Consider the following 144,179-nt stretch of genomic DNA (forward strand, 5'->3'; position numbering starts at 1 on the left):
GCAGTCAAACTGTACTTTTTGAGCAGTACCTTTTTCTGTACTATTTTTGTACTTTTTGAGTAGTACTCTTCATTATTATAATGTAACTTTGGCTGGCTTGGAGTTGAGATTAATATTGTTTGTCAGAAAAAAAAATTGAAACAATTTTAGTAGATAAAATCCTGTTAGAAATTGTGAAAATTAATTAGTCCATTAGAAAATTAGTCAAGTTTTAGGGTGCCTGGGTGGCTCAGTCGGTTGAGCGTCTGACTTTGGCTCAGGTCATGACCTCATGGTTCGTGCGTTTGAGCCCAGCATCGGGCTCTGTGCTGACAGCTAGCTCAGAGCCTGGAGCCTGCTTCAGATTCTGTGTCTCCCTCTCTCTCTGACCCTCCCCTGCTCATGCTATCTCTCTCTCTCTCTCAGAAATAAATAAAAACATTTAAAAAATAATAAAATTAGTCAAGTTTTATACTTTATATAAATATACCAACCATGTTCACACTGGTATCAGGCCTGAATAATTATTGTTTGAGAAGACTGAGTGCTCACCATATCAAGCATTTATCTGAGACTCCTGAGGAATGGGTGGCATTCATCGCCAGCAACCCGCTCACAGCCTAGTGCTCACACCCCTGCCAGCTGGCTGGATACATGGGTGAATAAGGAAATGGTTTTCGTGACTGCCATGGGAGCAGTGAGTTGGCAGGGGGCCACGTAATCTTCGATAGCCAACTGGCATCTGGGAGTTTCTTAACTCTCAAAGGGTTAGCCATGCACAGTGTCCAAGCCACGCAGCACTCACTGCCAGGGAGCTATGTTTGGAAAGGCATTCTCCCAAAGAAGCAGGCAGAGCGCTCCCTTCCTGAGTTAACTGCCTCGTTCACGGTTTCAGGCATGTCAGTAATACTGAAACTAAAATCTGGCATCGTTCCTGAGGTTTCTTTGCTTATTATATTTACTCATTTATTTGTTGACTTTCAGAAAGTGCCTTTTTGAAAGGTATTCAGTAGAATTCCTAGCAAATGGTAGACCATCTATCTCACTTTATTTTGGATAGTCTTCTTTCATAATTGCAGCCCCGAAACATTAAGAGCACCTCGATTCATTCCTAGCAGGTCCTGGTTTAGATAATACAAGGAAATATCTAAGTTCAATTGTTGGCTAAAAATATGAAATGACCAAAACTACCAATTCTCAATGAAAGAACAAGTGAAATGACAAGCCTCCACATTAAAAAAAATTGTACTTCCACATGCCCATTACCCAATTTTTTTTTCTTTTCTAAACTTCATATTTCACTCAATAAAATATGACTTCCTAGAATTCTCACTTTACCACAATGTTAAGGAAGTATTTACCAAACTTTGTTTCTCATGCAAACTAGCCCCGGGAATTGTTTTATGCAAGTTAGAGACAATGAGGGGACCTATATACTTTGAAATTAATAATAAACATTAATGCTGCTGCAAAATTGTTAATATGCTAAAGAAGCTGTGTTTATGGTTGTTTTGAAAGCAATGGGACAGGTGATAAATATAGATGGATAGATGGATAGATAGACAGGTAGATAGACATGTAATTGGATGATAGATGATAGATAGATAGATAGATAGATAGATAGATAGATGATAGATATAGAAAGATAGATGATGGATACAATTTTCATAAATCAAATCACACACATATTAAGAGTCTGCAGAATTAGTGTTAACTTAAAAATATCTCTATTTTCATTTATTTATTTTTAATATTTATTTATTTTTTAGAGAAAGGGAGAGCACAAGCAGGGGAGGGGCAGAAAGAGAGAGGGAGTTCTAGAATTCAAAGCAGCTCAAAGTCGGGCTCAAACTCATGAACTGTGAGATCATGAACTGAGCCAAAGTCTGATGTTTAACTGACCGAGTCACCCAGGCACCCCAAAATACCTATAATTTACAAACCTAACCAGATTTCTTTAAGTTTTTATTTAAATTCCCATTAGTTAACATACGGTGTAACATTAGTAGAAGTGTACAATATAGTGATTTGACACGTGGTGCTCATCATGACAAGTGCACTCCTTAATCCGCATCCCCTATCTCACCCCTCCTTCCATCCACCTCCCCTCTGGCAACCATCAGTCTATTCTCTATAGTTAAGAGTGTTTCCTGGTTTGCCTCTCTCTTCTTTTTTCCCCTTTGCTCATTTGTTTAACGCCCACATATAAATGAAATTTTCTTTAAACAATAACAGTTGGAATGATACAGTTTTGTAAAGTTAAATTTGATCTAGCTACATAGGCTCCTAGCCAATCAAATCAATGTTTGATTTATCTTGAATCAAGGAAAACAACATGTTGGGAGAAGTATACATGTGTTGTTCTTCACCAATGAAAGCCACATAGAATTGCCCTACACTTCTGGTAATGCACTCATCCCACAGTCCAGCTACTGGGCACCTACTGTGTTTTAAGATCCGTGTCAGAACTGGGATGAAAAAAACTGAACAGGGGGGAAAGATACTATATGCTCACTGCCTATTTAGTTGTTTAAATCCTTCCCATTAATTCATAAATCATTCATTAATAATTGTTTATTGCTTACTGCTTTCCAGGTCTCTTTTAGGTATTTGGGACATGATACTGAAAGAAATACAATGTTTCTATTCTCATGGAACTTTCCTTTTGGTTGAGTAGAGGTAGCAGGCAGAAAATATGAGGACAAATACCAACTCTGACCTACCTGAGAGGATACTGCAGGGGAGAGGCAAAGAAGAGTTAGATCGGAAGAGAAAGAGACATAAGGGAAGATCAGGGAATGGCATTTACAAAGATTGGAAGGGGGCGCCTGGGTGGCTCAGTCGGTTAAGCGTCCGACTTCGGCTCAGGTCATGATCTCACGGTTCGTGGGTTTGAGCCCCACATCGGGCTCTCTGCTAACAACTAGCTCAGATCCTGGAGCCTGCTTCTGATTCTGTGTTTCCCTTTCTCTGACCCTCCCCTGCTCACGCTGTCTCTCTTTGTATCTCTCAAAAATAAATAAAACGTTAAAAAAAAAAAAAGATCGGAAGATGGGACAGCGTCTGCTGCATGACTTAGTTTTATGTGACACTTCAAGGACAATGGACAAGGGCTTTACTCCTGTCTCCACCATCATAGCAGACGAGTATTCTCATGAAATACTTTGGATAGATTCTGGTCTGGAGACTGCTAAAAAAAAAAATGAAGAAGAAGAAGAAGAAGAAAGAAAGAAAAAACAAAAAGCAAGCACTAGGAATACAAGTCAGCAAGGGATTCTTCACACCTTCTTAGAACTGCATTCTTCCTCTCTCCCTGTAATCCTCACTTCTAAGACTTTCGAATGAGCCCAGTATTTCAGAGGCCCATACTCACCTTATTATTGTTAGCACTGCTGACACCACAGAAACAGAAACAGACTATATTCTGACTTGTCTTATTCAAGAGCTGTTCTCTTTGGTCCCTGTTCACTTCAGCCCATATGGTCACCAGCCCCCTTTTACTCCAATCCCTATACTACCTGCGTGTCCCATGTACATCAAGGGTACTTCCACCTCAGGGCCTTTGCTGTGATGGTTTCTTCTTCCTGGAACTCTTTCACCTGAGGGTCATACCATTTTCCCTCTCATGTCCTGCAGGCATCTGCTAAAATGTCCTTTAATCAATGAGTATTTCCTGACCACAGAGGATAATAAAGCAACCACCTTATCTCCCTTATATCTACTTTAGCTTTTTCCTTTTAATTCTTATTACAACCTGATACATGTTTTTTCCCCTTTTTTAAAAAAACAAATTCCTCCTACACTAGGCTCCACATTCCATAGAAAAGAAACTGTATCTGTTTTGGTCAATACATGAACACTTCTGAAGCAAAGTAGATGCTCACTAAACAAACACGTGAATGAATGAGGGGAAATTAGGCCAATCCCAGATAGTCTCACTTTTTCTTACAGCATCACAATGTGAAAAGGTCAGTATTAGGGAGAACATTGGTAATGACCTGATATAAAGTAATGAGTTTCCAGTCGGTGTTTTAAAATAACATGGATTAATTGTTGCGTCCTTTCTATTTGGTCTTAGCATCATTAGCTGAATACTCAACATGGAATGGAAGACTTGTTTTTGAGTGTCCACTCTAATAATTACTAGTTATGCATCTGAAACATTTAAATATGCTGTGCCTCAGTTTCCATAGCTGTAAAGGAAGGTAGTCATAAAAACTACTATAAAATTAGAAAAGCTATAACCATACTTGGCGGTTATTAAAACAATGTCACTGATTAATCCATTACTGTACATGGAGTAGAATATCAAACCTCAGGCTGCATTGTCGAAGTAGTAGATCAGTAGGATGCTTCTTTTGCCATAAAGGAGAGCTTGTCTCCTTAGACTAAACTGAAGAAGTGACAATTATACCTTTCCTGCATTCCAGATTTTATAGGACAGTTTCATTGTAATATCCACTTGCAAAACTGTCTGGAGTGAGGTGGTGTTGAACAGCACATATTTTTAATTTAAAATCCATTAGCATTCCATATAATTAATTAGAATTTTACACTCCAGTGGCTTTTGGTTCCCTACAGAAAATTGAGCACACAGAATATAATTTAATTTTTGGTCTAGGCTTAATCTACCTTAAACATTTTTTTTTAATATCTCAGGGGAAGTTTTAACTACTTAAAAATTTGTGGGGTTTTTTCCCCTTAGTAAACCCAGAATTCTATTCTGGTGTTTTTGGTGGTAGGGAAAACTTAGAAAAGGTAAGTCAAAATATTTAATGCAAGTATTTAGGACCCAAAACACAGAGTCCATATCCTTGCTATGGTAATATACTTGGGGGAAAGGCAGAGAGGTTGTGAAATTCTGTTGATTTCACATCCCTTGTCTTCTTATTAGAATTATAGAACTAAACCTCCATATAAGTCTTTTTAAGTTTCAGTCTGTACCACTAAAATGATCTTTCACAAAAGGTATCGCATGTATTTGACATTCTTATAGCACATTTACTGTGGCTCAGGAGGCCGAGTACTGGGTCATAATTCCATTCCATTACAACTTCCGAGGGCCATTTCTGTGGGTGAGTTTCCTGTTGGATTATTTATAACCATGGAATTAAATCACAAGGTTTGGAGGGCCTTGGCCTAACTTCAGATTGCTCCGCAATGATTATAATAAATATTCGGTCTTTTGAATTCCATGACTATCCAGTTTAGTAAAGTCATCAATCAATTTTTTTGGACAACATTTTCTTTTTCTTCAAATGTTTCCTTTTGCTTTTTGCCCTCTTTTAACCATTGGCTATCCTGTGCTCTGCTATCTCAGAAGCTGACACATTCATAGAGTGTTCACTACATACGCAAGCATATTTACTTATTATTCATCTGGATAAGGTTTTCCTAACCCCCTTCTATGGTTACAGAGACTTGTCTTTTAACCTCTTAGATGGAGTGCAACCCGTTTATCACCTACCAAAAATAAGTATAATATTATCACATACTTTCTATAAAAATCGGTGTGTTTCAATATAGGATTGTGGCAATAAAACATATTACATATAACATGCATATACACACAAGTACACACACACATAAGCATACATAAAATATATAGACTTAAAATAAGCCTACTGAATAATAAGCTCTGAAAATTTTAATAGAACTTAATACCAAGGATCTGTGTTCCTTCTGTTGCACAAGCAGTGGTTTGAATATTGTATTTCATTTAAAAATATTTTAAAGGCAGTGCACAGAAAGTACAGTGTGATCTTTTAGTTTTTCAAATCCTGGGAGACATAGGATATGACTTAGTCTCCAGATCCAAAGTTAAATGAAAGACTTTCCAGATATAATCATTTTTATAGAATTCAGATTCGCTCTGTCTATAAGTAGAATTTAAAATTTTAAGACATATACAATTTTAATATAAATGGTGGCTTCAGGCTTATTTTGACCTTTTAGACATGTTCAATTCAAATGTAGGGTAAATCTGCTTCAATCTCAATCACAAACTTATTTTTAATATGAAGATTTTGCATATAAAACATAAAATATCATGAAACACAAGTGAATTAAAAGAGGTAGACAAGATCAGGTTATTATATTAAAAAATGCTACTCATTAGTTTTATGTCATAATGTGAATATGCTGATAACTGTGGGGATAATTGACACTGTAAGAACAAATATAAATGCATTTAATGAGGTTATTGATTTTTCCCTCATAAATTTTCTTACATACTTTATATTGTAAGCATATCACTAATGATGTATGTCTTTTCATTAGAGTTGGCATAATAAAGATGACAATTAATTTTTAATGTATCTGTTAGTGAAATTTAATATTGAAAAATTAATAAAGGAAACTAAATTTCATTGCTGAGTCTATTATTAGAATTACGTGTATTAGCAAGCAAATTTACCAATATGAACATTTACATCAGGCAACTTGGTTAAGAGAGTTCGAGCATTCTAAATCTCTATTGGCTTGGTCAGGAAGAGAATAAAATGCAGTCACTCAGAAAATAAACCAAAGCCACAGCTTGAGATTGCTATAATCCTACAGAGCCCATTTCATGGATCCTCATTTCGGGATGCCCTACTGACAGCCCTACAAAGCTCAGCTTGTTGGATAACATTTCCCAATGGTTTTAAATGAATTGGGCTATTCTGTGGAGGTCTTTGGATTGACTGTGAAGTCCTGAACAGGCCTCAGTTTAATAAGGATTATAGAAAGGGGATTCTTGTTTCCATCTACTTACATCAGCTATTTTATTCTATTTTTTAAAGAAAGTTTTCTTTTTTAAAAAAATTAATGTTTATTTTTGAGAGGGAGATAGAACAGGAGAGGGTCAGAGACAGAGACACAGAATCTGATGCAGGCCCCAGGCTCTGAGTTGTCAGCACAGAGCCCGATGCAGGGCTTGAACTCACAAACTGGGGGATCATGACCTGAGCCGAAGTCGGACACCTAACTGACTGAGCCACCCAGGTACCCCAACAACAGCTGTTTTAATATACTGTCTTATTGAAAATCTTTTCCTTCTGAAATATAGGTATGATTGTCTCCATTCTATAGATGAGAAAAACAAGTGCTAGAGAAGTCAAGAAACATTCCATCAATAAATGGAGCTCTGCTCCTAAAACAACTGGGTCTCTTTCTAGGATGACTGCTTTTTCCAACTTGAGAAGCCTACATCTGTGTTGTTGTTGTTTTTTTCTGTAAATTGCATTTGAGAAAAATGACAAATGTCTTAAGATTTTGAATGTGATGAATTGGTCATTTTCCGAAAGGAAATGTTAAGCTCCAAAAACTTTCCTCATGTGATTAAATCCAGCACAAATTCTATTTTACACCAATTCATTCAAAGACATTTTAAAAAGTGGCTGTCAGGTAAGCTATGCATCTTTTTTCTTCCTCTACACAATACATGATACAAGCATGCCTCTAGTTTATCATTTGCAACTATTATATCTCTAGAAAAGCACTCATTTTAAATGGATGATTTGTTGCTAATTTTCAGCTTCCTAGATACAGAGGCAAAGGATCTGAGAGAAGGCAAGAAAATGAAACAAACAACATCCCAGTTTTCTCCATCTAGAGCGGCATAAAGTTTTTCAAAAGCTAGCAAATTCATCAGAGGCATAATAATGTTTTTGAAAATAAGAAAATTGGAAAAATAGGAAACAAAAACAAAAAGAAATTTTGTACCAAAAATATTACAGCTTTTCTTGTCTTATAATGTTAAGCCAATTTCCTAAAAATTCTCCATCTTTATCAATTGTTTATTCAAGCCATTCATTTATTCATTTGGTTTGTGCATTTATTGAGCATAGGGTGCAGAAAGAACTTTGGGAATTGGAGAAAGTGTTCAAGATCATTGGAATATATCTTCAAACTGACTATCTTTAGATGGCATGCTGACTCAAAGTAAACCAAAACAAAACAATGCAGAGAAATGTTACATGATTTAAATTATGGTTCTATTACTCATTAACTGATGACCTTAAGAAAGTACTTTATCACACAACTTCACATGCAGACACCTTTTACATTATTTAAGCAAATACAAGGCTATGCATATTAAAATTATCATCATAAAGGTAAACTATTAGACAAAGATAACCCACAAAAAGCAAAGAAAAAATATATAGTAAAAAAAAAAACAAAATTTAATTGGATAATAACTAAACCCAGACAGATCAACTAACATAAACAGGATGAGAAAAATTAAGAAAAGTTCCAGATGGGATGCAATGGACAATCAAAACCAGAAAAACTGGAAGGGGGAAAGAAAACAAAAAGAAAGTAGTCTCTTGACAAGGTAGAATTCAGGGCCAAAATAAGTGAATAAACTAGACTAAGAAAGACAATTATACTGGTAAGATTGCAATTCGAATAAACATATAGCAGTTATGAATATGCATGAGCCCCATGATGGTACACCAGTGGTGATAAAGCAAAAATTGTAAAAGACACCAGAGGGAAATATACAGAAATACAGTATAAGCGGGAAGATTTAATTCACAGATCTTGAACTACAGGATATCAAGTGCATAAAACCAAATTTAAAAAGAACACAAACAAGATTTAACTAATATCATTAAATTGCCTTCCTTGAAAATAAAGAATATACTTTTCCTATGCTCATGGAATGGTCACTAAATTGATCAAATACATCATGCCACAGAGAAAAATCATCAATGGGGTGCCTGCGTGGCTCAGTCAGTGAATGTCTGACTTTGGCTCACAACATGATCTCACAGTTTGTGGATGTGAGCCCCACATCAGGCTCTAGCTGATGGCTCAGAGCCTCGAGCCTGCTTCAGATTCTGTGTCTCTTTCTCTTTCTGCCCCTCCCCAACTCGTGCTCTCCCTTCCTCTTCCTCTTCCTCTCTCAAAAACAAATAAACATTAAGAAAAAGAAATCATCAAAAGAATCCAGAAATGTGGAAATAAAACTGTATTTTCTAATTAGGTGCAAAAAACTAAAATAACAACTAAACCAGAAAAATAAATCATCCCTACTACCTAGAAACGGATAATTATATTAAATTCATAAGTTAGTAAGAATATAAATCAAAAACAGTAAAAACAGATTATAATGTTAATTATAGTAGTTAATATCAAGCATTAGATATAGTCAGAGGAAAATTTGTAGCCTTGCATTTTGTATCAATATTAGCAAAAACTTTTTTTTATATGAATTGGGCAGGAAAAGAGTGCTAACATAAGTAACCTTATAAAAAAATGTTCTGACTAGATACTATAAGGCTAAGATAAAAAAAACAACTGTACATGAACATTGTAGTCTAGTTTGTAAATTTGTTCCTCATAGAGGTATGTATGGATTAGTAATTCTGAAACTATCTTATATGTATAATAGGCCTGAATTCATGAATTCAATACTGACATACTGACATGCATTCATACTGATGTTGCCAACTCTCATATATGTGTATACACATACATATAACTATATACATGTATATACATGTGTGTGTATATATATGTATATATATATATATGACGTAAAAATTTCTGGGATACCAGGGTGGCTCAGTTGGTTGAGTGTCTGACTCTTGATTTAGGCTCAGGTCATGATCCCAGGATCATGGGATTGAGCCCTATGTTGGGCTCTGCACTGAAGGTGGAGCCTGCTTGGGATTTTCTCTCTCTCTTCCTTTGCCTGTCTCCCCTGCTTGCTCTTGCTCTCTCACTCTAAAATAATAAACTAAAATAAATAAAATAAAATAATAAAATAAAATAACCTATTGGTGTTATAACAAGTCACCACAGGCTTAGTAACTTAACACACCACAAGTTTATTCTTCTAGTCCTGGAAGGCAGAAGTCTGAAAGGGTCTCACTGGACAGAAATCAAGGTGTCAGCAAGGATGCATTACTTCTTGAGGCTCCGGAGAGAGATAGGGGAGAATCTATTTCCTTGTCTTCTCCAGCTTCAGAGGCCACCTGCATTTTTTGGTATATGTCCTTCTTCCACCTTCAGAACCAACACATAGGATCCTAGCATCCTCACATCTCTCTCTGATTCCTACCTCTTTTACCTCCATCTTCCACTTTAAAGGACACTGTAATTATACTGAGCACACCTTAGAAGCCTTAATTTGATCTTTAACCTTAATTTTCTCCCTTGCCACCATGTAACCTAATATATTCACAGGTTCCAGAAATTAAAACATAGATATCGTTGGGGGTCACAAGTCTGCCTACCACAATCCAAAATCTTTTGTAATACAACTCTACCAAAATTTTAAAGAACAAATAATTCCAATGCTTTTTGAACTGCTTCAGAGCATAAAAAGAAACATAATTTAATTATTTCTTTTAATCAAGCATAAATAAAATTGATATTTAATTTGGTTTGGCTCCCTCTCAAGCCCCCAAAAGATAATTACAAACAAATCTCATTTCTGATTGTCAAACTAGTCTCTTAAATAAAATATTAGCAATTAGAATACAGTAGTACATCAAAAGAATAACATATCATGACCAAGTGTTGTTTATCTCTTGAACAAAAAAAGGTATTTACTACAGTTAATCTAATTTTTTTTTTATTTTTAAAAACTTTTGGGACACCTAGGTGGCTCAGTTGGTTAAGCATCTGACTTTGGCTCAGATCATGATCTCATGGTTAATGAGTTTGAACCCTGCATTGGGCTCTGCACTGACAGCTCAGAGCCTGGAGCCTGCTTTGATTTCTGTCTCCCTCCCTCTCTGCCTCTCCCCTGCTCATTCTTTCTCTCTCTCTCTCTCTCTCTCAAGAATAAAGTTTAAAAATTTTTAAACTTTCAAATATCAATATTGTTGTGACAAAATGTATATTAACCCAAAATACAACATTATACTTAATAAAGAAAAAAAAAAGAATAAAGCACATGACTTAGGAAATGGAAAGAAGGAGGAAGTAAAGTTCTCTTATGGTTTTGTACCTGAACAAAGCAAAATAATTTACTACAAACCACTATAAACAAGGTAACTTAGCAATGTAGAAATTTAATATTTCAAATAACAGCTTTTCTATAAGCATAACCAGCTAAAACACTTATAATAAATATCTGAATTTACAAAATGAATATAAAACCTATGAGAATAAATTTAACAAAAATGTCTATAAGAACTACATGGTAGAAAATTTTAGCACATGATAATTACATGTTTATTGAAATATTTAACTATGTCAATTTTCTGTAAATCAAAACTACAATAAAATAGAAAAAAGGTCTTTTGTTTTTAAGTTAGCAAAATGAGTTAAAATTCCTAATGGATCAACACTGCAATGATGCCACTTCACACTCAATAGGATTGTTAGAACTAGAAAGCCAGATAGTAATAGTGTTGGTGAGACACCTGGGTGGCTCAATCAGTTGAGAGACCAACTCTTAATTTTGATTCAGGTCATGATCTCACAGCTTGCGAGACAGAGCTGCATTGGGCTCTGTGCTGACAGCATGGAGCTTGCTCGAAATTATCTCTCACACTCTCTCTCTGCACCCTTCTCCTGCTCTTGCTCTCTCTGTCTCTCAAAATAAATAAACTTAAAAAAATAATAGTGATAGTGAGGCTGTGGAGAAATCAGAAATCATACTACTGGTAGGAAAATAAAATGGTGCCACCACTTAGTTTAACTATCTTGTAATTCTTCAAATGATTAAACAGAGAATTACTAGCAATTCTGTTCCTATATCTATACCCAAGAAAAATGAAAACATATATCCACAAAGAAATGTTTGCACAGAAATATTTATAGTAGCATTACTCATAATAGTCAAAAGAAGAAAACAAACTAAATGTTCACCAAGTGATGAATGGATACACTGTGGTATGTCCATACAATGGGATATTATTCAGCCATAAAAAGGAATGAAGTATTGGTACACTACAATGTGGATGAATCCTGAAAATATTTGCTAAGTGAAAAAAGCCAAACAGGACCACATATGATATGATTCCATTCATATGAAATGTTCACAAGAGGAAAATCTATAGAAACAGAAAGTAAATGGGTGGCTGACAGGGAGGTGAGAGCTAAAAGACAGTGCTTCATTGTGAGGTGATAAAAGTATTCTCAAATTAACTGTGGTGATGGTCACATAGATCTGTGATTATATTGAAAATCATTGAATCACATACCTTAAATGAGTAAATAGTATGATGTGTGAAGTTAAAAACTTTTATAAAAATGAATAACCAAGCATGGCTATGGGGGAGAGGTCTGGAAAAAAAAAAAAGCAGTAAAGATAAACTCAGTTCCTTAATGAGATTATAATACCATCTCATGAACAAAGGACAGACAAATGGAACACAATATACAGGGCAAACTCTAACACCAATAAGGAGGGAAAAATCAAATCAGTGGGAAAATATGAACTGGTACAGCCATTGTGAAAAATAGAATGGAGAAACCTCAAAAAATTAAAAATAGAATTACTCTATGGTCCACTAACTACATTTCTGGGTATTTACCCCAAGAATATAAGAACACTAATTTGATAAGATATATGCACCCATATGCTTACTGTAGCATTGTTTACAATAGTCAAATTATGGAAACAACCAGAGTGTCCATCAATAGATGAAAAAGGAAGAGTCATACACACACACACACACACACTGGAATATTACTTAGTCATAAAAAGAATGACATCTTGCCATTTGCAAAAACATAGATGGATCTAGACAGTATAATACTAAGTGAAATCACTCAGAGAAAGACAAACATCGTATAACTTCACTCATATGTAAGATTTAATAAATAAAACAAATGAACAAAGGAAAAAGAGATGAACCACAAAAACAGATTCTTAACCATAGAGAACAAACTGGTGGTTACCGGAAGGGAGGTGGGTGGGGGGATGAGTGAAATGGGTAAAGAGGACTGAGGAGCACACTGAATGGGATGAGCACTGAGGAAAGTATAGAACTCTTAAATCACTGTATTGAGCCCCTAAAACTAATATAATACAGTATGTTAACTGTATTAGAATTAAAATTAAAAAATAAAAATAGAATCTTAAATAGTAATAAAAATTTGGCAAAGGCTATAAACAACCATGCACAAAAAAACCCCCACAAAACATTTAACAGGGCTTTTATTTGAATGGATGTTCAATCTAATTCATAATAAAATAAAAAAAAATTTCCAGATTTGGATACTACATTTTCAGATTGGTAAATTTCTTAAAGTTTGATAACACACAATGTTGGCCATGCTGTTGGAAATAAACCTTCACAAATTTATGAAAGTATTACATCTTGACAAAACTCCCAATGCAGGAAATTTGGCAGTATCAAAATGAAAAAAAAATTCCTTAACTTTTAATAAATTTTAGTTCTTTTTTTAATGTTTATTTATTTATTTTGAAATAGAAAGAGCATGAGTAGGGAGAAGGGCAGAGGGAGAAAGAGAGAGAAAGTATCCCAAGCAGACCTCACACTGTCAGCACAGAGCCTTATGTAGGGCTTGATTCCATGAACCGTGAGAATTTAACCTGGACCAAAATCAAAAGTCGACGCTTAACCAACTGAGCCACCCACATATTCCAATCAATTATGCTTCTTACCCATATTCTCTCACATGTGAAATAAAACATGTACTTATTGTGCATTATTGTAATAGCAAAATTTTAGAATTAACTGTCCATAAATAGGGAATAGATAAATTGAGGTGTAGCAACATAACATAGGGCTTTTTGATCTCAGCCCTATGGACATTTTGGACCAGATAATGCTTTAAAAGGGGAGGGGCTATCCTGCGCATTGTAAAATGTTTAGCAGTTCCCTGACTCCTACCTCCTAGATGTCAGTAGCACATTCTACCCCAGTTATGACGGCCAAAAATGTCTCCAGACATTGCCAAATGTGCCAAGTGGGGTAAAATTTCTCTCTTTAATTCAGATACATGGATATAATGGAATACTCTGTGCATTGAATTAGAAAGACCTACAATATATGTTTTGTTAGTGATAAAAAAGCTATAGAATATTTATATAATATGTTACCATTTTTTAGTAAAGGATGGAAAAAGTAAACATTCATATTTAGCATATATGCACAGAAATGCTTTGGAAGAATTAAAAAAAGATTATTTACTATTGGAAGGTGAGTAGAGGGATGGCTAGATAGAGAAGGAGATACTTATTATTTTAATTGTTATGATAGATTTAATCAGCTGTGGGGATAGTTAATAATCAAATAATATATAATAAACAATTAGTTAATAAATAAACACATTGACCAAAGTTTAAAAATGCATTTGAGTATTTTTCATTAACTCTGTCTTAATAATAATCACTTATAAAGGTGCTGGGCCTTGATTTCCCTCTGAAGCTACTGAGAATCCTTAAGTGGAATTAGATTTTCTTTTCCTATACATTGGTTTGTGCTCCTGAAATATCTGTAGTCAGTCTAATGTAGTTTGTTAGTGTTCTGCTACATCCCAGTTGAAAACCTGTGATCCTTCTGTGAAGACCCTGTGGAATGTCAATCTTATCACCTTCTCAAGCTGCTAAGTGAAGAGGGATACCTTCTGTTAGAGGCATAGAACAGCAGCAATTCAGACCAGAGCAGTCCTCAGCACCACCAGTATCAGCCTGACTGGGCAGGCCCTCTCCCCAGTCACCCTATACCTATGGAAGCAGGGCCAGCTCTCTCCATATGGTGATCATCTAAGGTCTATTGTGTGGCTCCTGAACCATGAAGGTTCAAAACTGGTAGACTTGAACATAGTCTTTTCCAAAGAGCTAACTTTGAGGCAAAGAAGCAGCTCTAGATTCTATTTCCCAACCACTATCCTAATTCTGTACCACAAATTACAACTTTCTATACCAGTTCATTCTGTGGAACTTGAAGATTCAGGGGAATATAAAATTCCCCCAGGAGATTTAAGTGACTTACAGAAATTTAGGAGAATTAACAGGTCATAAGCACATGTTTAAGCAACATCTTTAAGCAAATTATATTTAGGAATATAATCAGGAAATTCAGTTGAAGAGAGGTTAAGCAATGTACCTAAGGTCAAATAACTAGATAACCTGATGCCAAATCTGAGATGAATGCCTAAGCAAATACCTATTTGAAAAATTGGTACTTAGAGATTTCAAACTAGAACTCATGGAGGCTGTCTTCAATTGCATTGTAATGAAGACAAAAGTAATAACTGAAACCAGAAGGAAACCATTAACAAACAGCATGAAAAAGGGCACCTGGTGGCTCAGTCTGTTAAGCGTCCAGCTCTTGATTTTAGCTCAGGTCATGATCTCACAGTTTCTTGAGTTTGGGCCCCACATAAGGCTCTGTGCTAACAATGTGGAGACTGCTTGGGATTCTCTCTCTCTTTCTCTCTTTGTCTCTCTGCTCCTCCCCCACTTGTGCTGTCTCGGTCTCTCAAAATAAATAAATAAACTTTATAAAAACTCTAAGAAACAACATGAAGAGAAACCAGAGCAGGTTGCCCGCCCAGCTCTATGAGAAGAACACACAACTCTTGATCTCAGAGCCATGAGTTTGAGCCCCATACTGGGTGTAGAGATTATTAAAAAATAAAAATAACGATCAGAGCATTGGAGCATGAATGTACAGGAATGCCCACAGGTGAAGCAGAGGAGGAAGAGATGACAATTTTTCCTTTAGATTTACATTTCTTCTGACTCCAAGTATAGTGCAGTCTAATTTCATGAAGAAAGGATAGACAATGCCACAAATGCAACAGAGCTTATTTCTCAACCATCCAAAGATGTCTCTTAGATGTCTACTTAGATTCAACAACTTCAGCGTTCTCCAACACATTTTATATGGGCACTGTTTCTGTGCAATATGAACTAAAATCTCTCTCAGATAAACTGTTAAACTTAGTGTTTCCAAAATCTAAAGTCTCTGAGAAGCTTTAAGGAGAGCAAACTGCTAGGGTGCCTGGGTGGCTCAACTGGTTAAGCCTCTGACTCAGCTCAAATCATTATCTTTCAGTTCCTGAGTTTGAGCCCCACATTGGGCTCTGTGGAGCCTGGAGCCAGCTTCAGACTCTGTGTCTCCCCCTCTCCCTGCCCCTCCCACACTTGTGCTCTGTCTCTCTCAAAAATAAACATAAAAAATTTTTAATGATAACAAAATAATAGAGCACTCTGCTAATGGGCTATTTCCCCCACTCTTTAAGATTCACTAATCTATTGACCACAAACCATTCCTCCTCGTGTCTAGCAGTACTTCTTATGAATAGAAATTTATGGGTAAACCTTGGGTAACATTGTACCAGCTCTCTTCCCATGTCCAAAAAAACATTAAGAGTCTTGTAGTTGGCACATATTGTGAGCTGTGTCTCCCTCTATCCATTCTCCATCCTTCACTGCTCTGTGCCTGAATGATCCCACTGTTGAGGACTGCATCACCAGGGATTTTCACCTCCCAGTTTCTACAGTGACTGGGCCAAAGAAGTACTCTCCGCAAGAGTCAAAAGTCAAAAGAAAGAAGGGCGTTTGGGTGGCTCAGTCAGTTGAGCTCCCAACTCTTGATTTTAGCTGAGGTCATGATCCTCGGGTCATAGGATTAAGCACCTTGTCAGGCTCTGTGCTGAGCATGGAGCCTGCTTAAGATTCTCTCTCTCTCTCTCTCTCTCTCTCTCTCTCTCTCTCTCTCCCCACTCCAACCTTCACTCGTGTGCAATAGAATAGAGTAGAATAAAATAGAATAGAATAGAAAAAATACTAACAGGAAAAAGAATATAAAGCATTTGTTCCTCACCTCCTCCCTACATCAGCATTGAATCCTCTGGCAGTGGGTGAGATACTCCACACAAAATCCCTCTCCTGAATAGGCCCACGGCCACCGCAATTCCATCAGTCACTGGTGATCACTTCCTCCCCATCTCCTTCCAGCCCTTTGAGCTTCCTGGTATTACTACTGTCTGGATTCATTAACGTTCTTTGTCCCTTTAATATCTCTACCTTGGAGGGGCGCCTAGGTGGCTCAGTCTGTTAAGCGTCTGCTTTGGCTCAGGTCATGATCTCGCAGTTTGAGCCCCGCATCAGGATCTGTGCTGACAGCTCAGAGTCTGGAGCCTGTTTCAGATTCTGTATCTCCCTCTCTCTCTGCCCCTCCCCAGCTCATGCATGCTCTCTCTGTCTCAAAAATAAATAAACGTTAAAAAAATTTTTTTAACATCTCTACCTTAGAACCAACTAGGAAGAATCAGACTTTTGTCTAAAACTCTGAATACTAAAAGTAGTATTTCTTTCTACAAATTTCAAATATGTATGCCGAAAAAAAAATCCCTGAAATACATTTATCCTTCCTGTACTTCTCATCTTAAATATACACAAAACTTTCATAAACCTAGTATTGAACTATCAATGCTATATGTGAATATAGCCATATACTTTTGGACAATAGTGATTCAATTTTATAGAAAAAAATTGCAAACTCCTTTATTGAAGAGCATTTTTATGCTTTTATTGTACTTGTATTTTTTTTAATTTTTTTAATGTTTTTTATTTATTTCTAGGAGAGAGAGAGAGACAGCATGAGCAGGGGAGGGTCAGAGAGAGAGGGAGTCACAGACTGAAACAGGCTCCAGGCTCTGAGCTGGCAGTCAGCACAGAGCCCGACGCGGGGCTCGAACCCACGAACCGCGAGATCATGACCTAAGCGAAAGTCGGACGCTTAACCGACTAAGCCACCCAGGCGCCCCTGTACTTGTATTTTTTATGTAATAGAGCTCAGTAAAGGACTTGACATGATTGTTGACTATTTTCTAAAAGGCACATGTTGACAAAGCATTTGCTTTTAATCAATATTACAAATGCACACTGAGGGGTGACTCAGCCATTGCATAAAGTTCTTCCATCATTTTGTCAACAGTATTTGAAAGTTCCTTCAGCTGAAAAGTACCATGAATTGCTAGAAATGAGGGACAGGAAGACCATTTGTAAGCTAATAAGACAACTTATTAATAAAGGATAGTTTTCCATCATGTGATTATCCTGCTTGGGGTTACTCAGGTTCAGGTTTTTTATCTCAAGTGTTAGAAACTTAATTTTAAAGTTTCTGTTTTAATTCTAGCTAGTTAACATGCATTCTTACATTAGTTTCAGGTGCACAATATAGTGATTCAACAATTCCATACATCACCATGTTGTAGGTTCAGTTTTAAATGGCTTAGAGCAGTCAGGGTCAGCCACCATACCCAGGTGTTTCCAAAACATACATTCATTGTTGGATATTTCCCTGAAACTCTGCATTAGTCTTAAATGATGCATTGGTGTTCAGTATCATTTGCTATTATCTCTTTTCTGCATAAAAATTTTGCATGTCCTTTTCAGGAGACATTAATGAAAATAAAATGTCACCAACCACATCCCACAAAACTCAGACTTGTGGTGTGCCCTCTCTACACAAGGCATCTTGCATGACTTTTTTTTCCATGCATACTCATTTTATTCACACACACACACACACACACAGCCCTTCAGTTATCATTGAGCATCCATCTCTGATCCTGCCCTCACATTTGACTAATGCCTTTTCACAAAATAGGATTTGGTAGAGAATGATATAACAAAAAAATTACATATTCAAGAGTTCATAAGCAGCAGTGTTTTATCTACAATGTAGTTAATTCTTTAAATATAAATCAAAGACTATTGTATAAATTAGCTAGCACTAAAACTAATGAACATTTGTAGAATTAATAGGTTTGGGGAGATCTCCCACAATAGCTTGAGAGTATTCTGATCAGGAGATAGATAAGTAGTATAATATATGGAACACATATATAGAGAGAAGATAGATAGATGATAGAGAGATAGATAGATAGATAGATGATAGATAGATGATAGAGATATAATGATAGATACAGACAAGTTACTAGTTATGATAGAAAAACATACTAGGCTTCTCTTAATACTCACCTCTTTGAAAACTTGGGTTTGAGTCTGGGGTAAGTCTGATGTGACAATTCTTTCAGGCAGGAAGAACTGTCTCCTGTCTGCTCCCTTGGGGTTAGGCTTAAACTCTCGTGAGTTCTGTTATCTGTGTGCTAGGCCTAAAGAACAAAGATGACTGTTGGTGACACAGGGTATATGAAAGTGAGTGTTGTAGGGTCGTTGAGAAGTCATTGTTAGCTCCATTTTACAGATAAGGAAACAGGGCTTTAAGCAGATGAATCAATTTTACATACACACAAAAATCACACAGCTAATAAAAAGCAAGCCAAGATTGAGAGCTAAGGTTATATGCATAATTTTTGTGGTCGATGTTACCATTTAAAAAGATAGTGTTAACGTGTTAGGATCATTTCCTCTTGCACTTTCTCCTCCACTTCTTCATTATTATATTAGACAATTAATGTTGTTGAAAGAAAGAATACATGAATAAACAGAAAGGTGAATGCCTGAGAGGCTTACCCAAGGCCACATAACCTCTTTGAATCTACTTCTTCACTCATCAAATGGAACCAACCACTCCTTCATTGTCAAGCTTGTAGGACCAACTTAACATTGTTACATGGTATTATCTGGTATGCATGTATGTGTAATATATATTAATATACAATTTACCAAAATTTATCTCATAGTATTTGATGGGAAGATCATAACTATCACCCAAATTGAAGGATTTTTTAAAAACACATTTATTAATTTATTAAAATCAAGTATAATTAACAACCAAATTGATATTTTAAAGAAAATTTATATTCACATGCCTTTGAATATTGAATCACATTTAAATAGTTTTTATGTAATTTTCACTTATTTTTTTTAAAACAATGTTTTGCTATTTCTTTACTCTTACTTTAGAACAAACCTGAGGCTATAAAAGTCGCCTGAATTCTCAAGGATCCTTCAGTTCCATCTGAAAAAAATACTTTGAAACAATGTGAAACTCCCTTAAATTCATCATTTTTATATGGTAAAATTGAGGAAAAGGAATAGAGCAGATTCTAATGGGCTCTTAATCATAAAGATAGTTGGTAGCTAGATTTTAAAAATGTATTCTCTAGTATTTTTCATCACGTGTTAGAAATATGACTAAGGTAAGCGTTTTATATCATTGATTTTTGTCATCCCAATTTTTAGATGTGAATCCTTAAGCAATGCATTGATTTCAATCTCTATTTTATAAATTAGGAAACTGCAGCTTGTAAAAAAATTCATTTTTACAGGATTGTTTTGAGGATCAAATGAGAAAGTTCATGAAAAAAAAATAATCAATGCAGTTGCCTGACATTTAGAGTCAATAAATGTTTGTTTTTATGATTATCCAGTGAACAGAAATAAATGAGCTTGTAGAGTTGTGGGCTCAGTGGTAAAACAGCTACACACAGGATCTCAAGTCTGGATGTGCTCCCTAAATATTCCTGATCAAAGATTCAAAACCAGGCCTGGATATTGTTTTTCTGGTAGAACTGATGAGTGTAAACTAAATCCACTGCTTGTTTATTAGCTCTGGAAAATAAGGACTCAACAACCAAACCAAACAAACAAAAGCAGAAACAAGAATAGCAGCTATAAAAAACCGTTTTCACACACTCTTTCCCACCACTTTATTTACTTTAAACAATTTTGCATACTTCGAAAACTCTGACATTTATTTCCATTTTATATAAATAAAAGTAGCTATGGGTTGGTTTCTATGATCTAGTTCTCCCGTAGAATAAAAAATAAGGGAAAAAATGAGTGGGTAGGAAGCTATGTAAGAAAACAGAGGTCATCACCATCTGAACTTAACCAATATATTAAGAACATTCCACCCTAAAAGAGCAGAATACACACTTCTTCAAGTGCACATGAAACAGTCTCCATAATGGATCATATAATAGGTCACAAAACAGGCCTCAACAAATACAGAAAGTCTGAAGTCATACCATGCACCTTTTGTGACCACAAGGCTTATGAAATTAGAAGTCAACAACAAGAAAAAATCTGGAAAGAACACAAATACATGGCAGTCAAACAATATGCCTCTAAAGAATTAATGGTAAACAGGAAATCAAAGAAGATATTTTATAAATACATGGAAACAAATGAAATTGAAAACATCATGGTCCAAAACCTTTGGGATGCAGCAAAATAATCCAAAGAAGGAAGTATACAGTAATACAGGCCTACCTAAGAAAGCAAAAAATCGGAAACAACCTAACCTTACACCTAAAGGAACTAGAAAAAGAACAACAAATAAAGCCTAATAGAACAACAAATAAAGCAGTAGAAGGGAAACAGCAAATATTAGAGCAGAAATAAATGATATAGAAACTAAAAATACCATAGAACAGATCAATGAAACCAGCAACTGGTTCTTTGAAAAAACCCATATTGATAAACCTCTAGCCAGACTTATCAAAAAGAAAAGAGAAAGAACCCAAATAAATAAAATCACAAATGAGAGAGGAGAAATAGCAATCAATACCACAGAAATACAAACAATTATAAGAAAATATTATGGAAAACTATATGCTGACAAATTGGACAACCTAGAAAAACAGATAAATTCCTAGAAACATATGAATTACCAAAACTGAAACAGGAAGAAATAAAAAACTTGAACAAACCAACAAATCAGTAAAGAAATTAAATCAGTAATCAGAAATCTCCCAAGAAACAAAAGTCCAGGGTCAGAGGGATTCAGAGGTGATTTCAATCAAATATTTAAAGAAGAGTTAATACCTATTCTTCTCAAACTTTCCAAAATCAATATAAATGGAAAGAAAACTTCCAAATTTATTCCCAGCATTACCATGATTCCCAAACCAAATACCCCACTAAAAAAGAGAGCTACAGGCCAATATCCCTGATGAACACGGATGCAAAATTTCTCAATAAAATACTAACAAACTGAATTCAATAATACATTTAAAAAATCATTCACCGTGATCAAGTGGAATTTAGTCTGGGATTGCAAGGGTGGTTCAATGTTCACAAACCAATCAATGTGATACAGCACAACAAAAAGATAAAGGATAAGAAACATATGATAATTTCAATAGACACAGAAAAAGCATTTGACAGAGTACAACATCCATTCATGATAAAAACCCTCCACAAAGTAGGGTTAGAGGGAATATACCTCAACATAATAAAGCCCATTTATGAAAAACCCATAGCTAACATCATCTTCAGTGGGGAAAAACTGAGAGCTTTTCCTCAATGGTCAGGAACAAGACAGGGAGATCCACTCTCACCACTGTTATTTACCATAGGACTCTAAGTCCTAGTCTCAGCAATCAGACAATAAAAAGGAAATAAAAGTCATTCAAATTGATATGTATTGAATATATTGAAGATATCTTCAAACATACTGAAGAAGTAAATCTTTGACTATTTGCAGATGACATGATACTCTATATAAAAGACCTGAAGGACTCCATCAAAACACTGCTACAACTGACACATGAATTCAGTAAAGTTCCAGGATACAAAATCAATGTACAGAAATATGTTGCATTTCTATACACCAATAACAAACAGCAGAAAGAGAAGTTAAGAAATAAATCCCATTTACGATTGCACCAAAACCCATAAGATACCTGGGAATAAACCTAATCAAAGAGGTAAAAGACTTGTACTCTGAAAATTATAAAACACTGATGAAAGAAACTGAAGACGACACAGAGAAATGGAAAGACATTCCACGTTCATAGATTGGAATAACAAATATTATTAAAATGTCAATATTACCTAAAGTAATCTATACATTTAATGCAAACCCTATCAAAATACCACAGGCATTTTTCACAGAGCTAGAACAAACAATTCTAAAATTTGTATGGAACCACAAAACACCCCAAATAGCCAAAGCAACCTTGAAAAAGAAAAGCAAACCTGGAGGCATCACAACTACAGACCTCAAGTTATATTACAAAGCTTTAATAATCAAAATAGTATGGTATTGGCATGAAATACATCAGGAAACAGAATAGAAAATCCAGAAATGAACCCATAACTATATGGCCAGTTAATCTTTGACAAAGTGAGGAAGAATATCCAATGGGAAAAAGAGTCTCTTCAATAAATGATGGGAAAACTAGACAGCAACATGCAAAAGAAGGAAACAGGACCACTTACTTACACCATATACAACAATAAAATCAAAGTATATTAAAGACCTAAATATGAGATCTGAAACCATGAAAATGCTAGGAGAGAAAACAGTCAGTAACTTCTTTGACATCAATTGTAGCAACTTATTTCCAAGTATGTCTCCTGAAGCAACAAAAGCAAAAATAAACTATTGGGACTACATCAAAATAAAAAGCTTCCGCACAGCATAGAAAACAATCAACAAAACTAAAAGGCAACCTGCTGAATGGGAGAAGATATTTGCAAATGATATCTCTGATAGTTAGTTTCCAAAACATATAAAGAACTTATAAAACTCAACACCCAAAAGACAAATAACCCAATTTTAAAAAGGGTAGAAGAAATGAAGAGGCATTTCTTCAAAGAAGACATCCAGATGGCTAACAGACACATGAAAAGATGTTTAACATCACTCATAAACAGGGAAATACAAATCAAAACCAGAATGAGATATCACCTCACACCTGTCAGAATCGCTAAAATCACAGGAAACAGGTGTCGGTAATGATGGAGAGAAAGGAGATCCCTCTTACACTGTTGGTGAGGATGCAAAGTGGTGCACCCACTCCGGCAGATAATATGGAGAGTCCTCAAAAAGTTAAAAATAGAAATATCCTGGGATCCAGCAGTTACACTGCAAGGTATTTACCCAAAGAATACAGAAATACTAATTCAAAGGGGTACATGCACCCATATGCTTATAGCAGTGCTATCTACAATCACCAAATTATGGAGACAGCCCAAGTGTCCAACCCCTGATGAAGGGCTAAAAATGTGTATATATACAATGTAATATTACTCAGCCATAAAAAAGAATGAAATTTTGCCATTTGCAAAGGCATGGGTGGAGCTAGACAGTATTATGCTAAGTGAAATAAGTCAGTCAGACAAAGACAAACACCATATAATTTCACTCATATGTGGAATTTAAGAAACAAAACAAATGAGCAAGGGGAAAAAAGAGAGAGACAAATCAAGAAACAGAGTCTTAATTATAGAGAATAGACTGATGATTACCAGAGAGAAAGTGGTTGCAGGAAAAGAGGAAATAGATGATGGGGATTAAGGAGTGCATTTGTCACGATAAGCACTGGGTGATTTATGAAACTTGAATATTAATATTATACTGTATGTTAACTAGTCTTAAATAAAAACTTTTTAAAAAGATTACCAACACACACACACACACACACACAACACTCATTAGACTTCCTCAATTACTGATATTAACTATCATATCTACCAAATTCAGATACCATAAAAGTGGATTTTTTTCCTATTTGTGACATGTTCTTCAAGACAATGTCCTCAAAATCTTTCATCTGATTACCAGCCAATAGATTCTCAGCATCCTATCACACAAGTGTTTGTATTTGTTGATTTATATAACACAATAAAATAATGCCTTCCTTATAAAAGTCTCTCTGTGTGGTATCTCCTTTATCGTGAATTTTTGCTGGTAATGTTTAGATCCAATCTAAATATTTTAAATGACTCCTGCTGCTTATCTTAGAGTCCATACCAGCAATTTCTGATCTCTGAACAAGTAGAGATGAGAAAGAAATTTCATTAAAGCTTGTTGACATTAATCAATGAATAATGGCTGCTTTGACTGTGAATTGAAAACTATTCTGAGGCCAATGAAAATGAATGTTATAATCAACTAGGGATGCCTGCCGTGGTTAGGAGAGAAGGGAATGGCTGCCTGCAGGCCATTTTTACCTAAAGAGCTGAGATATCAAATACATAATGCATTAAAGTTTCTCTGGATACCGTGTATACATGATCAGTGTGGCTGCTTTCTGCTATAATCTGTCTCATCTACCACTTTTCAAAAAGTCAGACACATCCAGGAGGCACCTCAGTCCACACATGTCCAAGTTTCAAACTTTGAAGAGGTCTACCATGGGCACCTGGCTGGCTTAGTGGGTAGAGCACACAGTTCTTGATCTTGGGGTATGGAGTTTGAGCACCACTTCAGGTACATAGATTACTTAAATAAATAAATAAGTAGGGGCACCTGGGTGGCGCAGTTGGTTAAGCATCTGACTCTGGCTCAAGTCATGACCTTATAGTTTGTGAGTTTAAGCCCAGCAAAGGGCTCTGTGCTGACGGCTCAGAGCCTGGAGCCTGCTTTAGATTCTGTCTCCCTCTTTCTCTGCCCCTCCCCCACTCATACTCTGTGCTTCTCTCTCTCAAAAATAAATAAACATTAAAAAAAGAAGTTCTTCCAAATCCAAATACAATTGTGAATATTGTTTGATTAACTGATCATAATTGAGGAAAGAAAAGTAGACAATATCAGAGAGGCAAATGAAACACAGATTATTTAGTGAGACTCTAAGATATTAATGATCAGATGAAAGAATTACCAAATGAAAACCCCGCAAACAGATAGATCTTCTGGTTTCCGTAAAATGAGACAACTCATATAATCAGAAAAGTCATAAAAAAATAGATGTGTGTTACCCAGGAACTTCATCATACAGAAATTAAAAACATGCAGAAAAAAAAAATACTGTAAGAGCTCTTCATTTAAACAGAGATAAAAAGTTAGGTGGTACAAATTATTTTAATAATAGAAAGCATTTAAGAAATGATTGTGTAAATGATAAATGGTGATGATGATGATGACCACTGTAGTCCCAGGCACTGTACAAAGTACTTCTCATGAATTACCCAATGTAATCAACACAACCGAAGAAACAGGTGTTATCAATATCCCCATTGTCCAGAAGAGAAAATTTATTTAAGATACTGAGCCTGCTCAAGGTCACATTGTTGTAATGTAGCAGAATTGGCACATTACAGCTTACTTCCAGCTTCTGACTCACAACTACATGGTACTAGCATGGTAACAGTGACACAGTCTCGCTGATGATTCTTTTTTTTTTTTTTCTCGCTGATAATTCTTAACCTTCATCCAAACTCAAGTCAATTTCCTGTATCACACATAAAAAAGACTATGATGTTAAGTGTAGCAGTATAAATCCTGAAAAAAGTTGCATTTGTAAATATCCAGGGACAGTGTCTTTTCTATTTCCAGGGTCTATACCTCTGTCTTTCTCAGTAGTTTTATGATCTGTCACTACTTTAGCAGACAGCACATCAGCAAGTGTTCAGGGTAATCTTTTTGGACTGATCTCATTTATGCTTGCCCATTTCTTGCCAGTAACAAATCTTGTAAAAACACTTAGCGTTCCAGGGCTCTTCACATATAACTCATCTACCCGAAGGTTTAAAAAAGTAATTCACAACACAGCTCTCCATCAAAAGAGATAATCATTTCCATTTCTGTCTTCATGTAAGATATAATAATTCTGTAATTTATGGGGCCACAGAAGCTCTATGACTTATATCATTTGGAGCATAATGTGATCTTCTCTGATTAATAGCTGCCATTTATTCAAAGACTGTGCAGGACACTTTATATTTATTGAACGTTCTCACTTAATTCTCACAACAATTGTAAGGGAAGCTATCATTATCTCCACTTTACAGTTTCAGTAACAATTGTAGGTCATGCAGCCAGCAACCACAGCCAAGATGAAACCTGGGGAACATTGATTATTCTGTCAATGAAAAAAGGGGCAGGAAGGTAGATTGAAGGTTGGTTACCATCTGTTTCATATTAACATTTGCCATTTTATGATTTATTTATTCAACCGACCTTTGTGAAGCTTTATCTGGATATAAAACACAATGGGATTATTGAATTATACATCTAATGGGTGGAATATTTAAAGGGTATCACCACCCAGAAAGCAGTTGCTCGGCTGTATGACTGCCATGCTGATTCTCAAAGCTCCATCCTCTGCCTATTTCCCTCCCGTCATTCTAGATTAGGGTTTCTCAACAGTGTCACTACGGACTTTTTGAAGCAAAGAAATCCTTGTTGTGAGGGTTGTCAGGTGATTTGTAAGATGTTTAGCAGCATCCCTGGCCTCCCCACCACCACCTCTAGATTGTAATAGTTCACCATTCTCCAGTCACTTTAATCAAAAAATCAAAAAAACCAGACATTGCTAAATGTCCACTGAGGGGCAAAACTGCCCCTAGCTGAGAAAGCCTACTCTAGACAAGAAATGCCGTATAACATGTCTCAATAATATTCATCATGGTTTTTACATTTAACAAATAATTATATTTTCTTTGGTTAAACATAAGCTCCTTTAACGTGTGGCTATAACTATAATGACCACAAAGCATATGGGACCTATGTGAATCTTAAAGAAAAGTTGGTTGAATGAACATAGGAAATAACCAAACTCAACTAATTTATTAAGGCACTACTCTTGAAAAGATGCTTTAATGAGTTTTTAGAGTAGTTAAACAGGGTGTACTTTTTTGGGTCAGAACTGTCCTTAAGGGAAGTGCTTGGTAAAACTAACAGAAGCCAAAGAGAGCAGCTTTTGTGGACAACTAAAAATACTTGTATAGCAAATAGCTTCGACTTTTCTGGCAGCCATATATATGACATTGATTCTTGGCAATGTAAATATCAATACTCCAAGGTCATCTTTCAGGTCTCCTTTCTCCAAAAGGGAACTGGAAAGCATTTTTCTCAACATAATAACATAAAATTTTAATATTCAATCTTATATTAATCATATTATTCATTCTTCAATCATTTTTTAAACTGTAATTGAATCAAAGTCAGAGAAGATCTCCAGTTTCATTTGTTTCTCATATTAAACAATAAATGTTATCGAGTAAGAATAAATGAGGGAGAAGAAGAGGTACGTGTTGAGATAAATAAAAATAAAATATCCTTTGCATTATGACTTTAGACCTTAACTCTTTACCCTGGATGAGTTGTACAAATTTAGGCTACAGTAAAATCTTTTTTCTTCAGAAAATTTGTAATTGTCTGATCCATAATCTATTATTTAGTTCAAACAAAATATTTTGCGTGTTTACTTCTCTAATAAACATAAATGTGCTTACAATATTCAGATAACAGAAATATTAGTGATTGTTGGCACCAAGTTAATTCTTGATGGGGTGAACAAGGTTTCCAAAAAAAGTTATCATTATGCCCCACTCTACTTTCACCTTGGGCTCATCTGAGAACCACGGCCTTATGATAAAAGGGACAGATAAACCAGACCAGCATTGATGCTGTACAGACTGATTTTAAGCATCCTCTCCAGTGCTTTCTGGAGCAACGCTGCCTGCCACAGAGGCCTTTCAAAGAGGCCTTCTCTACTACCCATAAGCTCAACCCTACTATTCCTCTTCAACATCCAAACAAATGTCACCTAGATACCTAGAGTTTAGATTCCACTAGTAACATATGACCAGTTTTCAATGAAAGCATGTGAATAAACAGGACACTGATCTACCCTGTGCTTGAACTACCCTTTACCACACCTCTCTGCTGCTCATCCCTTCTCCTCCATGGAAACTTCTCCTTCACCAGGATGGAGAAGTTCACTTCTGTCTCCCTTACCCTCAGACTTTCCCTTCTAGGATTATCTAACATCATCATCCATTAATTTGCAGGTTTTTAATATCATTAAAGGCCTGTTAATTCTCACTGGGGTGGAAAGGAGCCTCACACCTCCAGAAAATACAGACTTCATTCTCTAAAACAGGAAAAGGAAAATTACCTCATATTATCTTAATTATCTTACAGCATCTAAAACCAAAGCCAATTCATAGCTCAGTGGATTACCATGTGACACCTATTATAGGGTTTGTAATAAGGCAAATAACAAGATTCTTCGTTGTTATGCCTATGAGTATTAGAATTATTAGCTATATAAAGCATAAAACTGACCTAAAAACCCCAAAATGTAAAGTACTGAAATGAACATAAAATTTGTGCCACACTTTAGCAGTAGAAAATGCCTTTTCTACTTTTCAGTGGCAGGAACTAATCAGCAATTTAAAGTATAATTTTCTCTATAATTTTTATAGTTATTAATATTTATTTATTTTATAGGAAACTGTGTAGCTCCACTTTTCTCCAGGAATATAAAATTATTTTGTCATGGCTTTCAAGTAAGAATCAGTTTCTCCAGTATGTGATAAAGGGCAGTACATTTTAATAGGCTACTAAATATTGTCTTGATATATACCTTTAAATTGGAAATTAATTCTGTATTTGGTTATTAGTGATATAGAATTGGATGCTTGGGGCACCTGGGTGGCTCAGTCATTTGAGCATCTGACTCTTGATTTCAGCTCAGGTCATGATCCCAGAGTTGTGGGATCAAACCCCATATCAAGCTCCATGCTGAGTGTGGAGCCTGCTTGGAATTCTCTCTCTCTCTCTCTCTCTCTCTCTCTCTCTCTCTCTCTCTCTCTCTCTCCCTCTCCTGCTCCCTCTATATATAAAATAAAATAAAATTGAATTGAATCGAATACAATAAATCTTTCCATTTTAATGGTAGATTTCAAGAAAATAAATGCTGTTTATATTTCCCAAGAAAATATTTTCCATATAACACTTGCTATCACCAACCATGAAGAATTGAAGACACCTGATTCTAGAATTTCTATATACCAAAGCTTTGGGAATTTGATGAGCCTCTTAGAATTATATCTAACATAAAAGTAGTCACTTACTCATTTCAGATGTTACCTTAAAAGATAGCAAAAAATCTGAAACAGTGAGGCTTAGAAAACTGACAAAAAATCTGACTGAAAGAAAATGATTGGAAAGTGTCCAGCCATAGTTTACATTTTTATTGAAATTGGCATTAGTACAGATTATTAGAATACTGAGATATTAGGGCAGCCGGGTGGCTCAGTCAGTTAAGTGTTCTACTTTGGCTCAGGTCATGATCTCTCGAATTTGTGAGTTCAAGCCCTGCATCAGGCTCTGTGCTGTCAGCTCAGAGCCGGGGCATGCTTCAGATTCTGTGTCTCCCTTTCCTCCTCTTTCCTCCTCATGCTCTGTCTCTCTGTCTCTCAAAACTAAATAAATGTTAAACATTTTTTAAAAAATACTGAGATAGTGACTTTCAATGCAGTTGTCTCAATATTAAGCTTTCTTTCAATTAGCAATCTTGCTAATGAATATTAGCTTTTGTGCACTGTGTTGCATATTGTATGTTTTTGAAAAAAGAAGATTCCTTATATAGTATTCCTCCAGCTAACAATGGAAATTTGGATCTCACACTAACCCATTTTTACTGCCAGAAGCTGTATGTCTCTGAGCTCAACCTTGGAAGTGATACATCTGTTAAAAAAAGGTAACAGAATATGCCACATGGTCCATCGCAAGTGGGTGAAGATAAGAGCCCTTTGCTATAGTCTTTGACATTGTTGTACGTATTTCTGTATCACCAACTTTATTCAAAGATACTATTTTTACAAAAATAAAAAATTGCACAGGTTAAATATGTAAGGATACGTATGATAATATGTGTGCTCATTATGGAAAAATTAGCACAGTCTGAAATTTTATCCTTTATCTTAAATATTAATTTAAAACAACTTTTGCTCACAGTGAGTCCATTTACCTCCTGATGCAAAAGCCAGGATACAGGACTTCTGTCATCTAATTCTACATGATTTTAACCATGTTTTTCACTAGCACTTATTTCCTCATTATTTTTTAAATCACTTTTAAGTTCTTAGAAGATGAGGTATAATCAATCCTTTATCCATTTCTCCTCATTTTGATCTGACTCCATAATCACAAGGAAATTTTCTGATTTCAAAATTTGCCTTCCAAGAACTCTATAAACACGTCTGTAGAGAGATACAACTATTTTAGAATTCTAGTTTTTGTAGAACTACAGAAAGTAGATCCCCTGTGAAAAGTTCTAAGTTTGTACCTGTACCTAATAATATATTTGTGTTACAGCTTCTCTAAGTATGAACGGGCATTCAGATTGGGTTCCATACCTGGTCCTGCAAGTGCTCTCCTATATTCCCATGAAGTGCAATCACAGACACCTTATTTGGCTTGCTGAGGCAGTCTTCAGTAACTAGGAGGTTTGGGCTGTGCAGTAAGGGAAAGAGATGAAGGAAGCTTTAAAACATAAATTAGTTATAAATGTAAAAAAAAGATTTCATAATTTTAATTTCTGATCATATGAAATCTGCTTTGCCCAGGTTAGAAACTACTAACTATAAATTGCTTTTTCTCTATTTATGAAAACAATACATGCTAAAGAAGAATTTGGAAAATTGAGAAAATAAAATTAGAGAAAAAAACTTAGTTCCATCAGGTTAGACATAATTGGTAAAATAATTTGAAAGAATATACACAAATATGTGATGTTTTCATACATATATACCTATACACATATGTATATTATTATGATACATACTTCCATACATGCATATATGTGTTAACAAATATAGATATATTCACATATATACATTTGTGTGAACGTAAATTGTGTGCCCATCTTAATGTAACTTGTTGTTTATTAACCTGATAACTTGTCAGCATTTTCCAGTCACTGGCCATCCATCTACAACATTTTTTTTACTAGTTTTGAATGTTGGCTATGGGTGGACTATCATTTATGTAACCAATTCTTTCTTATTATGTATTTACATGTTATGTTCATAATTTATCTTTTATTAGTATATTACAATAAACATCCTACCACTTAACTCTTCCTTCACAAATATAATTGTTGTGCCAAAGAGCACAATTGAAAACTTTTCCCAATTTCATATTAAAATAAGTTGAATCATAAATAGCTTTTTGCAGGGGTGCCTGGTTGGTTAAGCATCTGACTTTGGCTCGAGTCATGATCTCAAGGTTTTGTGAGTTTGAGCCCTGCATCAGGCTCTGTGCTGACAGCTCAGCGCCTGAAGCCTGCTTCAGATTCTATGTATTCCTCTCTCTCCCCTTTCCCTGCTCATGCTCTGTCTCTCTGTCTCAAAAATAAATAAGTATTTAAAAAAATTTTTAATAATAGCTTTTTGCTCTACCATTAACATAGATTAAAGCAACTGTGAAATTGCTGTACATATGTACAATGCAAAAAAAAAGAAAATTTAGACCTATTTGGGGTGCCTGAGTGGCTCAGCCAGTTAAGTATCTGACTCTTGGTTTTGGCACAGGTCGTGATCTCATGGTTTGTGGGTTCAAGTACTACATTGGACCCTATGCTGACAGCACAGAATCTGCTGGGTTCTCTCTCATCCTCTCTCTCTTGCCCTCCCCCACTCATGCTCCCTCTCTCTCTGTCCCTCTCAAAATAAATAAATAAGCTTAAAAATAAATTAAATAAATAAATAAATAAATGAAATTTTAGGCCTATTTGAATGAAAATTTTTGATAAATAAGGAAATTTTAGTGACCTACTCAGAACCTTGTAATCCATGTGACATTATGTTAATAACACATTTTAATTTATATTCACCCTTTCTCGCCCAACCCCATCCCAGTGTAAATCAATATGGTACCTGATGACTGAATATTAAATAGGCCATTGGTTAAAATCTTTCAATTCTATATCACTTAAAGATATTTTAGTGCAGATAAAAAGTGTTTAGAAACCTGTTTAGAAAGAGAATTATTTAGTGTGGAAAACTGGTAAGTATGGGAAAAGAATTTTATGGGAAATCAGAATTCCTGATAGTGCTGCCTTTTACATCAAACAGCTTAAGTGACATTGTGAATTATTATTGTTTTTTATGTTGTCAAGATGGTGGGATTATATATTTACAGAAGATCCATAAGCACCAGAAAGACAATTCATGTAGAATTAAGTGTCAGAACAAAGGAATAAATAATGGCATGAAACCGAATGATAAAAATGAGAAATAACAAAAATAAACACTTAAGAAGACTCATGTTTTTTGCCAATTAAAATCAGAGAAGAAAATAGAGAGGAAAAAGGAAGAAGAGAAGGCAATTTTTGTGGAAAAATTTATATCATTTAACTAACTATAAAGGGAAAATGTTTCATTATTTCCCTGACACTATGTCACACAGATTTAGGATTTTTCCCTAAATCCTGTTTGACTGGTACTGATAATTCTCCTTTACTTAGAGTATAGCTTGAGTAGCAGTGAGCTCCCTGTTCTCTTTGAGGGCCATGGAATATACTCAAATCATTTTTATTTTATTTAATGAAGACCCGAAAAGTGAATGTCACCTTCTTACATATTGTATACTCTCACCGATAATAGCTCCATTTGGCATGAATCAATTGATAGCCCAAAAAGTCCTCACTTTTCAGTAACAAGGTAGAGAATTTAAAATAATCATATAACATGTTGAATTATTCAATAAATAACCATGAATAATTAATGCCAAGAAGTATAACAAAAGTCATCACAGCTTGCTTTACAGAGAGTTTCCCTCAGAAGATAGGTGTCATTGATTTTCAAAAGAGAGCTTCAGAATTGGGAGCCCAAAAGCTGTAAGTGAAGCAATTTATATAAGAAGTCTAAACATGAATAAATAATAACAGAATGAATGAGTCACCTCGATAAAGAAATACTTCATAGCAGGGGTTGAAATAATGGTATATTGAATATACTTCCTCAAATGCATTGAGTGATCATGGAACCAACTAGAAAGACCTTGAAAAGGGGTTTTTGTACCTCTCAGTGAATACTGGCCAAGCATCGACCAGTCAGTTTGACTTAGATCCCTAGAGAGGTGATAATTTGGATCAGCCTGGGAATATAATTCTACTTTCTCTTTGTTCACAGTACTTAGGTATTCTCAAAGATAATTAATTTCCTGGAGTGGGAGAGGGGGCAGGTGGGATAGCTGAGGGGAGAGGGGTAAAACCCAAGAGTATTAGTGAACTTTTTACAACTGTACTCCATGATACGGTGATCAAACCAGTTGGACCAGTTACCTAACTTATTTTGATCCAGGAAGCTTTAAAGATCCACCTGCCTACAGAAGATATGAACAAACACGTCTCCAAAGAGGACATCCAGATGGCCAACAGATACATGAAACGGTGCNGATCCACCTGCCTAAACAAAAGGTTCAAGATGTATTCATTCTTTTTTTTAAATGTTTATTTATTTTCTTTTGAGAGACACAGAGAGAGCACAAGCAGGGGAAGGACAGGGAGAGAGGGACATACAGAATCCCAAGCAGGCTCCAGGCTCTGAGTTGTCAGCTTCCAGGCTCTGAGCTGTCAGCACAGAGCCCAATGCTGGGGGCTGGAACCCACTGACTGTGAGATCATGACCTGAGCTGAAGTCTAATGGTAAACTGACTGAGCCATCCAGGCACTGCAAGATCTATTCTTTCTTAAAGAAATTCTGAGATACAACATGGCAACAGACATGTGAATTAGATATATGCTTGTACTTTACAGCCACAAGAATACTCTTTAATTCATTACATTTAGCTTCTAAAATGAAAAGGTGTTCACACTAAAGTTCAAGCCAAATTATTATTCTAACTTAGAAAATGGCTTAATATTAATGACAGGTAACAATTTATAGTATTTACTTTATATCAAACAATGTTACAAGCTAGAGTTAGACAAATATTTTTCTGTAAATGGCCAGATAATGAATATTATAGCCTTTTCAGGACATACAGTCTCTGTCACAACTACTCAACTCTACCTCTGTAGAGTGAGCATCTGTAGCCAATATGTAAGCAAATGTGCACAGCTGTGTTATTTATGGACACTGAATAAATGGACACTGAATATCATATATTTCTCATGTATCAAAAAAATATATTTCATTTTAATTTCTTAAATCTTTAAAATATGTAAAAACTATTCTTAGTTCCTGGGCCATATGGAAATAGGCAGCAGGCTGAATGTGATCCACAGATAGTTTGTCAACCCGTTTTGTAAGTTCAGGGGTATACACGTACATACACACACAAATACACATATACACTCACAACATTTAAATCTCACAACAACTCTATAAAGTAGGATGATTATTATCCCTAATCAGAAGGTGAGAAAATTGTGATACAAAAAGATTAAACAACTTTATCAGTCATACAGTAAATAAATGGAAGAGACAGTAGTTGAACTCGCTCCAGAGTTATGTTTCTTTCTTTTTTAATGTTTACTTATTTTTGAGAGAGAGAGAGAGAGAGAGAAAGAGAGAGGAAGGGAGGGAGGGAGGGAGGGGTAGAGAAAGAGAGAAGGAGACACAAAATCTGAAGCAGGCTTCAGGCTCTGAGCTGTCATCCCAAGACCCCAACTCAGGGCTCGAACTCCTGGACCACAAGATCATAACCTGAGCCACAGTCAGAGGCTTAACTGACTGAGCCACCCCGGTTCCCCCAGAACTATGTTTCTAAACACTGTGCTAGAGTCTTTCCTCCCTGGAATGTGCAGAGGGAACTAAATTCTTTTACCTGTGAAATGTATTGAAACTATATTACACTCACATAATGTTTCCTCATGCTCGGCATATATAAGAAATCAGAACTGGGGTTTAACTCCCCTTTAAACCTTGCCTTTCCTGTGCCTTCATAACTGGTCAATAATACCACCACCTGAAATCACCTGACATATAGTGGGCACCCAAAACTCTTTCTTGAATTAAAAACTGACAGCACATGAGAAGCAATGTTGAGTAGAAATAAGGCCAATGAGAAGTTTACACCATGCCCTAGTTGATAAGCTCTACTTAAAACCAAATGAAACAAGGAATGCAGCCCTTATAAGAGTGAAAACCAAACCTACCCAATGTTCTTTCATTTTAATAACTTTGAGAATGCCAGAGAAGATTAAACTTCCTTCTTATGTAATCAATTACAGATTTGGATATTTGATTCAACTAATTGCCCATTTCCAAGTTGATCATCATTTTGGAAGATTACATCTATTTCTCAATGATATTATCAAACATGAGAAGTACAAAAGCATTAAGAAAATTAAATCCAGCAAAGTTATTCAGTCTAAGTGATATTCAAGCAAGTTCTTTACTTTGTCACAAACTGCAAATTGCTTCACTTATAGAACCACTTAGCTCTCATCTCACTGGCTGGTACAAGAGTATACAGAATTAATTACATGAGGGGGTCTCATTCACCATGATCACCTTGGCTTAGGGAGCCTGCTCATGGTAACTTGTCCTTTGATGTGTCTAGTGAGACCAGCACTACTGAGAATCAAAAAAGAGATAAATCATTGGACACATCTGAGAGCCTAAGAAGAACTAAATAAAAATACATGGAGAAACTTACTCTTGATAATATCTCAAAACCTTAGTCCAACACCTCCGAGCCCTGTGTGAGATTGGCTTAATTTTTGTGCTTTTATATAAGCCCCTTTCTCCTGTTCAGTGCTCAGTACAGATGGGGAACAGCTGGTCACCCCCTCGTTATGATTTCCCTCAAAACTATGATGGCAGTAATTAAGTCACATTTCAACACTGTATTCTCGAGACTCAATAATTCAGGATACTAAATTGTAACATAAAATTCTTATGAAATTACCTCATTTCTAATTTTAGCAAACTAAATCATTGCCTACATTAAAACGCGGATTTTCCTCCCTTAAAATAGAGACATGTGTTTAGTAGAAACGTTCTCTCATGTATACAGTGGCCCCAGATGTGACTTTGGAATCAGATATTCAGTCAGTCAGCAAATACTCTTGACATGAAAACCATCTTTCATGTGGCAGGCACTACCCCACATGCTGGTAATGTAACTGAGATCTGCTGCCATGAAGCGGACGTTATGGTAGAAGAGAAAGAAAACAAAAAGTAAGTAACTAATTGCACATTATGACAAATTTTAGTAATCCTCAAGACACCGAGATAAATGACAAAGAGTGATTCAAGGGGAAAGTGGGTTCAAAATTCCGATTCTGCTACTTGCTTAGATAACTAACTTAATTTTTCTAAGCTTTTATTCCTTCATCTATAAAACTGAAAGAATAGTATCACCTGATCAATAGGGTCAGTTTGGGGATTAATTCAGATAAATAATTAAATTATTTAATTCAGTCAGGACCATGCCAAAGACTTTGTTAAAACTCATTAAGAATAATGATACTAATGGGGGTGCCTGGGTGGCTTAGTCGGTTAAGCGTCCGACTTTCGCTTAGGTCATGATCTCGCGGTTCGTGGGTTCGAGCCCCGCGTCGGGCTCTGTGCTGACTGCCAGCTCAGAGCCTGGAGCCTGTTTCAGTCTGTGACTCCCTCTCTCTCTGACCCTCCCCTGCTCACGCGCTCTCTCTCTCTCTCCTAGAAATAAATTAAACATTAAAAAAAAAAAAGAATAATGATACTAATGGTTAATCCTTTTCGCCATTTTTAACATGAAGACAAAAGTCAGAACAACCATTTTGGCCATCAAGAATATAACCTAGAGGCTCATGCTGCAAAGGACATGCAAACCTTCATGTATTTAAAGCATTTACAAATAATTTATTCACTGACTAATGTTACACATCATTTAAGTTGGTTATTTAGTTAATCTGTATGAAGTGGGTCAGGAAGTGTTATAAAAAATAATTTCCATCACTTAATATATTACGGAAAGACATTGTTAAGACTCTATTGTGTCCTCTGGCCAGAGAGACACAATATCTACCCTTAAGCAATTTGGCTTCTGTTGTGGATAAAAATGACCAACCCATGTGAAATAAAGTAAAGAAAACAAATCTGTATTTGAAATAAATCATCTTTTTTCTCTAAACTACAGTTTTACTCTTGGTAAAATGTGCAGCTTCATCTGTCTGGTCTTCAAGGGGACCCCCTAAATTTGATATTCTTAGTGATGCTAAGACTGCAATTTATAAAATGGATAGAGTAATAGACACACAGATTTTCCACAGAAGAAGGTTATAGTCATTGTCAGTATTAAAAGCTCAACGAGACCCCAAACTTCTAGAAGACTAGCTCATATTCTATTCGTTCCTCTTTTTCTCCTAAACCAGCTCCCCAAAGCCAATGCTCATTTCTAGCTGACAAAGGTGACAGCTGCAATATAAGTTCCAACATTCACTGAGTGTATGACTTTGGGAAGAGATCTCCAAGACCCAGTTGTCTCATATATAAAGAAGAGTTAATAAAATACTTATATTAAATAAATTCTTATATCAATAAAATACTTATATCACTGTTGTATGAAGAGAAATAAGGCAAAAAAATATGACTTTTCACTGATAATTTCTCAATAAGTATTAGAAAATTATTATTCAGTGGCATATCTATATGTATTCTTCAATTATAAAATGTGAATAGCAGTACCCCATGGCATGTATTTTGCACAATTGAAAGTTGATTTTCATGCTGAGAGATGAAATCCAACATCAATAATAACAAGAATAGACATGTAATATCCACAATAATAATGACATCAGAGTTTCCCATATCATTTTTTTATAAAGCACTAGCCTTAAATTCTCTGTGGGCAGCAGAATCAAGCCTGTCTCTATCTTTGGATTCACAGTACACAGTAGCACACTAAATTCACTAACCAATGGAATCCCAGTACCAAACAAAAATTTCAGAGATAGAAATAATTCAACAAGCTGGAGTGACATAGCCCCCACTAGAACATATTCATAGCTCTGTGGGGAAGACAGAGAAGTGATAGTGAAGCTTTCCCACTCAGAATGACTTACAATTTAACAGTGAGACCATAAAGGCATTAAAGTACATTAAATATGTATCTTCACATGTTTAGATACATTACAGTTTATCATCTCAAAATAAAGTCTGAAAATTCCCTACTCCCGTAGTATAAATTAATGAGATGGGTGAAAGAGTTCCAGAATATCAGCAGTATACACACACTGACTCAACTCGCGAGCTCTTGTGGGTGTTTACTCTTCTATGATTGCTCTTAAAACTAACGCAAAGCACAATGACAGGCTTAATCATAATCAAAAAACACAATGTTACCCCCACCAATATCTTTAAGTTAGAAGTTTTTCTGTGGCAATTGTTAAAGCCAGAGTGGAGGATGTTGCATAGGGAGGGCTGGTGGGAGTATAATTAAAATTATTAGATTAGAGATGAAAGCCGCACTTTACATTATCAAATCTTGGCTGAGTGGTGAAGTCAGCCTGAGGGCAAAATCCAGGGTCACTTTCCTTCTCAAGAAAGTTATTTCTAATGGGGTGGTAACAGGGGATGAGGGTAGAGATCTATGTAGCAGAGTCAGAAAAGAAAGTATAAAGCTAGCACTGTAAAAGAAGAAAATAGAAGGTAGAGAGTCATTGTGGAAAACTGAGAAAACAAAACATATTCGTGTTATTAGCTTAAATTTCCTTTTTTATAGCTTTTTTTAAAATATTTTATTTATTTTTGAGAGAAATAGAGACAGCATGAGCAGGGGAGGATCAGAGAGAGAGGGAGGCACAGAATCTGAAACAGGCTCCAGGCTCTGAGCTAGCTGTCAGCACAGAGCCCGATGCGGGGCCCGAACCCACAAACCGCGAGATCATGACTGAGCCAAAGTCGGACGCTCAACCGACTAGGCCACCCAGGCGCCCCTAGCTTAAATTTCTTTATGACACCTTTTTGGTTGCATATCTCCTTGGATATATTATGCCTTGTCTTCTAGGAACGTCCAAGCACAGTGAGTATAAATGGCTGGGACAGAGAGATAGCACAGGAAGCATCAAAAGCAGTATAAGTTCTCCATGTGCAATGAGAAACTTGCTAAATATAGGCATTCATGTTCCTTTCCACTGTCTTGCCTCCTTGGAGAACTAGAGTTAATATTTACTCAGATCAGGTTGGAAGTTATAAATAAAAGACACATCATGTATAAAAGGAAGGGAATAGCCAACAAAATGAGGACAGTTCTTTTTTCTTTTTTTTTTAGCTTCCAAAAACTTTACTTTGGTAATTGTCATAAGATATAATTAAACTGATCTAGGGGCACCTGGGTGGCTCAGTCGGTTAAGCGTCCAGCTTCGGCTCAGGTCATGATCTTGGGGTTCGTGGGTTAGAGCCCCATGTCAGGCTGACAGCCAGCTCAGAGCCTAGAGCCTGCCTCAGATTCTGTATCTCCCTCTCTCTGCCCCTCCCCTGCTCACGCTGTCTGTCTGTCTCTCTCTCAGAAATAAATAAAACATTTAAAAAAAAACTGATCCAGTTTGCAAAGAAGTTAGATGTAGAAAATAAACATTGAAAACTAATTTGGAGAATGCCTGGGTGGTTCGGTCAGTCAGGTGTCTGATCCAACTCTTGATTTCGGCTCAGGTCATGATCTCATGGTTCGTGAGTTCAAGCCCACATTGGGCTCTCCACTAACAGCACAGAGCCTGCTTGGAATTCTCTCTCCACTCTCTGCCCCTCCTCTACTCTCTCTCTCTCTGTCTCTCAAAATAAATAAATAAAAACATTTAAAAAAAACTAATTTGGGACTTCAGTTTCAGGCAATAAAGTATATTAGAAATGCCGATAACAATCCCACTCTACGACAGCTAAACATGCTGAATAATATACTTCTAAAACTCTTTTGGCTAAAAAGAGCAAAATACTCAGAATCCAGAAATAAAACAGTGGTTGGAATCCAGAAGGATGAGGCAGGTTTTAATAACCACATCAAGATCACAAGACACAAGGCACATAACATGGACAAACAATCATAAATCTCCCACATCGTGGAGAGGGCAAGAAGGCGGAGAAGTAAGGAGCTCCGTACTTGCACTCGCGCCCATACATCACACAGAAAAGATCTAAAGCCATTGGAAACCTTACAAAACCTGAGAGATTGGGAGGAAAAGGACGCAGAATCCACTGAGAGAGGCTTCTAATGTGAGTGCGAACCGGGGAAGATAAAATCAGGCCGGGAATGGAGACTCCAGGGTGGGAGGCCATCCCCCTCTACCCTCTACGGGGAGTGAGAGGGGAAAAGGAGAGAGTCCGAAACAGAAAAACGTCCGCTGGGGGGGGGGAGGAATCCTCCGCTTGGTGCATAGAAAGACGGTACTTGCCAAATACGTGCACACCAGGTCCCCTCGAGCCAACTGGTCCCGGGGGGGATGAGCACACAGACTGCTGCTTTGTGCTGGCTCCTGGAGGATGGACTTCAGAGCGGCGGCGCGCCTGCCGCCATTGTAGCTCCCGGGTGGCTGGGGCTCCTGAAAGAGCTGTGTGGACACCAGGCGTCCGCGCTCCTGGCTGCCTGGAACTCGAGAGGGAAGGCAAAGAACTAAAAACTGGGAAATTGGCCTGTGAGTTCGTGTTTCGGGTGACGAGCCATAGAGGGACCCGGTTTTCCTCACTCCAGCGGGTTGGGCTCTGCGCACCCGGCAGGCAAGCCCCCGCCCATGCGAACCAGCCCGACCCAGAGAAGGAAGCAGCGATTCTGACTCCGCCCCCAGAGCTCGGCAGGGGGCCTGGAATTGCCCGAGGGGGTTGCCTGGGAAGCTGTGTCTAAGGCAGTTTCAGCGGGGCGCGTGGACTGGGATTTGANTAATAAACAATGGTAAAAATAAAAAAATAAAAAAAATAAATAAATCTCTCACATTGTGCTGAATCTCCATTGTGTGAAGCCTTCCGTGAAACTGTAAACTAGAAGAAAATATATCATCCCCACAAGGGGAACTGATAGGAAAATCATCTTAAAACTAACTTTAAATAGTAGAGAAAAAGAAATCTTCTGTGAGGATGCATAATCACCCACCGGCCATCATTTGCCTTCAGATTCAAATTCAAGTCAAGAATTTAATTTAAATGATTCAGGTTGACAGTGTTCCGAGGCAACTGGAAAAAGGAAACTCAAATGATCTCTGAGTGTATACACCAATCTGGGACTCAGGAGGCACCTACAGATAAAGTTCCAAGGAATAGAAGCTCATAATGAAAATAATAAAACAAGGTAGATACAAAGATCCAGAAATAACAGTTATATGCAGAATATATTTAAGAAGCAAAAATTAGAAACTGAAAATATGAGATAATAAAAAGAGACAAGTTGAAAAAAGAATAAAAAGGTATATATGGGATATATACATATTCATACATACATATATATGTAGAGAGAGAGAGAGAGAGATTTAGATAGAAAATCTAAAAGGCAGAAAGGACACATATAGGAAAAATCCATTAAGTGGAAGACGGAATTATGGAAAACATCCAGAATAAAACACAGAGTCAAAAAGGTGGAACATATAAAAGAAAACCTGATACAGGTAAGAAAGAATGAGAAGTTGTAACATAAATGCCACTTCCAAATTCTACAAGTCAAAATTAATTCTAGTAGATAATGTGAGAAACAATTATCAGAGACAATGGTTGAGAATTTCCCCAAACTGGCAAAAGACAAAGAACCGCAGATATTAGAAGAATGTTTATCTTAGAAAATAAATAAAAGAAAATCCATCCCTAACTAGAGAAAACAGACACTTGATTTTTATTTTATTTTATTTTATTTTAGACTTTATCTTTAAGTAATCTCTATAGCCAACATGGGGCTTGAATCTACAACACCAAGATCAAGAGTTACGTACACTATGGACTGAGCCTTCCAGGGGTCGCTAGATAGCTGATTTATAAAAACAGTATTTAATTAAGTCACTTGGGGGTACCTGCGTGCTCAGTCAGATATGTGTATTGGTTCAAGTCATTATCTCACAGTTCATACGTTAGAGCCCCACAATGGGATGTGCTGATAGTACAGAGCCTGCTTGGGATCCTCTGTCTCCCTCTCTCTGCCCCTCCCTGATCATGCTTTCTCTCATAAATACATACATACATAAACAAACATTCTTTAAAAAAAGTCACTTGCAGCAGCAACATATACAGGCATACCTTATTTTATTGCACTTCACTTCATTGCACTTCTCAGATACTATGTTCTTTACAAATTGAAGACTTGTAGTGAAACTGCATCAAGCAAGCCAATTGGTGCCATTTTTCTTTTTTTTTTTTTAATTTTTAAATGTTTATTCATTTTTGAGAGACAGAGAGAGACAGAGTACAAGCAGAGAAAAGGCAGAGAGAGAGGGAGACACAGAATCTGAAGCAGGCTCCAGGCTGTGAGCTGTCAGCACAGAGCCCGGTGGGGGGCTCAAACTCATGAACCATGAGATCGTGACCTGAGCCAAAGTTGGACACTTAACCAACAGAGCCACCCAGGTACCCCTATTGGTGACATATTTCAAACACCATTTGCTTACTTCATGTCTCTGTGTCAGATTTTGGTAATTCTGCAAATATTTCAAACTTTTCATTATTATTATTATATTTGTTATGGTGATCTGTCATCAGTGATCTTCTATGTTACTATTGCAATTATTTGGGGGCACCACAAACTGTATCCATATAAGATGGTAAACTTAATCGATAAATATACATATTTACTACAACTTTGTATCTTCTGATCACTATCATCCCATTTTCTCTACCTTCTTGCCCCTGGTCACCACCTTTCTACTCTCTGCTTATGTATATTTAGCTTTTTTAGAGTCCACATATACGTGAGATCATGCAGGTTTTTTTCTGTGTCTTATTTCACTTAGCAGGATGTTCTCTACATTGTTGCAAATGACAGAATCTCCTTTTCTAAGCTATAATACCTCAGTGTGTGTGTGTGTGTGTGTGTATCACAATTTCTTTATCCATTCATTAGATGACAATGTTCTCTACTACTAGTAATGATTTTTGTCTTAATTTTATTTTCTTTTATATAGCAAGCCAAGCATTTTTTAATGTATATTGATTTATTTTGAGAGAGAGTAAGAGAGCAGGGGAGGTACAGAGAGAGAGAGAGAGAGAATCCTGAGCAGGCTCTGTGCCATCAGCACAGCGCCCAATTCAAGTCTTGAACCCACAAACCTTGAGATCATGACCTGAGCCAAAACCAAGAGTCAGACACTTAACTGACTGAGCCACCCATGTGCCCTAAGCCAAGCATTTTTAACTAATATTTGTTCTGTTATGTTATTTTGCTATTTATTTTATTTTAATGCCTTCCCCTCTCCTATTCTTGTTCTTTCAATCTTTATATTTTCTTAAGACGACTATATATGTGTATATATGTCTGGAGATCCAAGGTATAGCATGTTTGAAGAAACAAACCTATCATGACTGATCAAGAAAAATGTGAGAAAACTCATAATGTATTAGGAACATTAAAATGAATAATAAGCTGGTCTCCTAATGAAAGAGATTTAAAAGCATACTATGATGGGGCACTTGGGTGGGTTAGTCAGTTGAGTGTTCAGTTCTTGAGTTTGGCTCAGGTTATGATCCCAGGATCACAGGATCAAGCCCCACAACAAGCTGCTCGCTGACCATGGAGCCTGCTTAACATTCCTGCGCACATGCCCTCTGCCCCCTCCTTTGCTCATGTGCTCTCTCTCTCTCTCTCTCTCAAAAAAAAAATATATATATATATATATTTAAAGAATACTATGAATATCTGTATACAAACAAATTTGAAAAACTTAGATTTAAATATATAAATATAGGCTCAAAATAAACAGAAAATCAGGAAATTATCCTATCCTATTGCAGAAATCAAGTCAGTGGTACAAATATGTCAATAAAGAAAACAACAGATGCAGGCATTTTTACAGGTCAGTTCTACCAACATTTAAAAAATAGATCATTGCAATCACACATATATGCTCTCAGAAAATAAGGGAGAAAAGAAAAAAAAAACAATTTAAAAGGCTTATCTACTCATTCATTTAAAATCTCTTAACCAAAACATCAAAATCTGACAGACAGTATGAAAAATGAGAACTATAAGCTAATTTCACTCATTAATAGTAAAACAAAGATCTTAAATATTAGCAAATTGAACACAGCAAAGTAAAATTCATATAAAATAATTATACATCCAGACCACACTGAAATTGTTCTAGAAGTGTGGTTTAAAATCAGAAAATAGATTTATGCAATCCCTCACATTAATTTAGGAGATTTTAAAAACACGATTATCTTGATAGATGAAAAACTCAAAGTGGCCCTTTATAAAGTCAACACAGGCTAAAGTTCCACCTTCCCTTGATACTAATAAATGTGTACATTTTTATGATCAAATAAAGTTTAAACTGCTCTTTCACTAGAAATAAGAGAAGTCTAGGTCTTCCAGAACTCCCCCTAATTTTTCTGTATTCAAAATTACATGGATCATCAAGCATTGTCATTCAAACACCAGACACACTTAAGTTACTCCTACTCCCCTATTCAAGGACATAAACTTCAAAGGTTCAGTATCTTCTACACAACACAAAAAACTTAAATTGACACAGATGAAGAGACAGCATGGTCCAGTTTGAGTGGAAACAAAGTCAGGATAAGCCACTGCCTGTGCAGACTCTGCTCATAATATCCTCTCCTATGTTTTCACCTATAGATCTACAACTCTTCCTTAAGACTTAGTGTCAAGTAAGTTGGATAGTCATGTCTTGGGAATTTAGAGATAGTGCTGATAATTTTTAGGTGGATTGATCAAGGAATGTTCATGTTGGAGCTAGAATATAATTAACATTCACTTTTACTTCATGGTATATTTAACTTCTCCCCACCAAAACTGGGAGATATTCCGAGTATAAAGACCATCTTTTTCATCTTTGCATTAACTGTACCAACTTACGTAGTGTTTTAATCATAACAGTGATTATTTGATTTCTTGTTGATAGTCTTCGATTTTTTGACACAACCACATTAAAACAGCAATTAGCACTTCTCAATTAATCCCTTACATTTCAAGGCTGCTTCTTGAGCAACAAAGTAAAATAGGAGAGCACGAACACAGATTGTGATGTTCCAAAGGAAGAGGAAGATATGATTATACAGAAGAGACACGGATCATTTCCTTAAAACCTTGCCATCACTTTGGGCTACCTCTGTTTTGGATGAGGACACATGTGTAGCTAGCACTGTGGGTGCCCTGCCTGTGTCTCCTCAGCACTTTTTATCCCCATACACACTCACCTGTGCATCCATGACTCTTTTCATGAGGGCCTTTGAGTCAAGGGAGTTTCCTCATCCAATGCATGCAAAGTTGCCAGAAGCCCTGAGGGATAGAACTGCCCCTGGGGAGTACCCTCAAGCAATGACTGACAGAAGATACTTAACAAATAGCCATTTTTGATACTTTTTTATTGATCCTTTCCCTCCCACAGCTCACTACTCCCCTCCCCTAATCTGCTTCTCTCAATCACCTCCAAAACAAATTCTGTGCACTCACTCCCTTACCTCTGGGTCTAACTGTAGGGTAATCCAACCTAAGATACTCCATATATCCATGTTTCTCTATAAAAACACTTCTCTGACACCAAGTGGAATTCCTATGTAAAAGTCATATAATGGGGATTACGAATCAATCAAAAAACAAATTTCAGGGGCACCAGGGTGCTCAGTCAGTTGAGCATTGGACTCTTGATTTCTGTTCACATCATGATCTCCTATTCATGGGATCGAGCCCCATATCAGGCTCTGTGCTGACAGTATGGAGCCTGCTAGGATTCTCTCTCCCTCTCTCTGTCCCTCCCCACTCTCTCAAAAATAAATAAATTTTTAAAAATTTCATAAGCTTTTAGGGGAATTTATAGCCCATTGAGAAGTAAACTGCATTCTCTATGGTACTTTTCCCATGGCTTAGTCCAGTGTGATTATCAAGAATCTTGACTTATGGTTGTTAGGAAATAAATAACTCCCTGAACTATGTTGTTTAAGTGTGAGTGTGGGTGTGGGTATGCGTGTATGTTTATTCCTAAAGGTCTCTAATTGGAAACTATTTAAGTGATGGCTCATTCAAAAATGGACACTGATAAAGCATATTATACATAACTATATGCAATGAACTTAAAATGAAGACAATAGATTCTCATAAAATTTTCCTATTCAGCTCAAGATAAAGTCACTTTTTATATAGTATTGTTCTTTGCTTTTTCATTTACTTCAGATGCAGACCTTATGTTAAGAGCACAATCGCTTCTCAGCCCTTCGTACTGTAAGACCAAGTGTAGTAAGAGCACAGTCTCTTGAATCAGAAGGACTTGGATTTAAGACATGGTTATTTCCGAGTTGTGTGGTGTTCTTCTAATTACAAACCCCTCTGTATACAGTTACTTCACGTGAGAAATGGGGAGCCTGTGAGAATGAAAGGAGAGGACGTGTGTGATGTATTTAGCACAGTACTTGCCTCATACATTTCTCTTAATGACTGATAATCCCCTTTCTCTCCTGCCCATCACTACCTCCACCCCTTCTCCCTTTTTTTTCTTTTCCTCCTCTTACTCCTTTTTTTCTTTCTTTCACCTTTTCCTCCTTCCTTTTTTTCCTTCTTCTTTTTGTTCTCATTTAAATTTTTATTGTTATAATTATGTGACTTTTCCATAGTCTGAATCTTTTATTGCTTCCCATGGCAAGTTTTGTTCCACAAGAAAGTGCTTTACACAAAGCTAATTGAGCTGAGTAATTCCAGAGATCACTTTCTTTCCAAATTGAGAGCTCCTTGCCTGTGTCCCCCTTGGCATAACCAAGTTCTTCTGGGATATATAGTGGCACTATAGTTCTTGTTTGGTCTCTAGGGTCTTTTGTTTGGGAAAAAAAGAAAACTAGTGCCCATTGTATAGAACATTATTGATAATGTCATTGCATTCTCACAGCTAGAGAGAAGGAAATGAGTAATTATTTTATGTCTTACTCAATGGATTCTATAAGTTTTCTAAAACTACTAAGGCTTTTTGTTAATTCTATGTGTTGTCACTTATTAGATGCACAACATTACTTGGGTTACTTCACTCTCTGAGCCACAATTTCCTCATCTTAAAAAAAGGGGACATGTATACATATATATGGTGTGTAGTATATAATGTATACATATAGCATATATATGGTATATAGTATATATAGTGCATAATATATGTATAGTATTATAGAATATTACTCAGCCATAAAGAAGAATGAAATATTGCTATTTGCAATGACATAGATGGAGCTAGAGTATAATGCTAAGCAAATTAAGTCAGTCAGAGAAAGACAAATACCATATCACTTCACTAATATGTGGAATTTAAGAAATAAAACAAACAAACAAAGGGAAAAGAATAAGAGAGAGAGAGAGAGAGACAAATCAAGAAACAGACTCTTAACTGTAGAAAACAAATATGGTTACCAGAGGGGAGGTGGGTATAGGGATGGGCAATGTAGGTGATGGGGATTTAGGAGTAAATGTGTTGTAATGAACACAGGTGTTGTACGGAATTGTTGAATCACTATGTTGTATACCTGAAACTAATATTACACTGTATGTTAACTAATTGGAATTTAAAAAAAAATTTAATAAATAGCGGTGCCTAGGTGACTCAGCTGGTTAAACATCTGACTCTTGATTTCAGCTCAGGTCATGAGCTCAACATTCATGAGACTGAATGCTCATGTCAGGCTCTGCACTGACAGTGAGGACCCTGCTTGGATTCTCTCTCTCCCTTTCTCTCTGCCCCTCCCCCATGCTCAATCTCTCAAAAGAAATAAATAAATAACTTTAAAAAAACTTAATAAACAAATAAATACAAGACAAATAAGGATAACAAATAGTTATTACTTTAGAAGGATATAAAAAAGATCAAGTAGAAAGTGTTTCAGACAGTGCCTGGCACATAATGAGCACTCAATAAATGCTAGCTATTAATATATTAAAGTAACCAGAGATAACAGGGTAAGTTAAAATTAGATTTGAATTAGAATCTGAGGGCGTATGGAATATATTATAGAAGACTTTCCAAGTAAACTGATTAAAATAAAAAAGGAGTTGCTTTGAGAAGCAAACCCTCAGCTCTCCAGACAGTTTCACCCACATGAAAACGTTCAGTCCTTTAAGATCTTAGGTAAAGGACATTTTACATTTCAGTTCAAATGCATGATAGAAGTTAATGTGCTATTTGGGGGTACATGGTTATCTTCTTCCAATCACCCTCCTTATCAAGCCCCTGCATAGGTTTTGAAGCTTCTTATGCCTAAATATTCTTTTAATCCATTAACAGCTAATCCCATCTCCTAGGAAATATAGTCCTGATTACGTGTTAGACAGTAGGGTCAATAGCATTCTTTGTGCAATACATTTTTTTAATGTTTCTCAAAACTTATGACTTAGCTTCTAAAGGAGATTTTTAGAAAACTCTATCACCTAGTAAATTCAGAAAAGGAAGGAAAATCCTATCAGTCTAAAGCCTAAAGAAGGTAGCTTGGAGGTGGCCTTTTTTTCACACCACCAGCAAGTCCCACCATCTCTACTGTTACTCTAATTTACATTCTCTCACGAGACCACCACAATAGTCCCTATTTCCAATCATGTTCCTTGTAGAGGCCTATCATTAAAGGGCACATCAGATTTTTTTACAACTTTACATAAAATCCTTCAGTAACTTTTGAAACTAAACTTCACCCGTCTGCCCTCACCACCTGCTGATCACCATGGTGGCCTTGCTGTTCATTGAACTTGCCAAGCTCATTCCTGTTGTCGGGCCTTTGCACCAGCTGTTTGCTCTAGGGTACTTTTGTGTCTAGATCAGCACATGACTGGCTCTTTTTTTATCCTCCCAGTCATAACCAAAACCATGACCTTCTCCAAGAGAACTTCCCTGACTCCCACATCAGTGTAGGCCTTCCTCATTCTTCTCATTTTCCATCGTACCATGATCATCATACACTTGACAAACATTTATTCAGGGTCTACCACATGCTAACAAAATGGACAAAACCACTCCCTTCCTGGAAAGGACATTATAGTGAAATATTTATACTTATTTGAAATAAACTTGTACATTTAGTTAATTGTCTCCTTGCCCCAGATTGAAGAGACCTTGAGACCAAGAATTTTATATGTTGTGTTCATCTTTCTTAGTTCTAAGTAAGCATTACAGATAAAAGTAGACAGTCCATAAATAGGATTTAATTCATGAATTATGTCACATCTTTGGCATTCTAAGCCTCATTTTTATTGCAACATGAGTCTATATAGGAAAATTCAAAAGAAAACAAAATAATTATGGAACTAAAATTAATAGGCACCTCCTTAAATCACTGACATTCTCTATTAATATAATCACATGTAAAAGCATTTTTAAAAGATATTTGAATGTAGTTTCTAAAGAAAATTTATTCTATCTATTAAGGACACTTGAAAGCAAAAGCTAATAGGATGTTGTGAAGTCTGGGGTTGCAAAGGCCACTTAAAGAAAATATTTTCTTTATGGGCTTATAACTCTTCAGAGCCAGTTCTGGCTGAAGCAGCTCTCAGAAGCACTTCTTCTTTCCCATAAGTCAGAGAGTGATGCTTCTTTGTCAAGGAGAGTACCAAAAGGGCATTTTTGTTCCCCCCTGAATTTGATGGGAAGTTAACACAGATTGATGACAGGTCATCGGAGAACGCTTGTCTCTTTTATTTTCAATTTTGCTGAGTGGAAATTGCCCATATTTTGTCTGTTTGGCTCATGCTCCATGCCTTTTTGAGTATCTGACACTATCCTCAAAACAGTTAATATCCAAAACCTGGAGCAATTTTGTCATTTTTCAAGACTTAATAATGCAAATGTTTTACCAGTATCAGTTCTAAAGACATTGTAACAAATTAGTTCAGCATACCTAGCAAAAATCAATTATGCCAGGGAATGATTATATAGTTATAATTTATGGCTGGTCCTGGAATTTCTGTTTGTATACATATCCTTAGTCTTTTTATTTATCATCATTTTGAGTGCTGTAATTTTTGAAAAAAAATTGTGGACATGGTACTTATTTTTTCCTTAAAGAGAGATAAGCAAATAAATGAAACATCTAGTCACTGTTGTTTCTTCTTCTGTCTTAAATTTTAGAAAGTGGCAGTCTAGAAGAAATGTTGAGATCTTATTTCAAATTCAGTCTTTACCTAAAATTCTAGAGTTATGCCATCGTCAAAATCCTGATTATCATTTTATTTGCTAATAAATGACATTCCAACAGATAATGAGGGACAGATTTAATTCTGACTACAGAGCATATCTGAGGTTGAAATCATGTGTACATGTGCATACATATACACTCTACCTCTAGCTGATAAGTCAAGAGCTCTGGCCACTGATCCCTTCTTGAATGCAAACTGCATAATTCTGACAAGGTCTTAAAAACATTTGTATCTTGATTTTCTCACCAGTGCAATAAAGGAAACAAACTTAAGATACAACCTCCAAATTATGCCAGGAGTCTCACTCCCATCATACTTCATGGATGTTTGGGTAGGAAAAATTTTGAAATATGTAGACATAATATATTCAGCTATTCAGTCTTGGTCAGAGGCAAGAAAAAATAGGCTCTTTCGTGCACCTGCTACAATCTTCAAGGAAAGCAAATTTACAATATGTAGAAACACACTAGTCTCAATACCTCTTGACATGGGATTACAGATAACCCTAGCTTCCTATGGTTCTATTTTGATGTTGTAAAATGCTTATTACCAACCACATTAAAAATGTTAACAAATAACTGAAAACACATTTTAAAAACCACCAGTAGAAAAACTCATCCAGTATAAATTACCAATTCAAACTAACAAGATCCTACTCAAAACTATCATGAAAATGGAAGATAAAATTTAGTCAACCAAATTTACAGTAGATGTGGAAAACTGGACATCCAATAGCCAGAAAGATTCTGAGGAAGGGGAGAAATGGAGGAGGACTTGCCTTATTAGATATCAAAGTATATCAGAAAGATATGGGCACTAAAACATATTGACCTAGGCATAAGAGATTCTGGATATAGAGTTGAAAACCCAAGGAGATCTGTCATATGATAAACATGTATTCATGTGATGGGGTTTCAATGAATATGTCAATAAATAATGTGAAGAAAACTGTATAATAATTTAGGGCTAATATTCTGTTTTTATATCTCTTGTACCCCCAAATAAACTTTAGAGTAAATAAAATAATGTTACCAGAATAAAACATGTCACTGAAAATAACCGTTGAGCAGGAAAGGGTTTCTAAATAAGACACAAAGCCTAGAAGCCACAAAGAAAAACATTGATAACTTGGCCATCTTTTAAAAATGTAAAATAAGTAAATAAATAAATTGAAAATAAGTTATTTCTAGTACATATAATAATTCTAATTGTAATTTCCATAAAACATGTATAAGTAACAAACATCAATAAAAAATATAAAGGAATACATCAAAATATTCTGGACAGTAGGAGTGAAAAGGTCCCTTGGAAAAAATATAAAATACATATAGGAAATCTAAATTTTTCCCACTAAGGTTGGCTTTGTAGATTTGACTTTGAGAACTACATAAGTAGTTAAAAAAATTTTATTTCAAAATGAAAATAAAAGCAAGCCTTTAAAAATAAAAGCAAAATTAAACAAATGTCCTTGTGTGTTGATTTGGTGTTTAAGCCATCCAGAAAGGAATTCCTGCATTCTTAAAATAGACTCTACCCTTGACAAACATAAAACTAAGATTCAAATCCAGTATAAAAGTGGTAAGCCCTTTGCTTTCACCATCAAGGTTGTCTGTACATATCTCAAGAACCCATAGGTCATCCTCTACACACAGGGACCTGGAGCCTACCATTCACAGAAAGCCACCAACCTGTTCACCATCTGCTTCACTGATATTCTTTATTCTTTCCCATTCTTGCTTCACACAGGCCAAACTCCTGCAGCAGCACAAGCTACAGTGGGGATTTCTGTATACACAGAGGAATCTGAAAAAATGTGTAGCATTGAATCATTCAATCCAGACATCAATGCAGACAGACTTACTACACGTTTTTCACAGACCCTCTGTAAATCACCATACCATAACCTCTGGAAGTAGGATAATATAAATAATTTTATCCCCCCTGGGCTCACTTTCCACATATGTGCAATGGAGATAAAAATAATTTGGATTGGTTTCAAATTCCAGTATTCTCATGTCCCAGCTATGTGTCATTAGGTAAGTTACTTACCTCTCTGAAACTCACACCTGCCCCTCAGTATGCTGAAACACGTGAAAGAATATATGCTACAAGTGCATCTGCAAAAAAACATGCCAAGATTTGTGTGAGGTTAGTGATTATTTTTCAACAAACATTTTTATTTGACTTGTTTTTGTTTTCTTTTATATTTGTTTTAGGTTATATAGCATTATTTTGCAAAGGTGTACAATGTGATGATTTAATATACATGTACATTATGAAATGATTATAATTATCAGGTTAATTAACAACTTACATAGTTATTTGTGTGTGTGTGTGTGTGTGTGTGTGTGAACACTTAGGATCTATTCTCTTAGCAAATATAAACAATACAATATTATTAATGATAAATACCTTCTTGTACATTAGATCCCCAGAACTTATTCATCTTCTAACTGGTAGTTTGTACCATTGGCCAACATCTTCCCATTGGCCCCACACTGCAGCCTCTGACAACCACCATTCTGTTTTCTGGCTTTATGACTTCAACTTTTTGGATTTCACATATAAGAGATACCATATAATATTTGTCTTTCTATGTCTGGTATATTACATTCAGCATAATGAATGAAATTCATATGTTCATATATATTGTCACCAATGTTGCCAATTCCAAATGAATTTTAAGACTGGTTCCTCTACAGCTGTGAAAAATGCTATTGGAATTTTGATAGGGATTGTATTGAATCTATTGATCACTTTCAGTAGTGTAGACAGTTTAACAATATTAATTCCTCCAATACATGAGCATGGAATATCTTCACATTATTTTTTTCTCCCTCAATATTTTCTCACTATTGACATATTTTTAGTGTAAAGACTATAAAGCTGGTAAGGAGTTAAGATGGTGGCATAGTAGGAGGACCCTAGGCCTCCTGTCCCTTGAACACAACTAGGTAACTATCAAATCACTCTGAATACCCAAGAAATCAACCTGAGGACTCAAAGAACAAACTGCACATCTAGAGGGAGAGAAGAGGCCACATCAAGGAAGGTAGAAGGTATGGAGATATGGTTTGAGGGAAAAATGGATCATGGGAATAGTGGAGGGTAGGGAGCCCTGGTCATAGAGAAAGGTGACAGAGAGAGGAGCACACAGGAAAATGCACAAGGAGAATACTTCCCCAAGCCATTGGCTAGGAAAACAAGAAGAGCTGATTTTCATAAGTTTTTGCCACCAGTGGGGCTTGAGGAAATGAGTTTTAAAGTTCAGTGGGTTTGGCTGGGATAGAGCTCTGAGGATGCTGTCCTGCTCCTAAAGAGAAGGCAGGCAAAAAGCTGAGGCAGACAGAGAGATCTGAGAAACCCTTAAGGCTCAGTGGGGAGATTTTTCACTGTTCTTGGAGTCCATCTGTTAGAGGTGCATTCACAGAGATGCCCTTCTGGGACAAAGGAACCAGGGGGTGCCATTTCCTTCTCCTGCCCCTCAGCATAGGTACAGAGCCACCTGCCAAGGGCAACTCAGCCCCAACACTGGCTGCCTAGCCTGCCTGCTACAAGTCCCCTACACCTGTGTTCAGACATGACTGCCCTTTTCGGCCAAAATTGCATCCAACCGCGGTGCGGTGAGACCCTGTCAAAGAAGGCAAGCACCGCCCCCCCCCCACCACAGCATGTTCCTAAAGTGTAGAATTTTAAAAGTCAGCAAGTTTGCCCGGGATAGAGCTGGAATGCACTGAGTTGCTTCTAGAGAGAAGGCAGTCAAACAATCCCTTCCCCAGAAGACCAACAGAAATCCCCTCTCATACCACATCTCCCAACCAGAGAATTCTTCAGGGATTCAGTTCTAGTGGAAGTAGCATTAGGTCTCATTTAATAAGCAGAACCAAGCACACCTAGTTAAAACATGACACACTCTGGCCAAACTCCAAATACTGCACACTGCAGGCAAGGATAGCCTCTGTAGACTGGCCTGAAGGACAGAGCAGCCAAAACACAGTAGCTGCCTGGGTGGCTCAGTGGATTAAGTGTCCAACTCTTGATTTCAGCTCAGATCATTATCTCAAGATTCATGGGTTTGAGTCCCTCACTGGGTCCATGCTGAAAGCCCTCTCCCTCTGTCTCTGTCCCTCTCTCTCTCCTCTCTCTGTCGCTCTCCCCTCTCTGAGAAAAATAAACAAATAAATAAAAACACAGCAGAGGAATGCACACAGCACACACCACAGACTCTCCCTGAAGCACCAGGCCCTAGACATTACATGATCTCTTCTTCATACAGCAATTAGTCTTGGAAACAGGAAACATAACAGGCTTTTCTAACACGGAGAAGACAGAGACTTAGACAAAATGCCGAGACAGAGCAATTCATCCCAAGTGAAACAAGAAGATAAGGTCACAGCTATAAATCTTAGTGAAATAGATATAAAGTAACATACCTAATGGAGAATTTATAGCAACATTCATAAGGGTACTCACTGGACATTAGAAAATAATAGAAGACTTCAGGGAGGCCCTTGCCACAGAGATGAAAGAGTTTAAAAAAAGTCAGTCAGAAATGAAATATACAATGAGATTCAGAACAGACTGAATGCAATGAACACAAGGATGGAAGAAGCAGAGGAAGAAATTAGTGGCCTAGAGGACAAAATAAGAGGAAATAATTATGCTGAACAAAAGAGAAAGAATATGCAACATGACAATAGACATAGGTAACTCAATGACTCCATCAACTGTAATAACCTTTAATTATTACTTTTATAGGAGTCATAGAAGATCAGAGAGAAAGGGGGAAGAAACTTTATTTAGGAAATAATAGCTAAAAACTTCCCTCATCTGGGGAGGAAACAAACATCCAAACCCAGGAGGCACAGGATAACAAACAAAAGCAGGCCAACCAAGACATATTGTAGTAAAATTTATAAAATATAGTCATAAAGAAAAAATTCTAAAAAGAGAAAGACAAAAGAAGTCCTTAACTTACAAGGGAAGACCCATAACGCTACCTGCAGATCTCTCAACAGAAACTTGGCAAGCCAGAAGGCAGGGGCATGATATATTCAATGTGTTAAATGGAAAAAAAAATCTACAGTCAAGAATATTTTATCCATCAAGGCTACCACTAAAGATGGAAGGAAAAATAGAGTTTCTCAGCAAACAAGAAGTAGAGGAGTCTGTGACGAATAAACCAGCCTGGCAAGAAATATTCAAGGGGACTCTTTGAGTGGAAACAAAAGACCAAAAATGACAAAGGCAAGAAAAAAACAGAGAAAATCTCCAGAAACAATTACAAAACAAGTAATAAAATGGCATTAAATACATATCTATCAATAATTATTATTCTGAAAACATTAAAAGATTATATAAGGAATTATGGCTAAAATTTAGCAGATTAAGAGATGGGTTATAAATTAAAATATCATTAATAGGTATTTTAATATAAGCAGAAAATGGAAGGAATTCCATGCTAATACAAATTAAAATGAATTAAAGTGTCCCTAAAGCATAACTATAGCAATTGAGTTTGCAGATGATCCATTGAGTGCCCTGTGGAAGAGCACCTGGGCTATATTCTGATTTTTTTTCTGAAGGTTTGCTTCCAGGCAAGTGCCATACGGATTGTGAATCAGATAAGGTTTTGTCTGGAACACGTCCCGATGTCATTGCCCAGAGAATTTATAGTTTTTATTTTATCATTCTATCGATAGTATTCTTTATGTAGCTGAGATTTTTTTTTAAACTTTTACATTTCCGAACTAAAACCATATAATGAGTAAAAAAAAAAAAAACTACAAAAGCTATAGTCTATACCACGTGTGTGTGTATATACATATATATACTACATGTGTGTATATATATATATGTATACCACATGTGTGTCATATATATATGTATATGAATGAATGGATAGAAGATATATATCATATATATATCTACCACATCTTCTATCCATTCATCAGTTGATAGACATTTGGGCTTTTTCCATAATTTGGCTACTGTTGATAGCACTGCTATAAACGTTGGGGTACATGTGCTCCTATGAATCAGCACTCCTATATCCTTTGGATAAATTCCTACTAGTGCTATTTCTGGGTCATAGGGTAATTCTATTTTTTAATTTTTTGAGGAACCCCCCCACACCGTTTTCCAGAATGGCTGCCCCACTTTGCATTCCCACCAACAGTGCAAGAGGGTTCTCTTTTGTCCACATCCTCACCAACATCTGCTGTTTCCTGAGTTGTTCATTTTAGCCACTCTGACCAGTATGAAGTAGTATCTCAATGTGATTTTGATTTGTATTTCCCTGATGATGAGTGATGTTGAGCACATTTTCATGTGTTTGTTGGCTATGTGGATGTCTTCCTTGGAATAGTGTCCATTCATGTCTTCTGCCCATTTCTTAACCGGATTATTTGTTTTTTGGGGTATTGAGTTTGGTAAGTTCTTTATAGATTTCTGATACTAACCCTTTATTCATGTCATTTGCAAATATCTTCTCCCATTCTGTTGGTTCTGTTGGTTGCCTTTCAGTTTTGTTGATTGTTTCCTTTGCTGTGCAAAAGCTTTTTATCTTGATGAGGTCCCATTTTTGCGTTTTTTCCCCTTGCCTTCCTTGTTGTTCCTATGACTAATTTCAAATGATTTGTCTTTGAGTTTGTTGAGTTTGTCTTTCTTCTGTATGTTCAAGTCTACTGTTGAAGCTCTCTACTGAATTTTCTCTGTTAATTTTTCTTTGTTCAATTTGTCAGTTCTGTCATTATATTCTTCAGCTCCAGGATTTCTGTTTCTTTTGTTCTTACGGTCTCTATTTCAATATTAAAATTTTCAGGGGTGCCTGGGTGGCTCAGTCGGTTAAGGGTCCAACTTTGGCTCAGGTCATGATCTCACGGTTCGTGGGTTCAAGCCCCGTGTCAGGTTCTGTGCTGCCAGCCAGCTCAGAGCCTGGAGCCTGTTTCGGATTCTGTGTCTCCCTCTCTCTCTGACCCTCCCTTGTTCACACTGTCTCTCTCTCTCAGAAATAAATAAAACATTAAAAATAAATAAATAAATAAAACAAAATTTTCATTTTGTTTATGCATAGATTTCAAGATTTCATTTAGTTGTCTGTGTTTTCCTGCATTTCCTTGAGTTTCTTATAATTATTTGAGGTTTTTTATCATGCAATTCATAGATATACATTTCTTTGGAGTCGGTTATTTGAGCTTTCTTACTTTCCTTTGGTGGTGTCCTAGCTGCCTGATTCTTTATGGTATGTGTGGCCTTGTGTTGTTGACTATGGATTTGAAGGAGCAAACACCTCTTCTGGTCTTTGTAAACTGGTTTCCATTAAATGGGGGCCTTCTTTAGTTAGCTACCCAAGGTTGGGATTACCTCCAAAACTGCAGTCTAGCTGGATTGGTGCTAACTCATGTGGCTTTTGTTGGGTCCACAGGAGGTCCACATTTGGTGAGTCTGTTTCCAGTAGTTTGAGTGGGCATGGATCCTGCTTTGTGCTTGCATGAACAAGACTGCCTGAAGGGCCTTGCTTACACTGTTTACCTTGTAGACATTATAGACCTCAATCTATTTGTCTCTTATTTCTGTCAAATATTCTTTCCCAAATTATGAAGGTCTGTTATTAGATGCATATGCATTTATTATTGTTATATCTTTCTGATGAATTAAGAATTGATCTTTTTAACCATATGAAATATCCTTATTTTTCACTGGTGATACTCTTTATCGTGAATCCAGTTTTGTCTGATGTTACTATAGTCACTCCAGTGTTGTTAAGCTACTTGCATATGTATCTTTTTCCACCTATTCTCTTTAATATAGTTATATCTTTATATCTAAACTATTTTTATCTTATAGACAGTGTAATGTTGGGTTTTGCATTTTTATCCATTTTTTAAATGTCTAGTTTTATTTGTAATGTTTTCTCCATTAAAATTTATTGTAAATATCATTATGGTTGGATTTAGGTCTACATTTTTATATTGATTATTCTTCATTGTTTCTTTGTCCCCTGTTTTATTTAATCCTCCTCCCTTTCCTAACTTCTTTAACATTATTTGATTAATTTTAGAATTCCATTTTAATTTATATAATGGATTTTTAAGTATGTCCTCTGATATTTTTATGGTTATTCTAGTAACATATATATTTATATACACTATATTATAACTTTAAAACAGTTACATATATATTACTTCTTACAGTCTTAGAATATTGTACCACTTCATATAAAATATAGAAAATCTGTAACCATGACTTCATTTATCCTTATCCTTTATGTTCTAGTTCACAAATGTATTATTATAGCTATATGCTTATAAAGCCCACAAGAAAGTGATATAATTTTTGTTTTAAGTAGTCATATATAATTTTTTTAAACTAAGAAACAAGTCTATTTACTAAGGTATTTACTATTTATAGTGCTCCCCATTACTTCCTGAAGACCTGAATTTCATCTAATATAATTTCCCTTTAGTCTGAGAAACTTTTGTAAGTATTCTTTGAGTTCAAGTCTCCTGGCAACAAGTTCTCTTGGTTTTATCTGAAAATGTCTTTATTTCACATATCCTTGAAAGAAACTTGCACTGGATAAAAAAAAAATTTAGATTTTTTTTTCTTTCAGCACTTTAAAATGTAATTCCACAGTTTTCTGGCCTCCATAGTTCTGATGAATTATTCAAATTGTTATTCAAACATTATGAAATGTCTCATTTTCCTCTGACTGCTTTTCAAGGCTTTTCAATTTATCTTTGGTTTTCAGCAGTTTGACTATGATTTGCCTAAATATGGTCTTCTTCATCATTTGCTCACTTGCTGCACACTGAGCTTCTTAAATCTGTAAATATATATCTATCTCCAAATTTGTAAAATTTTTGGACATACATTCTTTTGCCAGAATGATTTGGCTATCATTGTGCATTTTCGTTGAAGTAATGGGAACTCCCAGAACTTGGCCGCTTATATCCTGTCCCTATGCAGTTTCTGTGAGATGGGTCAAATGGTTCAAGATTCACACCTGAATCTTCTTTTTGTTCTATAATTTGCTTCCATATTTCAAAGAATAGGAAAATATGCTTTATTCCAATTCTTTTTCAGTAGTGGTGACTCTTCTTTTTCTGTTTTTGAATTGTTGTTTGATTAGGTATCAAGGGAGATATAAGGATATTTGGTTTTTTACTCTTCCATTTACCTGAAAATCTTCCTCTGATATACATTTCATGAAAAACAAAGTACCAAAATATCTACAATACATATGAAGCTATGGAAAAATAAAAATAATTTAATAATATATATAATTATATATAGGTGTGTATAATTATATGTATATTTAATTTTTCTCTGGAAACATACAGTAAAATCCATACAATTATTGCTAGGAGAGAGATTTGGTTCAGAGTTTTTAAAAAATTGGCCTTTCCATGTGTAGCAACATGGATGGACCTTGAGGGTGTTATGCTGAGCGAAATAAGTCAGGCAGAGAAGGACAAATATCATATGTTTGCACGTATAGGAGGATTAGGAGGAACTTGACGGAGGAACAAGGGGGAGAAGAAGGGCGGAAATGGTGGGGAAAAGGGAGAGAGGCAAACCATGAGAGACTCTTGAATGCTGACAAAAACTGAGGACTGATGGATGTGGGGGGGAAGGGGGAATGGGCATGGAGGAGGGCACTTTGGGGATGAGCACGGAGTGTTATGTGGAAACTAATTTGACAATAAACTATTTGTAAAAAAAAAAAAAAAAAAAATTGGCCTTTCATTTCTTTAGCCCTTTTGTTCTGCTTATTTATTATCACTGTGTGCATATGTTACTTTCATAATAAAATAATTTAAAACTAAGAAGCTTCTTACATAAAAAGGGTACCAATTGCTCTGTTTTCTGCTCAATAAACCTGACTGTATGAATCTGTCCAAGACCAGAAGCAGGGAGAGGTAAGAAGGTGGATGAAGCCCTACTAGTTTAGGCTATATGTAGGAAAGCGGAAATAATACTTTTCACCTGGGAAATGAGGTTTGAACTGCTGATAAAACTGAAAATTTTACTATTTTTTGGAAGCATCAAGATATTGAGCAATTGTGATGTTTCCTTACATGCTTTCCTAGAATCTCTGATGTCCATCTAAGAGCCATAGGATTACAAAGGATATTTCTGATGGCCTCTGACTCTTCTCAAGTGACATACTCCCTGCATTTGCCCAACTGTGAGTAGTCTGTAATACAAGAGGGCTTTTGGTTCTTCAAAATGTAGGTAAGTATTAAAACCAAGTAAAATTAGCTGGAATTGCAGATTTTCTAAGATCAAAACCTCCAGGGCCTTGAAGATACTCTGTTTAAAATTTCCTCCAGCCTTGAAATATTATGATTCTTCTGGGGTTTTCTTAGTTCTGAATAGGCATAAGTTCTGGAATCAAGTCCCAACTTTTACTTACAAACACTATTATTTGATGAATTTTCTTTCTGTATCTGTTTCTTCATTTATAAAAGTCAGAAATACAGTAACCATTTGACATTTTTGCAGTGACAAAAAAGCATAAAGCTGGCATAGTTACTGTCATAGAATAAACTGACAATAAAAATCAGCATTTATTAGGATTAGTATTAATTTTAGAAAGTCTTTTCTATAGGGATATTTACTGAAGCCTTAACCAACTGAGCCACCCAGGAGCCCCTTTTACTAAAGTCTTAGATGTATAATTTTGCATTTCTTTCAAATCTGGATTAGGACTAGTGAAATGGTTTCATTTTCAGTTTGTCAACTCTATAGGTCCAGTTCACTCACAGTGGAAGGGAATGTAACAGATGACTGCTGGCTTGTTATGCACCCCCACTGGGAGAGGGCAATGGTTAGTGTTAAGCCTGACACCAATGCTTCAGCAGTAATCATTGATGCCATAATGCTCTGCTGCTTAAAACCACTCCAGGCAGCTTTTAAAGCTTTCTCACCAAATGTCCAACAGCTTTGAGAACCACACGTCCTGGACAGGCCAAATTGTAATATTTTGTTTTACTGTCCATATGAGTAGAGTCCAACTTTTCAGACATAAAACATAAAAACAGAAACCTCATACCAATAGCATAATATTATGGGAAAAGGAAATTATAACTTATTGAGTACAAAATAAATTATTGAGTAAAATTTATTGTGCCAGTACATTTTACATGAGCCATCTCATTTAATCTTCATACAAATACCTAAAGGCACAAATTATAGTCCATAATGTAAAAAAAGAGGCAACTGATGTTGAGAACGTTTATGTTCACTGTCATACAGATGGTTAGTGTCAGAACTGAGATTTGGACCCAATTTTACATGGTGGCCATATTTTTTTTTTAATTCTTTCTGCTTGTGTGCATAAGAAGATACATCTGGCTCAGCACATGTTCCTGATCATACCCAGAATATGTTGAGAGAAGAAGATGCTCAAAACATTCAGTTTACTTCCTTGGGTTTGGCAAGGGCTAGAGCCATCACAGTCTCTATTGATTCCTGTCACTTTGGATAGTGCTAACAATCAATAAGATACCTTTGCATACTGCAAAATTGGAGGCCTTTACTGATTAACTTGGTATTACCCATGCTCAAGATATAATAATAGCAAAAACACATTAATTAGGCTTTCTCAAAAGAATGTGATTATCCAGATCTTTTAGAAATGTAATTGTGGGAGCAGATGCCACACAGTTAATGATTAACAGTGCCTTTGCTTACACGCAATTAATTTTTTTCTTCCGGAAAGCATGCTGATTAGCCAAAGACACTCAGAGTCCAGATCCCATATAGAGGGCTGGGTTTCCAGCCAGATTTCATTGCAACTCTGTAAATAACAATATGTCCCTGAGACCAGATTCTTAGCCGGCAGGCATCATTATATCACATTTCCCAGCCTTGTGCATTGGCGACTGCCCATAGACTAAAAGCTGGGAACAAAGTCAGTTAGAAGTGGAAAGAACTTCTGGCTTTTCTAAACTACTACTTCAAATAAGTAAGCAAGCCTATGTGAGAACTATATTTCTAGGTAGGAAGGAATCTCCATTACTCTGTTGCTATTGGTAAGTACTAGGGGGGAAAGGACAAAGTGGTTGGTCGCCTCAAAAACTCAGCATGAACAGATCACAGTCAGAACTCAGTGCTCCTGTGCAAATCTGCATATTTAATAGCCTCTCTCACACTTAGATATCACCTCTGTAAAAGGGGGTAATAACAGTCAGTGAATATGGTTGCTTTGAGAGTTTATTATTAATATGTAAGAAAATATTATCTCAGTCTGGAAGACATTTGTGTGAAATTAAGTTTTTTCAATTGAAATGATGGATTCTCTTTTTAAACCTCAATGTCCCAGTTTTTAGAAGATGTACACTTAGGAAACCCACTTAGATTTCCAAGGCTTCAGTTAATTTTGAAAGTCCCATCCTTAGACTACCATGCCCTGGCTATTTCCTCTGCCTGCTGTTCTCATATGTCTGTTGAATTGCACTCACCTAGATGGCACGTGTTTATAAACTGCTTCATGTGTTGCAATTACTGTGCTAGGCATTCCTTACACACTTCCTGCGAAGGTCACCTGTCTCAAATGCAGACACCTTTATTGCATCCTGGGACTGACTGACTATCTTCAGAAGTATGCCCTATTATTATAATATAAGGTGTATTCTATGCTAATTAGGTCAGCTAACTAAAACTATCCCCCTATCCCACCATGTTTTACATTATAAAGAAACCAAGGACAAAGACTTTAAATTATCTGCTTGAGCTCCCACAGTGGAGTGGGCCAGAATCAGGACAAAGTTTTAGGCCTCCTGATGCCAATTTTTGATACTTACTTAATGTATAGAAAGTCCCAGAAACACATCTCCCATTTTGTCCATCTGAAATTGTGTGAGGGAATTAGTGGGGGTCTATTTGTGTCACCATTTACTTCCTTTACTGGGTAACAGTCAGTTAGGAAATAGTAGTGAATTCTCTTAGTATTTAAATCTTTTTTCTTTTTCTTTTTTTTTTTTTTAGAAAGAGAACACTTCTTTTATTTTTTTAAAATGTTTTATTTACTTCTGAGATTGAGAGAGAGAAACAGAGAGAGAGAGAGGCAGAGTGAGCAGGGGAGGGTCAGAGAGAGAGGAAGACACACAATCCGAAACAGTGCTGACAGCCAGCTCAGAGCCTGACCCAGGGCTTGAACCCACCAACCGCGAGATCATGACCTGAGCCAAAGTTGGATGTTTAACCAACTGAGCCACCCAGGCACCCCTAAATCTCTTTTCTAAAATGTCTGAATCAAAAGATTGAAATTCCAATCTTTTAAGACTTTATCCAACCATGACAAGTGGGTATATAAATAGAACACCAATATTAGAGCCCTATAATGTCTGCTTACCTGAACATTCTTCAGAGTTTCTCTTTATATGAGGCTTAAGTCTCCCACAGACATTTAAAACCAGGAGGTTGGACTCTAATTAAATGATGCCATTTGTCAGCTGTTTCCAAAAAGTTGATCACATGCAAGGGAACTTCTGTTCCCTGTGAAAGATTGAATTTTAGATGTGAGTTATACTTAAGCCCATTGGCTAATTACTTCCAGTTTCTAGTACTTATTTCCAAATCCAACTTCTGAACTCAATGCCCACATTTCAGAGGACTGCTGGATTGACCCCCACAATGGCCCCATGCACAAATCTAAAAAGCTATCTTTTTGTAAATAATTTTGAAGCTCTCCCTCACTTCCTCCTCCAACAATGGAAAGTTCTCGGTGATTCACATTCAAAATTGTAATGTTCCCTCTGCAGGTAGAAGTCAATCTGTCTTAAAATCCCAAAATTTACTTCCATAATCTTTTCCCACAAGATTACCCTGAGTCCTCTATCCAGTCTAAAGTCATCTAGTTGAGCAAGGAGAGTCTTCTGTCTGGAGTCTCAGCCTTTTGTTTCTCTGTTTTCTTGTCCAATTTACATGGTCAAGAAGATTAACCTCAAGCCTCATGTTGGGCATGGAGCCTACTTTAAAAAATAAATCAATAAAGTTCAGCTTTGGTCTTTTCTCTGTCAAAGACACTTAGTGTCTTCCAGGTGCCTGCAGAGCAAATTTCACAGGCTTCAGGCTATCATTCAGAACTGACACCAGTCAGGCACCAAATTACATTTCCAAGCTTTCTATCCAAACTCAATTCCTCACCATTCCCTGTATCCACCAAATGTCTTTGCATGTCTGTAGTATTCCCCCTGGGATAGAGTGCTTTCCTTTCTGAGGTCTCTATCATTATAGAGAAATCCAGCTTCAAGAGAATGTCTCCCAAACCAGCAATTCCAGCCATCCCCCACACTTCCCACCCCAAGCTAAAACTAATCTCATCTAAATCAGAACTACCAAAGTTCTCTTTTAGGGAAATCACAGATTCATTTGTTAATATAATAGCTTTAATAGCTTTTTCTGTGTGCGCTTTGTCTCCTTAAGCACTGCCAAAGCTTTGAGACTAGGAATTATCAATCATCAATCCTGCCCAAGGGATAACTGACTAAATGATACTAATAACAAATGATAATAATTCCTGACTTATATTGGTCAACCAATGTACGGAGGCACAGAAACATTTCATTTAATCATCACTGACACTTTTTGAAGCAGGTACTAATATTATCCCCATTTTACAGATAATAAAATTAAATGTTAGAGTTCAAGTGTTTGACTGTAAACATTAAGTATATGGCAACAAAATATATACCTTTTCTATTCCATGTCACAGCCTTGCTAGGAAAGCAAAATTTAAAAAAGCGCAACCACCTAAAATCCTTTTCAGAAAGGCAGGGTAACAATTTAAAAAAAAGGAAAAGTCCCCTGGAGAGTTGCCTTCAAGTCATGGGATTACTTCTTTTTCTCCTGAGGCAACAAGGACAGAGGATAATGTTCTTTTGTCAAATGCTGCTCTGTTACTCTGGAGAGCACACCCACCCAGGATGACAGCAGCAGTCTCTGCCATCAGCTTACTTCACTTCTCACAATGGACAGCTTCTCGTGAATTTATATAAAAGTTCCACATACAGACATTTGTTCCCCATGTCCAGGATATAGAGAGCTGGAGCTGCAGACAGCTATCATGTGGTATCTTCAATCCCAGGCCCTGTCTAAAAACTACCTCACACAAGTCACCTCTCCTGTTAGGCTGGATTCTCCTCAAAAGAGTAAGGAATTTGGATGTTTTAAAACAACTTTTACTTTTTTTTAAATGAGAATATGTATTTTTTTTCAAGTTTTTATTTACATTCTATTAGTAACAACTCTCACTTCTTAAATATAATGTAAGTGGCTTTTAAAAATCTTATTTGATAGGAATTTCTGTCCGATGACATGATCTTATGATAGTATTCAGAATTTTCCAAGAAGAGTCTCAAGAGAAATTAAATTACAAAAGAATGCTTGATGAGGGGCACCTGGGTGGCTCAGTTGGTTAAGCGTCCAACTTCGGCTTAGGTCATGATCTCATGGTACGTGGGTTTGAGCCCTGTGTCAGGCTCTGTGCTGACAGCCTTTTCAGATTCTGTGTCTCCCTGTCTCTCTAACCCTCCCCTGCTCATGCTGTCTCTCTCTGTCTCAGAAATAAATAAAACATGTAAATAATTTTTTTTAAAAAGAATACTTGATGAGTAGAAAGAACATGAGTCAAATGCATATTGTGTGCATATTGTGGCAGTTAATGAAAAGTCTCTCCCATTAAATTTGTAAAATGTAAATTATCTATGGTATCTTTAAGTTTCCAATGCTATCTATATATAGATATAAAATATCTATAATAGATAGATATAAAATGCTATCTATAAAAAAGAACTATTTATAAAAAAGGGGTAGAGATTTTACAATACACTTATTTGTGATTGAATAAAATTTATATATCACTATGGATTTATCCTCATCATTCTAAATCTTATTATAAAGTAAATAAAAGATGAATAAGCCAAGGTATCACCAATGTCACTGGCATCCGTGGGAAAGGTTGGAGAGAAAATCACTTATCCGTTCATTCAAACATTTAGTGAGTATGCAGAATACTTGGAACTTGGCATAGAAAAAAGCACAGTTCCAATCCTGAAAGATGTTTACATAAGTAGGGAGGGTAGACAGGAAAATAGAGTATTGTGAGCATGTCTTGTAAGGGCTGAAAGAAGCAGTGTTTCTCTCAACTTCAGTAGCCAAGTTCTATGTGATGTTGAACTACTTTGGAACAAATCAACTTTTAGGTGAATGTTTAATATGCTATGGAGGTAGGGTGGCAATAACCACCTTTTTAAAAGTGAAATATGAACTCAGAAATGTGAAAAAAAAAAAACCCTCTTAAATTGGAAACTAGCTTTGGCCAGTGAATTGCCTTCATCAACTAGAACTCTTAATAATATTTTCAAATCAGATTAAATGTTTGCTATAAATAGTCCTATCTTATTCTTGAGCCCCACAGAAAGAATATAAGTACTATACTTTTCTAGACTTCTGGTTTTAAAATACCTATTAGGAATCCTTAATGTTTGATTTGGTTTTAAGTTTTGTTTTTATAACTGCATCAATCAATAAATCAATGGCTGGTGTGAAAAATAATAATTGTTCACAAAATATGTTAATCAATCAATGATAAGCTTATTTTCTTTGAATCTACTGTACTCCCATTTATAAAATTCTTTGTGGAATCCTTGGTATTTAAGATGGGAAATTAACTGTCTGATCTTCCAGCTGAAGCAGTTTATGAATGAGATATTTTTGACAGTTTCTTGAAACTTGAATACAATTCAAAGGTTTTGGGTGTTGTTTATTTTTGTTCTCTATGATTTGATAGGCACTCTGACATAATATTTTGTCATTTCATCCACTAAACAATCTCTTGGAATTACTCCTTTTTTACTCATGAAGATAAGGAATCCTAGATTAATTTTTTTTTTCCCGTCCTAAACTCCCACTCCTAGTAAGGAGCAACAGGAAGTTGGGGATATCCACAGAGGGAGGTAATCTTTGAACTGAAGAATGAATAGAAATTAAAAATAGTTCAAAAGGGGAAAATACGTATTGTCATCAGAGAAAATACAAGCAAACAAGGCTCAGAGAAATAACATCTTAAAAGAAGTACATTTTTCAAGAATTTTTTAAAAGGCTATTATTTTTAAAAACTGGTTTAAGAAGAGAAGAATCAAATGTATGTCTATGAAACATCACTTTAACAGAATTGTGGGGGATGACTGGATGTAGGAGAATTCAGTGGTATTAGAACACAAGAGGAAAAAAAAAGTTATCTCATAGTCATAATTAAGAGTGACCATATATCCCAGTTTGCCCTGGTCAGTCCCAGTTTATGGTTGTTTTAAGGTGTAATTATTTTAGCACTTCTTCCTGTCTCAAAAGTGCCCCTGTTTGGATGATAAATTATATAGTCATGCTACTAATTAACAAGCTGATAGAACATATGGTAACATTCACCATCCTGGAATCTCAAGCAAATCTCACCGAATCACCTATCTTTGTCTCTGACTTAGGGACAGATGCAGTTTAGTGTCAGAGGTATCATTGCCTCATAGGATTTATTAGAAACACAATGCAGAATAATGGCTGAAGAACAACAGAATGTCACCAAAGACCATGAAAACTTTAAAAGGAATGAGATATTCACAGTTTCATTCCATACGTCCTGGACAGCACCCTTCATCAGACAGAACAAAAGCAAGATGTAGAATAACATGCAAATTTGATCCCATTAGGTGAGCAAATCCTTAAAAGCTACATATGTGCTGGGATAAAATTTAAAAATATACATCTAGAAGTAATTTGGGAAATTTGGAGATGGCTTTTATTTTTCATTTTGTTACTTAGGTTAATAGGTAGAAGTGAATTAAAAATTCAAAGGTAAGATGATTATCTGAATGGAAAGATTGATCATTCTTTTGACTGAAAAAAAATTTACATTGTTGCTCCTAAGAAAGGAAAAAAAATCATTGGATACTTAGGGAATTTTATTTTCTCCTCTTAGAATGATACAAATGGTAGATGGTATCTCCTTCTAAACTTTCTTTTCCAACAGCCACACTTGTACTCTCAGACTCCAAAATGGACTCAAATTCTTATGATACTTGATAGCACGATGATGTAATGTCATCTTCTTACAATAAAGGGAAGCAAGAAGAGTTTAATGAGAAAGTATATCTGAAAACTAGTGTATACTATATAGCCCTATCCAAATGTAAGATATTTTAATGTTGGTTAAAGTGTCATTGCCAAAACAATCTTGAAAAAGAAAAGCAAAGCTGAAGGTATAACAATTCCAGATTTCAAGTGATACAACAAAGCTAGAGTAATCAAAACAGTATGGTACTGACACAAAAACAGGCAAACAGATCAGTGGAATAGAATAGAAAGCCCAGAAATAAACCCATATTTATATGGTCAATTATTGGTTGACAAAGGAGGAAAGAATATGCAATGGGAAAAAAGACGGTCTCTTCAAAAAATTGTGTTGGGAGAACTGGACAGCTACATGCAAAAGAATAAAACTGGACCACTGCCTTATACCATACACAGAGATAAAACCAAAATGGATCAAAGACCTAAATGTGAGACTTGAAACTATAAAAATCCTGGAAGAGAGCACAGGCAGTAATTTCTCCAACACTGGAGATAGCAACTCTTTTCTCGACATGCCTCCTGAGATAAGGGAAGCAAAACGGGGGAAAAAATACTACTGGCACTACATCAAAATAAAAAGTTTCTGCACAGCAAAGAAAACAAACAACAAAACTAAAAAACAACCTACTGAATGGGAGAAGAGATTTGCAAATGACATCTCTGATAAAGGGTTAGTATTCAAAATATATAAAGAAATGATACAAGTTAACACTCAAGAAACAAGTAATCCAATTAAAAATAAACAGAAGACATGAACAGACATTTCTCCAAAAAAGAAATAAGATGATCAACAGACACATGAAAGGATTCTCAACATCATTCATCCTCAGGAAAATGCAAATCAAAACTACTGTGAAATATCTACCTTGCAACTGTCAGAATGGCTAAAATCAAAAACCTAAGAAATAAGTGTTGGAGGAGATATGGAGATTCGGAACCCTCTTGCACTGTTAGTGGAGATCCAGAGTAGTGCAGTCATTGTGGAAAACAGTATGGAATTTAACTCCAAAAGTTAAAAATGGAACCATCCTACAATTCAGTAATCTCACTACTGGGTATTTACCCAAAAAGTACAAGAGCACGAATTCAGAGGGATACATGCACCCCTATGTTTACTGCAGCATTTTTTACAATAGCTAAATTATGAAAGCAGCCTAACTGTCCATCAATAGATGAATGGATAAAGAAGATGTGGTATATAAATGCAATGGAATATCATTCAGCCATAAAAAGAATGAAATCTTGCCATTTGCAACATGAATGGAACCAGAGAATATAATGCTAAATGAAGTCAGTCAGAGAAACAATAATACCGTATCATTTTACTTATATGTAGAATTTAAGAAACAAATGAGCTAAGAGGGAAAAAAAGGAGAGAGAAACAAACCAAGAAACAGACTCTTGATTATAGAGAACAAACTGATAGTTATCAGAGAGAAGATGGGTGGGTGAAATAGGTGAAAGAGGTTAAGAGTACACTTACCTTGTTGAGCACTGGATAATGTATAGAATTGTTAACCACTATATTGTCCACCTGAAACTATCACAATGCTGTCTGTTAATTATTCTGGAATTAAGATTAAAAATCTTAATAAAAAAGCATCACTGCCCATTTGTAACTGTTAATTCTACTCCATTTTAAGTTAATATCTGAGGTTTTTTTTCCAGAAGAGATGAACCATTTGGAGCTAAACATCTTGATGGTATAATCAGGGAGCATTAGAAAGAGACAGAATAAAAATTAAGAATCATACAGAGCTACTCTTAAAATCTTCATCTACTTTCTCAAACTATGTAATTTCAAACAGATTCAAATTTTCTCAAACTATGTAATTTTTTGAATCTCAGTGACTTGTCTGAGCTCTGTGCACTTTGCTTTCTGAACTAAATTCTACATTTTTCTATTTTTCCCTTGGCTCATCCTAATAAATTCAAACTCTCTAGTTCCTGCCCCAAAAGTTGTTTATATTAAAATTTTTATGTGTAAAAGAGCTACTGACATTGATCGATTAGCTTCCAATATCTGATGTATTAGAATGGGCTTAGCAAATATGTTATATGGAAAATCATGGCTTTAATATATGTGTTTGCCACTGGCTTTGAAAGAAGTTCCAAAGTTTAAGAGATTTGTCTTTATTTCAAGTTTCTTATTTGGGGATATATGGGTAAAGTTCAAAATATCTGTGAACCTCTTCAAAGTGTTTGAAAATTCTGTGGTCTGTGTTGTAAATATGTTTTTTAGGACTTGAGAACTATTCTTTCAAATGAACATGAACCATGAAAACCATTTACACAATTGGGGATTTAGACAGGATTCTGAATATTGTCCAACATGAATATAGAACAGATCTGATTTTCTCTACAAAGATGAAAAAGGAATAAGACTATCTAAATAAAGGCAACATGGTCTAGAGGGAGAAGGACTAGCTTTCAGACTTAGCAGCATGTACTATCTTACAAGCCTCCAAAAGCTCACGTTCCCCATTTTCATGGAGAAGAAAAAGTCGTACATTTCTACTCTTTCTCTTTTGCAAATATCCCCCCCTTCTGTCTTTGCTAGAGATGCATAAATGAGTCAGTTAATGAAAATGGAAAATCTAGACTTCCTGCTTTCTAGTACAATTCATTAAATCAGAAAGCATACTTAAGAAATGGCATGTATGTGGGGCACGTGAGTGGTTCAGTCGGTTAGGTGTCTGACTCTTGGTTTCAGCTCAGGTCATGATCTCACAGTTTGTGAGGTTGAGCCCTGCGTCAGTCTCTGCACTGACAGCACAGAGCCTGGCTTGGGATTCTCTCTCTCTCTCTTTCTCTGCCCCTTCCATGCTCGTGCTCTTTCTCTCGCTCAAATAAATAAACACTAAAAAAAGAGAAAAAGAAATGGAATGTCTGTGACAATGATTAAAAGAACCTGTGTCACAAACAGGTTCTAAAAGAACTTTTATATCAGCGATAAAATACTGGGGTGCTTGGGCAACTCAGTCAGTTAAGGGTTTGACTTCGGCTCAAGTCATGATCTCACGGTTCGTGAGATCGAGCTCCGCAGCAGATTCTCTGCTGTCAGCATGGACAGATGATCCGACCCCTCTCTCTCTACTCCTCCTCTGCTCTCTCTCTCAAAAATAAATGAAATGAATATTTAAAAAATAACTTCCTTCCTGAGGTGAGGGGAGTTTATTTGTTTTAATATATATAATGACACCTCACCAGCTAGCTGGAGCACTGGACTTACCACTAATAAATTAACTTTAAACTAATTAAACTATCGGTCTTCCTTTGTTACTCTAAACAGAAAACAGTCACTGTGCTTGTTTCTGGTCAGTTCTTAATAGGAAGAACGTGAAGTCATTTATCTTTCCCAGAGTCCCCTCAGCTATATGTAAACTACTTTCCTACAAATGCCTGAAGATTTTTAATTCAACCCTACATTTAGCAAGATATATAGCAGCCTGTTTGACAGCAATTGGGACACACACCATGACAAGCTGTATAAAAAATGCTAAGAGCTCTGCCATGAAAAGAGCAGGTGGCATCTTGCTGCTTCTAACCCTTAGAGACTGGGATTTAATACTATTCGATGTGTGAGCATCAAAACTCAACCCTGACTTGTAAAAGTTGCTTTCATTTAATTCTTGGTTTTGCTTCAGAGTAGAAATGTTTGGAATGAATATAACCCAGCCCTGTTTAAGTCCAAAATTTTATTACTGTCTAAATTTCCCAAGTAGATTACTTAGGGTTCTCTTGGAAAATAACTTTTATGAGGTTTATTTTCATTATTGGTTTAGGAAAAGAAATATGAGTTTCTTAATTGCAAAGAACCCTACTGTATTTTGCAAATCACCATGTGGTCAGCAAACTTTTTCCCTGTAACTTTTGGAGACCACTGTTTACGGACCTATGTGGTAAGGAGGATTAAATAGGAATCCTAGATATAAGGATTCAAGCATTTGCTGAGATGTTGGAAACTTTAGTGACAGAGAATATATAAATTTAGACTACCTCTATTTATATAAAATCTTTTCCCCATTCCACAAAGTTAAACGTTCTTTGCAACATATATATTCAACAAAGGACTTACATCTAAAATATAATAAACCTTTCCTAACCAATGTGAGAAAAGACAGACAATCCAGAAGAAAAACTTGAATATATATTTCATAAAAGATACACCAAGAAACATAAGAAGTATTCAGTATCATTTTGTCACAAGGAAATGCAAATTAAAATCACAATGAAATACCATGATGGCTAAATTGAAAAAAATTTTAAAGGATCTAAAATGTAAGGATTGTCAAAGTTGTAGAGCATTCAGAATTTTCAAATATTGCTAGTGGCAACACAAATTTGGAAAAATACTTAGCAGTAACTACTATGTTAAATACATACATACTTTATGGCCCAGGAATTCCACTCCTAAGTATAAATTCAAAAACTATGAGCAAATATGCTCTCCAAAATGCTCTAGGATATGTTCATAAAACCGCTATGCAAAAACTTAAAAAACTCAAATGCTCACCAACAGGACTAATAAATAAGTTGTAGTATATTTGCACAATGAAATAATACACAGCAATAAAAAGGAAACATCAACAACCACAGGCAAAGAAAAATTTAAAATGATGATGCCATTTGTATAAAGTATAAAAACAAGCTAATCTAATCTAAACTGGTAGAAGTGAGGACAGTCAAGTCAGTGGTTATGCTCAGGGAGGGAAGGGCAGCAGTGCCCATAAGAGACCATGGATGGGCGGAGAGTGCCCATGGGATGCTGGTCATATTATATTTTTCTATCTTGCTGCTATAAATACATAGGTGTGTTCAGTTTGTGCAACTTCAGTGAGCTGCATATTTCCAGTATGTACATTTCTGTATGTATACAATACAGAATTAAACTTTTAAAGTTAAAAAATAATTATTCTCTCTTGACTTCACTTACATAAAGTGTCCAAGTACTAGCTTAGATATTTGGCTAGATATATATTTCTATTTCATGAAGGCAAGGCCAAAGCCCTTATACCAAAGAATTTTGCAGCCAAGGGAGGAAGACAAACATTCACTCCATCATTTTGAATAATTTTAGGCAGGCTTTTAGGTTTCCAGTAATGCTAATATTAATAATAATTTAGTTTCTAACAAAATTTGCATTAGGTGTTTTTTTTTTTATTATACTCAATTAGGTCCACTGGGCATGGCATGCTGGCAACTAAACTACTAGAAATGTTACAAACATTAAAATGTAGGACTTTTGGCATCAGAGAAAACTCATTTTGAATTCCAGCTCTGCTGTTGGCTCACATTAGGATACTGTGCAAAATTACTCAACCTCTTTGAGCTTCAGTATCCCTATCTCTAAAATGAGAATAATTATCTATCCACATGGTATGCGAGAATTAAATGAGATAAATTATGAAAAAGACTTAGCCCAGGACCCGGCTTTTACTTAAGAGCTCAAAAATGGTAGATAATTTTGTCATTATAATTATTATGTATATATTACGTGTATTCCATTAAAAGTGTTATGTATTATTCTCTTCCTTCTTGAGCCTGAATTATAACCATGTTTTAAAATAGAGAAAATAGTAATCTCAGGTACATACAGCACACACACACACACACACGTGATATATTTATACGTGCATAATAATAAGTGCAGTCATTCATTCACTCAACACATTTTATTGAGCATCTATTATAAACACTGTTCTGGAGCCATGAATCAAACAGACATATTCCTTTCACATGCAGCAGGGATTTTTTTTTTAAGTATATTTATTTATTTATTTGAGAGAGTGCATGTGAGTGGGGGAGGAGGAAAAAAAAGGGAGAAAGAAAGAATCCCAAGCAGGCTTCACACTGTCAGTGCACAGCTCGATGTGGAGCTCGATCTCATGAACTGTGAAATCATGACCTGAGACAAAGTCGAGAGTCGGACATTTAACTGACAGAGCCACCAAGGCACCCCTCACATGCAGCAATTTTGAATCTGGTTTTATACGCAGGAAATTGTGATTTGTGTAATATAAAGTATGCTTCATGCAATAAAAGCCAACATTGAGGAAGTACTAGACTGAATCATCAGCCCATTAACCAGAACTACAATTTGAGTGAGAATTTGCTTAATACTGTTAAGCACATGCAACATCATGAAAAAACAACATGACGGTATTATCTTAGCTTAATTTCTGAAATTTACCAGCATCCTCTTCTTTAAGACAATAAATTCAATCTTCTGAGCTTCTGAGGTAGCTCCCAAAATTGACATTCTGGGTTTAAGATGTTTTCCCACTTTGATACAGGCTTAAAAATCAGTTTTGGCTAGAGAGTATGATTTTTCAGATAATTCAGTCATTTGCATTCTAACCCTATTTTGCCTGGATAACTTCCACCATGTTCGAGATTGGTGATGGAGAAAAAAGAGCCTTTTACTAAGATTTTGCTGAGATGTCAAGTGTGGAATAATCAATGACACTAAATCATAAAATTAACCAAATCACAATTTAGCATGCACCTGTCTTTTTTATTTTTACATCCTGGAAAAAAAATATACAAATACTGAATTGCTTTGAAATAATTGTGTTGCAATGGATTTTTTCCAATTGCTTACAATAACATCTGAAATTTGATAATCTGCTGTAGGCTTTAGAACAGCATGTCCAGTCTCATGTCCCTACACTAAATTGCAAGCAGAGAATATTATCTACATCACAAACTGTAATGAAAATATACATATATATGATCACTTTCAGTCAGCACAAATATTTTCAATAATGCATAGCAAAGATGTTATATAAAATCCATTATTCATGGCTTTTCTCATACATATATTTGAAAATGGAATGGTAGTGGCTGCCCTGGGAATTTATGTCATGGTGTGTTATGTAGTTCATAACTTTCTACTCTGCCACACTTTTTTGCCTAAAAAGAATTCTCTAATTGGATTGTCAGTCATTTATACATTACCTTCTTCCTACCTGGCTGATGACATGTTCCCTTTAACAATTTTTCTTCCCCATTTCCACTTCCCCATTCCACTTGAATACTGACTGCCTTTGGCTCTCTTTCTTACATTCATACACACCCTTCCACTTACAGATTGCTTCTCTTAAGTTAAACATAGGGTCTAAGATCTGATTGTGCAACTAGATTACTCAGTCAAGAATTGTTGATGCTGTATTTAACAGGACAAGTTAGTATTTAGTATTTTTGAAATCTCAACAATAATAATATGTAGTAATGTGACCAGTGCCAAAATTTCAATTTGATGCTTTGACTCAAATTATTTTACTTTTAGCTATCTCACTATTTGTTTAAGTATGTATTTATATGCATATATAACTATATATGTATGTGTATTTATATAATAGAAAATAACAGACAAATCTGAAGAAATTCTAAAGCAAATATCACCCTCATTAAACTCATTACTTAGTGTCGTAATTTTCAAATATATGGCCTCAGATTGTACTTAAAGGAAAAGTAAACGAGAAACGTAATGGCAAGTACAAAAAATCCACAAAACTTCATTTAAATGGGTTTGAGGGGCACATAGGTTTCTGAGTCAGTGTCCAACTCTTGATTTTGGCTCAGGTCATGATCCCAGAGTCCTGAGATTGAGCTCCACTTCGGGCTCTGCACTATTAGTGCAGAGTCTGCCTATGATTCTCTCTCTCCCTCTCTCTCTGCTGCTTCCTGACTTGTGCTCTCTCTCACTCTCAAAATAAATAAATACACTTTTAAAAAATAAAAATAACAAAGGTTTGAGTAGTCAAAATGACATAGCAATTGACTCGATCAATTTATTGAAATTCTAAAAATTTTATGCAAGAAATTCTGGTGAGTGCTGTTGAGAATCAAAAGATAAACAGGAATAGAATAAAATTGCCCTCAAGGAAAGGTGTAATCTTTTGAGGAAGATATGTATACAGACTGTAGAAATAAAATATGATGTGACAATACAATAATGAACATACGTCTTTATGTTAAAAAGCAGAGATTAAGAACCAAAGAGTCACTTCTATGAGAGAAGCTGGCATTGTGCTGGGTTTCAAAAGATGAATACAATACTACTGGAGAAAAGACAAAATGCATTGAAGCAAAAGAAACAAAATAAGCAAATACATGGCACGGGATACCACAGAGGTACTTGACCTCCATGAATAGGACTACAGAATGTTAGAGGTTACAGCAGAAGATAAAGTAAAACATAGATAAGTCTGGATAATTGTAAGTGTTTCAGGAAAACCTGAAATTCCTAACTATGGATTTTAGCCATTGTTTAGAAACCATGTGGTGACACTGAATGTTTTAAACCAGGAAGGAATGTGCTCAAACTGGTGCTTTGATGAATGAATTGAGGAGAAAATCCCATTAGGGAGAACCTGCAGAGTTCGAGGGCAGACACTGTTGCTTGAACTAGACTAGGGGTGGCTGGGATAGAGAAAAGAGGGGTATAGGATAACAGGAAATGAAATGTATTGCCACACCACTCTGAGTAAAAAGTCATGGCCAGCATAAGATACATCTGATAAAGGAGTGTTACAGAAAATATACAAAGAACTCTTAAAACTCAACAATAAAAAAATAAACAACCCTATTAAACATGGGCCAATGACCTTATCAGACACCTAATGATGGAAAATACACAGATTACAAATTAGCATATGAAAAGATCCTCCAGATCACATGTCATCAGGGAAATGCAAATCAAAACAACAAGGAGATACCACTACACAGCAATTGGAATGGCCAAAATCTGGAAAGCTGACAATTCCAAGTATTGATAAGGATGTGAAGAAAGAGGAACTCTCCCTCTTTGCCAGGTGAAATGCAAAATGGTTCAGTCACTTTGGGAGGAAGTGTGGCAGTTCCTTACAAAACTAAACACATTCTTACTATGCAATCCAGCAATTGGTATTCCTAGCTTTTTACCTAGAGGAAGTGAAAATTTACATCCACATGAAAATCTGCACAATAATGTTCATAGCTGCTTTTCTTATAATTGCCAAAACTCGGAAGCAACCAAGACGTCCTTTAGTAGGTAAATGGATAAACTATGGTACATACAGATATTGGAATACTATTTAGCACTAAAAAGAAATGGGTTATCAAGCCATGGGAAGATATGGGTCATAAATGTATACAACTAAGTGAAATAAGCCAATCTGAAAAGGCTTTATACTGTATGATTCCAACTATATGATATTCTGGAAAAGGCAAAACCGTGGAGACAATAAAAATTTGATCAATGGTTGCCATGGATTGGTAGTAAGAAGAAAGAGAAACAGGTAGAACACAGAGGATTTTTATGGCAGTAACCATACTTCATATGATATTATAATAATAAATGCATGTCATTATACATTTGCTCAAATTCATAAGATGCACAACACCAATAATAAACCGAAATGTGAACTATGGTCTCTGGGTGATAATGATGTGTGGGTATAGATTCAACAATTGTAACACATGTCCAACTCTGGCAGAGGATGTTGATAGTGAAAGAGGTTGTACATGTGTAGGGACAGGGGGCTTATGGGAAATCTCTGTGTCTTCTTGTTAATTGTGCTGTCAACTTAAAACTGTTCAGGAAAAAGCTGTCTTAAATTTAAAAAGTCATAGTTATTGTTGAACATTTTTTAGAAGTAAATTTGGCCACAGTGATTTGTCAAGATAATCAGTCAACTGCATCTAGTGCACTGCTTGCTCATTCTTTCTGTTACTCTTAGAAAAGCCCAAGAACAAGTCTTCTAAATCCTTTATTTCTAGTCACTTCCCAGTATGTGGCAAATATGCTACTCCTGGAGAAGTTTCAACATATATGACTTATCCGCTGCCTGCTCACAGAGTCCTGTGGAGGCACTTTATGTGAAAGCCCTGGTTCCAAAGCCAGTCTACAAGAAATAATTGAGGACATTGGGGAAGATAACATTGACAAATATATTCATATATCAACACACCGGAAATGATTCAAAATCTAGAGAGGCTAATTTTAGGTTGTTTTCTAAATAAATGGCAGTCTTCTAGGGCTCTCAGACTACATAAACATGAATAAGAAATTCCAAGAGATTTGGGGTTTGATTATATGTCACAGAAAATCCTATTGTATACTATCCCCTACTATGACCACAAATAAGGGCCCACTCATGATATATATTATAGCAGATCTGTAATGGAACATTCTACTTATTGACCATCTGACCCCTTCTTTGAACCCCAAAACACAGAAAGCTCCCACAGCTACTCGGTGAAAGAGCTAGGAATAGAATCCAGTGCTCATGACTCTATTCCAGAATTATTTCCGTTGAACCAAATACACGTTTATATTTCCAGGGCTATTTATGTCAATATATAGGTTTCTTCATATCTTTCTGTCTTTGGTAAACCCTGGAATTTGACTTCCAAAACACAGAAATTCACATTCTGCTCAAAAAACAATATACTCATTGGAATGATATCTCCCTTAGAAGGTGTGTTTCCACTAGGCTAAATTTGATGATCCCAGGTCTCAATGATTACATGGAAACAGTCTTTCCTCTCAATTAGTGCTTTCAAGTTTTGTTGCAATTTGCCACTTCCAATGGGTCCTTTTGATATTTGAATTAGCAAATCATACTGCATTCATTTTGGAGCTAAATGAGGAAACAATGCGAACACTTAAGCATACACAAAAGGGGTTATTCTTTTGGAAAAGCAACACTAGAAATCATGTACAAGTGCTTTGAAACAGGAAAAGCGTTCATGACCAGAAGCACAGCATGGAACCAGTACCAATAAAAAGAGCATAACGAAAAAGTAATGCTCAGAAAGATATTTCTCCTGAAGCAAAAGTCCAAACTCAGTTTTGAGGGGCACCTGCGTGGCTCAGTCATTGAAGCCTCCAACTTCGGCTCAGGTCATGATCGTGTGGCCCATGAGTTCCAGCCCCATATTAGGGGAGGGGGGAAGCCTAGAGCCTGCTTCAGATTCTGTGTCTTCCTCTCTCTTCCTGCACTTCCCTGCTCGTGCTCGGTCTCTTTCTCTCTCAAAAATAAATAAACATTAAAAATTTTTTAAAAACTCAATTTTGATTCATGGTCTTATAGCTGGTCCTTTATATCACAGGCACATAACAACTAGGACTTGGCCCTGTTTTCACAATTCACTTTAGTTTTTAAGATAGACATTTTCATATTTTCCTTATAGATAGTTATATTTTAGCATTCCAGTAGAGGAATAACACTGCCTACAAACTCTACAGAGAGGAATGGTTATTCTTTATCAGGGCAAGTCTTTATCTCTGACCCGCACTGTAGTTTCATAGGAAGATGATCAAGGATTTTGATACGTAATGATCAATTTCCACAAGCAGGAAGTTTAGGTAAATAAATCCTAAAGATCAATGTAATAACAGATGCAAAGTGGTCAGTATTTTATACAAATGGTCTATCAATGGATTATTAAGTTCAAATGGAATATCAGGATTTTGGCTTCTGTAAGGTGAGAAATTATTTGTGTTAACTTTAATAAAGATGAAATTAAAGAATACTACTAAGATAATTCTTAGACTAGCAATACTAATAATTAAACAGAATAAGTTTTTGCTTTCTGTGATTTTTATCTGTTTCAATCATAAAAGTCAGGACTAAAAACTTATAAAAGTAATAGCGTCAAGGAAGTGGAAGGGGTTATGCCAACTGAGAGATTAGGAAACTATATCTATGTGGTTCCAGAGATAACCGTGCTCAAAATAATCACGTAAGAGGAAATGGGAACCGAAGACCCCTCCCTTGCTTTACCACTTCACCGTCAACATCTCTAGCAACTTTTTCAGAAATATGGCAGTATAAGGAATAATTTATTTTTTACTTATATCATTCCTTTTACTCAAAATAGTATTATGTAAAAATTGTGGAATTTAAAGAAATTTTGAAAAAAAAATGAACAACACTCTGCCCCTCAAAAAAGATGTTATTTTGGAGGCCTGGGTGGCTCAATCAGTTAAGTGTCCAACTCTTGATTTCAGCTCAGGTCATTCTCTCATGGCTCTTGAGTTCAAGCCCCACGTTGGGCTCTACACTGACAGCAGGGAGCTTGCTTGGTATTCTGTCTCCTTCTCTCTCTGTCCCTCTCCCATTTGCTTTCTCTCTCTCTCTCTCTCTCTCTCTCTCTCTCTCTCTCTCTCTTTCCCTCCCTCAAAGTAAGTAACATTTTTAAAAAGGATGTTATTTTTGAGCAACAATAGAGCATACAATTATCAGCCAAATTATAGAACACAACTACTATATGTATACATGTGTATATTAATATATATATAAAATTTGGATACACACACACACACACACACACACACATACCTTTTTAGCCCACCCTTCATTAGCCCATAGAAAGAAAATGCTAGGAGTTACTTGCTGTAATAAAACATTTGTCAAAGTACACTATATGGAAAATTTTTCTAAAATGTTTCTGAAAGCAAAATACTTTTGGAAATGGATAAGTTACTAAACAAAATTAACTGCAGAAATTCTAAGAGTGTTTATATACTTATGAAAAATTATGACACTCAAAGAGAAAGGCAATCTGAATCAATTTCCTCAGACTAAACCAATCTCTCCCTTTCTCTTCATCTCTCTTTCCTTCCCTTACTGTATTACTCAGAGTTCATCAGAGAAACACAACAGGGTATAGAGAGATTTATTATAGGAACTGGCTTACACGATTATGAAGGTGGAGAAGTCCATGATCACCATCTGCAAATGAGAGAGAGAACCAGGAAAGCTGGTGATGTAATTCAGACTGATTCCAAAGACCTGACAACTGAGAGCTAATGGTGTAAGTCCAGAAATAAGTCCAAAGGCCCAAAGCTAGGAACACAGACATCCTATGTCAGGAGTGGATGGATGCCTCAGCTCAAGCAAAAAGAGCAAACTTATCCTTCCTCTGCCTTTTTGTTCTATTTGGACCCTCAACAGACTGAGTAGTGCCCACCCACATGAGAACTTTACTCAGTTCATCAATTCCAATGCTAATCTATTCTAGAAACAACCTCACAGACACACCCAGAAACAATGTTTTTCCAGTTATATGGCATCCCTTAGTGCAGTCAGACTGATACATAAAATTAAAATTGATACACCTTAATCTTTGGAATTGCTGGCTCCAACAAAAAGTTAACCATTTTCCAGAAGAAAATGACTACATGGTTTGGATATATAAGAAATAACTTGAGTGTTGTTGTTTTTTCTAATTTTTTGAGAAAGAGATAAAGAGCATGTGCATGCATGCACAAGTTGGGGAGGCCAAGGGAGAGGGAGAGAGAGAATCTTATGCAGCCTCCATGCCCTGTGAAGACTCCATTGCAGGCCTCATATCATGACTGTGAGATCATGACCTGAGCAGAAATCAAGAGCTGGATGCTTAACCGACTGAGCCACCCAGGAACCCCCTAAATTATTATTGAAATTAATGATGCACCTAGGTAGAATGGTGTCTGAAAGTCAGAACATCCTTGACTGTCATTTTTTTGTTTCTTTTTTTTTTTTATATTTTTATTTATTTCTAGGAGAGAGAGAGACAGCATGAGCAGTGGAGGGTCAGAGAGAGAGGGAGTCACAGACTGAAACAGGCTCCAGGCTCTGAGCTGGCAGTCAGCACAGAGCCCGACGNAATATGTAGTAATGTGACCAGTGCCAAAATTTCAATTTGATGCTTTGACTCAAATTATTTTACTTTTAGCTATCTCACTATTTGTTTAAGTATGTATTTATATGCATATATAACTATATATGTATGTGTATTTATATAATAGAAAATAACAGACAAATCTGAAGAAATTCTAAAGCAAATATCACCCTCATTAAACTCATTACTTAGTGTCGTAATTTTCAAATATATGGCCTCAGATTGTACTTAAAGGAAAAGTAAACGAGAAACGTAATGGCAAGTACAAAAAATCCACAAAACTTCATTTAAATGGGTTTGAGGGGCACATAGGTTTCTGAGTCAGTGTCCAACTCTTGATTTTGGCTCAGGTCATGATCCCAGAGTCCTGAGATTGAGCTCCACTTCGGGCTCTGCACTATTAGTGCAGAGTCTGCCTATGATTCTCTCTCTCCCTCTCTCTCTGCTGCTTCCTGACTTGTGCTCTCTCTCACTCTCAAAATAAATAAATACACTTTTAAAAAATAAAAATAACAAAGGTTTGAGTAGTCAAAATGACATAGCAATTGACTCGATCAATTTATTGAAATTCTAAAAATTTTATGCAAGAAATTCTGGTGAGTGCTGTTGAGAATCAAAAGATAAACAGGAATAGAATAAAATTGCCCTCAAGGAAAGGTGTAATCTTTTGAGGAAGATATGTATACAGACTGTAGAAATAAAATATGATGTGACAATACAATAATGAACATACGTCTTTATGTTAAAAAGCAGAGATTAAGAACCAAAGAGTCACTTCTATGAGAGAAGCTGGCATTGTGCTGGGTTTCAAAAGATGAATACAATACTACTGGAGAAAAGACAAAATGCATTGAAGCAAAAGAAACAAAATAAGCAAATACATGGCACGGGATACCACAGAGGTACTTGACCTCCATGAATAGGACTACAGAATGTTAGAGGTTACAGCAGAAGATAAAGTAAAACATAGATAAGTCTGGATAATTGTAAGTGTTTCAGGAAAACCTGAAATTCCTAACTATGGATTTTAGCCATTGTTTAGAAACCATGTGGTGACACTGAATGTTTTAAACCAGGAAGGAATGTGCTCAAACTGGTGCTTTGATGAATGAATTGAGGAGAAAATCCCATTAGGGAGAACCTGCAGAGTTCGAGGGCAGACACTGTTGCTTGAACTAGACTAGGGGTGGCTGGGATAGAGAAAAGAGGGGTATAGGATAACAGGAAATGAAATGTATTGCCACACCACTCTGAGTAAAAAGTCATGGCCAGCATAAGATACATCTGATAAAGGAGTGTTACAGAAAATATACAAAGAACTCTTAAAACTCAACAATAAAAAAATAAACAACCCTATTAAACATGGGCCAATGACCTTATCAGACACCTAATGATGGAAAATACACAGATTACAAATTAGCATATGAAAAGATCCTCCAGATCACATGTCATCAGGGAAATGCAAATCAAAACAACAAGGAGATACCACTACACAGCAATTGGAATGGCCAAAATCTGGAAAGCTGACAATTCCAAGTATTGATAAGGATGTGAAGAAAGAGGAACTCTCCCTCTTTGCCAGGTGAAATGCAAAATGGTTCAGTCACTTTGGGAGGAAGTGTGGCAGTTCCTTACAAAACTAAACACATTCTTACTATGCAATCCAGCAATTGGTATTCCTAGCTTTTTACCTAGAGGAAGTGAAAATTTACATCCACATGAAAATCTGCACAATAATGTTCATAGCTGCTTTTCTTATAATTGCCAAAACTCGGAAGCAACCAAGACGTCCTTTAGTAGGTAAATGGATAAACTATGGTACATACAGATATTGGAATACTATTTAGCACTAAAAAGAAATGGGTTATCAAGCCATGGGAAGATATGGGTCATAAATGTATACAACTAAGTGAAATAAGCCAATCTGAAAAGGCTTTATACTGTATGATTCCAACTATATGATATTCTGGAAAAGGCAAAACCGTGGAGACAATAAAAATTTGATCAATGGTTGCCATGGATTGGTAGTAAGAAGAAAGAGAAACAGGTAGAACACAGAGGATTTTTATGGCAGTAACCATACTTCATATGATATTATAATAATAAATGCATGTCATTATACATTTGCTCAAATTCATAAGATGCACAACACCAATAATAAACCGAAATGTGAACTATGGTCTCTGGGTGATAATGATGTGTGGGTATAGATTCAACAATTGTAACACATGTCCAACTCTGGCAGAGGATGTTGATAGTGAAAGAGGTTGTACATGTGTAGGGACAGGGGGCTTATGGGAAATCTCTGTGTCTTCTTGTTAATTGTGCTGTCAACTTAAAACTGTTCAGGAAAAAGCTGTCTTAAATTTAAAAAGTCATAGTTATTGTTGAACATTTTTTAGAAGTAAATTTGGCCACAGTGATTTGTCAAGATAATCAGTCAACTGCATCTAGTGCACTGCTTGCTCATTCTTTCTGTTACTCTTAGAAAAGCCCAAGAACAAGTCTTCTAAATCCTTTATTTCTAGTCACTTCCCAGTATGTGGCAAATATGCTACTCCTGGAGAAGTTTCAACATATATGACTTATCCGCTGCCTGCTCACAGAGTCCTGTGGAGGCACTTTATGTGAAAGCCCTGGTTCCAAAGCCAGTCTACAAGAAATAATTGAGGACATTGGGGAAGATAACATTGACAAATATATTCATATATCAACACACCGGAAATGATTCAAAATCTAGAGAGGCTAATTTTAGGTTGTTTTCTAAATAAATGGCAGTCTTCTAGGGCTCTCAGACTACATAAACATGAATAAGAAATTCCAAGAGATTTGGGGTTTGATTATATGTCACAGAAAATCCTATTGTATACTATCCCCTACTATGACCACAAATAAGGGCCCACTCATGATATATATTATAGCAGATCTGTAATGGAACATTCTACTTATTGACCATCTGACCCCTTCTTTGAACCCCAAAACACAGAAAGCTCCCACAGCTACTCGGTGAAAGAGCTAGGAATAGAATCCAGTGCTCATGACTCTATTCCAGAATTATTTCCGTTGAACCAAATACACGTTTATATTTCCAGGGCTATTTATGTCAATATATAGGTTTCTTCATATCTTTCTGTCTTTGGTAAACCCTGGAATTTGACTTCCAAAACACAGAAATTCACATTCTGCTCAAAAAACAATATACTCATTGGAATGATATCTCCCTTAGAAGGTGTGTTTCCACTAGGCTAAATTTGATGATCCCAGGTCTCAATGATTACATGGAAACAGTCTTTCCTCTCAATTAGTGCTTTCAAGTTTTGTTGCAATTTGCCACTTCCAATGGGTCCTTTTGATATTTGAATTAGCAAATCATACTGCATTCATTTTGGAGCTAAATGAGGAAACAATGCGAACACTTAAGCATACACAAAAGGGGTTATTCTTTTGGAAAAGCAACACTAGAAATCATGTACAAGTGCTTTGAAACAGGAAAAGCGTTCATGACCAGAAGCACAGCATGGAACCAGTACCAATAAAAAGAGCATAACGAAAAAGTAATGCTCAGAAAGATATTTCTCCTGAAGCAAAAGTCCAAACTCAGTTTTGAGGGGCACCTGCGTGGCTCAGTCATTGAAGCCTCCAACTTCGGCTCAGGTCATGATCGTGTGGCCCATGAGTTCCAGCCCCATATTAGGGGAGGGGGGAAGCCTAGAGCCTGCTTCAGATTCTGTGTCTTCCTCTCTCTTCCTGCACTTCCCTGCTCGTGCTCGGTCTCTTTCTCTCTCAAAAATAAATAAACATTAAAAATTTTTTAAAAACTCAATTTTGATTCATGGTCTTATAGCTGGTCCTTTATATCACAGGCACATAACAACTAGGACTTGGCCCTGTTTTCACAATTCACTTTAGTTTTTAAGATAGACATTTTCATATTTTCCTTATAGATAGTTATATTTTAGCATTCCAGTAGAGGAATAACACTGCCTACAAACTCTACAGAGAGGAATGGTTATTCTTTATCAGGGCAAGTCTTTATCTCTGACCCGCACTGTAGTTTCATAGGAAGATGATCAAGGATTTTGATACGTAATGATCAATTTCCACAAGCAGGAAGTTTAGGTAAATAAATCCTAAAGATCAATGTAATAACAGATGCAAAGTGGTCAGTATTTTATACAAATGGTCTATCAATGGATTATTAAGTTCAAATGGAATATCAGGATTTTGGCTTCTGTAAGGTGAGAAATTATTTGTGTTAACTTTAATAAAGATGAAATTAAAGAATACTACTAAGATAATTCTTAGACTAGCAATACTAATAATTAAACAGAATAAGTTTTTGCTTTCTGTGATTTTTATCTGTTTCAATCATAAAAGTCAGGACTAAAAACTTATAAAAGTAATAGCGTCAAGGAAGTGGAAGGGGTTATGCCAACTGAGAGATTAGGAAACTATATCTATGTGGTTCCAGAGATAACCGTGCTCAAAATAATCACGTAAGAGGAAATGGGAACCGAAGACCCCTCCCTTGCTTTACCACTTCACCGTCAACATCTCTAGCAACTTTTTCAGAAATATGGCAGTATAAGGAATAATTTATTTTTTACTTATATCATTCCTTTTACTCAAAATAGTATTATGTAAAAATTGTGGAATTTAAAGAAATTTTGAAAAAAAAATGAACAACACTCTGCCCCTCAAAAAAGATGTTATTTTGGAGGCCTGGGTGGCTCAATCAGTTAAGTGTCCAACTCTTGATTTCAGCTCAGGTCATTCTCTCATGGCTCTTGAGTTCAAGCCCCACGTTGGGCTCTACACTGACAGCAGGGAGCTTGCTTGGTATTCTGTCTCCTTCTCTCTCTGTCCCTCTCCCATTTGCTTTCTCTCTCTCTCTCTCTCTCTCTCTCTCTCTCTCTCTCTCTCTTTCCCTCCCTCAAAGTAAGTAACATTTTTAAAAAGGATGTTATTTTTGAGCAACAATAGAGCATACAATTATCAGCCAAATTATAGAACACAACTACTATATGTATACATGTGTATATTAATATATATATAAAATTTGGATACACACACACACACACACACACACACATACCTTTTTAGCCCACCCTTCATTAGCCCATAGAAAGAAAATGCTAGGAGTTACTTGCTGTAATAAAACATTTGTCAAAGTACACTATATGGAAAATTTTTCTAAAATGTTTCTGAAAGCAAAATACTTTTGGAAATGGATAAGTTACTAAACAAAATTAACTGCAGAAATTCTAAGAGTGTTTATATACTTATGAAAAATTATGACACTCAAAGAGAAAGGCAATCTGAATCAATTTCCTCAGACTAAACCAATCTCTCCCTTTCTCTTCATCTCTCTTTCCTTCCCTTACTGTATTACTCAGAGTTCATCAGAGAAACACAACAGGGTATAGAGAGATTTATTATAGGAACTGGCTTACACGATTATGAAGGTGGAGAAGTCCATGATCACCATCTGCAAATGAGAGAGAGAACCAGGAAAGCTGGTGATGTAATTCAGACTGATTCCAAAGACCTGACAACTGAGGACTAATGGTGTAAGTCCAGAAATAAGTCCAAAGGCCCAAAGCTAGGAACACAGACATCCTATGTCAGGAGTGGATGGATGCCTCAGCTCAAGCAAAAAGAGCAAACTTATCCTTCCTCTGCCTTTTTGTTCTATTTGGACCCTCAACAGACTGAGTAGTGCCCACCCACATGAGAACTTTACTCAGTTCATCAATTCCAATGCTAATCTATTCTAGAAACAACCTCACAGACACACCCAGAAACAATGTTTTTCCAGTTATATGGCATCCCTTAGTGCAGTCAGACTGATACATAAAATTAAAATTGATACACCTTAATCTTTGGAATTGCTGGCTCCAACAAAAAGTTAACCATTTTCCAGAAGAAAATGACTACATGGTTTGGATATATAAGAAATAACTTGAGTGTTGTTGTTTTTTCTAATTTTTTGAGAAAGAGATAAAGAGCATGTGCATGCATGCACAAGTTGGGGAGGCCAAGGGAGAGGGAGAGAGAGAATCTTATGCAGCCTCCATGCCCTGTGAAGACTCCATTGCAGGCCTCATATCATGACTGTGAGATCATGACCTGAGCAGAAATCAAGAGCTGGATGCTTAACCGACTGAGCCACCCAGGAACCCCCTAAATTATTATTGAAATTAATGATGCACCTAGGTAGAATGGTGTCTGAAAGTCAGAACATCCTTGACTGTCATTTTTTTGTTTCTTTTTTTTTTTTATATTTTTATTTATTTCTAGGAGAGAGAGAGACAGCATGAGCAGTGGAGGGTCAGAGAGAGAGGGAGTCACAGACTGAAACAGGCTCCAGGCTCTGAGCTGGCAGTCAGCACAGAGCCCGACGCGGGGCTCGAACCCACGAACCGCGAGATCATGACCTAAGCGAAAGTCGGACGCTTAACCGACTAAGCCACCCAGGCGCCCCTGTCATTTTTTTGTTTCAACTTCATCATGGAGACACTCTTGGGCCTCAGACCTCAGAGTAATATCTGAGGGATCTGTACACTTTTCCTGGTTATTTTTCTGCCATTCCAGTAATCAGAAAGAAACATTCTTATCTGAATTTAGATCTCACTGGTGATTTGAGTTATAGACCTTGTCAAACTCACCAAAAATTTATGATTCTTTTTCTCTTAATATTTGTGAATGAAATTTTTGTCCAGAGATGTTAAGCATGGGCTTTCATGAGTAATTCTTCTATACTAAAACTAATTAACTACCTCTTATCAGTGAGGACGGATCAAAATAGTTAACCTAGAAACTGGGAAGAAATTTCTGACTATGGAGGTAGACGTTAGGATTTGTTATTATAGTGTTGCAATGAAAATTGAAATGGGTATTATTGATTTATTATCAATGTGTTTACAGAGTATCTCTGTTTTTTGCTTCTTTTTCAGGAAAAAAGTGGATGATAACATTTTAGAATCAGTCCAACTCCAGTTTTAAATTCTGCCTGCCTTCTCATACTTACTGAATTATGAGTGATCTCAAATGTCTTAACTCAGAAAAAGTTTTGCACAAAAGCCAAATAAATTTCATCTCCATTGGAGAAAAGATGTTAAAGTTTGGCCAATAAGGAGTTAAGTATTTGTAGCAGATCCTTTTTCTGAGATCCCTTCTTTGTAAAGATTTAAGGGTTCTCTAAAATAGAGTAATGGTCTCTGATTCCTCCACTACCTCCTTTACTCTTTCCCTGTCGAATCTTTGATGCAAGCAAAATAAAAGGAAATGACAGGCTTTCAAGCTATTGTCTTATGACTTTCACCCAAGTTACACATTTCAAATTTGTAAAATGATCTTATGTATCTCAGTGCCATGGAATTTCAAGCCTGAGTCTGCCTTACATAAGGTAAAGCCAGTCTTTTTCTTTATTCCCCACATCGCTTTCTTCTATGTCATTTTTAACCACGTTCATACTCACTCTCTGTGCATTCTTTCAATATCTTTACTCTAGCTCCTTCCAGTGGTAAATCACAAATGTGCTGCAGACAGCAGAGATCTGGAATCATTTTGATGTAGCAGGAGTGTAATGGTGAGTAAAGAGTATCCCTTCACTTTACCCAGTTCCTCCTGCTCCTGATTTAAAACTGAAGGTGAAATTCTAATGGAGCCTGAGTCTAGATCTCAGGGTTATTTGGAAATTGTAAAGGTGCTTGGTTCACTTGGGTGTGGCACTTAGACTATCTAAAGTAGGCGTTTCTGAGCTGTACAGATGAACATATTCAAACCTTGGCAAAAATCCAGTACCTCAGTTCCATAAAAGCACATCATATACACATTTCCACCAAGTGAAACTTCCTTTGGGCTCTAGGGAAAATAGAGCTCTGTAATAATGGCAGCAGGTGGTTTTACTAATGACTTTTTAACAGCATTTTTGATGGTTTTAATTAAACCCCAAATATTTCTTTTGGAAAAAATACAAGACAAATGGCTTCTAACACAAAATGAAGTGTTTTTAAGGATGCATTCAAATGGGAGGAAAAGGAAACTGTATGTTGTCTCATTAAGGCAAGTAAGTAATGCTTTAGTAAATTCCAGTTGGAAGTTTAATAATTGAAAAGAACTTAAGCCATTGGGATGAGTTGATAAATGTTATCACTGGGAAAAAAGTTTAATAGATTTATTTAAAAAAGAATATTGTATACTGACCCTAAATCAATTAGGAACACAGTATGTATATTTACCACACTAAAATATTTTTGTTAACTATATAAACAATATTAAGGTCTGCTATCAATACTGAAGGGGATTGATATCTGAGACACATCTTATTCTTTCTCTAACAGATGACATTTAGCTTAGGGAACCTTTGGATGAACAAGGAGCTTCACATCAGCATCTTTTGGTTGGCAAGTTAAACTAACCTAGTTCAGGACTAGAGACATGTTGACACAGAGCCAGGGACATATGATGTTTGATATTTAGCCTGTGGTGCCACAAAGTCTCACCATGGCCCATTTGGAGTAACATGCAATAGGGTATCCAAAATCCCTCCAGGCCAACACATTGATAGAAACAAACATCCCAAGGTGAAAGAGAGGTTTGGGATGAGTTTCTCCAGTCTTCCCAGAAAATGTGCTCTCCACCTTCTCCTGTATATAACTTCAGCGATTACCAGAGAACTGCTCATGCATATAAGCCCTGTCCATGCATCCTTTATGAAAGCCTCTCTACCAAACTTGAGCTTGGGCCAGGCCATTGTCATGTACCAATAAGAAGTTGTATAATGCTGCTAACCGGTGGCCTCTGCTTTTCTTTATGATACTTTAGGATTGACCTATAAAAGTGCTCTTGTTATATGAAAGATTCTTTTGGCCATGAAAATGGCTAATGTTTCTTAAATTTAATCAAAACTATAAACTGGATCAAGTGAGAACACTGTTTGGTTTCCCCATCACTTATGGGGAAATGTATCAACTTTGCACTGTGGTATCTAGAATCCTCCATATTCTGACCCCTGTGCATTCTCCGGCCTCCTCTGCCTCTCCCTTCTTCCTCTCCACTCAATCCTCCCACCCTACTTCAATTTCCATCCAAGCTCAGCAATATTCTAGTACTTTGAGTTTCAGAACAAAAGATCAAGAGGTTTTGTATTGACGCACATGCTATGATAACATACTTGGAAATCACTTCCCCACAAGTTGTATCTAACAATAGCCTGTGCCCCTCTTAAAAGCCCATTTAGATGTGTTTCCTAATCCTTTTCGCCTAGTCTCTCAAGAAAGATTTAACAATGGAAGGCAGAAAGGATAAGCTGAGAGTGAATAAGAGGTATAAAAGCCTCTTACCTTTTTATTCCTTATCTTCTTCAACTTATAGTTTGTGTTATTTAAGATAAAACTGACTATTGAATTAAACAAGCTCCAATATATGCCATGGCTCATGGATGATAAAAGTTTATTTATTACTCATGTAAAACTTAAAATGGTATTTTTGATCAAAGACAGAGTTCTCCAAGAATGATTCTGGGACCAAGACCCCCCTGGTCTGGCTCCTCCACTATTGTCCACATGTGACTTTCAAGCTTGCTATGTTCATCTACACCAATCTTGGAAAAGGGAGACAGACACTGGAGAAGACACACCTATTTTCTCATAATCTTGACCCTACACACATCACGTTTGCTCAGATCCTATTGGCAAGACTCAGTCATGTGGCCCTGCCAAATGCCAGTGTGCTGAGAGATACATACAGTCCCTGGGTAGGCAGCTGATTCTCAGCAGAAAATCTAAATTATGAGAGAAGGAACACCTACACAGATGGATAGTTGCAATACTTGTCACATAGTTCATATTTTAATTAGTAAAAAAAGAACATGTGGCAGTTTCTGAACAAGTTAAACAGAATTACCATATGACCCAGCATTTTAATCACTAAGTATATACCTGAAAGATTTGAAAACAGGTGTTCAAAACAACTTGTATACAAATGTCCACACAAATAATTGGTGGAAATAATCCAATAGGTGGAAATAATCCAAATATCCATGAAGGGATGAATGAAAAAAACAAGGTGGCCTATCAATACAATGGAATAATATTCAGCTATAAAAAAGAATAAAGTACTGATATACACTACAGCATGGATGAACCTTGAAAACATTAGGTTACATGAAAGAAGTCAGGCATAGAAGACCATATATTATATGATTCCATTTATAAGAGATATCCATAATAGGCAAATCCGTAGAGATGGAGAATAGATTGGTGATCACCAGAAGTTGAGAGAAGGGAAAATGGAGAGTGACTGTTTAATATGAAGAGGGTTTTCAACTGGGGAGATAAAAAAAAATATTTCTGGAACTAGATAATGGTGATGGTTGCACAACATTGTGAATGTACTTAATGCCATTGAATTGTACACTTTGAAATGGTTAAAATGATAAATTTATAGCATGTTTATTTTACCAGAATTTGAAAGAAAACGATAACATAGTTTTCTGGGGGCATGTACTGAATCAACCCTTCACACAATATTTTTTTTATATAATGATAGATATGCACACAAAACAAAGACAACAGTTAGCCCTATTCCTCTTTGTTTATTTTTCTTTTGGAATTTCATTTTTTTCTCACTACAACCTAAGAAATATTTTTTGAACAACTTTTTGGTTCCAAGCACTGGTCTCCATGTTCTCCTTATCATTAACTCAAAGCTCTGGAAAAGTCCCAAGGTGTATTTAGAGAGGACACAGGTCCCAAGTTGGATGGATAACAATAGGACCTCAGCATTAGCCCAAGATAATAGTGATACAATTTTATAATACACCGCAAAAGTTGGGACCCTTGGCCCATTCTGTCATTAGAGATACTTGACCACTGGAAGACCACCACTGTGTTGCTACTATTGTGATATTGTTTTACAACAGGTGTAAAATTGCCGTATCAAAATACCTTCAGAGTTCAAAGAAAGGCATTGCCAGTCTGAAACTTACTGAATACCTGAACATTTCTACTCCATTTATAGATTCTGCTTTTCAGGTCTTTGAAGCAAAGAGAGTCATCCCACAATTGGATGAGTGTAAATGGAGGAGTGTGGCATCCTAAATGACATAGAATAGAATATTCCAAAATTTACTTATATTTGGATTTGCATTTTGATTTTTCTTTGTAGTCACTGCACATTTGCTTTCCTACTCATATTTTAGCTAAACTTAATAGTGAAAGTGGTTTGTTCTCTCAAATGACAGATGACAGTAAAAGATAGTCTTACTTATGTGATCTGACTGGCATACTGAGCCAGTTGATTTAAATTTAATTTAAGAAAAAAGTCATATAATCCTAGAAATAGAAGGGCCCTTGGGAATAATTTATTTTAACCTTTTCATTTTTATATAAGAACAATAAAAAACCCAGATATGTATGTTTTCACCTATTATCTATAGAATGACCATACATCCTGGTTTGGACCTGTTATCCCATGTAATTAACAATAGGACCTCCTGTAGTTCTCAAAGATGTCCTGGTTTACGAGATAAGCTAAATGTTCATCTCGTCATTTTTCTTTCAGTTTTGTGGATCCCTTCAATGACATTATACAAAGTCACACCATCTTTCCATATAAAAATGCAGATTGGGTCACTTGGGTGGTTCAGTCAGTTAAGCATCTGACTCTTGATTTTGGGTCAGGTCCTGATCTCACCATGAGTTTGAGCCCTGTGTCAGGCTCTGCACTGATGGTGTGGAGCCTGCCTGAGATTCTCTCTATACCCCTCCCCCATGTGTGTGCATGCCCTCTCCCTCTCTTTCTCTCTCTGCCTCTCAGTCTCTGTTTCTGTCTCTCTCTCTTAACAAATAAACTTTAAAAAAAATAAAAATGCATAGATGTACATACATGTAACATTTGGGTCTAGTTCTCTAGTTGACAACTTCTAATGTAGATTTTAGAACCAATAAAACTATACTGATCAATTCCTGTGCACTGCTCATACAGCTAGTTAAGCAATAATGCCTATTAAATCTCCACACCTCAATAAAATAAGTCCTTTTTTAAAAATGTTTATTTATTTTTGAGAGAGAGAGAGAGAGTGAGAGCTAGGGAGTGGTGGAGGGAGAGGGAGACACAGAATCGAAGTCAGGCTCTAGGCTCTGAGCTGTCAGCACAAGGCTGGATGCAGGGCTCAAACTCATGAAGCATGAGATCATGACCTGAGCTGAAGTTGGATGCTTAACTGACTGAGTCACCCAAGCACCAAAGGCCCAGTAAAATAAGTCTTATTGCACCCACCAGGCAGGAGAGTAGGCCAAGAAGTGCCACTACATGGAATGGTAGAGTCAGGACTTGGATTCTGGCCTTCTGACCCACTGACCTTTTACCATGAGAGGTGGAGAGAGTAGGGTCCTGGACACAGACTTGTAGTTTACACTCTGACTGACACTGACTAATTAGGTGGCCTTGGACAAATTGACTGACACACTTTGCCTCATTTTTCTAATTTGTAAAGCGCAGATTATATTAGAAGTATCCATCTCATCCTGATTTGTGAGGATTAAATAGGATAATATACCAGCAGTGCTTGGAAAGCTACCTAGAATATAGTAATCCCTCAATAAACATTAGATATTACCACCAAGCAATATTGCTGCTGTCCAATTATGCAAACATGACTAAGTGAACACTTACTTACATTATTGCATGATCCAAAAGCCAAGAGTTCAGAAATAATGGAGAATCTAACAAGATAGGAAACTACCTTCACAGTCCACAAGTGTCCTCAAAATATTTTACCCTGTAGCAATGGTGATATGCAGCAGCGGCAGCAGAGGGGAGACTGAAGGATATGAAACTCTGTATGTCTAGTTAGGGCCAGAGAACTTCTGAGGAGTTTTAGAGAACTGTATAAAACAAAATACCTTGCAATATTATATAACATTACCAGGCCATTTTCTCACAAAAACCATCAGTAACTTCAGCAGACTATCAGTATTAAAATTCTGATAATGCAATTCCATCCCTTCTTCCTAAAATTATTCCCCATAACGTGGTGGCACATTGTAGCTATATCTTATTCTACAGGTTTATTAATTTCAAGGTACAGCCTTGGAGGTAGATGTCAGTGACTTGAAGTATTCATACGTAGGAGCTTACTTATTCGCCTATAAATAATGAACTAACATATTTTTTAGCCAGAGCAAAGCCTCCATTTAAATACAAGACCAGCTTCCTTATCACAGCCATGTGAAAGGAGGCAGAACGGAATGAAGAGAGATAATGTTCCAGTCAAATTACATCCTTACATATTCATATAGATTCTTCATTTTCTTCAAATGCCAGAATGTGACTTTGAGATTTTTTTTCTCAGTTGGGACTCTTATTTGCAATATGCCAGCTAAAATTTAAATTGTGTGCACTAAAAGGGGGCTTTATTGATGGACACAGTGACTTTGAGGAAACTGGAAGTGCTATCTTTTTATGTGTTATTTCTACCTCTCTCCTACACTTGATTCTCCCCTGAATTTTTTCTCCTCACATTATCTAGCATTACACTGAAAACACCTCCTAGTTCTTATTTCATATTACAATATACTTTCCTCAAAATGAATTCCTAGAAAACAAAATTTTACTAATATTTTAGCATTCACTATACATAAGTATATGGAAACAAGGGCGATAGTTTCCAGAACTTAATTCCAGAATGTTTTATTCCAAAACTAAAGAAATTTTTTAAAGTTCACCTTTACCTCAGATTTCTTTCAAATGCTCTATTTTATATACAACTAACCACAATAATAGTTGACTTCATGTCTAAGAATTATAACTTCTTTAAAATCTTTTGCATCAGGTGGAAATATACTTTCTTTAGTGAACTCCATGTTTTATTCACAGGGAATTATGGTCTTAATAAAGAATATTAGCATGTGAATTAAAATCAATATGAATATGAATTGTAAACAGTATCCACAATGAGGAAACCAAATGATTACATACAATTAAAGCAGTAGATCAAGTGAGCCGCACACTTGAACCACTTTGTAAAAGAGGTTAAGCATCTCCCAGGAAAAGGCTTAACAAAAAAGCAGATGATAAGGGAAGACATTTGTGAGATCCCTAGAATTCGACGACCTTATCATTCTTGCTGACTCTTTGTTCCCCACATCCTGAAAGTACACAATGACCCGTAAAGAAAGATTTAAAGGACAATGTGATATAATGGGGTATATCTTTGGGTATAGTGTTTGAAAATAAGATTACTGTCTCCTGGATTCTCCATTAAACAAACTACCCTAAAACACCAATTTTGTATTCCTGAAACAAGCACAGCTCCTACCATCAAAGAGTTTCCATCTCCTCATGAGGAGGCACAAGCATAAGCTAAAAACTCCCTAAAAGTAGTCCCTGCTAGAAGAGAGAAAGAAACAAAGCATTAGGGAAGGACATAAGGGAATGATTACTTCAGTCTTTGGATGTTGATCATGTCTTCACACACAAAAAAGGTCATGATGTGCAAGTAAGTGGCTTAAAATAGCATCTCAGAAAACAAGGCAGTAAGATTCAGCCATGTAGGAAGAATAGCAAGAAGCTTTGAAATGACTTGACCTGCTTGAGAAATTATCTAGTTGGGGCTGGCAGAGTCCAGTATATATAAACAGAATAGTGGCAGGAGAGAAATAGAGAAAGGATTTTTTTTTATTTACTTACTTATTTTTCATTATTCATTTAACAAATACACATGCAGTGCCTCCTCTTCCAGGCAATGAGTTGGCCCTTAAAAATACAATATTGAAGAAGGCTCAGCTCACAGTACAATAGGAGAATGAGAGATGAAGATAAATAGCCATTGTCCAATGTGTTTGCACTTGTAGTAAAGAAAGATATCAAAACCTGTAAGGTACAGAGGAAGGGACAAGACCTATTACAAATCAGGCTATACTTCAAGGGAACATGTGGTCTGGGTTTTAAAGGAAGATTGAGCTCTCACTAGTCCAATGGATCCAGGAAAAGGAGGGTGGGCAGCAGTATAGGAATCTTCTGCTATCAGACTCTACACACCTTCAATTATTACAATGTAATAATTCATGAAATCTAAAAAAGTATCCACTCTCTTCTAGAAGTAGTAAAATGAAACACGTAAAAGCAGAATAGATGAGCTCTGTGTAGAAAAACTGGAGCAGGAGTATATAATCATGAAGTCTACATCATATTAATGTACCTCCTAATGCCAAACTATAGCATCAAAGACCATTGATGTTAAAGGTATCAGGCCCTCTCATACCTCTGTGCCGTGCGTGTCAGACGTCCTCATCCAGTTCATCTCTATGTCCTTTGTTGGTTTGCCTCTAAAGCATTATTTCTTCTCCACATTATGGGTTCACCAGCATATGAACATCAACAGGGAAATAAAATTTAGATTGTGGAAAATCATTCTATAATTTTAATATGGAGATATTACCAAACATGATAGAGGTTAAAAGAAATTTCTTTTCAAATTCTATGTCGTATATTGGTGATAATAAGTGTTTCCAACTTTGTGAAGCTTTTCGGACAAAGCAGAAAATTGATCAAGAAGATTCAAGTTCAATTAGCATCCCAATGCTTGATTCCTCACTCCTTAAGGAAATATAAAAAGAATAGCTGGCATCATCTCTTCCCTCAATTATAAAAAAGTAGTTAATTCCCATTTATGTTGATAAATGACTAACAGGGTGGAGAAAACAATCTCAAAATGCTATTATAGAGAGCCCAAAGAAATGAGATTTACTGAGCTTATCAACAGTAGTCTATTCTGATTTCATCTATGTGGATTTACAAAAACACCTGCTATGCGTTCCACTCAGAACTTTGAGGAATACATACTAAATACATACAATGCTTGTGCTAGTTTGTTGATTTTAATGACGCAACTACAACTAGCAACTAGATATCCTTGGGTCCCAAGAGGACCACCTGAAGGAGATGCTACTGCACTCAACAGTAAATGTGATCACGCAGTGAACATTCTTAGCACAAGATCTGAGAACATAGGACATATATAAAAGTAAGGCAAGTCTTCACCTTCTCAACAGGAAGTAGCTCCAATATGGACATTAAAAATGTGTCTATTTCACATGGATTACACTTACAGAGGAAGCTGGTGTGCAAGTTGTTAGGGACTTTGAGAAAGAAACTAAGTGAGCGAGAGGCGGCATAAGTGTTTTGCTCCACGTACATGTTTCTCTCGCTGCTCTCCAACTCCTGGAATTTGAATCTTTGGGAGCATCTCCTTATTTTCCAGAGACCATTTAGCAAATCAGAAATATCTGTGTCAGGCACATCTCTTACTTAAAAGTTGATCAAGGGAGTGATTTAGGTAGCCTTAATAGTGCCTTTCACTTTTTAAAAAAGTCATTCAAGAAAACATCCACGGAACAGGTGATTTTTTAAAAGCTCATAGAATAGTGTCTGGAACATAGTAAGTACCCAATACATATTATTTCTGTTTTTATTGTTATTATTATTATCACTACTTGGCAGTCAGAGAATTAAGGGCAGATTTTAGAGACTTGAGCAAATAGAACAGTACACATTACTATTTCCCCAAACTGCACCATCAAGAACACTTTATAATAATACACTATTCTTATTATAGGGCTCCTAGAAGACTTTCAACAGCTGCACTGTGCTACAAGTTCATGTGTTAGACTAGAGGTGAGCAAACTTCTACTACAAAGGGCCAGAGAGGAAATGTCAAGAGACAGTGTCCTCAGCTTTTGGAGCAACAGTTGTTACTGAAAGACTGTCTCTTCTGCATTTTACATGTTACATTTAACAATGCAAACCTCAGTCTTAACTTGTAGGCCATACAAAAACAGGCAGTGAGTGGACGTGACCGACGGTCAGTAGTTTACCTACCCGTATGCTTGAGAACCACTTCTCTGTCTTATATTTTATTCTAGGGAAGGCACACCACATACACATGCTCACATACTCACTTCCATGTACATGTTTCAAATCTTGGCTATAAATAATTGTCCACATTACATTAATAAGAAAAACATGATTTGTAGCATTTCAGTTTCACCAACACCTACAAACACTACTGAAAAGATGGCAACACTATGCCTTAAAAAATTCAGTTTGAGAACTGCCCATTTAAATAAAACAAAAACAGACAAGCTTTTCTTGTTCCTTCTTTTATTCTCACAATAAAAGCTTTGTTTTAAGAAAACCATAAATTTATTATGAATCAAATAATTAAATACCCTTTGAAACCAGTAAGCTGATTCTTCAGGAGGAATCACCTGACCTCTGTGCCTCTTCTCAGCTGCAAAGCCTTAAGGAGTTCTAAAAAACTGGAGTTGAGGAAATATTTCAAGAGGAGAGACTGGGATCAGGGCTCCAGAGCAAAGCTTTCAAAACTTTATGTACCCTATCTTGCATGGTTTATTTCCTATGGCTTGGAAAATCAAAAAGAATTGCTGAACTGGGTTTCCTTTCTTTTATTCTATTTAGGTTTATTGTTTATTCAAAAATATTTAATTCTGTACTCTATAGTCCGGACTTAGTGTGGTGTTTGGCACATGGTAAAATGCAAACCAATGTTTTTTTTCTTTCCCTTATGGAAGTTTGACAGACAAGAAGAGAGCAAATAATCCTCCAAAAATTAGGATAAACTTTTATCTAGAGGAAACAGATAAGGTGCCATGCTAGATGGTCACAGGGGCAGTGCCTCCTCTGGAGAGAGTGGTTCGTGAAGCCTTCTGCAGGGAGCTGGCATTCAGATGGGGCCCTGAGGATGCAGAGGGAAAGGGCAGGAGAACCACACAGGAAACTGTTCAAAAATAAAGAAGAGTAAGAGCAGTTCGGAGACGCAATATTCTGTGCTCAAGAAATTGTCAAAGTCGCGTGGCCTGAGTTGAGTGAGCAAGGGAAAGAATGGCATAAGATGGGATAAATCGAGGCTACAGAACATGGAAAGGGAGTCAAATCCAATTCTGAGAAATCTGAATATCATTCTAAAAGCAGTGGCAAATACTGAAGTGTATTTAAGCAACTTCAAGAGGTATGATTGTAAAACACAATGAATTGATCAAAACAATAAAGAGTTCATTTAAACATAGGTTTGCTTTTTTTTCTTTAACATGAGTCTTTCTAGTAAGCCTAATCAATGAAATGGTGCTTAGCATAACTTGGTTTTACTGTGGACTCTGTGTGTATGAACACTCATGATTGACAGTTTTGAAATCTCTGCTCACATACCTCATGAGGCTGTATTGTAATTTTAGTAATCACCATGGTGATTTAACCACCCTCACCAAAGTGAAAAAGACATTGTCATCTCCAGTGATTTCCTCTGCTCTCAATCCTGACAGTGTTAGGCAGGAGAAAACAATCCCCAATTTAGAATCATCATGCAGATTTTAGCCCCTCTGGGAATCTATGGTGTTGGTGGTTGTCACGCCTCCAGACATTAACACTAACTTCTTTGAGGGCCTCTGTCACTGTAATTATAATGACCAGAAGCTGTCAGCATGTAGCAGCATATAGCCTTGACCACACAGGGCTACACAAGAAACTAGTTTCTCCTCCTCTTCGAGGTAAGATCATCCATTCTTCTTCCACTCAACAACTATTTTGGGGGTGCTGTTCTAGGAACTAAAAGTAGAGACTGAACAAAAGAAAACCCGTATCTTCATGGAGCTTACATACTATTTTGGTAGGAATTACATTTCCACATAAATATACTGCATTAAGTTAAATAACTACCTATCCAACATTATTGGCCACCTCTCTTTCTTTTTCTTCAAAATAAATGTATTTTCCAGATCAAGGCATTCAGCTCAAATTAGATCTCCCCATGCCTCCAAACTGAAAGGAGGGACCAAGTTCTAAGGCTGTCTGATCTGAAGGCTGAGAATTCTGGGTCGAACATATCTGGAAAGACAATGAAATCATCTAACCAAGTTTAATGCAATCTTTGCACAAACAGGCAAACTGAGATTCTGAGATGAGAAAGAGCCTGATTAAATTTACACAATGACATGGTTAACTACTGAATCAAGAAGTAATCAATCAATCAATCAATTGGCCCTTCAGTGCTATTCCTATTCTCAAACGGTCTTTACTACCCTCATTTTATAGACAAAGGGAGAAACTCACAGAGGTACAGTGATTTACCCAGAGGCATATATGTCTAAAGGAACACAACTAGAAATACCACCGAAGCTTTCTTATTCTCCACACATTTCTTTCCACTAAAAAAAAATCTTTATATAGATGCTTATTTAACAATATGACCCCTTAATAAACATGAAGTCTACTAATTTATATGGAAGAATCTCATGGGATTCATTCCAGAGAATGTCAAATTTTCCTGAAGTATTCCTGAAGTACTGTCAACAAGAGTAAAACAATGGTCACAAAAACTGACACAAATAGGGACAAAATGTGAATTAAGGTAAAGACTGAAGGGATAAATGAATGGCTAATACTGAGAAACTCACTTTACTGGCTTCTCATATTGTTAATATGCTTTAAATCATAGCAAGTGTTTTTAAAAATGAGTGCTGTCCTCTACCTAAGACTATACCTACAATAGTAAAACAGGGTACTAAAACTTATACATGTATTATTTCATTTAACAATATTTTAAAAGAAAACTGCTCTTCCTCACTTAACATAGAGCAGATATTCTTCCCAGCAGAAAAGGTGAAATGCTAATCCCTACACATTCAAAAACAGAAAGCCAGGCATATGATCAGAGACAGGCTCAATGCAAATTGGGATACTTTATTCATGTGCACAGACTCTACTTTTAATCCCGGTTAGCCTAAGATTTGGTTTCCTTAGCACCAAAGCGTAGAGTTTATAAAGTCAAGTCCATGAGAGAGGCAGGCAGCAAGAAGCACAAGCCAGAACACTGTCAGTGCCACTTGTTACTTTGGGTTCTACCAGAAATAGTGTGTGGATGTGGTTAGTGCAGATGCTTGGAGTCCATTGGTGGGGGAAAGGGCAGCATGACTGTAACACATCTCCTCCACATAATCTGAACTTTAAACTCATGTGGTCCCTGAAAGTCAGTGAGATTATTGAAGAAAGTAAACTCTGCAAGGGGTTTATTAGCACAACGTTTCTCAGAGAATCTTATACACAATACACTGTGAATCTTCATGAGTGGCATAGCCTCTACAGTTTCCAAAACTAATTTGAAACAGACTCCTTTTGTTTTATCATACATGTTAAGAAGCGAAATGTTTCCTGGATCATTAAGGCATATGTGAATATAATGAATTCAACAAGCTCTCAATCACTAAATGCTCACGATGTAGGCAATATGCTGTGTGACAGAGAATTTGTTAATCAGTAATTATATTAATCAAAGAAAAGGGCAGGAGCAGAAGTTTAGTATCACTCTAGCACTCAATGGGCCAGAACTGAATTGTTTTACCTTTGCTCTCTCTACCTCTTAACCGTATGTACAGAGGTTTTCTCTTTTTATATTAGTATCACTGACGGGAAATCTAATTTCCAAGGCAGGCTGAGTGCATTGTAGTGCAAAGATAGGCAGTTGTCTGAGGAGGGACGCTTTTTGTTTTTTAGGTTGCAGGTTTCAAAGAGGGTAATTAGATATGGCAACACTGCCATTGGTCAAGAGAATTGTGTGCACTCTGTGCACAAAGAGAAACATTCTAACTGCTCTCCGACCACCTTGAAACTGATTCATGGACTATGTGAGTTTAAGTGTTTCATGCTCCCATCCTCACTAGTCTAAGTGGTAGCAGCATTACAGCAGTGTTGTATCATCTGGAAGATTGCTAGAAATTCAGGATTTGAGGTCCATCACAAAACCTGCTAAATCAGAATCTGCATTTTCACAAGATTGCCAGGTGATGTGATGTATGCTGAAGCTTGAAAAACAGCTTCATGTGCCAAGAGCAGGAGCATCTGAGAAAAATCTTTAGAAAACAATGTTTCATCCTAGACAGTTGCATGATCTTTGGCAAGGGACAGTGGCCAGGATTTGGACCTAAATACACCAGACTTTCAAGCCTCCATGCTTCTCATTGTGAAATACTATGGCCTGCAAGTGTTAAGTGTCTAAATTCTTGAGCCTTTGCTCTCCTACCAGTGAGATCAGGGTAATTATATCTATCCCTTAGAATTCATGATGAAATTTATGAGATAATAGAAAGTGCCTCATCTAATACTTGCTTAGTATATGGGGGCAATATATAATAATAAAAAAGGCAGTTATAAAAAGGTGTAATAATAATGCTAATAATAAGTAGTAGCAGCAGTAGCAAAATAGCTACATGGCTTGGAGGCAACTGGGAGACACAGCTGTCCTGTCAAGTAAAACTGGGATAAATGTTGAAGGAAATGGTAAGGAATAAGACACCTAAAAAATACAAAGCATGTCCTTTCTAACCAGACTCTTTCTCCAAAATCTCCTATCTTTTATTTGTGTGACTTGGAAGGAAAGCCTCCTAACACAGGCACAGCCCCCTGTGAGGTGACAGAGGAGAGTGGCCGATGTGGACTGAAGTAAGGGTCTCAAGAAGAATCTGCATAAAGATGCAGGTGTGCTGGGTACTGCTGAGGGGGGCGCACAAGGTTTGGTCATCATCCTTCTTGTACTGAGTGGCAGAAATCCAGTGTAAAACAGACTAAACATAAGGAGCTTTTATACTAACAGGATATTGATCCATGACATGGTTTTAATCTGAGTTAAAATTTCCTCACCCAACTGGCCCAGAATTCTCCCAGTTTTAACATGGGAAGTCCCATATCCTAAAAAAGCCTGGGCAACCATAGGCAAACTTGGTCACTCTAGCTCAGCTTTTTATACTGCCCTCTTCTGATTCAGTATCCTAATTACTTTAAATTCTGTATCTTTATAAATTAACTCAAATCCTTCTATCTTTCATCTATTTATTTCTGTCTCTTTCTCTTTCTCTCTAAGATTATTTCCTTAAGGAAATGAATATGGGGATGAATCCAGAGACCAGACCATTGAGCTGACTGGGGGAAAGCAACGTTATGATTTAGGCACATTGATGCTTTTTTCATTAGTTTCCTGTTAGCTGCAATCCTCACAGCTTTCAGGGACAAACACTGAGACCAACCTGAAAACCTTCTAGCATGTGCAGAACAAAAATATCAGGCTAGAACAAATAAGCAATTCTGGTCTGGGAATGCAGTCTGGGATCTGCCCTTTCAAAGGGCAGCAGTCTAACAGCTTGTTAGTTAGCCTTTTTAAAGGCCAGCAACCAGGAAAGTAGACCACTGGGTGTGGGTCACTCCACAGAAAACAAGCCACGCTCCTCTGGCTATTTGCAATGCAATAAAAAGTTCTGGTCCAGTTTACTGGGCTTACTCTCAGTCAGGGGCACCAGAATGGAATTTCAAAATATTGTTGTAACTCTAGAAATGCTCGACCCGGGAACAGCCTTTTAGGCTTGCATTCCAAGGAAACAAACAAAACTGTCAAGAAAAGAATTTGTATACAAAAATGTTCATTTTCAGGCTTATTCAGAAATTTTTTGCCACAGCAGAATGATTACATAAACAATATCTGTACAAACGCTACAACAAAAGTAAAAGTAATAATGCCCAGTGGTATGTTCCATGCCCTAAATAGCCCACCTCACCTAATATTTACAACATCTCCTTAAGGTAGGCGCCATGTTCCACCCTCCTTTTCTTCATTTAGAGGCTTAAAGAGATCAAAATGAATTGCCCAAAGTCACACAGCTCATAAGTTGTACAAAGAGGATACGTATCAAGGTCTTTTGGATTCCAGAGTCAAAATTTACCTGCTCTGAAATATTTAAATTTTTTAAAAATGTGAGTATTCTGTAAACTGAATATTTCTCATCATTTCCAATAAGAGTAGCATATATACTGGCCAATACTCTGTCTATATTTTAGTAGGATGTACTTGGGCCCTGCAGACAATTCTTTCTTTCACTAAGCATAGTATTTAAGTAACAACGACTAAAATCCATATATCCTAATATGAAATATCTTAGCTAAATTAAGCTAAAATAGCTGTCTACTATGATTAATTTCTAAACCTAATTTTTACACTTTCTAACTCCTCTGGCCAGCATTGAATGTGCCTCTAGATTTTATTTTACTCTCCATTTATTCTCTGTTTAGAAGATATATTATCTTTAAATAAGAAGGCAAATGTTATTTGAGCAAAGGCTAGGGACACATTCTGTGCCCTTAATACAAATAATTTTAAGCAATTTGACAGATAGAGTGCTGTTACATCATTTCAGATACTAATGGGCATAATAACTCTTCAACTTCCTCCTGAAAGAGGGCTCTAAAATGAGACAACTGAGTGAAAAGAAAATGTCAAGTTATTTATGGATTCCATTGCTGTTTTATGACACATAGATGGATGGTGGTCCCTTTGTGGATCCATGTGTCTAGGTTGCCCTTGTCTGGAAGGGGTTCTGGCTCCTTTTCTGCTGAACGGCATCTATTTCTGTTCTTCAGGTGATCCTACCCGTATTTCACATGGAAACCCCCCTTCCTTCATCTCGTGCACAAGGCTCAGGGAGACTGACTTAGCCTGACCCCAAGGACCAGCCTTAGGATAAAAGCAAATATAATTAAAGCCTCCCATCCTCTGACCACAGATAATTCGGGATAGACACTTGACACACAGCAGGCCACTCAGAGCCAACAAGACTCGATTCTGGGACCTGTGTGAGAACATTCAGGAAAGAGAAGATATCACTGCTCAGAGCTTGCTAAACTGACAGGAAAGTAAGTTTAAGCAGCCAGCAATGGCTTGTCTCCAGGAGGTGACTGTCTGAGCAGTTTCCTCTATGGCATGTGTCTAACAACAGAAATCTTGATCGCAGCAGCAGGACTATCTTACTAATTTAATAATCCAATTCAGCAACCATGAGAATTAAAATAAGGTTGTACTCTGGGGGAAAACTACCCCTTAACCAATGTAAATTATCAATTTACCAACACATATTCAAACCAAATAGAGATTTTCTTCATCATCATTGTCCTGTCATATAAAAACCCTAGTGAATTAACAAAGCAAGCATCAAAATCCATTTTTATCTTTCTCCCTAGCATCCACACTAGATTATATTTATAGATCTGAAAACTCATTTTACATAGAACTTGTCGAGTGTTTGCATTGAACTGCAAACTTAATGCAAAAGTGTTAAAAAAAAAAAAACCAGCAGAACTGGAGAGTTAGAAGGGCATTAGAGGTCATCTAGCCCTGTGGGAAATTTCCCAGGCCTCACAGTGAGCTGATGCAAAGAAAATGGTCTCTATATCTTCAAGCCAGAGGTATTTTCATAGTATTACAAAATATTTTGTCCTGTCACTGAAGCAATTATCTTCAGTTAAATATAAAGATAACACCTACAGAAAAAAACATACATTGTAGAACTGGTGTTCATTTTTATAAAACACACAGTTCTATCATGTATTCAGATGGTTCCTTGAATTAGAACCTGTTCCCTATACTTGCAACACACTTCATACTTATCTCCTTGGAGAACTATGAGTGCCATTCTGGATCCCAGCTCAAATTTTTCTCCTTTTTCTGCCACTCATACATAGAACACATTCATCTGTTGTATTATTTACTGTCTATGTACGAGCTATTTATTGATGGGTATGTATGTCTACCTACAGGAATTTGAGATATTTGTTTGCTTCAGAGAGTTCTCTCTCCAGTTAGTAACACAAACCAGGGTGTTGAACACAGTGAGCAGTGTCTCTATCCATTAGCTATTAACAATAATATTATGATTACTATATGCTAAGAACTGTTCTAAATAATATAAATACACAAAGTCATTGCATTTATTCCTCACTCTAGGTAATTTTATCAACATCCCCATTTTATATACAAGAAAACTGACACATAGGTTCTTTTTTTTTTAATAGTTTATTGTCAAGTTGGTTTCCATATAACACCCAGTGCTCATCCCCACTAGTGCCCTCCTCCATGCCCATCACCCGCCTTCCCCTCCTCCCACATCTGCCCTCAGTTTGTCTCAGTATTCAAGAGTCTCTCATGGTTTGCCTCCCTCCCTCTCCCCAACTATTTTTCCCCCTCTTCTCCCCCATGTTTCTCCATTAAACTCCTCCTAATCCACCTATACGTGCAAACATATGGTATCTGTCCTTCTCTGCCTGACTTATTTCACTCAGCATAACACCCTCAAGTTCCATCCACATTGCTACATGTGGCCAGATTTCATTCTTTCTCATTGCCATGTAGTCTTCCATTGTATAGACAAACCACATCTTCTTGATCCATTTGTCAGTTGATGGACATTTAGGCTCTTTCCATGATTTGGCTATTGTTGAGAGTGCTGCTATGAACATTGCGGTACATGTGCCCCTACGCATCAGCACTCCTGTATCCCTTGGGTAAATTCCTAGCAGTGACACATTGGTTCTACAGAGAGCTTGTAAGAGGTAGGACTGGGATTTAAGCCCAAAAGATCTGGTCCCACTGTCTGTGTTTTTTCCACAATAATATAATCTCTCAGTGTATATTTTTTCAGTGTATTATGTGATATGCAGTTTGAAATGATAAAATGTAGTATGTGCAGAAATGATAACAAATTCAATGCAAATAGAAATTGACTTGTGTAGGAAATCTCTTATATATTTTCTAAGAAGTTTGGATGTTTCATTAGCCATGTGTTTATACATATGAATTGGCCAATCACTGTTAGATGAATGGGTTCACAAATAAATAAATGAAACCCACAAAAGCTAGGTAAATTGAAAAATAATGGTGAAAAGTCATTGAAAATTATGCCTGAAAAATAAGTGTTATATTATCAAAATTTCAAAATTCTCTCTTTGTAGTTGCTGTGCATTATTTGTATAGGAAAATGAGATCACAAAGTAGCAGAAGAAGGTCACAGAAATACACGTTCTGAGGCTAATTCTTTGTATCATGCAGGTTTAGAAAGATCTTTATTTCTTTGCACTTTAAATATTTAATCTTCTCCTTAAAAATACCTCATCGGTCTGGTGTAAATCCATGATGAAATGTTACATTAAAAAGTATGTCAACACAATAATAAGTGTTCATGTCATTTCTTCTAGATATCATTCAGTGAGTTTTTTCTAGATACAATTTTCTGATTAAAATGAAGCTGATTAAAAATAAATTAAAAGTAAACATGCATGGATTGTTTTCTTTTATGATCTTGATTCCGAGGTAGAAATGGGAATGCTTTATTCTGTTCAACCCGATGCTGTCCATACTGGTGGAACCTTGTTAATTACATGCAGCAATTGGGACTTCTTGGTCCATTTACCTGCAGGCATGAGAGCCACCAGCAGTTATTTGAATCAGATAACATTTTGTAATATTTTGATGTGGACTTAGATGATTGTAACCAAATACCTGATATCCTTGTGTCTGTTAAGGTCCCAGACAGAGATATTACTGAGTGATTTCAAGGATTGATATAAAGTTGCTGGTTTTTTTGGGAGTTAAAACAAGGAATTAACTTTAAAGTTACAGGGAAAAAAATTTAGCCTTACATAAATTGTATCTTGTGGAGCACACATAGACACATTCTCACACACCCTGGAATTTAAAAATCTGTACTCTCTTCTGTGACACTGGTAACTCCAGGTCTTTCAATATTACAAAAGATAGTACACTAGGAACAATATATTCCATGTCAAAAATAATCGCTCTTTGGATGATCACTGGGAGTTAGAAACTAGCCTGTTTTACAGCAAGTTGCATTTATCTCTAAACTGACTGTGAGCACTGGAGAGTCAATCTGACCCAATGAAACTTGTTTCTGGAATTGTACAAGTATATCAAATTATAGCAAATCAGCTTGAATCCATATACCTCAGATCGTTTTCCCCTCTGGGGGAAAAATTTCCATTCATTCACTGACATAAATGTAGGACATGTTTTTGGGGGTTCTTGTTATTGTTGCTGAAATTTCATCCCAAGTGATCTATCTGAACATCACAATTTTAAAAGCAGTCAAAGTTATTGGCAGGATGTCAGAGATATTTAGAATCATAAGAGGGGCGCCTGGGTGGCTTAGTCAGTTGGGTGGCTGACTTCGGCTCAGGTCATGATCTCACGGTTCATGGGTTCGAGCCCCGCATTGGGCTCTGTGCTGACAGCTAGCTCAGAGCCTGGAGCCTGCTTCAGATTCTGTGTCTCTCTCTCACTCTGACCCTCCCCTGCTCATGCTGTCTCTCTCAGAAATAAATAAAACATTAAAAAATATTTAGAATCAGATTTATTAGTTCTAAAGTTCAACCTCTCTGACTTTATTTGGTGTTACAAAGTCTAGGTAATAACACTTTAAAAACAAGAGCAAGCATTTTCTTTAGAGGCAAAAGTACTGTCTCAAGAATTCATAATCTTCCCCCTTCTTCTCTGAAGTTAAATAATATTCAGCATTAGGATGTAGTGGATGAATGGCCTCTCAGCAGAGCAATTAGGATGACAAATACCCTCCTCTTCACTGACGACATGGTGGCTTCAAGTTGCAACAGTTCCTGTGTCCTAATTACTGCCAAGAAGAGGTCAATATCCACTCTGCCAAGATTAATATCGTGGGTTTTGGTAGACATTCTTCACAATCCAAGCAGGCATTCTCAACTACCTCATCTAGCCTGTGAATTGGTTCAGTCACAGAGGGGACCCAGTCAACTGCGTGGCTTAGAGGAAAAAGAGGACGTTCATATAGTAGTGTCACAAACCAGATATGCACAGTGGCTGTACTTATAAATGTATATAACAACTGGGTCTCCAGAAGGAAGTGAGGGGTTGAGAGGGAGGGAAGATTCTGTGGCGTTTACCAATTTCCAAGCTCTCAATACTTCTACCAGCCTACTTCAAGCTACTGGCATGGTATCAATGGATCCTCAGAACACTCAGCTCTATAAGCGACTGAATATATATTAAATAATTCCATAAATAAATGAAAAATGACCAATGTGGTAAATGCTACAAAGAAAAGATTGTTAGAATGTTGGTTCAAGGAATTGTACAACAGGAGTATTTTTCCTTGACAGAGGAGTCAATGGAGGAGTAGCAGATACTGTTGTTCTTCCCCTCCCTCCTCTCCCCCCAAACACATACTTATCCCATGGGCATTCACCATTTCATTATATGTTAATAGCATTCTACTGCAAACACCTGCCACTTTCCATCTAAGGGAGTTCTCTTGGCGCACACATGGGGCAGTCATGAAGTGCCAGGTTGATGATGCTCTTGAGAGCAGCCTTCAAACAATGACAGATGAGAGGAAAAGGATAAACATCCAAGTCCATTGACCCCAAGTGGCACAACTCTAAAATGTGTTCCACACCATCTCCCAGAAAGCTCCAGCAGTCTTGAGCCTCAGGTTCCCACTGAGGTAACCTGCTTAGTGATGCTCCTTCCCCTCATGATATGTCTCACATCCTCTCATGCCATGTCTTCCTAGAATCACCTCCCAAATAAATGACCTGTCCTCTAAATCCTTGTCTCTGAGTCTGCTCTATGAGCAGTAAGCCAAAAACAGTAATCTTTTCTAAAGAAATAGAGATCAATGAAGAAAGAGTAGGAGTTAAATAGTAGAATAGGGAGGGAAGAATATTCCAGGCAGAGGAAACACCATTGAAGAATACACACACTCTGGCTTTCTATAACATGATGTATGCATTCCCAAAATTCACCATGATATGCAAAATAGCACAATAAAAATTGCACAGCTTATGGGGAAAACAGGGTTAAGGATGAAGAACTCGAAAATCTCATGAATGGAACACAAAATGTATAGGAACCTGAGGAAAGCAGTAGCACAATTTTATTCATTTAAATGGTGAAAAACAGGGGCACTGGGTAGTTCAGTCAGTTAAGCATCTGACTCTTGATTTCAGCTCAGGTCATGATATCCCAGTCATGAGATGGAGCTCTGCATTGGGAGCCCAGCATGGATGGAGCCTGCTTAAGATTCTTTCTCTCCCTCTGTTCCTCTCCCCTATTCTCTCATTCTCTTTCTCTGAAATAAAATCAATAAAAATAAATAAGACTGTGGCTTGTGACTTACTGGAATCCACGGGATTTTATCAGAATGTCCAATCTTTTGCAGATTTAAACCTCAGAGCATGTGTTGCTGCCTTTAAGGTATATGTCTGTTGCGTTTGTATTTGTAATAGATATCCATTTGTTTAAAACTGATAATTCAATTCAATGAATATGGTCTTCAATCAACGTCTGTATCACCACTGGAAATTCTTTTTGGGGCTTTCTCATCTGCACTCCCAGCTTCACCCAACAGCTGAAGGCTTTGGAAACTGTAGCAAGGTTTGAAACCACCAAATCAGTCACTACTAGCACTAAAAGAAGCCCCTTCTGCAGGATTATATGATTTCATTTAAGGTCTTCATATATAGATAGTGTTCTCTTTGATTGTGAGGAAGGTTGTTCCTGAATTTTTTCTCCTCTCTTTGGTCTTCAATCCATATGCTTAACAGTCTTTCCATGTCTTTTATGTCTTTAGGCCATGTTCTTATTGACTTCACAGGACTTGAGGTCATAGACCTTTCTTTTATTTTCATAGCATTATCTCTGATGGTCCCCAATGTGGATTCCTTTATGCCTGTTGCTCAAGAGATATCACATGTTCTCATTTCTCTCAATACTTAAAGCTTTCCTTTGGCATGCGTTGCTTAGTGATTCTGACCCAGGACAGTAAAACACGTTTGGGATGTTGAATTAGTATTTTGATTTAGAAAAGTTTAATAGAAAGATTTAGTAGAAAAATTCACAAATATAAAAGAGAACAAAGCACAATATTGTAGGATATCACATGCAGTAAACCAAAGTAGCTGGTAGAGGTTTGAGGGTTTGGTCTGTGTGTTTGTACAATTTTTATATCAACTCAGTGTAGTTTTCTGCATTCATCTAGTGTTTCTCACAGATGAAATTTGTACATAAGTAAATGAAAAATTCAAGTCATGCTCAAATTGTTCCCTAATATATCAATCATGTTGGAACAAATTCACATTTTCAGAACAGGGGTTATAGCAGAACTGACTGTGTGTGTGTGTGTGTGTGTAATGTAAAATGAAGTGCTAATTATAGATCTGGGTCAACAAAATAAAGAAAACAATATGCTACCTGATTGCTCTGCTAAATATTCTAGCTTCTTTCATTGTTAAGGAAATGTTTCCTCTTTTAAATGACCGAAAAATGGATATGCCTCTCATCTCCAATAGTTTGCAATTACAAAGAGAGAATAGAGATATATACCAAAGGAAATCAGAATATCAATATTTCTGGTAAAGTTGAATGCCATTCAATTTGTCCAACACGGGGCCAGTGTTTGAATAGTGCCTTGGGACAAGTTCCCTGGAAGCAGAACATGAGATGTGGGTTCATCTTCAAGTGACTTATGAAGGCAATCCTCTCAAGAAGAGACATGTAATGAAGGGGAGAAAGCAGAAAGGGGGTGGAGAAGAAACTGAGAAAAGATGAAGTTTAATCCCCCTGGGAACTCTAGAGTGTACGCTGCACCACAGATTCTGTCCCAGCTTGATGCAAGGAAGCTGGGGTTTTGAATGCGCAACGGTCAACATTTGACCATGGGAATAAGGAAGGGACAAAGTTCCAAGACAGCTCTAGGAAAGGCTACCCAATCACCCAAGAGCAGCCCTCCGAAGAAAGCTGTAGGGATGGGCCATTCACAGCAGCGACTACAGCAGCTGATGGATAGATGCATCAAACAAAAAAAAAGCATCCCGGAATATTGGAGTACTGCACCATCAGTAGCTGCTACAGACAGTATGCACTATTTTTGAGGGCTGTGTGTCAGAATCCAATTCACTATCTTGTTCAAACTTGCCAATTACCTTGTATGATAGACATTATTCTTGCCATTTTACAAATAAATGTGAGGCTCTTAATGTTTGAGCAGTACATTCACTGCCACACACTAGTTAATATGAGAATCTATTATGCGGTCTTTTTAACCCATGGCTCATAGTTTTCTCTATAATAATGGTATATCACATGCTTGTTTTGTTCTGTTTTGAGGCTTTCTTATTTACTAAGTTTGGTGTTAACCACAGAAATCTTTCTTTAATGAAAGCTTACGCAGAAACCCGCTATGTTTACATAGTTACATGAACTAGAAGTCACTCCTCTTAGAAATGCAAATCAAAACTACAAAGAAATATCACCTCAAACCTGTCACAATGGCTAAAATAAAAAACACAAGAAACAACAAGTGTTGGTGAGGATGTAGACAAAAAGGAACCTTCTTGCATTCTTGGTAGAAATGTAAATTGGTGCAGACAACATGGAAAACAGTATGGAGATTCCTCAAAAAAACAGAACTACCCCACAATCCAGGAATCACACTACTCAGTCTTTACCTCAAAAATGCAAAAACATTAATTCAGAGGGGTACATGCACCTATATGTTTATTGCAGCATTATTTACAATAGCCAAACTATGAAGCAAGCTAAGTGTCCAAGTGTCCATTGAAAAGTAAATGGATAAAAATATGGGATATGGACATATATCAGCCATAAAAAAAGGAATGAAATCTTGCCATTTGCAACAACATGGATAGAGCTGGAGAAAATAATGCTAAATGAAATAATTCCATCAGAGAAAAACTAATACCATATGACTTCACTCATATGTGGTATTTAAAGAACAAAATAAATAAGCAAAGGAGAGAGAGAGAGAGAGATGGAGGAAGAGAGATTGGAACCAAGAAACAGACACTTACCTATAGGGAATAAACTGATGGTTACCAGAGGGAGGTGAGTGGGATGGGACTGGGGAAGAAGGGGGTGGGGATTAAAGATTAAGCTTATCATGATGAAAACAAACAAAATGACTTTTTAAAATTCAAAAAAAAATTTTTAATAAATAAGTCACTCTTCTTGTATATCCATCTCAGCCTGCACATGAGGCACAACTATTCTACTCTACTGAGATATAATCCTCTGTGGGTTTCTTGTGTTTCTCCCATATTCTGACCAAAAGCACTGACCTATTTTATTCTAGATTATTTTTACAAATACATTTATATAGCAAACAGCCTGGGAAGATAAAGATATTGTCTCTCTCTAGGGCAGAAGGTAGATTTGTTTCCTGAACAGAGAGGCTCTGGAGCAAAAGTTGGGCAGGTGTGCTAGCACCACCCCTTGTAACATTGGATATTTTCCTAAATTCAGGTTTCTCAGCTGAGACACAGACCCACAGTTGCATTCACCTCTGCATTGTCCCATGGCATTTGGGGACAAGTGAAAACAGAATGAACACGAAACACATGTTGTCTCTGTTGTACTGTGAGTAATAAAATCCTTTGTCTCTGACCCAGAAGTCTTGTGTCTTCTGCCAGCCTCTATGCCAGCATCTATGAAACTGTGACAAACTAAGTTATTAACTTACATGGAGAGTAAAATCGCAGGCACTTCCCAGTTGCTAGCACACCATCTGTTCATATACTGAAATAATACTCATAGACCAGCATTGCTTCATAATGAAGTTTCTGGATTTCACCATCTAATCCAGTTAGAAATTGGTGCTTATTAGCCTCAAGGATATTCCGAACCGAACTGGCAATCAAGACAAACCTGAGGAAGGACTTTGACAGTCAGATAAGTATTCAGGCATGCCAATAGCTTACTGATGTTGATGTTTCAAAATGAAACAATTTGGAACAAAGCTGGCAGACAGAATGGCCTTCTCAAAAGCTGTGAAGGGTATTTGGCCACTTAGGCTACTTATTGGAGGAGGCAGTGAAAGTTTGGTTTTAACTGGATTGCCTGGTGTTTCTTCTCTGTGTGAGTTCCCTTTATAAAATCACTGCACAGTGTGATTTTGAGAATCATAAGAAACGTAGATACTCTAGGGTCTGTTATAAATATCAAGACGGGGGTAGTCTTCAGTAGTGAGGAGCAATACTCACTAAAGCTAGGGACAGTTTCAGTGAATGAATATATGGAGCATAACCATATGTTATATGGTATTAATATAATGATATTATATGATATTAATATTCACTCCAATTGTTATGTAAAGGATGTATCAATTAGATTCAATGTCTAATACTATCATCTATACCTAAAGCTCTGCACAAAAACTGCTATTGTTATTGATAATTTTAAGAAGGTAGGTATATGATTAGCTTCCTTTTTAGTTTGTGAAGCATGTAACAAATGAAAGGAATATTCATATGAATACAGATGTGGACATAAATATATGTCACATTGAATACTGATACAAATATATATATAAAAAGGTTGATATGCCAAAATAAAATAGTAATAAATAATTATAACAATATTAATAAATTAATATAACAATAATTCACTATAGTTGGTATAAATAATAATAACATGTATGGATCATTTACCACATGCCTAGTACTTTGCTAAGATTTTTACCTACATTCTCTACTTAACTGTAACCACAACCAACGAGAAGCTAGTATTATTTCAAATGGCTTACAAATAAAGAAACTGAACCTGAGAGCTGTCAATTTTACAAGCTGGTCAAGGTCACATAGCTAGCAAGCGGCATTGTTAGTAATAAAATTTGGTCTCTTCAATTCCAGAGTCTTTGATTTTAAGCACTTCCTCACAGCATCTGCACGATAGCACATACTGAATATACTGTAGTTAAGATAATCAGTGTTATTAATATTGATGTTAACAACATAAGCACGAAAGCGTATATGAAATAAAACTTGTTTAGATTACTTCTCTCTGGACTCCATATGTCCCATCTTTAAAAGATAAGAATGGATTTTATAATCTGTAAAGCTCATTTCTGGCTTCAATCTTCTGAGATCCTGTGCCATTTGCTTCTCGTCTATATTGATTTGAGCTTATACATCCTCACTGCATCACAACCTCAGTGCTTATTCACTGCCTCCTTCAAATGGTCTTCATCAAATTCATCCAAACCCCCTTCACATATTGGCAGGCCTCTGTTCCCATGCCCTTCATCTGCTTGAGCCCCAAATGATGAAAATAAAGTGTCCTTTTACAATTTTTCCAAAGGAGTTTTCTTTTTCATATACTTTGAAAGGAGAACTTCTTTTGGAATTGCTTTGGTGGATGGGGTGGAGTGTTTCTGAACAGACACAGCATTGTCTTCAAGGAGAGGGTTGGCTTTGTTTATTTGGAGACCACTCTGACCCTGATCACAAGGGGTTACCTGCTAAGTACACTATGGATGTTATTTCTAACACGTGGAGAGTTGGCATGGTGACCCAGAAACATGAGGGAACCCCAGGGGAGTGGCTGTGAACAACCTTCTCTTTTGTGATTTTCATTTTTCATTATGTTTGACATTTTTGAAGCTGGGCTTTTTAAGAAATACCAGTTTTAGAAGAACAGACAGGGGCTCCATTTCAAGGAAATGTAGAGCAATCACAAAAGAAAACAAGTACAGTAGAAAACATGCCCATTTGAGATGGGAAATGGTATATGCACAGGGCCTTTGTTTTTTCTATTAGCCAAATGTAACGTCCGTGCATTGTTCTTAGAACTTTAAGAAACAAACAGATCATCAAATTGCATTTGTCTTTTGTTTTTGGTGAAGCACCCAAGATGTTAGCTGTCAGCTTAGTGTTTGATGTTTCCAACTGCAGAACATATCTGTGCACAGCTGAGAAATTTCAAAGTACCTCTCACTTTAGGTATTAAGATGATATCTCTGCTCTCTATATTAGTAAAGCTCAAATTTATTGATCTGGCAATTTAGTTGATATTGTTTCCATTTTTCCCTTGATGTGGATGTTCCAAAACTTGACAAATAGGAAAATGGTTATTTGCTTTTCAAAAATCTATTTCTGTCATAGCCACTTCTATTTATTGGGAGACTGTTATAAATAATGAAAGGTTAAAGCTACCTGTCCATTCAGAGCATAGAAAATCTAGAGATGATTATATCCATTCTTTCATAAATTTATTCAGTGACCACTTACTGAGCACTAAGTGGCATCAGACTCCTGGCATTGTGGTAGGAGCTGGCGAAAAGAGTAAGACAGAAAAGCCACAATATCTGCATAGAAATCAGAGCTTCTCAACTGACGAGCAGCAAATAAGTTACAGGTGTGCCATGAGCTATTGATCATCTCAGCCTTCACAGAGGCAAGAATGACTAGGAGTTGCTAGGCTTCCTAGACGGTAACATTTCTCCATAAGGAAGCTTTTCTAGGGACCTTGGGAGGCTGGCCTTAGCTTAGTGATGTCTGACTGTTCTCTCCCCTTAAGCCCACTAAGTTGGCAGACTGAGTGTGCATTAACTGGCCCAATATGGCATGTGAAATGTGACCAACACAACCCTCTACTACTTGGGCAACTATGTCAACAGCCAGATACAACTGTGTTGTTGGGCATCAGGAAACTGTATGAAGACCCACTGAAGGAGATATGGTCCAAGGTATCCAAAGAATATGGTAGGTACTCCAAGGTATGGTTTGTTGATGATGAGGAAAAGGTGAGCAGGCCAGACAGGAGCCTTTGTAAGGAGCCGTTCCAGACAGTGAGCCAAAAGCTATCTGTTCATTTGCAGCCCATGTGTTTTGTTGTTGTTGCTCTTGTTCAGCACACAAGCCAACTACCAGATGACTGTTTTCATAACATAGATACACCCTCAAATTACAGCCTTGTCATTGCTTTGAAATATTTGACATAGAAGAGTTTGATTAAATTCTAAACCCATTCCCATGATCATAACGTATTTCAACACAATGTTTAATTATGAAAGATAAGGAAGAGCTGCTCGATCCCTTAAATATAATATCAACTGCTGTAAATTTTTGACTGATTTCTTTAGAAGTTAATATATTATCACTTATAGGAACAAAGGTCTTCTAATAACAACTGTCAAGAATTTGAAGAGGTAAAGTAGACATTGAAGGACAAATGTAATGTTAAAAATCTGAGTTAGGACTTTCACTTTTGGAGAAATGAAGGAGAGGTTTCTCCCCCCAAAGTCCCTACTACGTACAACTGGAAACCCTGTACAACAAATATAAAACAAACCAAAATAGGTTCTGAAAGATGGAAAGAAGTCAAACAGACTAGGAACCATGGGACTTGAGGAATCATATAGTAGCAAGTTCCCTGGGCTTTTCTTAGGCTCATATATCCCAGGTTTGGAGTTAAAAATAAGACAGCAATCTAGAAATGTCCAAGGGTACAGATATGAAAAAAAACCAAAATCCTACTTTCTCCAAAGAACCAATAAGGAGGCAGTCTAGAAAAACAGAAATTCCTAAAACAATAATCACTCCATTCCAACCAAACATTTATCAAAACAAAAAATGCATGAGACAAAGTTAAACCATTATCCAAGACTATTGCAACAGGAGAGAAAGACTAAACTCAACTACACTATAAGGTCATGAGGTCCTTAAGTGCTGGAGATGAGCTAATAGAAAAGTACTGGAAGGTGTTGGGAGGAGGTTGATCACTGGGATATGTCTAACACATTATTATTTGTGAGTCTACAAATGCCCTTCTTTGTAATTAAGTCATCTGTGCTTGCTAATTGGTGAATTGCCACTGAATTTAGGCTCTTACCCTCCCCAGAGACTAGAAGATAGGGGTCCTATCTCCTTCCATATTTACATTTCAAAAAGATGGTCCCAAGGTCCTTGGGAAAGACATTTCTAGGTTGTAAAACTGGCTAGAAGCTTTAAAAACAAAAATTACATCTCAAAGAAGCGGAGAAAGGAATTGCAAATTTTCTAAAGTAAATGCTTTAAAGAAAGGAAAGTGACAGACCTAAAGACAGAAAGAAGCTGTCCACAGGTTGGTCAAGCTTAGGGATATATTAATGCTGTCTTGGTCACACCACAGAAGAAACAGGTCTGGCCCTACTTTCATCTATACAAGCAAAAGCCAGGTGAGAAACCAAGACTCTGCTCTGGCAAGGCTATAAAAAGGTGCCCCAACGCCCCAGCCCAGAAGGTGTTAATGAAATTCCAGTAAGGAATCAGGACTTTCATTCCCACCTAGGAGTATCAAGGCACTCCCTGCACCCCCCACCCTACAACTGTAGTGGTGTCAGAGGAGGCTTAGTGGAAAGTTAAGACTCACAAACACCCAGTGATAATGAGACCATCACTACTGTGGTGCCATAGAGACGACAAAGGACCTAGAGTCCTACCCTGGCCAGTTGTAACAAGGAACTCTACCTCCACGTCGGGTTTCAATGATAAACAAGTGTTGAACCTAAACTTCAACCCACACCTGGCTTCTACTGCTGGAGTGGCATCACAGAAAGCCCACTAAAGTAGATTTAAACAAGATCAAGAGTCTCTATCTATAGCATAATACAAGAAAGAAAAGTTGTCTTTTAAGAACCAAGAAGACCTGAAACTACATGAAAAGACAACCAACAGTGCCGATACAGATATGAGAGAGGTATTAGAATTATCTGACAAAAATTTAAAAACAAAGTAAAAAATATAATAGCCAAAAAAAAGCTTGGTGACTGAGCTCAAGAGTAGAACATAGGAGGGGCGCCCGGGTGGCTTAGTCGGTTAAGCGTCCGACTTTCACTTAGGTCATGATCTCGCGGTTCGTGGGTTCCAGCCAGGTGTCGGGCTCTGCGCTGACTTCCAGCTCAGAGCCTGGAGCCTGTTTCAGTCTGTGACTCCCTCTCTCTCTGACCCTCCCCTGCTCACGCTGTCTCTCTCTCTCTCTCCTAGAAATAAATAAAACATTAAAAAAAATTAAAAAAAAAAAGAGTAGAATATAGGAGAGAGAGCGGGGTAAAAAAAATCAATGAACTGGAAGATAGAACAGTAGAAATTACCCAATCGGAACAGATTGGGGGGGTGGGGCACAAAACAGAGTGTCAGGGTCCTGTGAGACTATAACAAAATATCTAACATTGGTGTCATCAGAGACCCAAAAGAAGAGATGAAAGGAGAGGTGAAAGAGGGTGAGGCTAAAGAAGTACTCAAAGAGATAGTGGCTGAATACTTCCCAAGTTTGGCCAAAGACACAGATCTAAACAGATTCAAGAAGCTAAGCAAACCCAAAACAAGATAAATTCAAACCAATCCACTCCCAGACACATCATAGTTAACTTCTGTAAACTGAAGACAAAGAAAAAAAAATTTTCAAAGCACCCAGAAAAGGATGACACAACAATTAAAATGACAATGGATTTCTTGTCAGCAACCACAGATACCAGACACAAACGGCAAAATATATTTCAACTACTGAAAGAAAGAACTGTCACCAAGAATCCTATACCCAGCATAAAATACCTTTTAGGAATGAAGGAGAAATAAAACAATGTGCAATGAGGGAAAATTAAGAGAAATTGTCACCACAAAAAAGTGGCTAAAGAATGTTCTCAAAACCAAATGGAATCTGATAAAAGAAAGAACATTATAAAGGACCTGAATGTGAGACAGGAAACCATCAATACCCTAGAGGAGAAAGCAGGAAGCAACCTCCTTGACCTCCACCACAGCAATTTCTTACTTGACACATCCCCAGAAGCAAAAGAATCAAGAGCAAAAATAAACTGTTGGGACCTCATCAAGATTAAAAGCTTCTGCACCACAAAGGAAACAATCCATAAAACTAATAGGCAACCAANTGTATAGGAAGATTAGGAGAAACTTAACAGAGGACCAAGGGGGAGAAGAAGGGGAGAAATAGTGGTGGAGAGGGAGAGAGGCAAACCATGAAAGACTCTTGAATACTGAGAACAAACTGAGGACTGATGGGTGTGGGGGGGAAGGAGGAGATGTGCATGGGGGAGGGCACTTGTGGGGATGAGCACTGGGTGTTATATGGAAACCAACTTGACAATAAACTATTTGTAAAAAATAAAAAAGATTAAAAAAATTAAAAAAGAAAGAACCATTTACAAAGATGAAAAGCAACTGAAGGGAGGAAAGATAGCCTTTTCAACAAATGGGTGCTATAGCAATTGGACACCCATGACCCTCCCCCTGCAAAAAGGAAAAAAAGAAAAAGAAAAAAAGTAAAAAATGGAATCATGGCTGAAGTCTCACATCTCATACGAAACTTAAATCATAAACTTAAATGTCAAATGTAAAGCTATAAAACTTTTTGAAGGAAAAAAATAGAAGAAATTCTTCAGGAAAGAGTTCTTAGGCTTGACACCAAATGTATAATCCATAGAAAGAAAAAACAATGAAATGGACTTCTTCAAAATTCAAAATTTGTGTCTACAAAAAATCCTGCTATGATGATGAAGAGAAAAGCTACACTATGAGAGAAATATCTGCAAATCACATAATCCAACAAAGGACTACTATTTACAATATATAAAGAGCTTTCAAATTGCAATAATCAAAAAAGGAAGAATCCAGTAAGAAAATGGGCAAAAGATATGCAGAGACATTTCAATGAGGAGGCCATAAACAAATATGCACATGAAAAGGTGTCAGCATGATAAGTCATTAAGGAAATACAAACTGAAACAACAATACAGTACCACTACACAACTATCCGAATGACTAAAATAAAAATTGTGACAACGCCAAATGCTGGCAAGGAGGCAAAGAAATTGGACCATCATACATTGCTGGTGAGAATATACAATGCTACAACTCTGAAAAAACAAGTTTAGCATTTTCTTTAAAAACTAGTTATTCAATTACAATACAATGCAGCATTTAGGATCTTGACCATTTACCCCAGTGAAGTGAAGACTTACATTCTTATAAAAACTTGTTGAGAAAAATTTACAGGGTCTTTATTCACAATAACCAAAAAATTGAAAACAATGCAACGTCCTTCAATAGATGAATGGCTAAACTAACTGGTATATCTACCCCATGGAATACTGCACTGCAATCGGAAAGAAATGTACTATTGATGCATATACCTCCTGAGTGAATCTCTAGAGGATTATGTCCAGTGAAAAAAGCCATTCCCAAAAGGTTACATGCTGCATGATTCCATTTTAAAGTGACAAAATTATAGGGGCGCCTGGGTGACTCAGTCGGTCGAGGGTCCGACTTCAGCTCAGATCATGATCTCACAGCTCATGAGTTAGAGCCCCGCAACAGGCTCTGTACTGACAGCTCAGAGGCTGAAGCTTGCTTCAGATTCTGTGTCTCCCTCTCTCTCTGCCCGTTCCCTGCTTGTACTCTGTCTCTCTTTCTCTCAAAAATAAATAAACATTAAAAATTTTTTTAAATTAAATGACAAAATTATAGAAATGAACAATTTAGAGATTAGTGATTAAAGAGAAGATGAAGTGAGAGGAAATTGGGTTTGTCAATAAAAGGGCCACATGATGAATTATTGTGAAGCTAGAAATATTTGTATCTTGGTTGTATCAATAGCAGTATCCTGGCTGAGATATTTGCAAGGTGCTACAATTGGAGGAAACTGGGTATTAGTTCTTATATTGCATGTGGGTCTACAATTATCCTCAAATAAAAATTATCATCATCACAATAAATAAATAAATAAATAAATAATGAATAAAGTTCTGTTAAAAAAGAGTCCAACTTCTCATTTAAAATTTGAAAATATTCATGTTCAATATTTTAAAACTCCCATAATTTTTAATTTCTTATCATCATAACTATTTCATTTTAAGAAAACTCCTTTTTCACAGGCCCTTATCACTCCACAGTTTACTCCAAAGTGCTATACAAGTATTAAAATTTATGTGAATTCCATGACATAGGAAAAAAGGGAAAACTGGTTTAAAATATTAATACTTTAACAACAAAATGAAACAATAACCATTCTTTTAACTATGAGAAACCCTGCTAAAATAAATTTTTAGTGTGCATTTCCTTGTTAGACCTTTAAAATAAACCTACATGATAGCTGTTACCATTCTCATTGTTTTAATGAGGAAACTAATACTGAGAAAGTTAATTAAATTGCCCGGGAATTTGGATCAAGGTCCAATGTTTACAGATAGTTCTATTTTTCAAAGGAAAATATTTCCTAATGTGTAATCTGGACTTAGCTTTTGCTACCATTTATTTATTAAGTACTGTATGTTCCCACCCCTAGGGCAAAGAAAAACATGTCCACACACAAGATTCCATCCCCAGGCCAACAGTTTGCAACCTTTGCAATAAGCAATGAAAACTTCCTTATATCTTCTGATGTGCACTCAGCTCTACTATCATTTATCTACCATTCCAAAATCCAAAAAGCTCTAAAAACTGAAAATATTGTCATAAATTTGAGGCCAACTCATGTAGCTACCTTAGTCTCTCTGTAGTGAAAGGTATAAATATTCACACTAAATAAAATGGCTCATATCGATTCAAGTGCAGTTTTATAGCTTAGAAGTTTATAACATAGTAAAAGCTTATTAATTCACACTAAAAATGGATTAGATTGGTTAACACCTCTATGAATTTCTTTCTCTAAGTTATTAATTGTGAAAAAATATATAGCTGTTAGGTCTTCAGAGGCTACCAGAGTTTAAGCGATTTTGACCCCCAGATACATGGGCTAGAATGTAAGGTACTAATTAAATGTTTACTGAGTAACCTCTGCTGTCTGTCCTCAGGGTCCATATATTTCACAGTGTTTGTGTCAGCTCCTGGTTTTAAATGCAGGGACTGTTGGTCCGGTCTGAGTTGTAGCAGGTAGAGATGATGTTAATGGTGTCGTAGCATATCATGGCATCAGTATTTCAGCTCTGTAAAATAATCCAAGCTTTGCTTATTCCCATCATGGTATCTCTCTTCCTGGAAAATACCTACTGCCACCACTTAAGGCAGAAGGCTAATGGCACAGAATAGAAGACAATTGCCCAGAACACTTAGAACACATATAGGAGAGAGCAGTAAAAAGCTGTTCTGAGTGTCCTGGGTAATTGTCATCGTCCTTGTATTCTGTGACATCAAGTCATTATTTTCAACTGCACTGTGATTTGTCTTTGTTTTCCTAGAGCAGTCATCAGAAAAAGCTCACTTCTACAGGTTCTGAGTAGAAGCTGAGATGAAGAAATAATGAAAGACTTCTAGACACAGACAGGGGTGCCTCTAGAAAAGACTTGCCTCCAGTTTCCAGGCAGTATCCACACTCCATCAGGGCCAGGGAGAAAAACACATTATGGCCTTAAAAAATTGACAGAAGACATGGTAAACATTTCAGGTACCTAAACTACACTGAGTACAGTTATGTGAGGCCTTAAAGGTCAAATTTATTTTTATTTAAGAGAAGGGAAAATTATTCTAAAAGCCTTATACATCTGGAAATGCACGTGTCATGAAGGTCATTTTAGAAAAGGACCTTCAGCTACATCCCCCACTCGCTTGGCCATCTACCTCACCATGTACAACTGTAATCAAGCCATTTTTCTGGAATCTTTGCCATCTGTAACAGCAAAGATATAGCAGGGAGAAAAGGAGGTAGGAAACCTCTCTAGGTCTTCCAAACAGAGGGACTGAATTTAAGGAAATTGGTTAATTAAGCATTGGAAGAAATAAAGAGCCCAGGATGATGGTGAGGTGACCCAGAACATATGAAGAGCAAGGAAGCTGCTACCACACCAAAGCCATACAAATGGCAGGACGACATGGTGCCTTAGACCAAGAAGCCAGCCCGTCCTGGCAGTGAGAACCATGGCAATGAATCTGAGAGCAAAGAAAGAGCTGACCTGCACCGTTCACTCGTGTTCTCATCGATACAGACCTGATCATAAATACTGACAAATCTTTTTGATACTATCTCAACCATGTGAATCCCCTATTCCTCAGATCACAGAAGTATGTTTACATATTGCAAGAGTAAGATAAAATGTTGGCGATTCTCATCAAATCTTTTCTTTTTTTCTTGCATCTTTCTGCTATCCTTTGTTTCAAGTGACTTTGGGGACTGGCCATATGCTCTGGAACTTTTGCAAACAGTAGAAGTCTGTTCAGGATAGGTCACTCTCCAGAGCTTCCTAAACAGGGCTATTGATGTTGTTCTTCATGCTAAAAGATAACCACTCCCAAGAACAAGAAACTCATCAGCCTGTTGCAGACTTTGTTACAGAGATCTCTGAGACCAAGCCAAATGCTATCCCAGACCCTTGAGCCTGGTGTAGAGCCAGTTTCAGAGCAAAATACTTTAAGATATCAAAAGTCATTTTCTAAGATGCCTTTCATCACCATACATAATCCTCAGTCATCAAATAGGGTAACCTTCCCAGCAGATTATTTTCTTCTCTAACTCTGCTTTTCAGATCTTCTTCTTCTGCTTCTCTCATTCTTATATTCTAAATTCCTTCTTCTCTTCAAATTTCACAAATTGCTTTCTCTCCCTCCTATCTTAACAGGAATGAGGTTCTCACTCAAGTCTTCTGCTAGGTAAACCAACCATGTTTTTACAGCCCATTAGCTGGAATGAAGGAATGTACCTCCCTCTGTCTTCCAACTACTGGACCATCATTGTTCTCTGATAAAAGCTCATCCTCCCATCTCCAAGCTATTCCTCATTCCCTACAATTTGCCTAAGGCAAACAGGATCCCAGTCAACCCCAACAAACTACCTCTTTTTGGATTTGTAGGGGATTTAAACATTCCAAATCTGGGCTTAATATTCAAATGACCCTCTTCCTTCTCCTTATGGATTTGTTCCTCCATCACTTGTGCTTACCCTGGTGTCTCATACCTGTCTGTGCATGTATATGTATCTTCTATCATGGAGGATGTATCTGTTTTTAGCACTTTCACCTCTTCCAGGAAGAGGACTTTGCCTTATTCATTTCTGTATCCCAAAAACCTAGTAGCTCCCCTAGCATATGGTGGGGACTCCAAAATGAATTGGGCAAGAATGGTCTCTCATTATATAAACAGAATAAATAGATCAGGTAAAGCAAACATCTTATAATAGCTTCTTAACAAGGTGAAATTAATTCTTTTTGTGTAACAGGTTATACTCAGGGGAAAATGAAGTTCACCATTAATTGTTTCTGTCTTTGTAAAGCAGCAGATACATTCTTCCTTCTGGTCACAGAAGAATTGATATGACAGTTGGTGATAAAAAGAGAATATTTCACACATAAGAGAAAAATGTTACTGGATCTTCTTAGTATTCACTTGCTATCGTGTCCTCTCCAGACATTTTACAAGGAATTTATAATGCGAAATAACAGCAATTTCATATAATCTGCTAAGTGGCCATAGTTTCCCCTGGTATTTATTGTAAATATCTCAGATTACTTCAATGGCTGATGTGTGGGTAGGAGTAACCCACTGCACAGATTGTTTGGCTCTGGAGCATCTGTTGAAAACAATACAAGCTGATGAGTTACTGTGGACCCCTGCTGAGCACACTGTGCTTTCTGGGGCCTCAACTAATGGTGCTTGTCAAGGGTCACTAACATATTGGCAAGGATGTTCTAACAATAACACCTCTTCTGAATTGAAGTGCAGAAAAAAAAAAAGTGGCAGTTCTAAGAAGTGGAAATGTTGCTGTTTTGTCAATGTGCTTTTTTGGACAGTGGGGAAGGACAAAGTTGTCATACATGCATCTTTTATTTCTGTCACATCTGAAAAGAACTAGCAACTTCTATTTGTTAAAACATAACACACATTATTTCATTCAATCACAAACAACAACCCTATGAAATAAGTGTGATCATTATCTCCCTGATGATGAAGTCAGGTGAAGATATAGAAGTTAAGTGTCCTGTCTGGGGTTATCCAGTTAAAAAGTTGTGTTATCAGGATGTGACATCAAGTTGCCTATCTGCTCTTCATTATTAAGCTAGACTGCCTCATGGAAGAATCATCTATATCATACGATGACTGTCACATTAGATCCTGCTGTTAAATCCAGCCATCTAGCCTTGCACCATTCTACAGAGATATGCATTAAAAATTTCATTGTTGGAAAACAATGATATTGTCAGCCCTGCAGAGAGTTGGGCCAGAATCTATACATGCCACACTTGCTGTTCTTGGCATTAAAATGTGTCCCATTCAGCTCTCCATTCAGATGATGCATTCAAATGTTCATTTCTGGCTGTCTAATCTCTCTCAACTTGCCAGATCTGAGTGCCTAGTAATGCTTCAGGTGAAACACAGTCCCCCACCAACCTGGCTGTATCCCTGTGCCTAGGACACAGTGGGCACATAGTATTCACTCAGTGCACGTGTACTGAATGAATAAGTAAAGCTCCTTCCCAGATGAAAGAAAGAAGATTCTGATGCCCAGTCCTAACAATATACTATGCTCCTAGGCATACTGAGATAATGTTTCAACCTCTGATTTAACATGCAAGGGATCAATCACAATTAAAATTTTAAAAAAATAGTGTTCTTTATTTTTTAACTTGAACTGTCTTGTATGAAACATTATGCTCACTCCTGATTAACTTAACTGAACTTATCAAATATATTTTCCCCTACCCCTAAAGCAATCCTAATACCAGAGCTGTAAAACAGGCCTTTCTACTTATTTATTTTTAGTTACAACCCTCAGGGAGTCAACATACTTCTAGTGTATTTTATCTTATATCAGTAATATCCAAAGTCGTTTTCATACATGAGATTCTGAGAGATTTTACAATCAACAACACTTTCTCCTGTGAAAATATAGAGTATAAGATTCTAAATGCACAGAATTTTAAAAATCAGTTTTCACCATTTGGGAATAACACTATATTAACCATTGGAGTTGAATACCTACTATATTCTGTAGGCATTGTGATGTGTACTTCAAAGCAGTATCTTGTTTAATCCTCATTAATGTTCTGGGATCCAGACATTTAAATTGTCATAGCCTTTAATAACACCTTTTATCCTTACAAGTTCTCCTAAAGGTTTAAATAAAATATTGTTCTCATTTTTTGCCACTATTTGTGGCCATCTTTACAAGTTCTATCTCATGAAACAATTTAGTATGTTTCCTGATGACTGTTTCAGTTCTTTTGTTTTGGATTAGGATTTCACTCTTGCCTTGCTACTTTTAATGTTTTATTCTTTTCAGTCTACGCACTCAAAAACTCTCCAGTCACTCATTCATTCATGACTGAATTTGAATCCCATACTATGAATCAGACACTACTCTAGTTACTTGGGATGCAATGATGCATAAAAACACAAATGGACACTTTCCTCTTGGAATTTATGGTCTAATGGTAGAGACATAAACTATTCAAAGTATCACAAAAATAAATGTAAAACTGCAATTCTAGCTAATACTAAAAGAAAGGAGTTCATACTGAAATGAGATACAAAAGGAAGTCTGGAGTTTCTATTTCCAGTAATGGTAGACTAACCAGTGGCAGAAAAAACTCTCTGAATATCTACTTGAAGCCATGAGAACTAGCAAGATACCAAGAAAGGGCCTAGATACCACAGAGAAGAAAAATTCACTGAGGCATGTCCAAACTCTATATATTTTCGCCCTTGAGGTCCCCATGCATTTGGAAGCAAATCAAGAATTGCTTAGCAGGATGTAGGAAAATTGAGAGAGCAGCTTCATGGTGACTGGGATATATAAAACTATATATAAAACTCCCCCAACAAGGGAGAAAATCTCTAATAAGCGCCTCAGGCTTTCAGTTTGTAACCCTAAAAGACTACATCCTGGAAGTAAGGGTGAATTCTAATCCACCCAGGAAGAGCTCAACTTCTGTTGAAGTATGATTATCTGCTTATATTCTCACCAGTAGCTAAAGGTTCATGTAGCAACTCTTCAGTTGTTCATGGCCAATAACCAGCAATCAATGAAAAGTATATAGAAGTCCCAAGAGAGAGGATTAAGAGAATAAAATGACTATCACCAGAGACTGACAGGTGATCTAGATATTAGAGTTATCAAGCTTTAAATAATGATTTCTTCAAAAAGATACCAACATGAAGATACCAAACATCATCAGAAAAATGAAATCTATAGAAGAATCAAATGGAAATTCTAGATGTGAACATATAATTATTGATCTTGAGAACTCAACAGAATGTGGTTAACAGCAGATCATACACAGATGAAGGGAAGATTAGTGATTTGGAATCTAAATCAGTAAGACTATTCAGTCTGAACTACCAGGAAAAGGGATGAAATATACATAAAATAAAGGAGCACAAAAAGGACGAATACATGTGTAAAGAGAGAAAATGTGCATATTTTAAATAAAAAACTTTAAATATACAAATAATAAACTGTTAAATAAAGAATTTTCCAAAGCCGATGAATGATATATGTTCCAACAGATTATCTAGCACTATAAGCTTCTGGTAGGATAAATATACAGAAAGCCATAATTAATACATTTAGTGAAATTTATAAAAATTAAAAATAAAGAGAAAACCTAAAAAGCAATAAGAAAAAAATCTCTCCCACAAGAGTACAAAATAAAACACAGTTTTTATTTCTCCACAGAAATATTGGTATTTTTAAAGAACTAGAAGAAAACAGAACTACTCATAATAGCCAAAATTTGTAAGCAACCTGGATTCCATCAAAAAATGAATAGGTCAATTATGGTATTTTCTTCCATACCACACACAATTAAAATCAATAAACTGATGCTACATAACAACAATATGAATGAATTTCACAAACAAAATGTTGACATAAAAAAAGGAACTACAAATGAGTAAACACTTCGTGACTTCATTTATATAAAATTCAAAAACAAAACTAATCTCTTGTTTTAGAAATCATGATGGAAGTTCCCAGTGAGGAGGAAGGGTTAGTGACTGAGGTGCCATAAACAGTGTTTATGGAGTATTGGTAACACTCTCTTTCTTCATCCGGATGGAGCTGATTTTCTTTCTTTTTATTTTTTTGGAAACTTTTTTTTGAGCGAGAGAGGGAGAGACAAAGTGTGAGTGGGGTACGAGCAGAGACAGAGGGAGACACAGAATCCGAAGCAAGCTCCAGGCCCTGAGCTGTCAGTACAGAGCCTAATACGGGGCTCCAACTCAGAAGCAGTGAGATCATGACCTGAGCCAAAGTCCAGTGATTAACTGATTGAGCCACCCAAGCACCCTAGACTTAATTATCTTTAAGCTATGGAGTTAGGATTTGTCTTTTTTGTATTTATATTATAATTCAACAACTTAATTCATCCAGAAAAATAAACAACAGAGTAAAAGTTCTTTTCATGTTAATACCTGCCCCAACAGCAGTGCTCTGACAAATGGGATGTGCAAGCTTCATAATCATTTTGCTCATGACAGAGTTTAAAGGCATTCTCCTGCATTACCAGCTACTTCCCAAAAGGTAGCACCTCCAAACAAAACAGAAATGCCACCAATGCTGCATTCTGAAGTAAACTGTGGAAAAATACCTATAAAAGGGTTCAAAAATCTAATACCAATAAAATGGTTTTTCACACTCCTCTCTTTACTCTTCTGGTGGTATTGCCTTCCTCTCTGACAATGACTGAACATAATGGGGAATTCTATATTAAACTCCTAGGTTCTGAAGCAAATATTATGCAAGTTTATCTCTGGAGGAAATATATTCCTCAAATTCAAAGGCAAAGTTTCTCTTTGTTAAGTTACAATGGACTGAATACAGGGGAAATTATGTGATATCTATATTATCTAGAAACTATAAAAAGAAGAAAAAGAAATATAAGGAGTATTAGTCTTTAGCCAGAAAGTATGTATTTTAATTAAATAGAAAGTTTCCCATTTTATACTTTGAAGTTAGCTCTTAGTTAAGAATGTTGGAAGATTTCTTACATACATATAAAATAATCTGTACTCTAAAATTGGAATTATTACTACCAAATCATATGATCCTGGTTATGTTTAAAGGATAGGTATGTATCTCTAGTAATTATCCATGAGATAATCTTGAAAGCAAGACAAAATAAACTAAAAACAAAAAAGGCCTCTTCACCAACACAATCAAGCAGCATTAGGAAAAAGACAGACCCTGTGGCTGGCAAGCTTGTGATGCCTGCATAGGCTCTTTGCCCATGGAATTGGAGCTCTGTAAACCAGGACATGGCCCTGCTCCTCATATCAAAAACTAACTCTCTTCAAGGCCAAAAGTACAGAACAAGGACTCAGGTTGACCCTAACACCCTATTCCTTGGCTAAAATGAAATGTGTCTTCTGTCAACTGTTGGCTATGTCTGAATTCCAACCAAAAGCCAACATCACTACACTTTCTTACAAGTTGTTGTGGGAACAATTACTTGACATGCTCTAATCTGTCAGTGGAGAAGTACAACTGATGATTCTGCTGGTTGGATGAAACAGGACACATTAAAAAGAAAATCAGTAGCCACCCAGACTGTGACACACCACCAGTGAAAAGCTGATGCCTCCTGAGTCTTCTCCAGTAGCATTTCTGTGAACAGACAGTACCTGGTGCTGGTGACCAAGCAGCAGGGACAGATAAGGAACGATGTGGAAGGCCAGGGCAGCCCACCTGGAGCACCTTGATTACAGTTAACTCACACTGTCCTTGCTCCAATCTTGCCCTTTTGGTTTATTGTAATAAATCTCCACCTCTTTAAGTGACAGGGAGTCAGAATTACTACTTTTGCTTCAGCAATAGAAAACAGGGAAAAATCAGTCTACCTAAAATTGGGAGGGCAGATTGCAAAGAAACTCAAATAGCCACCTACTCAGTCAGCTATAATCCAAAATATTAACACTGATTTTTTTCTACAAGTTGATCTTCAACATGAAGATGGTGATTTCAATTCTTTGTGCATTACCATTTGTAGCAAGTTCCCTACAATTTACAATTCCTTTTCTATTTGTTATCCTAATCTCTATTTTGTAATTAGAAAAGAAAACAACAACACAGTTTAGACTTTTGTCAGCCAGCCCCTAAAAATATTTCAGATAGGGACACCTGGGGGGCTCAGTCAGTTAAGTGTCCAACTTCAGCTCAGGTTATGATCTCAGCAGACAGCTCAGAGGCTAGAGCCTGCTTCAGATTCTGTGTCTCCTTCTCTCTCTCTGCCCCTCCTCAGCTTGCACTCTGTCTCTGTCTCTCAAAAACAAATAAATGTTAAAAAAAATTTTTTTAAGAAAATACTTTTGAGGCGCCTGTGTGGCTCAGTAGGTTAAGTGGTTAAGCATCTGAGTTCGGCTAAGGTCATGATCTTAATGGCTCGTAGGTTGGAGTTTCACACAAGCTTCTTTGTTGACAGTTCAGAGCCTGAAACCTGCTTCTGAGTCTGTGTCTCTGTCTCTCTCTGCCCTTCCTCTGCTCATGATTTGTCGTTCTGTCTGTCTCTCTCAAAACTAAACATTAAAAAATATTTTAAATGATATAAATGCTTGAAATGTTGCCTGCACTTTCTGTGAGGCACTCTTCTTTACTCTCCAGATTTGGGAGGGTGAGGTATTTAGAACATTGTCAAACAAGTGACACCTGTGTATCAAAATTGATTCTGGTTTCACCCAGATAAAACCTGTATCTGACACAGAACACATCTCAAAGTTTCCGGTGGAATCTAGGAGACTGATTTGTTCCTCATTTCCCATAATTTAAAAGTATTATCTACCCAGTTTGAACAGGTGTTTAGTAAAGATAACTAACGCTTCTTTAGTGCTTCCCAACTTGGGTGAAAATGTGTTTTTTTTTAAATCCCAAAACAATGGAAAGTACATCTTTTTACATTTCCCATTTTATAGATGAAGAAACTGAGAATTTCTGAAATAGTGACACAGATAAAACAGGTAGCAGTCTCAGAATTTGGCTTCATGTCTATACGCTTTGATATTTGCATTCTGTCTCAGTCCATCACATTCCTCCCTACTGAGAAATGTTCCTGGTATTCTCTGTTTTTGAAATCGATAAGATCATTCTCTCTAATTAAAAGTATAATATTAATAGCGGTCTGTCTGAATTCAGACACTCTGGTTCAAAAAATACATCTTATCTCCTCTGTCTATTCAGATAGGGTTTCTCAACCTTGACACTACTAGTATTTGGGGCCATATAATTCCTTTGGGGAGGGATGGAAAGAGGGGGTTGGCTACTCCATACAATGTGGAATGTTTAGCAACATCCTTGGATGCCTAGAGCAGCACCAACCTCAAATCATGACATTCAAAAATGTCACCAGACATCACCAATGATTCCTGAAGGACAAAATCACCTCTAGTTGAGAACCACAGACTTATGGAATTCAACTAACACCTGAAACTTCAGCAAAAAGTTGTATCCTCACCTGTTTAATTGAAGGCATTCCACAAATTCTAAGCGGATCCTTTCTTCCAGTTATGAACCTTTAAATGACTCAGATTCCTCAGAAAAACAAACTGTGCCTTCATAATACTATTCTCCTCTTAAAGAAGTTTAACACACTTCACATTGCCCATTTGTAGTTGCATTTGTTTGGTGTTTTTAGTGTTATTAGACAATTTCACAAAATTCCCTCTCTCCATTCATAGGTGTCCTGAGACATAAAAGGGAGAGGAACATCAGTCCTAAAAAGAGACAACTAGATTTTAATCCCATCTCTAACATTTACTAGGTGTGCAATCATAAGGGAGTCTTCTTGTGGGCAAAATAAGGATTTTTAGATTCAAAGAACAAGGCAGTGTCATAAAGGCTAAATATACCTACACAATAAGATTTCTGTGACCTGGAGCTAATAGCTTAGCCTCCATGATGCAGTGTCTTCATCTCTGAATGGTAAGTAAGACTATAACAGTGTTTTGAAGACCTGGAGTCTGGAAGTTAATGTAAGGTCTATCACAGTGGGGACAGGTGAATAATCACTGCCCATTATTTCACTCTTGATATTTCCACTGTAGCACACTGGCCTCATCACTGTTCCTTCTGCTCCTTCTGCCTATAACAGCCTTTCCCTAGACGTTCACATAGCTTTCCCTCATCGGCTTCAAGCCTATAACAAGATGTCACCTTCTTAATGAAGCCAACCCAAAATAACATATTTAAAATATTTCTTCCCAGTCTACCATTCTTGATGAGATAAGCCTGCTTTATTTTTTCATTGTGTAATATCATTAAGTTATTAATACTTCCATTATATAATGATGTATATATTATGCTTCTTGCTTGTTTTCTGACACTGGAACGTAAGCTCCTTGAAAGCAAGAATATTATTATTTTGTTTAACCTGGTGCCTAGAAAAGAGTCTGGCACACATTAGGAATATAACTGAATAAGGGCGCTGGGTGGCTCAGTCAGTTAAGCATCTGAGTCCTAATTTTGGCTCAGGTCATGAACTTGTGGTTCATGACGTGACAGAGCCCCACATCAGGCTTTGCGCCAAATGTGGAGCCTGCTTGAGATTCTCTCCCTCTTTCTCAGCCCTTCCCTTGCTTATGCGCTCTCTCTCTCTCTCTCTCTCCCTCTCTCTCTCTATATATATATATCTCAAAATAAATAAACATTTTTTAAAAAAGAAATATAACTGAATAAAGTTGGGAGGCAATTCAGAGGGACAAAGAGAACACCTAACTCCTCCATCTCCAGTTCTGACAGGGCAGATCTGATCTTTTCTACTTGATATACCAGAGACGTAGGAATGAGTTTCTGTGGGAGTAGTCAGGCTCTTTCTCTGTTTCAGAAACACAGTCTTAGAAATGCTTATTCCTTACCTTTCCATTGTTTAACCTAATTTGGTTACACGTCTCAGCATATGGCATATTTCCTTGTTAACACCCTCATTTAACATTATCTCTACTGTGTTGTTTCACTGATTTTCATTTTGTTTTTAACAGGAAACTTTTTAAAACATAATATGCCATAGTCAATACTGTGTTTTACTATAAAACAGTTTTCCTGTCTGTGTTTAGTAATAAACACAGACAGGGAAACGTATAAAAGTTAAAACTAATAAAAAATGTTACTGTACATTTGCCTTACAAGTTCAAAAGTATAATATTACAAAGTCAATCCATGTGAATAATGAGATCATTTCAATGAATAAAATCATCTGAAATCAGGAATTAAGCATGAGAACTAGGCTTCTATAAACCTCAGGTAGTTTATACCCATGATTTTTTTTTTTTTTTGATTTCACGAGATTCACCAGACCTTGAATCTGCTAAATAAGGTACTTGCAAATGGTAATATTTACTAAGAGCTCATTTGCCATCTCAGAATACTGATAAATATCTACAAAGCCATGATAGCAGAAGAGTAGAAAATGTGTTGAGTCTTAAAAACCTGTAAATGTTTAACAACTGATTGCAATATTGTATTCCTAATGACAACTAAGACATGAAGTTCACATTAGTTTGAAATTTAAAAAAAATAATAATGAGGAAAGTCTCAATACAACAAAAATAGTACTAAACTACAAAGGGATTTCCAGCAGGGAAAGAGTTGGTAATGAGAGGTGCAGACAAGAAGAGGTAGAGCATGGTAGCAGGAAGAAAGACAGGGGTGTTGGACTCTTAACTCATTCGGTGTCACCGTGTCTTGAATGTGTCACACTTAGGTGCAAGACCCGTTGGACTGACAGGGCAATCCAGCAAATACAAGGTGGTTGCTGATGTCTAAATTTTCTTTCCTTTTTGCTTTTACTACTGCCTGAGCCTAAACAAAAGAAGATTAAATCAAGAGAGCTTGAAACATAGGTATATGTGTGTATACCTCCCTGCATGCATATACATATATGTATGTGTATAGTGAGCATACATGTTATATAAGGTGTATGAATATGTATGTATCTCTATAAAAACATACCTCACAAACATGTATCTGTGAAACTCTGTTCTAGTGAAACTCAAAGCATCCCAAATTTCTTTGCAGATGAATATCCACTCTACCTATTACACTGGAAGGGGGAAATATTTAAATATTCAAGTCAACTTGTACAAGGGCATTCCCCTGATGCTAAATTTCATGGCTTGTTTTCACTCTACTTGATGTGCATATTGAACATAATTCTGAAGATTATATTATGCCTAGGACATGATTTTTCTGTTATTTGCTTGCCTCATGTCTCTTGCAAAATGAGTTGGGATTTAGTGTTATAAGCAATTATGAGTTTCACACATTATGCTTATAAAATAATGGAATATAGATTTCTTATACTATTTTATATACTGATCGATGAACAGAGAACATATAATTTTATCTGTTGACTATGGCAGCTAGTGAGTACATTTCATTTTCACTCATCCTCCAGGTAATAAAAAATAATGAATATATCACTATACTTTACTGTTTTACGTAAATGTTTCATGCAGTTAAAGAGTTATGAAGTCAAAATAAAATGTTAATGGCAGAGAAAGAAATGGGATGGTATTAGAAGCAGAAGAGAGGCTATGTTTTCTGGTCTGTTATGAATAAGCTATTTTTAAAAAGAAGATTCTACTTTGGTCTAACTGTCCTGATGCTTTAACTAGTCTGAGGGTCAGCAAACTAAAGCACATGAGCTAAAGCTGGCCAACGACTTGTTTTGTAAATAAAGTTTTATTAGAGCACAGTCATACTCATCCTTTTACATATTTTCTATGACTGTTTTTGTGCTACAATGGCAGAGTTAAGTAGCTGTAACAGAGGTGGCCTGTGAAGCCAGAAATACTTCCTATCTGGCCCTTTACAGACTTTGCAGACCCCTGAGCTAGTCCACGCCCTGACTCCTATAGAGTATAGAGCAAGTTTCTTTAGGCAACAAGGTAGTCCTGAAATGGCCCCTGTACTGTACCATCACCATTAAAGGGTGTGTTAGGCACAGTCAAGACTCCACCATATCCAGTTCACCCGTCCTTCCAGAACACAGAAAAGCATACTCACAGGCCCGTGCCAAGGCTATCTTCCTCAGAACCTGTATTTCCCTTAACAAGGAGAAGCTGTCTCCATGCCTGCTGGAGCCTTCACCGTAGCTGCTGACGCTACTCAGGCTACTGATGCCTGAGCCAAGGCTGCCGATACTGGAGGCCAAGGACATTAATGTCTGTGTCAGTAGCGCCAATGTCTGGTGTTGGGGACATGGTAGATAACTACACTGATGATGCTTCTGCTCTTGCTGCCAGAACTGCTGTCCTTGCTCATCATACTATGAACACTGCCAATGGGATGCGACCACTTCCCAGCCCTGTGACCAGTGCAAGTTTTGACAGCACCCAATGGAAAGTAGAGTCAGATAGCTGTTTTAGTGTTCACACACACAAAAAAAAAAAAAAAAAAAAAGGCAGTCTGCTCAAGCAGGATTCATATAGAATCCAGGAGGATAGGAACGAGACAAATCTCTCCTCTCTCTGGTGAATGATATTATGTCATGGGATCAAATTTTCATCTCATTCTCTATTCCTCAGTATGAATTCCCTCCCATGAGGTACCTGAGACCATCACATAAATAAATACCAGGAGGTCCTCCCACCTTGTGATTTAAAGGCCCTCCAGCCTTACACAGGCTTATCTATTTCCTAGCATGGGGTTAATGGTGAACAGAACCTGTGTTTTAGACCTAGGAGTTTAAACATCTCTCCAGATTCTCTCAGCCATGGTTTTCTGCTTAATGTTCTTGATGACCTTCTAGGAAAATTGCCTGGCAACAATCAGATTCTAATAGGTTGTTGGAGGGATGTTTAAATTTCTTGCAGGGAGGGCTCTTAAATTCAGCAACCAACCTTCTGGCAGGGACTGCACGTTCGAGAGTTCATGGGCATGTGCAGTGAGATATAAGGAGGTCTACTAGGAGTAGAGAAGCCTGGCTCACACTGGACACCTGGGAACACAGGTATGCAGAGATAATATTATAGGACAACAATGCTGAGCACCTGTTTAGAGTGAACTGTTACCAACTAAAAGTTCAAAACAACCTGATTTTTATTTATTTATTTTTAAGTAGGCTTCATGCCCAGTGTGGAGCTCAACACAAAGCCCAGCATAGAGCTTGAATTCATGACCCTGAAATCAAGACCTAAGTTGAGATCAAGAGTTGGATGCTTAACTGACTGAGCCACCTGAGTGCCCCAAAACAACCTGATTTTTAAATGTGCACATGCACTTATTTGATCAAACTCAGCCGGGGCTTCCAGGGGTAAGCCCAAACCTCTTCTTTTAGATATTCAGCAAAGCTATAACTTATTCCTAGGCATGTACAATAAATCACGTATGGGGAAAACTGGCTTTTCTAGAATTCCTGATTTTCTTCAGTCTGTTTGTATCTTTTCCTGTCATACACTGCAGAGTTTTTTGACTTGTGATAATGTCTTATGTTAGCATCAATGCCTCATATATCTTTAATATATGTCCTGTAGGCTTCCTTGTTGCTCATGAGGACTAGCTCAGTGCCTATGCAGGTGTCCTGGCTCGTCCCTTGGGACTCCATGGATCTCTAAATTGCATGTGACCAGGCAGAGATTGCCCACGGATGACCTCCTATATTCTGGCTTGATGCATGGATAATTCCATTGTCTTGGGTTTCTGCTTTCCTGGTACCTCCCAGGAGGACTACCGCAGAAAGGCTAAGAATAACCCAGAACTGCAAAGTAACTGACATACAATGGATAGAACTTTGGACAAGGGGAGATGAGAATCCACGGATACAGTCTTTCCCCCAAGATGACTATTTAAAAAGAATAAGAATCCATACAGACATTTGGAAGACACACCATAGTCTGAGCAGTCAGTCACACTTTTTAAAATGTCTATTTATTTACTTTGAGAGACACACGGCATGGGGGGGGGGGGCGAGAAAGAGAAAGGGTGAAAGAGAATCCCAAAGCAGGTTCTATACACAGCACAGAGCCTGATGCTGGATCTCACAACTGTGATATCATGACAACTCAGTTAACCAACTGAGCCTCTCAGGTGTCCCAGCAGTCAGCCACACTTTTACAAACTGTGACCAGCTTGCCAAAGGATCCCCTTGTATTTTCTCTCCCTTCTTTCCCACTTAATTTCCTTTATACCTCACTTCTGCTTCCTGAAAATTGTTCCCTCCAATAAAATATTGGCACATAGCCTGTGTCCTAGGCTCTGCTTTCTAGGGAAGCTGTTCTAAGACGATCCCAGCAGAACTTTATTTAAGTAGAAAAAGCATGTGTAGTTCAAATGTGTAGCATATGAGTCCTCAAGGTTTTAAACTTTGAAGAGGGTATAGAGGTAATGGGACAGGGAAGAAAAATGAAGCAAAATAATTATTCATTCCACCCCTTCCAGTATGGGACCCTTTTCTACATCGTCTTCCTGACCCTACAAGAGTGAAATTAACAGATTTTGGATGGTAAAAATGAAATGAGATAATGGATAGGAAGTAAGATAGATTATGTCATAGTTAATATATAGATTGTGGTGTCAGGCAAACCTTGGTTAGAATCCCAGATCCATCTTTTATAGGCTATATTAACTCCAGCAAGTCAATATTTAACCTTGACACAGCATGTAGTTCATAGAATCATTGTGAATTATAAACAAAAGAATGTATGCAAAGTGCTAGCACTATGCCTAGAACAGAGATGCTGCTAAATATTATCTATTATTATTTTTAAAATTGTTTGTGATGCTAAAAGTATTACACTAACAATAGTTATTTCTAGCTCATTATAATTTTAATAATTTTCTTTTTTCATAATATGCATTTCCATAATTTACACAAAATGGAAGATATGCTTTTCCCAAATGAAATGATCCCTATAATAGGCATAAGTGACCAGATGATAGGATCTTCAATTTAATTCTTGCACTTTTGTCACTATGAGAAGCTATACAATGGGATTTGTGGAACTGAAGTAAATATAATATGGAAATGAGGTCAAAAATTCGTAAAGCTTCTTTACATCTCAGAAACCAGTTACTAAGAAAAGATTTTTATTCATGGAGCTTGCAGTTCAGGAAGAAAGACAATGGTGGCAATTTACTTGACTGAGATTGGATAAAGTAATAAAATACCAGAAAGACAACTAACTTAGTGTGAGTGGTCTTGACCAAGTGGGATTCATCCAAACCACCTTTAATTAGTAAAAGCTGACAAAGGAGACAGACACATTTTCCTCATTATTTTGAAGAAAAGGAATGTTTTGAAGAACTAATTTAAGATGGTTTATCTTTACTCTCATCAAGTACCCACCAGGAGTTATTTTCAACTAGGAAAAAAAAGTTTAGGAGATTGAAAATTTGAAAAGGAAAGGGTGTTAGAAATGGTCTTTCCATAATAATGATGTACCTCTGTTAGCCTCATGAATTTCCAGGAAATTCTTTACCTGGAGAAGTGGTCAGGAAGCATGTCTAAAATCCTGTTGAAATCTCTTGTCCCTGAGGATGAAATTTATATGTTTGGGGTGAGCTGAGACGTTGGTTTCAGATTCAGAAAAACCACAAGAAACTCTGTGAAGTGATTAGACAAACAAAAAGTCAATGATGGCCTACATCTTGAAACACAAGGACAAGTGGATGTTCAACAAATAATAACATTTGCCAGTGGCAGTAATGAAACAAGTCTCTTCCATGCTATGAAAGCAGCAGTGAAATATAAAAAAAGATTAACAGGTGTTCAATACAAACTATTCCCTTGTATTTGTGTGGTTTCCTTTTCTTTGCCTGGGGGATGAAAGAACTAAGTAAAAGCACTCACTTAGGATTCCTAGAACATTTCTGTGAGGTAGAAAGTAGAAAACAATAGATATCTATCTTGGTGAAATGAAGACTATAGAAGGTGTATGAGCTCCTTGGATAAAAAAATATACTTTATCTCAAGTCTATTTCAGAAAAGAATCAGAATTGTTCCTTTACTCTAAATTATACAGATCTCTAGCTCACCCTGCAGTGCAAAAGAAAAAAATCATTTTTATTACTACTAGTAGTAGTAGCAGTAGCTAACTTTCATTGGGCTTATTATGAGCATATTATTGAGCTTATTATGTGCCACAGTCTGTGCTGAGTGCTTTATATACCTGAGTTTGATTTTCCTAGAGTTTGAGACTAGGGAAGGTGGAAGAGGTTTGGGGATGATCCTTGGAAGCAGGAATGAGAGAATGAAATGAAGGAGATAAAGAAGGAGCAAAAGCTAATATATGTCTTTTACCAGGTTACTGATTTTGACCTCGAGGTCTTGACTTTGTCAAGATTTCTGAGAAGCATGTAAAATGACTTCCATAATTGTTCTTCTAAACAACAGGAGGCTGGGACATTTATCCATTGTATTCCAACTTCCAATGGTTAAAGGTTGCCTCCTCTGAACTTCTGGGCTGCCCTTGCAAATAAACTAAGGGAAGTGCCAAGGGGTGGAGAAGGCCCTGGGGCAAAAAAAAAAAAAAAATAGGGAGATAAGCAGTAGCTTGACGTTAAGTGTGATCAGTGGGAGTCAAAACCATCCACCAAAGCTTTGGCTGAAATCAGATGTATGCCAAGGAGATTTTACAAAGGCAACAAGAGGTGAGATAGCTAATTATGGTTAATGTGCACAATGGCACATTATACCTATTATACCATCATCGTCTTCATTTACTGATATTAATGCTGAGAGAACTAATATAACTTGCCCAACTTCACACAGCTAGTGAATGGTGTAACAGGACTTCAAACCCAAGCAGTATGACCCCAGATCCTTAGTCTTAATCATCTCACCATCTACCACCAGTAATCTAATCTCACCAACCTCCTGTCCAAGACTCTGTGCTAAGAAATACCCAAAAAAAGAGGAGTGAGTAAACACTGTGGAGAAGTAGGGGGACCTCAGGTTCCCTCATCCCTCAGACACAGAGGTACTGAGGCCAGAAGACTTGAAATTCCAGGAATCCAGGCTACAGAGTGACAGAACATTTCTAAGGGCCACAGGGACAACTCGGTGGGTGATAGGCGCATGACTGTTAACTGGAAGAGATAAAATAGGTGGTGTGGGCACAGAGAGAAGGGATCCCCTTCTGTGGAGACAAAAGGAAGAGAAAGAAAGGCTGTGGACGTGTTGAATTGTATTTGGACAAGGGAAAATGATGGACCAGGGAAAGGAAAAAGCAGAAAAAGAACCACATTCAAACTCATTCCAGGGTTGGGGGGCTTTATCCAGACTGGGGTCTGCTGCCCTGTTCACGCATCTGTGGGGGAGGAGGAGCCAGCCCTGGGCTCAGAAGCAAGCTCAGAGGCCCAGAGCAGTTCCCTCCCTTGAGTGCTCTGGGAAGAAGGCATATAGCCGCTCCAAGGACAAAAGACTCTGCAAGCACCTGCTAGCCAAAGCCCTTTGTCAGCAGGGCCAAGTGGCTCTACCCCAGGGCACATGGAGCAGGAATCTTTAAGACATTGGGATGTGAATCCCAGCCAAGCACCTAGGAAGCACAGGAGACTATGGAGTGGGACAAACCTTCTTGCTTGTGCCCATGCATTACTGTGAGGATGGCCTGAACAGAGTGGTTTGGGTCACCCAGTCCAGGGAGGAGAGACTGGGGTGTTGCCATTTTTCTCCCCAACACCAGCAAGGTGGAGCTTCAGGAAACAGATAGTGGGCCCACAGTCAAGGTGGGATATACCTACACCAAACCACACCCCTCTGTGGCTGGGAACTGCATCCCTAACAGAGCAAGACTGACACTGACGAAACCAGATGGCCCCTCCTCCAGACCAGCACAGGCATTGGTTCCAAATCACCATCAGCCATCAGTCGAGTGGTTTTGCATCTTCTGCTTTGATTCTGATCAATTCTTATTTTATATATATTTTTTTTTCTTCCTCTCATTTCTTCCCTTCTCTATTCTGGTTATTCTGGTTGTTAGTTTGTTTAAGTAGACATTTTAATCTATTCTTTTACACCTCTTCTGTATCTCCCTATTTATTTTCCTTTCTCTCTCTCTCTCTCTCTCTCTCTCTCTCTCTGGATTAAATCATATAGCTTCTCTGATTCTCTGCCTGGTCACTATTTTTTATTTTCTCTTTCCATGCCCCTGACATTTCCCTCTTTGTATGGGATAAGGATTCTTCCATGATACCACTCTTTTTAAATTTTCTCCAGGGTTACATCAACAAACTAATCAAAGCATACCAGGTGGAAGGTCCAAACCACCATTACGAGTAGGGAGATAAAGCAACCAGAGTCACAACAACAGAGAGCATGCAATACACTCCAAAAACACTTCCTGAAGGGCCCAGCCCTGGACAAAGTATAATCGCTTTTTAATATAGTAGTGCTTGCAGGTGCAGGACACATCGTGAGCTATTAAAACACATAAGGAACAGAAAACTAGCTAAAATAATGAAATGGAAGAATTCTCCTCAAAAGAAATTCCAGAAAGAAATGACAGCTAGAGAATTGCTCGAAGCAGGTACAAACAATATATCAGATCAAGAATTTAGAGTAATAATCATAAGGTTAATGGCTGGGCTTTAAAAAAGCATAGAAGACAGCAGAGAATCTATTGCTGCAGAGACCAAGGAACTAAGAAACAGTCACAACAAATTAAGAAATGCTGTTAAGGAGATGCAAAATAAACTAGATGCAGTGACAACAAGGATGGAGTAGGCAGAGGGGAGAATAAGTGAAATAGAAGATAAAATTATGGGAAATGATGAAGCCAAGAAAAAGAGAAATAAGAAAATGCTAAGTCATGAGAATTAGAGAACTAAGTGATTCAATGAAATGTAATAATATCCATATCACAGGAGTTCCAAAAGAAGAGAGAGAGAAAGGAGCAGAAAGTTTACTGGAAAAAATTATAGCTGAGAACTTCCCTAATCTGGGGAAGGAAGCAGACATCCAAACCCAGGAGGTACATAGAACTCCCTTCAGATTCAATAAGAAT

This window comes from Crocuta crocuta, unplaced genomic scaffold (assembly GCF_008692635.1).
Source record: "Crocuta crocuta isolate KB4526 unplaced genomic scaffold, BGI_CrCroc_1.0 scaffold124, whole genome shotgun sequence".
In the NCBI taxonomy this organism is placed as follows: Eukaryota; Metazoa; Chordata; class Mammalia; order Carnivora; family Hyaenidae; genus Crocuta; species Crocuta crocuta.